At 42.2% G+C, this 143804-nt stretch overlaps 3 protein-coding genes across 3 annotated transcripts in view; 2 read left to right on the top strand and 1 right to left on the bottom strand.

Annotated features, from left to right (window-relative positions):
- The window catches only part of SLC25A15 (solute carrier family 25 member 15), a 9979-nt gene extending 9922 nt beyond the window's left edge, over positions 1-57 (bottom strand). Inside the window, exon 1 of the mRNA XM_054386619.1 lies at positions 3-57. Within this exon, the coding sequence (XP_054242594.1) occupies positions 3-57 (55 nt within the window). The remainder of the gene's footprint in view (positions 1-2) is intronic.
- Positions 58-11374: 11317 nt separating this feature from the next.
- Positions 11375-29176, top strand: MRPS31 (mitochondrial ribosomal protein S31). The gene is made up of 6 exons (XM_054387377.1): positions 11375-11658; positions 12326-12484; positions 16953-17096; positions 20146-20219; positions 23478-23621; positions 28790-29176. The coding sequence occupies exons 1-6, from the start codon at positions 11522-11524 to the stop codon at positions 28999-29001; spliced, it is 870 nt and encodes a 289-aa protein (XP_054243352.1). The 5' UTR covers positions 11375-11521; the 3' UTR covers positions 29002-29176.
- A 29848-nt stretch (positions 29177-59024) lies between these two features.
- Positions 59025-121623, top strand: FOXO1 (forkhead box O1). Its single transcript, XM_054382358.1, has 3 exons — positions 59025-59639; positions 119846-121202; positions 121612-121623. The coding sequence occupies exons 1-2, from the start codon at positions 59040-59042 to the stop codon at positions 121187-121189; spliced, it is 1944 nt and encodes a 647-aa protein (XP_054238333.1). The 5' UTR covers positions 59025-59039; the 3' UTR covers positions 121190-121202; positions 121612-121623.
- The last annotated feature ends 22181 nt before the right edge of the window (positions 121624-143804 follow it).

Raw genomic sequence — 143804 nt, 5'->3', positions numbered from 1 at the left:
ACCTGCAGCTCCTGCTGTGAGGTCAATAGCAGCCTGAACAGCAGAGTTGATCCTCATGCTTCACACTTGTTTATCAGTTACTTCAGAGTACTTGCAGGTATCAAGATACTTGTCACCTGAGGGAAGAGAAGGATGAAGCATACACAATTTATAACAATAATTCTGACAGGAAAAAGTATCACAGGAGTATTTTCATTTCCACTCTTCCATTAAGCTTGTTCTAAACCATTCAGAGACAGAAAATGCTTGTCCCCAGGACTGAGACATAGCATATTTGTGTTTTGACTGATTAGTTTTACTGCATTAGGCAAGTCCTCTGGAGTATTACTGCTAAGCTTCAGATTACTTGGGCTTTCCAGCTTCTAGTCTCCTTGGATGTCTCAAAGAAAAGCAGAGAGTACCTCCAGGGAACAGAGTTGAACACTACCTCACTATTGATTAGAGAAGCATAATCTCCAGCAGGTGTGTAAGGCTAACTGGTAGGGATATTTCCCTCCCCTGTCCCACCTATAAAGCAAAATAGAGAATTGCTGCTGGTGAACAGAAGCTATGAGAACTGTACTCATGGTGATACAGGCACATTAGCTATTTCTACATAGCTCTCAAAATATGAGTAGAATGGGAATGAACATGAACATCTAGGACTGTGTCTGGCTGTCATGTTCCCAGTGCAAGTCACCCCCACATCAGTATATTAAGAATTATACCTCATCTCTCAGAGAGGTGGCTGGAAAACAGAAATACAAAGGTGACACTTTCAAATAAAACATTCAGATTAATAATGTAGTTCTCAAGTTTGCAGCAAGGTAATTTCACTGGGCAAGCAGTTAAAACAATCTTGTTTATTTGGAGTAAAATCACTGAGCCAAAGATCTCCTACTGTTTCAGAACCACACTGCTTAGCAAGACACTTGGCTGGTAGCGCTGGTGAAAAAATTGCCTGGGTCTTAAAATAACACACAAGCACACACATGAATTGGCCCCTCATTGACTGTTACGCTTGTCTTCAAGCAGAATACATCAACAAACTGAATGTTTTTTATTCTTCTGCCTACTGTAATGGCTCTTTTGAAGCCTAGTAACTCCCAAAATACATTTTGGGGTAGTAGGAATGTGAAACAATTTCCAGTAGGCGATACTGAAAGAATTTAAAGAAAAAAAAACAAAACCCCACACCATATGAACCACATCGTTCATACAATGTATGCATTACAAACACAAATGCTTACATAAAAGCAAGGCTTTAAGAAAGCCTCTCTCTAAACAATTTATTATTCCTGAAGCTTAAAAAAAAACCCACAGTAAGCAATATACTGTCACTGAGCAGCTTTACATGGGCAATCTGTCATAATGAACTTTTTCAAAAGCAGTCACTACTCTTGTAATAAATGGCACTAATACACACTATTTCCAAATGGTGATCACAGATTTGAACTGCTTCACTACTGACAGCATCGTACACGAGGTGTTACTTCAAAATAGAGGCTCTAAGACCAAGTCGCACTTAACCATCACTAGTGCTTACACAGCACTTGGTAGTTATGCTTCTCATTTAGAGAAGGAAAAGAACAGATCAGTAAGACAGCCTCTGAATGACTGGAATTAGTAAAGTACAACTGCCTGCCTGTCTTCAGTAAAATGTACACTGTTTATACACCAATGCTGAGTGCTTATCAACTTGTGCTAGTCCCCAAAGGGAGCACATGCCAAATCACCCAAATACCCACTGAAGGCTTGGTGGCAGAAGAAAAAAGACATGCCTATAAAAATATTGATGTTTTAAGAGCAAAGTTTGGTTTCCTGATCTGTAAGATCACACCACCACTTTCAGAGGATTTAAGACTCAGTGAAAACGACATCAGTGTTATTTATGTACACACCTTCCCTCCTATATTTTTCCTATTTTTAATAGCACTAGCACATTGAAACAGGCTGGTAAACATAGTGAGACAACTGCACTCTTACTTCCAAAGTGAATCCGAGCCTCAAACCAGGAAACACGGAAGCACTAGTTAGCGTAACAGGTTCCTCAGAGTTCTCCTCCCGCAGACCCAGATGTTATTCCCCGCCGATGCATCCTCCAAACACTGAGCAGATAAACCCAAAAGGCAGAGCAGCGCCTCGCAAGACCTGGCAGAGGCAGGCCGTAACCCCGCTTCCCAAGGTCACAGCAGGCCGGCATCCCACCAGCAGCTGAACTGTGCTGCACTCAGTCTGTCTGTCACACGTGCTCACCGCCGGTGCGCTGACAGACTCTTTAGTAGCCGGATCGCCCGCCTCAGGGTGGGCAAAGCTGAGGGGGCAGGCTTCCTTACTAGAGGAAACCCGCAGGGTGCAATCGCGGTAACCGGGTTCCAGTAACACCCACCCGTTTTGAGCATCAAATCTCCGGCCAGCGTTTGGCGGAGCGGCGCGGGGCTAGCGAAAGCCTGCCGGGGCAAGGAGACCGCCTAAACCCTGCACCGTCCACGGCCCGCCGCCTCTACCTGGCGGCTGCACACAGTCGGCAGCTTCCGAGGGGCCGCGGCACACCCTAGGCCCTCCCGCCATGCCCACACACCGTGGGGCATCCCACCTCCCGCCCGGGATGCCCTCGGCTCCGCAGCGAGCCGAGCCACTGCCTGGGCCGGCCCGATTCGCTCGCCCGCCACCCAACACAGAGAGCAAGGCCAGTGCCCCCGCCCGCCGCCACCACTCACCACAGCATACCACCCAGGCGGGCGGCCTTGCCGCCTCTGCCCCTATATAGGCGCGGCCGAGGGAGGCGGCGCGGTGCCGCCGGGGTACCGGGAAAGGCGCGGGCCAGGAAGCCGCTGGGTCGGGCTGCGGCGGCCTGCGGTGCCCCACGGTGGCGAGATTCAGCTCTGAGCGGGCTGGCGAGGAAACGCCCAGCAGCCGGCTCGGCTGCGGGGCGGGGGGGTAGGAGTGGGGGAGACGGCCCTGGGGTCCCCATAAGTACCAGCTGCTGCACGTGCCGCCTCCGAAACCCTGCGGCCTGGCGGGGGCCGCGGAGCCTCCGGCTGAGGCGGCTCGGAAGGGCCCTGCCTGGCGCTGCGGCCGGGCCCGCGGAGGGGAGGCGTCGGACGCGGTGCTGGCTGTGAGAACAAGATTCGGGGGGCGGCTGATGCTCGGGGTCGAATGGCGTTTCTTTTCCTCAGCCCCTTGTGACTGATGGGCAGTGTTTAAGTTTATTGAGCAGGATTTAACTGGATTTATGAATTAGAGCCAAAATACCGTTTCGTTTGGTTGGTTGGGTTTTCTTGTTTGTTTTTACGGAAGGATTTGTTTAAGAATGAAGTACCCTGAAATAACAGGGGAACCACAGCAGCACTCACATAGCTTTTGAGACAGGCACTCGCCCACCAGCCACAGTCCGACTAGAGGGGGTTTTGCCTTTTGCTAGTTTGCACTATTTGACAAAATTTAAAACATCATTTGAGAAGAAAAATTAATTTGTGTCTTTTTTTTTTGTGCTATATGACTGGATAACAGTTATGTAAACGAAAAATTACTATTTCTGCTTTCCCCAAATACAAAATTCGCCATTAAGGTTACATATGTGTTAAAGGACTAAGCTGTACAAATTTGGAGCTATCTTAAGAATTAAAGATACAGTGATCAACAATCTTACCTCTTTAGTTGGACTGGATAGTGAATTAATTGTGGACACAAAAACCATGTTCCTGTTCTGGTGTCTGCTAAACCCTAGCTCTACTGCTGCATAAACAGTGACCCGTAGCACATTGAGCTGGACATGGACCGACATTTGCAAGCAATTTGATGCAGATCAACAAATGACCTTTAAGGTTAGATACCACTTTTGTGCTCCTGGCTTTTCAGGAATATGAAGTGCCATACCGTAGCTTAAACCATTCTGAGGAGAGGTAATACCACTTTCCACAGCTGTGAAAATAAACTGCACAAAGTTCCTTCCTTCTTTTTTTTTTCCATTTTCTTTCCCTTTGATTAGCAATTAACTGAAGTGTTTGCAACAAGGCTCGTCAGAAGCAATGTCCAGTTAAAAGCAGTAGGACGCTCTGTAGCCTGCAGAAAGGTAAATGAGCGAGCAGTTAGCTATACTGGATATCAGTGATCAGTAATACATGAGACACTCTACCAGAGCAGGAAGTGTTTCAGGGAAGTGCCATACGCCTGCTATCCCCGTTGAGCTGCACACATATTTGTGTGAATTGAGACATGAAGACCTACATATCTGAGCTTAGATCCATTGTGTTTTCCCCCAAATAAAACTGACAGCTCCTAATTTCAAAGCCTAAACTAAGGAAAAATTGTTATAAATGCTAGGAAGTTAAACATACTTTCCAATTTTCTATCATTTGTAATTAATTGCAGGGTTTAGATATGAGTTTTCTATGTGGCTGTATTTTCTAGATATTTTATTTATAAGGTTATTTTCTGGAAACACTAAATGGCTTGGGGTAGTTAAATGGTTTGGGGCAATTCTTCAAAATATGTAAGAGCAGGCTTTGTTGTAAATAGCTTTCGAAATAATTGAATTGTAAATTACTTGAATGCTTTAATGGAGAAATAATTGCTGACTCTGTGGCAAACAGTGCATTAGTTACGCATCTCTAGTGATTTGAAATACTTAAAGATTACTGTACAAAGAATTTTGGTGGATAACACCTAACTTCTAATGGGATGAAGCTTTTGACTGCTAGGCAATTAAACCAAGCCTTCCGTTGTCATTTGCCAGCTGAAAAATCAGGCCTTGAGTATTTCAGGTCCTTGGGCAGGTCTGACTACTCTTGTTCGGACCCTGTACAAAAGATGGAGGTAGTGAGAGTACTTGAAATCGCATTGCTTGGGAGATTTTAAGAGCCGTGAAATGCGTCACAACAGTGACCATATTGCCACCACATGGCTATTTCTGCTACCTGCATCCATGCCTGTAATGCCAAGCCATACTTTTTGCCCCTGTGTTGTGCTAGCATGGAGGTCCTAAAGGACAATTTGTTTGGAGATTAACTTCAAGCTTCCCTTCTAAAGATTTAGGCAGGACAGAAATGGAACACATGTGAAGAAATCTTGGCTTGTAAGTACTTTGCAGGAACGTGGAAGTGCTTTGTGGGACCGAAGGGATCTGGCTTGGTGTATGGGTAATTGGTTTTGGGATGTCATGGTTCGCTGTGTGATGGTCCACTGTGAGAAGAATGTTTTGGCCCTGGGGAGCTGGGTAACTTCTGTGGGCTGAAAACCTGGTGAGGTGATGCCATGGAAACTTGTGTGACACTGGAGAGGAAAAGGTTTCTTTGCAACATGCATTTCTTTCCATCCTGCAGGATACCAGCAGTCCAATCCTGTCTTCTGAGTCCACTATCTCCACAGCCAAACCATTTGCTCCATAAAAGTCACTTTGCCTTTCCTAATTCTTAGGGAAATCCTCATTACCCAAGAGGATGAACCTCACAAATAACATCCCAGAATAGCAGCCAGAGATGCAGAAGTGAGTCTATCAGAACTCACTCAGCACCTTGCAGTGGAGGTTGCCTAGATTGTTCAGAGAGCTGGGTCAAGCAGTACTGCATAGGGGTTGTACATGGAGGAAAAGTAAGATGGCTTCTGTAAGTAGGGTCAAATAGATTCCCCAAGTCAGAGGTGCCTCAGCACTAGGCATTTCAGTCTGCTGGTTTGTTTCCATTGCACCAAATTAGTTACTAGTGTAGATGATCCCACCACCTTGGGAATCCTGGAACTTATTCCAGTAAGGAGTCTTTGTAGTAAGTATGGAGATTAAAAATCTTACTACAAACCTGTCTGGAAGCACAAGGATGAGGGATAGCACAAGTCTGAGGAGGGGAAAAAAACCCTCACATTCTTGCTATAGGGGTCATTCTGAAAGTGAGAAGAAACTAGCTGCAGCCACCATGTAATCACTTGGTGTTTGCTCGACATGACTCTAATGAAATAGAGAACAGACAGGTCAATGGTGCAGCCAGGCAGCACAGGATGCATTTTGGAGCAGATTTGATAACACAAACATTACTGTGACTGGCAGGGGGGTTGGACTAGAGGGTCTTGCAAAGTCCCTTCCAACCGCTAACAGTCTGTGTGATTCCAATAGGAGTGAAAGCGTCAGAGGTATTTAGCTGCCTTCAAGTTTTGTGTTGATTGGGTCTGATTTACAGCAAAGTAAGCCTCTTATCTGGGTGAACTTGCTTTAGCAAGGGGGGTTGGACTAGACAACCTCCACAGGTCCCTCCCAACCCCTGCCATTCTGTGAAACCACTTGCAGAAATAGGTCTTTGAAGGAATGTCTCTTTGGAATGTAAGAATTGTACTTCTAGGTTCATTTTCTATCGTTTGACTGCACAATAACTTACTTTTCTTAGCTGGAAAAAATATTCCTGATAACTACCAGTTGCTATGGAGTTATGGTACACCATGAGCCTTCTCTGCCCATTTGTTAGCCAGCTGCACAGACTTACCCTTAAAATCTCATGCAAAAAAACCCCACAGCTGCCCTCCCCCTCCAAAACCCAACACACAGAGCTGAAAATTATTTTGGTAAGACTTTTATCCATTTTTAAAATGACTAATAGGTCAGACATGCAATGGAGTTATGGAGAGTTAGTTACTGAATATCAGCCAAACTCTGGAAATTGGTTTGGTACATTGCCTCAGCCAGGGCAACATGATACTACCAGGCAGCAGCTCATAGGGGAGGAGAGTTGTGATACAAGAGTGGACTTCTAGGAGTAAAAGTAATTTGTTAGTGAGATGGGAAATATGGGGCATTTGCATATCAAAGATCAAAAAGTTACTTGAAAATTGTAAATTGCTATTGCCTGCAATAGGAAAACCCCAAAACCTTAGAGGACAAAAAGCACTAAGCATTAAGAGGAGTGTGTCCAGCAGATTGAAGGAGGTTCTCCCCCTCTACTCTGCCCTGGTGAGACCTCACCTGGAATATTGCACCCAGTTTTGGGCTCCCAGTTCAGGAGGGACAGGGATCTGCTGGACAGGGTCCAGCAGAGAGCTACCACAATGATTAAGGGACTGGAGCATGTGCCCTATGAGGAGAGGCTGAGAGCCCTGGGGCTTTTTAGTCTGGAGAAGAGAAGACTGAGAGGGGATTTACTAAATGTTTATAAATATCTGAGGGGTGAGTGTCAAGAAGGTGGGGACAGGCTCTTCTCTGTTGTATAGGACAAGGGATAATAGATACAGCATAGCAGGTTCCACGTCAACATGAGGAGGAATTTCTTCACTGTGAGAGTCACAGAGCACTTGGAACAGGCTGCCCAGAGAGGTTGTGGAGTCTCCTCCTCTGGAGACTTCTGAGACCTATCTGGATGTATTCCTGTGCAACCTGTGCTAGATTATATGGTCCTGCTCTGGCATGGGGGTTGGACTTCATGATCTTCGAAGGTCCCTTCCAACCCCTAACATCCTATGATCCTATGACAAAGCACCCAGACCAGTGAGTATTGCCGTAAATCAGAGTTTTAGGAAAGCACCAGACAGCAGCAGTTCCCAGTTCACTGGATTTTTGTTTTCAGGCTGATTTGAGCCAGACCAAATATTTTCCTTCTGTTTCTGGTACATCTAAATAAAGTTCAAAGATTCGTTTCTGGTAGATCAGGGTTCTTGCTAGTATTTGGCAGGAAGTAATTTTCTTCAGCAAGAGCTAAAGGCCTTAAGGCAGATCCACTGTGTGTGTCTGTCCCTGTGCTGGATGCCCACCCCAATGCCATCATGGGCATATCCTCAGGCAGAGACTGGGAAACCACCAAATTTCATCACTTTGCAATCCTAGTTTTTCTTTAGTTGTGGACAGGTTTTGAAGAAAGTTGTCTCCTTTTTTCCTTTGCTTGCTGGCCTGTGTTTCCTACATGATCCCTTTGATCTGTGGCTGACATCTACCCAGATGGAAGGGAAACACAGGTGAAAAAGTGCAGCAGCCACACTGCACACATAGAGGGTCTCCATGCTCCTGCTTGGACACCTGCATTCCCTCTGAAAACTGTGAGAAGTGAGGCAGTGATCAGGACATGGATGCCAAAACACCGCTGAGGAAACATCTGTGCACATAAAGCATGGTACAGGCTGAAAGCAGTGGTCCAGTGTTTTATATTTAATGCTTACAATACCACAGGCTTTAGATGAAGGTGAGAAGCTCTTGAATTAGCTGACTGTAAAGGAAGTTACTTTTAAATTTCTTTTAAGCAGCTTACACTCTGAAATGAAAGATTGTCCATTGGAGGGGTAACTTTGCTTGTCAGATACTGTGACAGCACAGTTAGGGGTGCTGCTGCCTGTTTCATTTGTCCTCACCTGCACTGTTGACAGCAGTCTAAAAAACCCTACTTTTTTGGGAACTCAAATCTGTTGAATCTTTTAAATGTTTCTTAAATATCAAGAAATAGCTAACTCCTAGGAAACTGGCACAGGGAGGTATCCTCCCACTGAAGCAGGACTGGTGTCCCTAATGCAGAGCCAATTTAGTGAACATTCAACGATGGAACCACCTCAGTAGACTTAATAATTTGAGGTAATTTTTTTTTGTGGCCCAAACTGAAATCCTTTGGAATATTCTGTAACTATTAAATGCTTCAAAAGGGCCATCCCAATACTTGGTTCACGACCCTGTAACTCCTGGCACCAAGTGAAAACCTGCAAGAAAAAGGGTTGGCTGTAATCGAGGTGTTTTTGGCACAGGAGTGGGCAGCACCGATACCTCCTGTTCCCCACTGGAGCCGAGTGGAGCGGGCGGAACGCTGGTGTGCGGAACGCTCGGCCTAGCTCCTGTTCCCAGCCGGAAGCTCCGGGGGATCTCTTACACGGAGGACCGTCGCGGGTCGGCGCGCCGTGGGCACGATGTGGAGCCGCATCCGTGGCTGGGGCGGCGCGGCCGGGGGTCCATGTCGCCTCGCCGCACGACTCCTCGCCAGATCGGCGAGCGGCCGGGAGGCGGCGGGGGCAGGGCGGCTGGAGGGGGGTTCTCACAGGTACCGTCGCCTTCCTTAAATTCTTCACCGGGGAGAGAGTGCGCCCGAGGGAGTTAGGAGGGGGGTGTTGCCTGTGCTGTCCAGAAGAGCACCACGCGTGTCACAGACCGCGGGATGGGGGTCTGCTCAGCTCCTTGGGGAAAGCTGCTGCTGTTCGCTGTAGGTGGGACCGGCGCGCCGCGGGCGGGGGCTGCCTCGCCGCGGCCAGTGCCCGAGAGCAGGCTGCCGCCGTTGGTTAAAGAGGGGAGCTCGTGTTTGAGCGCCTGTCTGCCGTGAGTGTGGCGCCGGGACCAAGTGGGAGGAGCGCGGGGCCTGACCGCCGCCTGGCCTTCAGCTTTTCCTGGGTGCCTTGGAGTTTGAACGTTCTCGGACAGCGAGCAGGCCAGGCCCGCTGGGACTGTGTGCTATTGACACTAGTGGGCAGAAGGCACCGGGAAAGTGGAAGATGAGTAGAGGGAAGCGGTTTGGATTGTGTTTCTCGCGTTGTTTTCCACTCCGGCCTTCTCATCTGTGAGTGATGTGACTGGAAGGCTTGTGTGTTGATCTCCCCTCCCAAGTTAAGTTGTGCCAGAGACGGTTTATATTGGATATTAGGAAATTTTTTTTTACTGAGAGTGTGGTGAGGCATTGAAACAGATTTTCCCGGTGCCCAGGAAGGTGGTGGAGTCGCCATCTGTGAAGGTGTCCAAGAAGCGTGTAGATGTGGCACTTTAGGATATAGTTTAGCAGTCATGGTTGTTGGGTTACAGTTGGAATCAATGATCTTAAAGGTCTATTTCCAGCCTTTACGATTCTATGTAGAATTTTACAATGTGTGTACCAGCAGAGTGGTGCTGTCTGTTGGCAGAGGTACGTGTCCAAAGCACTGGCTAAAAGTAGTATTTAGGCTTTCATTTTTATTAAAGGATTTTAACAACTTTTAATGATAAGTCAGTTATACATTTATCGGTTTTTATTTCAGAGCTCCTTTATATTTTTGAACAATATCTGATGCTGTGGTAGCCTCATGTATAAAGCAGCTTGGTTTCTGTTGTAGCTGTATTTGCTTTCTACGGCTAAGCTTCCAAGCAGAAGACAAACCTGGTGGTAGGTGAAATACCAGCAAAGCAAACTGCAGTGTACTATTGTCTTGAAATATTTAAGGCTTACAGTCTTGCTCTGTTTTTCTGATGCTGTAAGCAAAGATTTCTGAATGGATAAATAGTTTTAAGGTGTGTGCAGCCTGAATTAAGGAAAAGTATCTGTGAAGAATAGCCCTGTGTAAAACAGCAGGACTATTACCATCTTCTCAGTAATGTGGTTTTGAAGCTTTCCTTAAATTTTCCTGCTGCTTTTCAACATCAAAGTTTAGGGTTTAATGCTAAGTACAGAGTGACTGAAGTAGTAATGTGATGCCTACTGGTACTAGCAGACTTTTTTTTTAACCAGAGGTGTGTGTGTGAGGAACGTATGTCAGAATTCCTTCAGATTTATTGAAGTGTTTTATTTTGAATCAAAATAAGTATTTAATTGTAAGGGCTTTTTTCTTTAATAATTTGAAGGTGATTTTTTTTTAAACAAAAAAGTGTTTTTGAATTAAAAGTTTTAAACATTTAATTTCATAATGGGAAAGAGAACATTTATTAAAATTTTATTGTAGTTTTTCCAGTGAACACCACTGGTCTGTGTTGGGAGCAGTATCCTGTGCAGTTCCCTGCTGGCTCTGGCTTTATATCCTTGTCTGCACTGTGCCAGTTTTAGCTTCTTTGCGGTGATGTGGTAAACTAGGTAGAGAATCTGTTCCAGAGGGGAAAGCTAACTTTTATTTAATTTATTACTGGGTTATCTTCCATCAGACCCATTCTGCCTCATGGCTGCTTAAATGCTTGGCTGCTGTGTTAGAAGGCATAGGGTAGGGCAATGTGATTCCTAGTAGTGCCACAAGTGTGGAATTATTTGGAGCCAAATACACATGTACAACCTTTTTTTGAGTGGCCAGGATTGATCTTTTTGTTGTCCTATTCTAAGAGTTTCAATGAGATTTCTATAGTACTAATGCATTTAAGAGTTAGATACCAGTACATTAAAATTCTCAGTCTGCTACCTAATGCAGGGATACTTCAAATGTTTTAATTTCATAGATTAAGTAGAATATATTCATGGAAGAAATAAAGTTATGTGATTTTTGTGATGAAAAAAACATAAATAGCCAAGAATTTTAAACAGTGCTCTAGCCCTTCTCAAAAATGAAAAGGTATTGTTTGACAGGTACTTAACATACATACTCAAGTGTGTATATAATTAGGCCTAGAAAGTTGTAACTAATACTTCTTTGTAGGTTTACAAAATTAAGCCTTGGACTCTATTTTTAACTTGTGACTTTTTTTTTTTTTTTGTAACTTTATGTATTGTCTAGCAAAATACAGAAATTCTTCAGCACAAGCACTGTGCTTTCTGCTGAGAAAGATGAGTCTACGGCTTCCAAAACCAGCACCAATGAAGTGGCATCAGAGAGGAAGGAAGGCAAAGCAGAAACACCAAAGCAGAAGCTGTTAGACCTTATTGGTGATATGAAAGTAGAAATGAGCTACAGCAAGAAACTTCAACAGTTAAAAACACGTGAGATCAAAAAGCAAGCCACAGGCAATGCGGAAGGCCTGGACAGTGGAGGTGCTGTGCCTCGGAGATCTACAGAAGACATCCAGCGGTAAATATAACAAACTTTTCTTAGCCTGTTTTTTGCCTTTTTTTTTTATTATTGCTTTTTTTCATTGTTTAGGACAAAATGAGGCATCAAATGCCATTTCCAAGTATACAGTATACAGATGTGAACTGCAGTAAATTACAGGGGAGAATCTGGACGAAAGATATATGCTTTCTCCTATATGCTACCTTTTTTCTGCACTGAAATTCTTGAAAGGTAGCAATAGCGTCTACTTGTAGGAAGTTGTTTAAAAGGGAAGGGGAAATACTGTTCAGATAAAATACAATACAATAGAGAAAAAAGGAAGAAAAATATTTAAGAATGGCATCGTGCTTGTCAAGGCTTTTGAGCTGCTTTCCTCCTCGCTGTGTTACCCCACAGGTCTTTGCTGCCTGTGGTCTTGAAGCTTGACATGCCAGGGACTGTGCAGTGGCATATGGCTGCTGTTTTCCCAGGTTTGAGAACAGGAGCTTGTCAGAGCCATTTGGCAGTTGATGGTTAGTGCAACATTGGCTAAACCTGGCCGTGCCCCTGGCCACCCCCATTTGGGATAATGTGCAACTATTACTTCAGAGTTCTTAAGACATAAAATGACAGTACAAAAATGGCAATTTAAATATATCAAGGCTTTTATTTTTTGTATTTTTATATCTCTTTTTGCCTCTTACAGAGGCAAGCCTTTAAATCCAGAATTGGTGGAGGCTGCTTCTGCAGTTGCATCTTCCCTATCACTCAACAAGAAAGAGACAGAATCAGAATTACTTGCACAATTAAGACGACATGAAGAAATCACAGATAAACAGAAAAAGGGGACAACTGTTGACTTACGGTATGTTTATTGAATGCTACTCTGAGTAATATTAGAAGTTCTGATTTTTTTTTTTTAATGTCATTTTGAAGATGAATGAGTTCTGTGTTGGAAAGATGACCCTAAAAGATACATTTGAACATGTTATCCTTGGAGTTAACGAATATTGGGAACATCGCTCGTCTGGTTATGCTAAACGTCCTAAATTTTGCCATCCTCATTCTAAAATGGTTTTTGCAGAAACGGAATTGTTTTCCTGCCCAGGGTCATTACTTGGATAGGCTAGTGAGACAACAGATCTTTTATTAAATTTATTTTTTTTCCAAGCTTCTGAAATTCTCACACAATGGTTGGATTTGTGAATGTTTCAGACGTCTGTCTGGGACTGGTGAATTTTCATGACAGCTCTGCAGAACTGAACTAGAGCAGCTCTATTTATAGCCCCACCCTTCCTTTCAAAACTTTCCAGTCAACTCAAGAAACTCATCTCTTGGCTTAAGTCCTTTGCCAGTGTGACTTTCAAGTGGATGAGAAACATTTGTCTGGAAACTGAAACAGTTGTGCATACTGCTCTTTTGGATGGTAGCTAAATACAGCTTTTTTCCTTCTCTTGGTATTTTTTCAGCTAGTGTTCAGGTAACGACTCAGAAAATAAGACATTAAATCCAGGTGAAATGCTGAACTAAACAGAAAATTGGATCTTCACCAAAATAGGAATGTGAACCCTTACTTTGTGAAAATTAATATGACCCATGCCAGCATTTTAAGTTTGACCCATGTATTATTATTTGTAGGTGACTCTGCAGAACAATAAAGGATCTGCTTTGTATGCTTATCCATGTGCTGCAAACAGAGCAGACAACAAGCAAATAGTGTTTATGGCTGATGTCTGCTCTTTGAGTGAAAAAAAACTAAGGAAGAACATGACAGATGCTTACAAAATAGGTTGAGTTGAGTGGTTGTAGCTAGATCAGGAAGCACAATACTCGGTGAATGACTTTGTTAAACAAAATGTATATGCTTCTGAGGCTGTGAAGGGAAAAGGAAGAAACTGCAAATTTCCCTTTTAGCTTGTGTTCATGATTCTCTACCAAGAGTGCTAATAATGGTTATGGAGTACAGAATGAAATTTTCTCCAAATGGGTCTGTGGTATTTGAGGAGGACGCATAGCTTTAGGTAGTACATGCAAGCATCTCCAAAGACTTCATAGTGTACTCTCAGCCTGAATATAGGAAATCTTAAGAACTTGACAGAAGCTTATCTCTTTGCAGGCCCTTGGATCCAAAATGAGTAGTTTTGGAGGTTAGAGGTCTGGCTGTTTTATGTAAAATTGATGTTTCTGCTTTATTTTGGTTTGGTTTCTTGTGTGTGTGCAGTATTACCAAAAGCTTAAGAGACACTTCCCAGTGAAAGGAGAATAAATAAGGACTATTTTATATAAAACACATGTTCATTGAACTATCAATTATCATTGAGGTTGTTCCATCTCTGTCGCTAGGATTTTCGAAAGGGCACAGTACACAGGTGTCTTAATAATGCTGTCAGCTGTGAGTTACATTCCAAGTCACAGGCAATTAGAACCTATTTCTAGGTTCTAGACAAGTTGAAGGACCATATTGATACTGGCTGAGTTAATGACATGCAGTGACTAACCTCCTATGTGGCTGCTTCTGTTCCTTAAGGTGTGCATACTCTGAGTGTGGTTGGTCAGCCTATAGGCTTCAAGGGCTTACTGTTCTCACCACCCATTGCACTTTCCCTTAGGCACTTAGCCAGCTGTGGCTGCTATGGAGAAAAGGTGTCTAAGGAAGTTTTAGTTGAAGCAAAAAGGCTTTTTTCTCTTGAAAAAATTCTGCAGAAATTTAAAAGCTGAAATCTCTGCAGCTATAGTGCCTCTATATAGCTGATTGATGGGTTAGGATGTGCTATTAGAGTATTTTATAACATGCTTGTGGATGAATCATTGTGGTTAGAAAAATGCATTTTACTCAAGGAAAATCAGGGGTTTTGGTTGTCTGAGAATGTCATAGCCTGCTTGCTCTGCTTTGAGTTGGCAAGTGCTACTTCCTGAGGCAGGTTTGTGAACTAGTTTGCTTCTACCTGAGAATACATGTTAATTTTTCTCATTATGTACTGAAAAATTCTGTTTTCTTTCTTTATAGTTAGGTACCAGTTTGAAACTCTGATCAATGGATAAGTTTTCTAGAAAGACCAGCACCTTCTGCTGATTTTTGTGACTGAAAACTTTGTTAATAGTGGCCTTTCACAGTTAGACTCTGAGATGAATTTGGTACTTTTGGCTTTCTGATCAGTGTTAAAACTGTTGATCTTAAAGAAGTTCAGCAAAAGGAGCTAGTCACTAATATACTTCAAACACATTAGGAAACAGTTACTTTTATTTATATGTGGTTATTTTATCTTGATTTTTATCTGAAAACAAGAATACAGGCAATTTAAGTTTTCATTTACACATTTTAAAATACATATTCCTCTGTTATTTAAAAACTATTTTAAAATGAGATACCTTCATAAGCAGTAGAGCCCCCTAATGCTCAAGTATTGAGATTTATGAGGGTATGAGTGTTGTCCAGATCTTTTGGTTTGTACTAATGTTTGGGTTTTTTCTCCCAGGACTGTGGCTTGGCCTCCAGAGGTCACTGTTGTATGCAGTCGTCTCTGCCTTGTTTTGTAGACAGCGTGAGGACAGCGTGTTCACTAGGAGAGGAAAATATTAACGATACAGGAATTTATTTTTCTCAGTGTGGGATGAAGTTTCACTCAGTGGAAATTACAACAGCACTTTTCCAAAATAAAATCTACAGCACCACAAGCTGAAATTTCAGCTTCTGTTTGGGTGAAGAAGAAGAAAAGTAATTCAGAGTTTAGGCTAGAGTATATCAAAAGCTCTTTGGGTCTCCGTTTTCAGTATTATAATTATTGGTTGGTAGTCAGGAGGGAGAGAAAATCTGTGGTTGTTATCTTGTTCTCTTAGCTTGGTAGCATAGTCTGTCCAGATCTACTGTGCAAAACCACAAATAAATCAGAGTCAGCTGTGAGGAGAGCTTCTCTGAGCCTGATCCCCCTGGAGCATGGGAACACTTCAGCCTTTTCAGTTGCAGCAGAGTCAAGCGGTTAGGCTGGGCTCTGTGTGGCTGACCTTAGGAATTATGCCCCCTTGACCCTCGGAAGTGTGTCAAGCCTTTGGCCCAACACCAGCTCACTAATGCCGGTAGGCACTTCATAGAGAGACATGACTAATCTGAGATTGTTTTTTCTTTAAGGTAAAATTATTTAAAACATAGTTTTAGCTGCCTTTCTTTCAGAGTAGGTACTGGAAATGCTATGCTGTTCTTGTTCTGCTATTTGAAACCACATCTAAGACCAAAGAGAAATCCTGCTGTGTTGCTGTGCCAGTTAACTTTTACAATTTTTTTTCAGAAGTATTTCTTGTCAGTAAAATGTCTTTTGGCTTAAATTGCCACAAGCTTCATTTGAATTTGTCAGATTTTCGTAAAATGGATATGTAGTATTTTTGACCTGGCCTATAGTTTTTTTGAGACCATATTTATGTCTTAGAACTTGAGTGCTGCAATTTTGGATGACTGGCCACTTCTGTGAGACCCCACCTGCAGTACTGTATTCAGCTCAGGGGGCCCCCAAGTATTACTGGAACTGTTACTGAAAATGACTGGGTGAAGACCTATCCCTGCCAAAGAATTACCAGCCTGGTCTTTACCAACCAGCAGGCTTGCTAGTTAAGGGGAGTGATTGGCAGGGGCAGAAAGGTGGTGTGTTTTGTTCTTTGCATTCAGGATGAGCTGCATACAGCTCTGGAAGAGATCAGAGTGTTTGCTCTTCACGTATGATTTGGACTACAGAAATATGAAGGAAGATGTGGTCTATTAATGCTGTAATATGATTACGCAATGCAACAGATTGCAGTGGATCAGGAAAGGTGACCTACTTATTCGAGTGACATGATTGACCCATGTCAGCTGATGTGTGAAGGCAAGCTTCCTTTTGATCTGTAGCAGCACAGCTCTGTCTCTGGGCACTGTTGGTTCCTGTCCAAAACCCCAGTGATTTTTACCTCTCTATTTTGGTGTATTCCTTGTATCCAGAGAGAAATTCCTCATTTGCTTAAGCAAAATATATGTAGTGCACTCTGAATATTGGTATGCAGACACATGATTTTTTTTCTTCTAGTTGGACACTAAATAAGTTAAAATGCAGCATTCACTGTTGATTTACTAGGCTAAAATAACACTTTTCATTTAATCTATAAAGAACATAACAACTCAGGTGGTTTAAAAAGTAAGGCTTGGATGTCTGATGACTTCAAAATGGGTGCATTTTGTGAAAATGTGTAATTCTGTCTCATAAAGGCTTATGAAACCAATTGAGAGTGGGCCTTCTGGTTAATACATGGGATAAACTTCCTTGCTTCGTCCATTTGTTGATCTTCTGCATTCACATTTTTAATTTCAGCAATGTTCTTTCCAAAATGGCAATTAAAAGGCAGTCCACAGCTCAGAGAGGTGTGAGGATATCCAATCGCATCTCATTGGATTTGGATGAGGATGTTCAAAGCAAGTCTGGAAGACTATTACCTCCGTCTTTTGTCTCCGGAAGGTATTTTTCTTGTGTTCTCTTCCAACAGAAGTGGTGTGCAAACAACTACTAATGGATAATATTTTAAATTTAGTTGTTCATGTGTCCCATGATACTTCTGAGCTTAAAGAAATTATTTAAATATTTTCAAGAAAAGTACTCTTAGCATTGCAATAAACTTCTGTGAGAACACACTAGTTAGTGTTGTCCAGCTAATCAAATGGTGTGTGCTTGTTTAATATTAAATTTCTGAACATGAAAAATACTTGGTGCTGAAATGTATTTGTGTTTGGTTTAGCTAGGTTAAATTATTTTCACTTATGCATGATACACTTATAGCTCATTTTCTTGATGTTTTGAGAAATGGAGGCTTTGAAGACTTCTTTTCATCTGAGGGAAAACTTTGATAAATGTTCTGTGTTTAGAAAAGTTTCATTCATTCTGTTGGAGTTTTAAAGAGATTTTAAAGGTGATTGTTGTTATTTTTACCATTTTGGTGCAACTGATTAGTCATTCTGTAGTTGATTTCTCAATTGTCTGTGACATTATCAGTCTGTGAAATGAACTTCATAATTTACATGATCTTTTCAAGGTACTGTTTAAATTTATCTTGCTGCTGGTTTATGTGGCCCGACTATTTCTGAACAAATTAAGGAGTGGTCTTAAATCTTTCTTTTACTCCTGAAAGTTATGCTTTCTTCCCTGCAGTCTTTTGATTTCCCTACGGCAGCTCATCATCACATTCCTTCTCAGCATAGTCTTTTTCCAGCAGTTCTATTTTTAGTGAGATTAGCTTCTCTGATCATTTTTTTTGCAAATGAATCCTCTCTTCTTGGGGTTGAGACCTGGAATTTGAGGAATTAATTTGTGTTTAGATAGATAATGCTGAAGACAATTTGGATAAATTGTAATAATAAAAAAAAGGCATAAATTTATGGCTAAGCAGATGTACAATAATCTGAGACATCTATTACAATACCTCATAAATAGAGAATTGTGATTTCCTATAAGGAACAAATGGGAGCATATGCACTGAGCCACGTAGATCATGCAGAAACCTCAAAGGAGTGGCTTAAAGTCACTCATCAGAAGAACTTAATCTGCTTGCTGAAATATTTCTGAGTAGTTTCCCTGTTCTTGAACTACCAACTGGTAAGGTGTGTTGGGGAAGTATCTCTTGGACCTCTTCAGTGTTACAAGGCAGTATTTTCCTGATGCAAAGTACAAGAGGGACTTCTTGTAATAGAAGTTGAGGGGAAGAAGGGAACAAGGTTCTTGACCAAGCCCTCCTTGACTGAGCTCTTACCTTCCCTGGGGTTTTCATTCAGCTGGAAGCTGCTGGTTTGAGGAGCAAGGGAACTGACTTCACTATCAGCTGATGATTGGATTTATAGGTATTTCTAATGTAAGGATAATTACCAGACAGAGTACGTAGTCACTTGGAAGTAATTTTGTTATTACAGTATGATTCTATGAGAAATACTTTATTTAAGGTATCGGATTAAAAGTGTTTCATAGCTTGAAAGAACAGAAATAGTATGATCTAGAAGTATAAGCTGAAAACCTGAGACATTATGTTCCTGTATGGTGTGCATTATTTTAAATCGTTGCTAAACTTTTAATTGTTAACATACTGCAGAGTAAAGTGAATTTGAGTTATGTTTGAAAACATTTATTAAATTTACGATATCTGAGAAGCTGTCTTGCCCTCTTTGTGTGATGAAGGTGTACTTGATAGGTAACTTCAGGAACAGTACCTCAGAGTAGTTTCTAAAATACATATAATGATCAAACTGTCTCCAGTTTCAGTCCTAAGTTTCCTTTTGCATCCCTGAAGGTCTAAGCGGTATACATATTTATTGATAATATGAAAAGAGTGGGTTAATATAATAGAAAAGAATGAGTTAGGAAGAGTATCTTAAGTTTAAATTGAATTAGATTTCAATGAAATGAGTGATGTTGCTTTATAGTAATTTGAACTGGTCGTTTTAAAAGAAATGTTCTTCCAAGTGATGGTTGAATCTTCGGTCAGTGTCATTGGGAGTTACACACAGACAGGAAAGTATACTCCTTAATCTACATTCTTTTAAAGCTCTGTAATTAGATTGCTCTGTGCTGAAATGAATCCAGGGTAGTTACATCAGTAACAAGAGTAACTTTGTACAAGTAGTTGTGGCCATCAGAAAATCACAGTAAATCCAGAGGTGAAATTTTAAGGTCAGGAAGGGCGAATATTGTCAGGGTAACAGTGAATAAGTAGTAATATAAAGTAGGAAGTACTTGAATTTTAGTGGAAACCTGGAAGGTTGTATGATTAAAAGAATCATTTGTTCTAAAGTTCAGTGTGTTCTACAGTAAAAGCATTGTTTTTCCTTTGTTTCCATTTATTAGAAGAAATATTTTGATTACTTGTTGAACTCTTGGACTGTGGCTGTTTTGTTTAGTATAGGTTTATGCTAAAAATGTGATTAAAAATAGATGGTCAAAATGAAATATTTTTATGTTCAGAAGAGAGAGCATCAGGGTAGTGCTATTTAAAATATAGCATACAGATATACTTTGAGTGTTTGCCATATGGCAGAGAAGAGGGCTACGTAATCTTCCAGAAAGGCTATTTAAGTCATAAAGCAGGAATTGTTTGATTTAGCTGTTGCCTTTTCTCTTCCTGAATTGTGCAATATTTTTACATGGAAAAAAAACCAAATCGCCAGAATCACTTTTTAGTTGCAACTTTGTAAAATTACTTGAGTACTGTGATTTGATACTGTTTAGCTTTGTTCAGATTCTGAAATACTTCAGTAAAAAATGACTGCAAATACAATGTTTGATTTGTGCTCATTCTTTGACATGGAAATGTTTTAGGAAGCTCTATTACAGACAAATAATAAAGTCATAAACACCTTCTCTGCTTAAAAGTCCAAAGATTTAGTGAGAGTCACTATCTTTTTTTTTTTTTTTTCTCTTGAGACTTGTTAGTTCATGAGAATATTTTGTGCTTTTAAATTTGTTGTCTGGCAGTGTTGTGAAGTGTTGTGAAATACTAAATACCGTTTTTCCTTTTTGTTTATAGAAGTCTCAAAGTAGGAAGGAGGCTTAATATATTCACTAAGGCTTCTACAGAAACAGAAAATGCACTGGAAACAGGTTAGTGGAAATTTAGTAATGAAAACCCCAGGGAAGCCAAGTTCTGAAGGTTTAGACTATCAAGAGATTCACTGTTGTGGAAGGAGGCATGACCTGTTAAATTACTGCTTTCAAACCTATTAAAAAAAATAATAATATGACTTTGATTTTAATAAGCAAAGCTTCCATGCATCTTCCAGCCTGTATTGATACTGAGGATTGCTCTGACTCATATGCAGGACCTTGCACTTGGCTTTGTTGAACCTCATGAGGCTCACATGGGCCCACTTCTCGGGTTTGTCCAGGTCTGTCTGGATGGCATCCCAAGCACATAGGCGTCACGTTTTAGCTTGGTGTCATTTGTAAGACCCTGAGGGTGTGCTCAATCCCATTGTCTGTGTCACTGGTGAAAATACTAAATAGCACTGGTCCTAATACAGACCCTTGAGGAACACCACTTGTCACTGATCTCCATCAAGACATTGAGCTGTTGACAACCACCCTCTGGATGCAACCACCCAAGCAATTCCTTATCCATAAATGCCAGAGCTCAAGTAAGGTAGAACCAACAGCGAAACAGGTATGACCTACCTTCATATTCACTGAATGGCACAGGTCTGCAGGAGCAGTCTTAATGCCATCTATTGGGAATCCTTTCATACGTGAAGGCTTGTCTCTACTACAGACTAAGTTTTGGCTAAGAGTGTGTGAGTATGGGCAAGTCATGTAAAGATCTCCCTCCTAGAATTTTTCTTTCTGAACAGTGTAACTATGTTGTTAGCACTGGTCTTTAATAGGCTGATTTCCCTAAGCTGTTCAAAATCACTTTGGAAAAAAAAAGGCTTTTTTTCTAGTGTAATGTCTTAGAGCTGTATTTAAAGCCAGCAGCTGCAGAAGAAAGAGCATTCCTCTCTGATGTTTTAGAAAAGTATAAGTATTTGTTTCCATTTCAAGAGTAGGACTGTTAGTTTTCACTAGATTCCAGATGATTGGTTTGTCTGTGTTTGTTGGGGGTTTTGTCGTTGGTTGTTTTTTTTTTTTTTTTTTTTTTTTTTACAGTTGAAACTGCAGGGAGAAATTAATTTGTTTACTGAATTTCTTTAGTAAAATGTCGAATAGTGATGTTTGCATACTTTCAAGCAGCTCTGAGCTTTCTGAGTGCAGCCAGCTCTGTGGTGGACTATGAAAGCTGCTAGCTGCTCTTTAGAATGGAATTCAATTTGCTGGATTTTATGAGTGACAATTTCCTTAAAATCTGTGTGTTTTACATACAAAAACATAACGAACAATGCAGCATTTGTTTTTAGCTATCTTTGCAAATGTAATATTCCAGTAAGTGGCGTTTGACTCAAAGCAGATTTACTCAGGTGAAATAGTGAGAAGGTAACCCTTCCGTTTTGCATGAGCACACTGCAGACACAATGGTGTGTGATAGTCACCCGAGATAAAAAGTTGAGATAGGCTTTTTTTTAACATGAATCTGGATTCATGTACCAACTGTATTAGAGAGCAACTGGACTTTATTGTATTTGTAATTAGGTATTAATAAGAAGTAAGCTTCTTTCAGCTTTTTATATGGTGTTTCCTTGCTTGATTCCAGTTAGCTTTTAGGAAATCTACAATATATTCTAAAGCAGGAAGCTTATTGGTTGGCTTACTCACTAGACCTGATGACAAAATACATTTTTGCATTTATCTTGTGAAGTACCAGTGTGATACTTCGTGCCTTATTTGCTTTCTCTTTCTTGGCTCATATTAGTAGAGATAGTGAGTTAAAATATTGTTTATGCAAGACAAATAAGTTCTATTTTTTGTATTCAGTATTTATTTAGAAAACCTGAATGTTAAAGGGGAAATAAATTGGTGTCTGGAAAAAAATATTTGTAACTGTTAAAATGTCAGTAACTGTGAATATAAAATATCAGTAGTATTTTCTGATTCACAGAGGTGAAAATATAATGTTTGTCACCTTTAATGTAAGCTTGGAAAGATAAATTTCTGCTTTCTCCTATTAGACTTTTTGTCAGAGCATTATTAGAAGGCACTATTTAAGATGTGGACAATAATTTTATGCTAGTATGATGTCTCACATTGTCTTTTTATCTATATTTTATTCCTGCCTACAGACCTCAAATCAAAGAAGGCAGATAGGGAATATAGTTCTGGAAGTTGCTCTGCTAAGTAAGAAATAATTTGAAAAAGTATCTTCTGATTTAAGACAAAAAATAAAACCACTTTCCAGTATGTAAAAATACTGTTTCTTCTTTTGCATTTTTTTTTCTTAAAGGTGGGGGGAGATTGTTTTGTTTTTTTAAATTCAGTTGAGATGTAAGCTACTGAGCCAAAGATTAAATTATATCTTAATTTCAAATGCTTAACTTGTGAGTAGTAAAGTACTAGCTGATTGGCCATGATCCACTTGAAATGGACTGTAGCATTTGAATTCACATCAAGATCTCTGTTCCAAGGAGTTTAGGGTGAATTGATAACAGGGAGAGTCAAGAAAACAAAGGGGAGCACGACTTGGGCCAGATCATGAGACAGCAGCTCAAGGCACTCCCAGCTGTTCCTCCCTGTCCTGTGGTAACAGCTTGTTCCCTTCACTTCAGTGATGCAGTTCAGTCTGGGCTCATGACCAGTTCTCCTGGGTGGAGGGGCAGGAACTCCTTAAGAGTAACTCGGCTACCATGTGTGTACACTTGGATTTTTTTTTTTTTTAATTTTATTCATCAGCAAAGATGCATCCCTAAAGGGACTGTTTGGCTTCAGGAGAAGAATAGGAAATCATGATTTCTCAAGCCCAAGAGAAAAAACTGGGAGGCTTAGGAGTGTTGGGGAAGGAATTGCCGTTGATGTAGACTGAGTTGTCTCCTTGAGGGAGAACATAGTTGTGAAGTACCTGAAAACTCTACTAAGTAAGACTCCTTTAGCAGAGTGTTCAGAGTTAGTCAGTCTAGTTCAGAGTTTGCTGGATGTGTGATTTGTGAAGACCAAAAGGAAAAAAAGATTGTAGTAAAATTAAATTCCTGCTCTGTGTGGAAGTCTTAATAATATGTCGTCCCCTAGGAGTTCAGAATACATTTTCACCAGGCATTTGAGAATTTAATGAACTTTCATTTCAACAGACAATTCACGTTTGAGAAAGGTGATGCTGACATCTAGGGTAGAAAAATTCACACAGCTGAAAGTACTCTGTAAAGGTTAATGTTAAAGGATTTTATTTTAGCTAGCAGGAAGCCTTTGGCGTGCTGACAGATGTTTACAAAATTTCTTTTTCAGTATCTCCACCAACAATTTGGGATCTGGAATTTGCAAAGGAGATTGCAGCAGTAACTGCCCAGCCTCCCCGAAATGGTTTTGAGGAGATGATCCAGTGGACAAAAGAAGGAATACTGTGGGAGTTCCCAATTGACAATGAAGCTGGTACATGCACTGTTAACTTTGATTATCTGTCTGTATTTATCTTTTGTCGAGAATTAATAGCGTGTTATGACCTTTGACTGTTTTAACATAATGTTCAGAAGGAACTGGGAATCAACAGCCCTAACCAGTGACTGGGCTATTTTACACAGCCTTTGTTTTCATGTGATTCAAGTAACAGGAGCTGGGCTGGTTGGACTCAATGATCTTAAGGGTCTTTTCCAACCAAAATGATTCTATGACTCAGCAATGAGTCATAAATTTGATAGTAAACAAATACAACTTTCCAACTGCCCCACATCAGAGATGCTTGAGATGAACTCATTCTGGCACTGTTCAGGTGAAGTCCTGCAGGTGGTTTGGCTGATCTGAGGACTGTCTGTTGCCAAAAAGGACAGAACTCTCTCCCTTGCTCTCTTGCTCTCTCTCCCTCCCTCTCCCATGATGCTTTCAACACCAAAAGGCCATTCAGGTCTATCACATAATACCTTTTACTGTGCAATTTCTTTAAAGAAGCTTCTAGCAGAAGATGGGGAATGTTAAAAGTGTGTATTTTACAGGGTTGGTTCTGTTCTTTGGTGTGGCTGTCAGACCAAGTGGCTAGCCAGATCAGAATCAGTACTGTATCTGCCAATTCCATATCTGTGCCAGCTGAGTGTTAAACAGTTGTTTGCTTTCTGTGTTCTATCCATTTCATAAGAATAAACAGTCACAATATTCACTCACTCTGGGCATCTATCTTAACTAAACATCTTTGTGCAGGCTTTTTATTGCCATTAAAAAAAAAATGCTTGGTATGAAGTTAAGGCAACAGAGAGAGACCAAGTGTTAAGGAAGGGAAGAACAACTACACAAAGTAAGTACTCACTTTAGGAAAGTGGACTTCATAACTTCAAGGAGAGCTTGGCTGTGTGTTTTGGGCTTTTAAGACTTTAAACACATCAAACAGGACTACTTTAGAATGATTCAGCTACTGAAAGTAAAACAGGTTAGTAGCTGAAGTGGAGGGTCTTTGAAAATCTGTCTGATACTGAGTTGCAAATTGCATAATGTAGTTCATTGTTTCTTAATGTTTATTCTCATCCTATTTTGGCAGTTTCTTCACAGAATTTAATCGCTGCTGCCAGAATTGATCTGTTCCATCATGTAGAAATCTGAGTATGCTCTAGTCATGTTTTTGCAAGCTTAAAACCACTGTGGCCAATGGTTTTTCTGTAGTTGCAATGTGGCTGGAACCCTGCTGTCTGGGGCCATCGGTGGACCAGGCGGCTTTGGCGGCCAATGGCTTTTCTGTTGCTGCGATGCGTCTGGAACTGTACTGTCTGGCATGGGGTGGCAAATGGACAAAGAGTCTTTACATATACTTAAACAAGAACCTTTATTGATTAATCCACAAAGACTAGCCGTGTGGAAAATTCCAGTGGAGTGTTCCAAAATCTATCACCTCTCAGGTTGAAATATCAAGTCAGAAAATACCATCCTATCAAACTGCCAGCCACAGGCTGTTAATCAGGTCAGGTATGTCAAAATACAGTTAAAAGCTTGAGAACCTCGTTCCAATTATATCAGCACACTCCGCAACAGAAGGATGTCCCTTCCTGCTGTTAATTTTGAAGTTTTGTAACAGTCATCTTCCTCAATAGGAGAATATTACCTCAGCTAGCCCTGTATCAAGAACTCTGTGATTTTTCTTTCATGCCACAAGCACATGATTTTAAAACAGAAGTATAATTACATTTTGTATCGAGGAAGTGCATGTACTCAACTTTTAGCATTATGAGAGCCTTTAAAGTTTTAAGTGAGACATAAGAAAGAAAAAAGTCAGCTTATAACTGTTTTTCTTGGCTCCAGAGTACCTTTGATGCTCTCTTTAGAGTGCTTTAGCATGGCATTCTGCTGTGCTTTGAGGCATCAGGGCCAAGGTCATGATTTTTAAAACTTCTCTGGCGTTGGTGCAAACACCTGAAAATGTGGCTTAGATGTACTGCCTTGCTGCAGTGGTCAGTAGCAATCTTCCCCCCTCCTTGTTCCACTGCCCTGTTTTCTGCTTCTGCCTGCCCTTTCCCTTATCTGATGCAGTTTAAGGCAGAAACCTCCTCTCCATCTCTCTGACCTCTGATTAATTTTTACTAGATTAGCAAACCATTAGTATGGCTTGCATAACATCGTTCTCTCTCCTCCTCCTTTTTGCTTTCCTCTTCTGCTCCTAGTATCTTTACTTCTGCTCCATGACTTGCCATAAGCAATAAACCCCATTGATTTTTGCCTCTTCTAAAAATTATTTCTGTGCATTTATGCCTTGATAAAGCCTGAGGAGTGCAGTCATTAAAAACAACAGTGCAGATTATTGGTACTGCTTTGTTTAACACCTCTTTCTAAGGAACAAATGCTTCTATTGGGCCAGAGATTGTAAGGATAGAAATGATAGGCTTAATAGAAGTCTCAGAAAATTAATTCCTCAAAGGACTCGATGACTTACGTTGGCAAAAGCTCACCAAGTCCTGTTCAAGCATCCCGTTTTGCTGTTCTGCTGCTGTCAGCAGAGAAGCTTTGGATCAGTTTGCCAAGAAGAGATGACAAATATTACAAAGCGTTTTAGGGGAGATTTTCTTTATTTTTCTGGGTCTTACTGTAAAATTATGAGTTATCTCATTTTAAAAATCCTAGAATCATAGAATGGTTTGTGTTGGAAGGGAGTGTAAAGATTGCCTAGTCCAGACCTCCTGCCATGGGCAGGGACATCAAGATAGTGGGTCCTCTTTATAGCATGTCAGCAACACTCCCTATAAGGATAAATGTCTGCATTTGATATGTCATCTTTAGGACAAGGTTGGTCATTCTTGGAAGGGTTAGTGTTTTAGTTAGAAAAATCCCCCAGACTTACTGTTTTGTAGAATGTGGGGCGTATTAGAAATAGGATATTGAGAGTGAGTGACTTCTTGCTTTGAGACTGATAAAGTCCTCTACTTCAGACTCCCACCATGCATGGTTTTTCAAATTAGGTTTCTGAGGACGGTACAAGAGAGACTGAGGGGCAGGCATGTTCTTCCCATGCAGCAGGAGTTACAGTTTGCTGGGGGTGGGGGGAGTCATGTAAGCATGTTACATCTAATCAGTTCCCACCAGAGGTCTCAGCCTCTGATGCTTTGGGCAATTGTGGTCGCTTTTTGTGATGCACACTTCACTTTTTCGAGGACTGAAATATGTGGTGTAACTGAAATGTTTGAACTTCATCCCCAAACCTTGTATCAGGGCTTGGACAAATGGGAGATCAAAACACGTTGTATTTCCTTCTGACCTCCATTTTTGTGAGACTATAAAGGATTGAATTTCTTTTGGTTTAGAGATTAAAATTAGAGAAATTACTGATTAAACATAATCTCTCCTGATACCCTTTATCCATCCCTGAAAGAAGAGCTCCAGAAAGCTGAATTGTACTGTCAGCATTATTCAGATTCTTTCAGTAGTGGATTTGTTGGTTTAGTTCTCTTGGATTTTTGAGACCAGCAGAGGTATGTGAATCTGGAAAGGATGTTAGCTTGCGAGATGAACCAGCCGCTTCCAGCTACAGTGAGATTCCACCTTCCTTTGGTGGGGGAGGGTTTTGGTGTAGGTGGCACGGTAACAGGATTGTCTTTGTGCTTCTGTAAGCCATAGGTTTCCAAGCATAGCAGAAATAGACCTTTGAAGGCTGACAATCTGTTTTGTTTTGTTATTTTTTTCCTTTTAACATAAACAGAAAAGAAGAGAGCTGCTGAAGGAGGAAATGTGCTTTCTTTGTCAAGGACAAGAGAGATAAATGTGTCATGTAGCTGGTACTGATGCATTAATGATTTCTGGGAAAAATAGAGGTATTTCCCAGCTCCTTAGATATTGCAGATATTTTAAACTTAAAGTTGAAAACAGGAAAGAAATAGTGCAAACTTAACATATACAAGCTGAGAGACTTCTCCATTCCAGAGATGTGCATAATTTCTTCTGAAACTGTAGAAACTCTTAACGCAGGAGGAAGCCTAGGATGGACATGTCTTAATTACCTCCCTTTTAATACTTCTGTTTTAATATTGTCAAATCATGTATTGTGTCCTAGCTAGTATAGAAAAACATGGACACTTAGGTCTGTGATGTAGGCCTCTCAATTTTTGTCATCTAGAAATGTTCCCATGCAGTATTTTTCTATAATAACAGAGTTTTAAAGGTGTGAATGTCACTTACAAATATATAGCAAATAAAAATATTCACATATCGCTAACAGAAGAAAAAAAATCTTTCAGTTGCAAATCACAGTTTTCTTGTTTTTTTTTTTTTTATCTCAGAATTTGGAACTGCAAAAGCAGCCTTTTTTCCTGTTATGTAGGAAATCCCCAGGCCAGAGAATAAAAATTTACCATCGGAGCCGAGCTGTGCTTGATTAGAGATCTGCAACAATTCCTGTTCCTGTGGATGCTTTTGAATGCATCACTTTTTGTGCTGGTTATGATTCAGAGCAGCTGATGCGACACATAACATTTTTACATTAGCATACACACACAAATTGAGAAAGTGTTTGAAAAACAATTTTCTGGGCTCATTTCATAGCAATAGAACATTAAGTCTGTGACTTGGAGTGACCGTGCAAGTGTGTGTTAGCTGCTCAGTGTTAGATACTTCATGAGGTTGCCTCATTTTTTCAAGACTAGTGTGCATTCTTTAATCCTCTGCTGAATTTAGGCAATCAGTGCCCATTAAGAAGTGCCCCCAGTATAAAAGATGCTGCCCATGATAAATAAAAATTTTCACATATTGAACAAACAAGTTTTTAGCAAGAAAATTGCGTTATTTTTTTAATTATTCATCCTGCTCCTGCATCAGCTTTCAGTGAGATTACCAGACAGTGAGTTAATTTAAATATTAAATGCTCTTCTAAATGAGACCACAAACTGGAAGTAATATGGTAGACAGGAGTATGGTATGTACTGATGTTTTTTGTGTGGAGGGAGAAATTAATGTCTTAAAATGTTGCAGTTTCTTCCTCTTCTGTGTGGTTGACTTAACTGTGTAAAATAATTAAGACAGAACCATTAATTGTACTAATTTAAGATTATTTGCAAATTATGTCCTTTTTTACTTTAAATTCACTGCTATGGTATGGTAATAACTTTGTCTCTCTTTTCTTGTGTCCATTCTGTCAGGGATGGAGGAGGATGCTGAATTTCATGAACATATCTTTCTGGAGAAACACCTTGAAAACTTCCCCAAGCAAGGACCTATTCGCCACTTCATGGAACTAGTCATCTGTGGGCTTTCAAAAAACCCTTACCTCAGTGTTAAACAGAAGATTGAACATATTGAGTGGTTCCACAATTATTTTGAGGAAAAGAAGGAATTTCTTCAAGAGATTTGAGACTTGGGAAAGTGCTTAACCTTGAAATGAAGTGTCATTGTGTCAGATGATTTCTTCTAATGGAAATGCTATCAATATATCATGTGACCTGGAAGTTGTATTTTAAATAATAAACTGAAAGGTCATAATTCCATGTGTGTATGTCTGTGTATATGTAGATGGTTTTGTGACAACAAAGGAAGAAACTGACAAGTATGGCTTTGTAGAATAAGCATTTAAAACTTAGTTTATCAGAATTGTTGTAGTTTAAATTTGAAGCTAACCTACAAAGTACTAGCTCTAATTCCACTTCCTACACCCTTCACACCTGGTGTGTATCTCGACAGGTTTGACCATCGTTCCCGCTCTGGAAAAGTTGCAATGCTGTAATTTTAAAAAAACTCCTGATATAGCTGTGATATTGAAAAGCTGTTAGTAAAATAGATCATTTTGCTAATTCATTAAATGCACTAGGGTTTGGATGGTATTAATTCTTCTTTATCCTCCTTTCATTAATTATCATTATTGGTTCATTACAAATTTTTTAATAATTACCAAGTCATTTGAATTGAATATCTGTTAGTTCTTCTGCTCAATGAAAGGCTTTTGTATTCCAGAGATGTGTGCACAGCACCGTTCTGGTGAGTTGTAGAAAGTAATGTGGGAAGTCTCTTCTACCATCCATACATCCATTCTGAAGCTTTTGTAACCAGCTTCCCATCAGCATTTGTTGTTTAAAAATGGGTTTGGTTGCCACATAATCTGTATAGTTCTGTTTCATTAGAGCAAGTGGGTTTATGATTACTACAGTATTAGGAGCTTGGACCCTTATATGCAGGCATCTGCAGGGCTTGAAAGAGGACTTAACATTGCTGGCAAGAAGAGTTGATGCCTAAAGACTGCTGTCGCAGTGCCACTGCTGTTTCCTGGTCCTCTGATGCTGGTGAAGTAACTTCATATTTTTTAGATTATTCTAATTAAATGTGTGTGGTCCTTCGTGTCTGTTAAGCAGCTGCAATATATTTTACTTGTTATCTTTTGTTAAATTTTCATCCAGAATTACTTGGCGACTCAGAATTCTGGATAATGTCAAGCTGCCTACCTTGCCAGGACATTTCCAGACTCACTTACTGTGTTCTTCCTTGTTCTCTTGTCTTCACTCCAACCATTCTAGCAGATATTTGCCCTATAAACATGCTCCTTTTGCCTGATAAGCAGGAAGGAGAAAAACCAGAATGAAGGTAAAACACTGGCTTTGTGTGAAAACTTAGTTTTTAAAGCAGAATTGCACAAAGTGAATGAAAAATAAAGAGTTGGCCTTTTTGCTATGAGTATTGCTGGTGTGTTCTCCTTACCTGCAGGATATGAGCATGCCTGACTGGCAAAGGGCAAGAATCAGGCTCTGTAAATAGAAAGTAGGGTTTTGACTCTAGCTGGAAGAACAGCAAGGTTCCAATTATGCAGAAAGTTTCAGAGGCTTCCTGACTTTGGAATGGACAGAGTGAGAGTTAGATCAAGCTGTCTCCTAGTACTTGGATAGTTTTCATTTTTGATTCAATATTCAGATACCTTTTATTTCATAGAAGCATAGAATAGTAGGGTTTGGAAGGGACTTCTGGAGATCAATCCAAACCCCCTGCCAAGGTGGGTCACACAGGAATGCATCCAGATAGATCTTGAAAGTCTCTAGAGGATACTCCTCCAGTGCTTCATCATCCTTACAGAAAAGACATTTTTCCTTATGTTGAGGGTTCAAAAATTCACATTTGTCCCAAGCTCCTGCTACACCGTGCTGTATTTGAAGGACAGTTGACTTTGACTTCACCTCAGGCTTTTGGAAATGGCTCCTCTGTGTGTTTGCATCTAACCTGTGTGTTGATCTGAAAGACAGAGTGATCACAAGCTTGGCTTTTACTGGAAAGGGTTTCGTTTTGGGAGCATTAGCTGTGTGTGAAAGTACTGAATTTCACAGCACAGGGAGCTAGGTAAATTTTATTGTTTAAACAGATTGATTAGGAGGTCAGTACTTTGGCAAGCTCTTAACAAGAGCTCTTGGTGCTTAGGATCTTTGGAAAGCTGTAGTAATTCCTACTTAGGTGCTTAAATATAGATTTGAGGGTTAATACTAGGCAACAGGATTTGAATAATCAGACCTAGCTGCATAGACGTAGGGATGCTTCCTGGGACTGCTCAAGGCACATTCAGAGAGCCCAAGTGGAAGGCCTTTTATGTGTGTTGGTTTTTTGGGCTGTGTATACCTCTTGGCAGTCCCAAAGGAATAGGCTTGCAGGAATTTAAAGCATTGCTTACAGATTAGTCACTTAGAAGCATAAAAATCACCCCTTTTCTTTTGTAGCCTAAAGGATAGAGGCTATCTGCCATTGGTCAGAGAAGAGCCAGTGCTGCAACTAGTGATTCCCATGCTGGAGTTATTTGGGCTTTTCTTATGCTGGTTGTTTTTCCTCCTCTTATAACTGGTTAGGTACTATTGTGTGTAACTCAACTGAGCATTCTATTCAGTCCAAGGCAAAATAGCATTTGTTAAGGTCTGCAGTCTTACATTTCCTTCCTTATGCATGAAGCAGAGGTCCTGTTGATGTGCTGGTGGTGCTATACCTCTATGACACGTGTTGGAAAATTGTTTGGCTTTTTGGGGTTGGGGCAATTGATGCTGCCCTGAGAAGAGTGAGAATCACAGAACGGTGAAGGGCCTGTCTTTGTCCCTGCTCTTTCTTTATTTCTGCTTCCCAAGGGCCAATCTTGCACTTGTCAATGGCCAAACTGATTATTGAAGTTAAGTTAAATCCAAAGTGTTTGCTCACCGGTAGGTTTGAACCTACTTCTATGTCTTCCCAGTAGCTGAACAGATCAGAAATTAAGTTGGAAAACCATAGACTTCTCAGGCATGGTCACTTGCCCAGAGGGAAGGATAGGAGCAAGTAGGGTGAAAACCCCATGAAGGGATGAATAATTTATTCTGTTAAAACAGGGGGGCTCAGTGAAGTTCAACAAGGCCAAGTGCCAGGTCCTGCACCTGGGTCAGGGTAATCCTTAGTACAGGGTGGAGGATGAAGGGAAAGTAACTGTGTGGAGAAGGACTTGGAATTACTGGTGGCTGAAAAGCTCAAGATAAGCCAGCAGTGTGCACCTGTAGCCCAAGCCAACTGTGTTCTGGGCTGCATCAAAAGAATTGTGGTCAGCAGGTCAAAGAAAGTGATTCTGCCCCTCAGTTCTGGTCTAGTGGGTCCATACCTGGAATACTGTGTCCAGATCTGGAACCCTCCACACAAGAACATGAACCTGTTGGAGTGGATCCAGAGGATTTTGATCGGAAGGATGGAACACCTTTTCTATGAAGAAAGGCTGAGACAGCTGGTGTTGTTAAGCCTAGAGAAGGCTCTGGGGAGACCTTAGCAGCCTTTCAGTACTTAAAGGAGGCCTGTGAGGAAGATGGTGACAATCTTTTTAGCAGGCCCTGTTGCAATAGACAAGGGGTAATGATTTTAAACTAAAAGAGGGGAGGTTTAGAGTAGATGAAGTTTTTTTTTTTGGGTTTTTTTTTTTTTACAATGAAGGTGGTGAAACAATGCCAGCCCTTTGGTTTATAAACCAGCCTATACCTTTTCTCTTACATATGATGGAATCTTCGGCCTTCTCAGAGTTGTTTGACATGAATAGTTTGCTAGAAAGCAGACTGGGTGAAGAACTTTTTGCTATGGGGCAAAGTGTTTGCTCTCCAGTGTGGTACTGGGAAGAAGCTGGAGAAACGATTGTAGGGTTTGACTGCAAGATTATCTGTGCTGGAATTTCAGCTCTTGGTATTAACCTCTACCAAGCAGTTATATCACAGCATTGATGTAGCCTCTGCCCAACACAGAAGTTGTGCTCTTTGAGCACTTACCTGAGCATTGGAAGAAAGATGGCAGTGGGGCTAAAATGAATGGCGTGAATAGGGAGGACAATCTTGTGCATGTTCTGAAACAGCAGGGAGTTTTTTGCCTAAACCATGTAATTTTAGATAAATAAGAGCATTAAAGGAGTCCTGGAGTGCTGCTCAGGTCCATTCTCTTTCAGTGCTTACAGAGATAACAAAATTCCAGTTTAAAAATGTCTCCTCAGAAACCTGTGCTTTAAGAAACCTGAAGCATTGCAGCTTTCATGCAAGAGGGGCCATTGTATTGCTTTCAGTGAGGAAGCTATTTAGTTTTAAGTAAATTGTTTTGTTTTAGTGAATTTTGCAAAGGTCACTTAACAAAGCAGTGTTTGTGGATGGAGAAGGATGACCTCTGAGTTTGCAGGGCCTGGTTTTCACTGTGGACACACCTGAAGGAACTTTGGGAAGTCCCACTGCTGCTATCATGGTGTGCAGGGGGACACAGCACAGCTGAAAATCCCACCCTGCTGAGTGGCTGTGGCATTCTGGTCTCGTGATCTCCACAAGATGTCAGTGTAGATTTATTGGATTTTAGATATAAAAGCCTTGTACTGTTCCCTCCCCCCTCCCCCCCCATCCCCCTCCCCCCATCCCCCAGCAGATTAAAGCAAAAACTGTTTTAGAGCTGCACAATAGGTTTGATTGTGCTCTGGAATGTGTTGCCTGTGGAGGAGCAACATTGCTAGCACTGGAGTCTGGGGTGGGTTGTGAGCGACACCCCAAAATGGGAGCAGAGCTCGGGACCAAAAGGGCAATGCTTTGTTCATATCGAGGTGTCCTTACCCTCCTGGAGATGAGTTGCATGTGTATAATACCCAGTCTTGCACTTGTGCACTAAACTGCTCTATGTTTTACTCAAAGAAAAGCTGGAAGCCTGAAGAAAAAAAAAGTAGAAGGGCCAGCCTGGGTGGCATGAAGGATCTGAGGGTGACTGGGTCAAGTCGTGTATTGGAGAAGCTAAAGCTTGCTTTGTTCCTTTGCATACAAAAAGTGTCTTGCAATGTTGAGCAATAAGCTGTGACCCTGCAAAGAAACCAGGACATAGTGTCCAACCCAAGGGAGTTCCCCTTCGCCTTTTAGCTCTTTTGCATAGCATTCTTGCCTGTCAGAGAAACTTTTTAATGCCCTTTGAGGTGAATTCAGATGGATGTCAGCAACTGAGGAGTTTTCCCATGAAAGAAGATTCTCTGAAGTACTGGCAGTGGGCAGTGATGATGAAAATGTTGACCCAAGCATAGGTCTTGCTCCATGTGGGAGGGAGCTCCCCTAACCAGGCTGGGCTTCTCCATGCCCAACCTCTCCTGCAACCACTCCGCCCTGGATATCACTGGGCTACCCAAGGTTCCCCTGGGCTACCAACTCCCAACTGCTGTGGCAAGGAAAAGAGGCAGTGTGGCCAGCAGTCATAGGGATGTGCCAGCTTTCCCTCCCATACCACTTGCAGTGCCTGCTATTTATTCTCATTTTCCCAAAAAAAGTCAAATCCAATGCAGATCCCTCTCCTGTCTCTCCTTGGAGCTGGGGCTGTGATCCCCCTGCCCCACAGTGCTGACCTGGCATGGGTGGCACTGCTCCTATCATCATGCTTGCAAGCCACAGTAGCTGCTGCGTGATGATTCATTTGTGGTCCCTGGTGCTGCACCCTGTCATCCGTGAGGGAGGGGAAGGGAGCAAAAGGTGATGGTATTTGTCAGTAGTGATAGAAATAGCCACGTTTCAGGTTTCACTGGGGAAGTGGGCAGGCAGGGAGGGAGGGCAAGGCCATTGTGGTGCTCTGCCCTGTTCCCAGGCTTGCCCCACAGCCAGGAGGAAAAAGCAGCACCTTGTTTTCCTCATGGGTAAGCATTTACCCACCTAAATTTGCTTGAGAGGATCCCAGCCACTTCTCAGCATTTGCATTGTGCAGCTCAGCTAGAGACTGGAATGTGAACCCTCTCTTCCCTTGGTGTGTTATGTACCATCTCACCCTGGGGACAGTTGAGATGACTTTTTAGGGTCAAGGGGTTCCCGAGGAAGTGCTTGTGTTTTCCTGCCCTCCATGCCATGGCAGCTACTGAGCTCAACTTGACTGGCAGCCGCTCTGGAGAGTCATTCTTATTTTTCTGCTGGCAAAGGGGTTTTGCCTGTTCAAGAGCCAGACTCTGTCTGCATGCTTGCCATTGGTGTGGGCCAGCAGATAGGATGTGCTCCTGGGATGCCCAGGATGGGGAATACTCTGCAAAGCCAGGCAGTTTTTAAAGATGAGGGACAATCTTATCTTTAGAGCTGACTGTTAAATAGAATGAATCCTGGTGCTCAGCATGCTGCAGCCATGTTGGATAAGGGAAAAGTTGAAAATAAAATAACCTCGCAGATTTAAGGGCAAAGCTGTGAGCTTGTTCCTCAGGTTAGCAATTACCTCCTGAAATAGTCTTATGCATAAGAAGACTTTACTGTGAACTCATCCTAAGCTTCCCTGGTCCAAGGGAAAGAAAGGAGCTGGAGGTACATGCCAACAGCTGCTCCTGAAAACATCCCAGTGCCTTTGATCAGGGCTTATTCTATTATATAATGGAGAGGGGAGACCTTGCTGCTCTCTACAACTACCTCAAAGGAGGTTGTTGCAAGGTTGGTGTTCATCTTTTCTCCCAGGTAGCAACTGATAGGACAAGAAGAAATGGCCTCAAGTTGCATCAGGGAAGGTTTGGGTATTAGGAGACATTTCTTCACCAAAAAGGTTGGCAAGTGTTGAAAAAGGCTGCCCACAGAAGTCAGTATCCCTGAAGGTATTTAAATAATGCATAGATGTGGTGCTGGGGGATATGGTTTATGGGTAGACTTGGCAGTGCTGCGTTAATGATTGGAGTTGATGAATTTAAAGGTCTCTTCCAACCAAAATATGTCTATGATTCTATGCATATATGAATGTGTCTAGAGAAGGGCAATGAGGCTGGTAAGATGTCTGGAGCACAAGCCCTGTGAGGAGAGGCTGAGGGAGCTGGGGTTGTTTAGCCTGGAGAAGAGGAGGCTCAGGGGAGACCTTATTGCTCTCTACAACTACCTGAAAGGAGGTTGTAGACAGGTGGGGGTGGGTCTCTTCTCCCAGGCAACCAGCACCGGAACAAGAGGACACAGTCTCAAGCTGTGGCAGGGGAAGTTTAGGCTCAAGGACAGAAAGAGTAATTGGCCAGTGGAATGGGCTGCCCAGGGAGGTGGTGGAGTCACCATCACTGAAGGTGTTAAAAAAAAAATTGGATGTGGCACTTGGAGCCATGGCTTAGTTGTCATGAGGTGTTAGGTATTAGATAATAGGTTGGACTTGATCTCTGAGGTCCTTTCCAACCTGGTTGCTTCTGTGATATATTAGATACAATAGCCATAACATAGCAGCAAATGCAAAACTGATTTATAAGACAAAAAGGGGGAAATTAAATAAAATATAATTAGTACTACAAGTTCACCCAGTTTTAAGCTGAAAATGAATGTTTCAGCACCATTGCTGTCAATGTGACCAGCGACTGTGTTCTGCTCAAAAAGGCCTTGTGATCACCACGTTTCAGAGCCTGGGAGACATTGCTCTAATGAAATTATGGACAGTTTTGAGTTTATCTGTTTTATTTTGTTTTTCCTCCCCTCTCTCCTGAAAACAACTTAATATTGCTATTATTTGAAAAAGGCTGGTTTGGGACAGTCACAAGACAGAGAAGCCTGAGTGTGGCAGTGCTATATCAGATTGGCAGCCATGCTGAGTGGCAGTATTCAGACTTGGACAGTGCTGGTATCATGAGGGTGTAAATTTGCGTTTCCAATTGCTCCAAAATCAGAAGCAGCTGCCAGGCATGCAGAAGATTAGTTGACTGAATTCAAGGCTGCATCAATTTGATTCCCCTGTCGTTGTGAGCAGTGTGATTTACTAACCAGAGTGGTGGAGAAGGGTGAAGGCTGCATAATGCATCCCTATGGCTGGTGGGGCTGTTGTGAGTCCTGATGGAATGCAGTGACGAAGAGAGGGCCTTCCTGGTGCTCCACCTGCTATTAATTTCCCATTTACCATTCTCCTAGACCTGAAAGATCTCCTGCTTCTATTCAGTCACCTTTGTGCTGAAGTTCTGAAAGCAACCGGCAAGCTTCCCTGCTGTGGGGGACTGGTTAGTTTCTATCCACTCCCCCCAGAGAAAAAAGACCTTAGTCTGAGGAGTGTTTGCAAGTGTGAATAATAAACCAAAGGCTCCTTTCCCCATCTGATAAATTGTGAAAATGTGGTGAAGACAGACAAGTGCCTGCTGTGCCTCTCCTGCTTTCCCAGAAGCCCAGTACTGCTGGTTGTCACACACGGAAGCTGTGGAGACCCGACCCTATGCATTGCCTTCCACAGGAGCTTCGCTATTAACATTATTGCAGCATTATTAACTTTATTCCCAGTATCAATCCAAGACTGTACCCTCATTTGGGATGTCAGGCTGGGGCCCCTTGTCATTGAGTTCCTGTTGGAGGAGATTTTGCGGGTGTGCATCTACTGAGGAGATCTGTTGGAGAGGAGGATGCTCCTGCTTCGTGGCTGTGCGGACCGGGAGTACGTGTGTACCATATAATAGGTAGGTTTAGTCTGAGCATAACTGCCACCCAAGGCAGTTTTTCTGCAGCATGATGATAATAGGACTGGCCAAAACTGGCGTTTTGCTGCAGTGGGAATGGCAGAGGCCTTTCCAAAGCCTGACCCTGCACTGGGTTACAGGGTGGCTCCTTTGCTGCATGGGAAGGCGACGGCTGAGAGTGTGAGAGTGAGCTCTGTGCTTTCTTAAGGGGCATGTTTCAGTTTGGCACTGGGCAGCGAGCAAAGTGGGCTTGGGAGGGCTGAGGCCTGGCCTGCAGTAGCCTGGTCCCTACGCCATGGTGCATTCAAAGTCGCTGTGCTTCAAATGCCGCAGAATAGAGGCTGTGAATCACGGTCTGGTAGGAATTTGGGACAAAGGTTAGTTTTCGATCCCTCAACATGAGGAAAAACTTCTTTACTGTAAGGGTGATGAAGCACTGGAACAGACTGCCCGGAGGGGTTGCGGAGTCTCCCTCTCTAGAGACTTTCAAGACCCATCTGGATGCATTCCTGTGTGACCTGCCCTAGGTGACCTGGCCTTGGCAGGGGGATTGGGCTTCATCTTCAGAAGTCCCTAATGGCTGCACAACCACCAGCTCAGGTCTGTAGCTCCTGTGGCAACTCGAGGCCTGGATTTCACAGTTTTAAAGGAAGCCTGAGTTTCTGTCTCAGCACTGGCCGTGTGATGGACTGTGTCTAGAGAAGGGCAATGAAGCTGGTGAAGGGTCTGGAGAACAGGACTTGTGAAGAGTGGCTGAAGAAACTAGGGTGGTTTAGTCTGGAGAAAGGAGATTCAGGTGAGACATTGCTCTCTAGGACCTCCTTTCAGATAGTTGTAGTGAGGTTGGTCTCTTCTCCCTAGTGGCAAGTATAGGATGAGAGGAAATGGCCTCAAGTTGCACAAAGGGAGGTTTAGATTGGATATTAGAAGAAAATTCTTCACTGAAAGGATTACCAAACACTGGAATAGGCTCCCCAGGGAGGTAATTGAATCACCATCCCCGGAGGTGTTTTAAAGATGCATAGATGTGGTGCTAAGGGTAGTGGTTTAGCGCCAGACTTAGTAGAGTTAGATAATGGTTGGGCTCGATCATCTTTAAGGTCTTTTCCAACCAAAACAATTCTATGATTATTTGGAGGTTGGAAAGGACTACACAAGGCTCATTCCCAGTTCTCCATAGCTGTTGGGAATAATTTATTCTTTGTCTCTTCTGCAGCATACCCTCCAAATGCACATGTAAATCAGATGCCAGTGTAGGAAGCCCTCAGCTTTCACCTGTCTTATCATCACCACTGAAGCATTTTAACCGGGTGTGTGTGATTCTTCTGGGTCTCCTTCAGTTGCTAATGTGTTCCTATCCAGGATCTCTAGCACCTTGAGATCCAGCAACATTACCTTCAGCCATTAGCTGGAGCCAACAGCTGATTGTTGCAGTCTTGCCTCATGTCTGGCCCTGGGGAAAGTGCTGAGATCTGTTAATTAGATCTCCTTCATTGTACCATGTGGAAATGGGAAAGGAAAAACCTGCTACCCTCCTTTCCTGATTATGATGGGAGAGAGAAGCTTCATTTACTTTCCACTGCCTTGTAGCTGGAAGGAGGAGTAGAAATAGTATGTGGAATGGGAGAAATGAGAGGCTTGGGTCACAGGGATTCCCATCAATGACCATACTGGAGTCCACCAAAACCTGAAACAGACACTCAAGATGAGCACTTTTTCTACCTTTACTTGTAGAGAAAATGTTTACTGAGTCATACAGTAACAGTGCTGGACAAACTGGGAAGGTGACCCAGAGAAAAATCTGTCCCATCTGTGGTTTTATCAGGGGTGTTACTGAATGTCACTTATAACATTTAATTATTATTATTTTCACTTGTCCCAGTTTCTCCTAGCCAGAGAAAGTTACTCAAGCCATTGCTCAGGAAAGAGAACAGTGTTAAGCTGGTTAAAAACAGCAAAAGGTCCTGTGTTGGTGTGGGGTTTGGTTGGTTGGTTGGAGTTTTTTTGCTGTTCTCACTTTGGTGGATGCTGAAATTTCCTACCAGTGTCACCTGAATGAGAGCTGAGTGTGGCTATTAAAAAGATGAGGAAAGCTGGAGCAGTAGAGAAGTATGGAAGTGACTCTGGGTTAATGCTTGCCAGATGAAAAAGCCCCACATTAATTTATGGGCAACAAGAACCAGAGGTATGTGCCAGGGTGCTGGGCACTCAGGATGCAGGAGGAGGAAGGCAGCCAAGATAGGGGGAAGCTGGCAGAGGGAGCACAGCCCCTGCCTGCCTCTGCTGTTTCTCTGTGATGCCTGCTGTGGAGTGAGAGCCTCTTGGAGAAAGAAAAGCAGCCATTCCACCCAGATGGCATGGATCTGAGTGGGACATGCTGGTCCTGGAGAAGGTCGCTTGTGGCAGCAGGTCTGGAAGCAGCTCTAAGGTTATGGCTGTAGCTTGCCTCTGGTCACAGGCACTCAAACAGCACATGGCATGTCTGACTTTCATGTGGTCTGAGGTTGCCCCCATCATGTACTTGGGAGGAGTTGTTAGTGCTGCAAGAGGCAGCAGAATCAGGCATAAAATGTGAAACATGGCAAGAAATTAAAACCCTGTGGCAAGTTTCCCCTACTCTTTTTGCTCTCCCTATATTAAAGAGAAGCTGAGGGGCTTGAGGCCTTCCACAGGCATTTATCTTGGGCTGTTGGCTCCAAACCTACCCTGTTCCGAGCACAAACTCCCTTTGCTGTGGTCTGGTGTAACAGTGTTGCGTGGGAAGAGCAATGCCTCTTCTGCCCTGGCAGTGTGACCCTGCCCAGGAGTAAATGACTCCAGTGGCTATCAGGTAATTACAATAAAAATTAAGTGTTGCTTTTAACACACCTCTCCTTTCTTTGATTCTCATAATTAGGCCAGATAGAGCAGCTGCTGATTTGAATAGTTTCTGTGGCTCCATTCAGACAGCCTTTGCAGCAGCAGTCTCTGATTTTGATTGGACTATGGAAAGATATCCTTTTTTGAACCGTTTACTAGACCTGCTTATCCCTAAAAGTGGTGACACATGGTTTTACAGCACAGAAGCCAAACATAACAAATCAACAAATAACTCATGGCATCTGATAATCCAGGTGACATAGGTGAATAATTGCCTAGGAACTTAGAGGAAGACACTCAAATACTGGGGTTTATTTTGATAGTGACAAATGAGCTGCGAGTATCAGGTTACATGCTTTAGCTTTTTGCAGGAATGGAGATAAAGATTTGAGGCTAGGACATCTAGGGCTAAGTCAGTTCAAAGGTTCCTGACAAGGGTTTGTCTCTGGGAGGAATGTGCTGCACTCCCTCCCCATTAAAATGGTCTTGCATAGCGATAGCTATGCTGCACCAAGCTGCTCTTGCTGGAAGCTAAGGCTGTCTGTGCCATCCCATGCCAGCCTAGAATTCCTGAATCTCCCATGTGGAAAAGACCAGTCATTCGTGGATCAGGAAGTCAAAGTGAGGCAACATAATCCTCTAGTCTGATATCATAAGCAGTGCAAACCAGGTGTCTTATTAATTTCAACCCCACCACCACCAAAAAAAACCCAAACAAAAACAAAAACACAACCCCTAAAAAAAAAAAAAAACAACCCTACAAAACAAACCAAACAAAAAAACCCCAAACTGCCCTCCCCACAAACCCCCCACAACACCAAACAAACCCAACCAAAACCCAAACAAACAAAACCCCCCAAAAAACAAGGAAACAAGCTACACATTTGGAACTTAATAGTTTCCAGCAGTGGAGAGTCCACAGCATCACTGGGCAAGTTATTACAGTGGTTGTTTATGTTGATGAAGTCAATGGAGTTACTGTAAACTCAAGTTACACCAGTGTGACTGAATAAAAAAATTGGCCTAGTTACCCGAAAGGAGAAACACTTTGAAGTCTCTGTATGTCTTTAAATAAAATTATTCTCCAGTGGAAGATGTGGAAATGCAAGACTTTTCCTCTAACGCATACTACAGCAGTCAATCACTCTCCGGTATATTACTGGAATATTAATACCAAATCCAAATTGCACTCCTGTTTAAGACAGTTAATTGGACTTATTTTATACATAAGTCTGTCTGTTGTCGTTAGGGTTATATTGCTGCTGGCTGTGATAACATTTTTATCTGTTAACTTCCAAGCTGCTGCGACTAACACCAGCCACTCATGAAATGAGTCAGCTAACTTTCCTTTTAACCGTTTGTTCTGCTCCCTGAAGGTGTTATGAATATTGTGGTATGACAAGCTGGTTGACACTCATTCCTTTAAAGCTTATGTAGCAATTTTGTTGTCACAATAGGCTTTCTAAAAAAATGGGGTCAGAGTTTTGCAGCAGCTGGCCAAGAAATGCTTCCCACTTCAGTGCAAAGACCTGAGTGAAAACAATTGTTTTGATTTATTTAAAAAGCATCCTACAACGGAATATGGTGTTAGAATGTCCAGGTTTCACTCCCACAGGAACAATTCTTACAGACTATCTGAATTATCCAAAAGCTGGCAAGGCAAATTTATAATTAAACTGGCTTATAAGGAAATACATGGCAAACCACTGCAACAAATCATTTCTAATCACAATCAGAGGGATTAAAGCTCTGACATCTCCCCTGAAGTTGCATTAATGAATGAGCAATTGCATGCAAACGGCATTGTGGTTCTCAGTTCTAGCTAGACATTGTGCCTCTCATCCCTCCTCTCACCCAGCATGTTGGAAGGTTTTCCCTTGAGCTGATGTCCTAATAAATGGCTTTTCCATCCCAGGTGAAATTTCTACAAAAGGACTGAGGACATTTATCCTAGTGAAAGAAGCACCACTGTAAATTGCTGCACCCTAAAAAACATGTTAACCCCTATAAATCAGTCACATTCTTAATAAGGTAAAATATTTTCAGAGTAGCTAACTTATCACTTCACATTTAAAATGTCTGTGGTGTTCTTCTGAACTTCCTGTGCCTGACTGCTGGTGCTATGGTTGCCATACATGGATGTAAAACTACACTTTCCCACTCTAGACATGAGCAGAGAGCTCCAGCATGTATCTATCTTCTTTTCACACTTCACAGATCTATTCTGAATCTTAAGAAGTCTCTCAGATTATGTTTGTTCAGTGTTTCAATAACCTCCTGTGAAAATGCTCACAAAGGATTTTTCATCTGTGATGGTTTACTTGTCCCTCCAACTCAGTGTTTGCTTCATGGTGATTATAAAGTCCTTAAAACCATGCCACTGAAATGCATCATTTCCAGAGGTCACTTGCTGTCTTTGGGAGAAAATGAGGAATCACAGCCCAGAGGATGTTTCCTGGACAGAGGATAGAGCCTTCTTTTCTGGGGCTACAGAGTGGGTCAAGCCTGCTGTCGGAGAGTGGAGGGTGGTGGATGTCCCTGGGTTTGTTCATGGCTGACAGCAACTAAGGAAGACCCTATCAAGTGTAATCCTTAATCCATCTCTTTAGGCACCCAGAAAGGCTGACATAGTTGGTGAGACGTGGATGAATTTGAGTCCTTTGAAGAGAGATGATGGCAGTTCCTTCATGCTTACTGCAATTGGCGTGAACGTGGCCTGCATGACAGAAACTTTTTATAAGGTCCTTGTAGTTTATCCTCACCTAAACCACTAAAAAATAGAATTCCCAGACTGCCCATTGCCTGCCTGTCAATGCCCACCCATCCATGCCTCTTAGGAGACAGATGATCATCCACTACCAGCTCCAGCTGTGAGGCAGAACATGTGCTTACAGACATTGGTGTATGCCCTGGGAGAGCTGTGCTGTACTTGCTGAGTGCTGAATACCAGTTTATCACGTTCTGGAATCCTTTCTCATGTACACCCAATTGTACACTTCTTTCCTGTTTAGAGGAGAGATTATCCCACCCCATAAACACCCCTGTAGAGATAGCTTTGTGCAGCTCTTCTCCGTGTGGCAGAGGTAATGGTGAGGATGCCCATTGTAGGGGAACCAGTGCACCACAGGACCTGTCCTCTAGACTGCTCTGCTGCCAGGAGCTCTTTTGAGGCCATCTCCTCCACCCACTGCACAGCAGTAAACCATGGCCACGCCTCATCCACAGAATGAAGAGCAACTTCATCTCAGCAGGATTTCACAGCCACTGGAAGAAGCACTACTGGGAAGAGATGTCAACACCTGCTTTAGGACGCTCCCATAGCCCAGCACAGATGTCCCTCAAAGGCTGGGAGAGGTGACCCAGATCCAGTGCATCATATCTCCCCAAAGGGTGTTGCTCTAAAGTGGTGCTTCTTGATGCAATTGCTTCTTAGTGACAGGAATGAGGTAGGTGTGTTTTAATGAAGAGCACCTGTAGCTTTACAAGTCCCTGTGTGGGAGGATTGCTCTGCTGTGGGTCAGTACTGTGGATGGCTTCATCCTGCTCCTCTGCATAGCCAGTGGCCCCAGGCACTGCAGGATCACCCCTCTGGCTCTGACCAAAAGTCACCTTAAAATCTGTCCTTACTAGTGGTGCTGGTGTTGGTGAAAGAGGTGATGAGCTGGACTGATAGTTGTGTCTTCCCTAGGACAACAGATAAGCAAACATTTAAGGAGAAAGAAACTAGTGAGGGGAGACAAAAAACCCTGTCTCTCTCATGGTATCAGGATACTGGTGCTTGCTGACATGCTGATGCAAGCTGGGGCTGTTTCATGCCAGAATTTTTTAATAGGGCAAAAAGGCCAGCTGGTCTTGGAGGCTGATCATCTCCCTCCCTTTGTAAAAGTTGAAGGGCTGCCTCCCCAGTAGGTCTACTTTGATTTACTACTCACCTGAAAGGAATCAGAAATGCCTTCACATACACCTAAAGCTTTTGAGAGCCCACAGTTCATCCCTACAAATGTGCACGTGGTCCTGCATGTGCCAGAGTTTCAGCTCACAGAGTATCACAGAGCAATTTCTGCTTCGTTTTTTTTATAGCCTTTGCAAGATTTTTCTGGGTTTGCCTTCAGCCGTTATCCAATGAGTTAAAGGGATGCACTTGCAGAGGACATTCATCCTTGGCATTCATCACAGGTTACATGGATGGCTGCCTGAGAGCCTTCCTGCTTGTTCTTACCTTCGTGAGCTCTTGTTCCATGGTATAGGTTCTCCAAGAGAAACCTAGTGTGTAACCCTAGCATTACTCCTCCATTCCTGTGAACATCTTTATGGTTTACGTGCTCTAGGCTGTGTTCTGCTTTTCTGTCTGTCGAGTTCACAAACACTGCTGAAATGATCCTCCACCTCTCAGCTGACCATGAGACAGTTCAGCAAAAGCAGGTTCACTTTTCAAAACATTTCCTGCGGCCTCTTGATGCAACATCGCTTTGTGAATCAGTGTCTCACTTCTAACGGTGAAGAGTCCCATTCACAGTCAAGATAGTGGCACTGGCACTGAACATAGCTGTCTTCTGAAAAGTCTCTTCTGCTCCTCTTTAATCTTTCCAACTGTGCAGGTTGTGCATGCTCTGCTTCTCATAGGTATTTGAAGCCTTTGTCTGAAGAGTCTTGTAAAATGTTTGTGCCTCTTTTAAGCGAAAAAGATCTTCGAAGAGAGAGAAACTGCAAATGTGTGTTTCTTTCCATGCTTCAGACAGCCTTCCATACAGTGTTCTGTAAGGTTATTCTCAGTGCTTCTTGCTGACTTCTCTCATTTTGCATTCCCTCTCAGCACACATTGCTTTAAAATAGTCCTTCCTACCTTCATGAAAAGACAAAAAAATTTCTCTTGCCATGCTCAGTGCATTCCCGGGATGCTTCGATGCCTTGGATCCCTGGTTGCTGCTGTGAGGTTCTCACTCTGCCGGTTGCCCTGCTTCCCATTTGCTCTTTGCCCTGCCTCCACTTCTGATATGAAATCAGCATTCCCTGCTGGTAGATAAGGTGAGCCCTGTGGCAGAGCAGTTAATGAAGATGAGTCTGTGTTACTATAACAGATCAACTGTTGAAAGGAGCAATCTGAGATGGGGAAATCTACCTTACTCTGTAGTATCAGTACCAACTGACTCCACTTGCAGCTCTTCCAAATGGGAATATTCTGGTCTCCTAAATGTTATTGGTAATTCTGACTATAACCCACACAGGAGATCAGACTTTAAACTTCCTGTCAATCTTCTCTCCTTTTCCACTGACATCAGGTCAACATATTCATTTTTATGTTGCTAATCCACAGCACTGGCGTGACGCCTTGGAATATATTCGGGAGCAGAGCTTGAACAACACTCACAGATTGCTAATTTATGTAAGGTTTTATCAAAGCAAAGTACAAATATGCTTTTAAATAATAGTCTTTTATTAATGGCATCGATACTATTGTTACACTGCTATCAAACAATTTTATATTTAGGTGGGAATTTACAGAAAAGAAGACAGAGATGAAGATCTTTCTGGTCAAGAAATGGTGTTATATATAGCACGACTGCTGCCTTCAATTTCTTGTGTGGAATGATGTGGTTCACCTTTGTGCAAAGAAAATGTGTGATCTCTCAGCCTTCACAGCTGTTAGGCACCTGTAAGTTACCTCAAAACTTAGCAATATGTGAAGATTTTCCATCCAGAATTGAAGTGACAGTGCTAGCCAACACGTCTTCAAACACAGAAATTGCCTCAAAAAGTATCACTTGATGTTTGACGTAGATTGGATTGAGCATTTGACAACCCTTGAAAAAAAGGCAGTTGATTGACAACTGTGAAGGTTGATTACTTTTCTTTTTTATTTTTTTTTTTTTGTATTTCATACTGCTTTAAGGGAGGGCTTTCTTGGTCAATGTCCTGTCAGTGGTGTGACTAGAGATTTTGAACCAGAGCCAAAGCTTGCCAGTGAGCTTTTGCTTGTTGACATGCTCTGATGTTTGATTTTGTGAGGGCTGGGATTACCCTTGGAGAATGAGCAGAGCCTATTGAAGCAACTGCACTTATCACTAGCAGCCTGCAGGAAGGGTGGGCTTTGCATCCGGCGTAGAGGTGTGAAGGTAACTCGTGCCCAGGTTATGCTGGCTCCTCTATGTTGCTCCCATCAAGTCAGCTCTCCTGGCTTTCAGGCTAGGGTTTCAGTAAGTGAATATTCTCCACTTGTTTTTCTTTCTCAACTCCAAATGGAGCTGAAGGTGGTTGGCAAAGACCTAAACATTAAATCTGAGGTGCTTGAGTCATAGCAGGTGAATCTTGCCCACATGCTGAACCTCTAAATGAAGCTGCATACAGGCTCTTAAATGCCTGTCTACGCAGAAGCCACTGGCCAGCACAGAAACAACTTGAAACTCACTCTTCCACCTTATGACTGGGAAGATTGCAGGTACTTTTCCCTTTGCCTGGAGATACTGTCAGAAGGCAGCAGAGGTCCATTTTACCACAGTTAACAAAACTCCATTTTTCCCCAAGTAAGCTGAGCAAAGATTTCATGCAAGCCACATGCACTACATCGAGAAACATGGTTTTTCTCCCACGTTCTTGCTGTGCCTGCAGTGGCATGGTTAACAAAAGCTGTTGTTTTTTCAAAAGTAAAATCATACTTCTGAATTGTTTCCAACGGCCTTGGTTGCTCTTTTGGTTTCTAGCTAAACTCGCCACATTAGAAGAAATCCCTGTTGCGAATTGCCTGCTTCCCTCAGCAAGCCCTTGTGAATCATCTGCAAGGGAACAACATGGTGCTGCTACCATGCTAAGTGCAGCAGCTGCCAGGCTGCTCTCCATGTCTGCTGCAAGATGATGCCCAACATAGGCATTCAACAGCTTTTGTGGGTCGGTTGTATGGCTTCCAAAATTTTTGGCCTTCCCCTCCCCCCCCAGATTGATTCAAACAAGATATGTCATCAAGATTTTGCAAAAGAGTTTTCCAGATACTTTGTCATAGCTGGCTGTCTATGACAAGAGGTGTGAAAAGCCTCTACAAACCAGGAAACTTATTTTGTGGTGCAGTTGGTATAGGAAAAAGTTCAGTCGCAGCTTTTTGTGCTTGGCTCTGCCACTGCAGATTCAACATCTTGCAGCTTCGATTCCTGCGAAACACTCTCAAAATATTTGTCACAGGCTGCTTGTGCTCTAAAATCTATGGGAGCAGAGCAAGCTGTGCAACACAGCATGCCAGCATGCTTGTGAAAAATCCTTTATAGATGCCTGTCACTGCTCAGCTTAGCGCTTACCTTTGTATTTGCTGTAGCCATTTTCTTGACCTTGCATTTACCTCCGTGGCACTTACACACTTCTTTGTTCAGCTGCTGATCTTGTTGGCTGGCTCAGACATTGTTGCACATGCAGCAATCTGTCAGCTAGACAGTAACCCCACTGAGGAAAAGATGTGCTGATTTCATCTGACATTGGCACATGAATTTGATTAAAATATCAAAGAAAGGATCCATTGTTGTAGGTGTTTTTGAAGACCTATTTGCACAACTTCTCAGACCTTACTCAGACAGATGGTTTTTCTGATCACCACAAGAAAATCTTGGGTTTGACAATGGAGAAGGTGTTGCTACCCATACTGTAACAGTGATGCTTGGGATGAAGACTTCTGTAATCAATGTGACAGTGCTCCCCAGCTGATGTTTTCCAAACCACCCATCTGCTGTGCTACTCTGGTTGCTGATTTCACAGCACCATGTAACCACTGACTCTCCTTTCTCATCTGCAGCTAGATCAAGCTGAAAACCAAGGAGCAGACAAAGATGATCTGGCTGACTGCTTCTGCAAGAACTTTCCTCTGTGCTGTGTTAGGCCATAGTGTAACTGTGTACTGAATTGTCCCTGGAGAAACAAGAATTGAGGGGAAAGATTGCAAACCCATAATGCTGCAAAACAGCAGTAGGGCAAAGACAAATTCCTGAAGATCTGTCAGAAAAGCAAACAAAAATGAAAGCTGTTCTGGTGAGTCAGAAATATTTGGCCAGCACTGTCTGTAAACTTCAACCTTTGATACAACCTTTCTCAGCTACTGAGTTCAGTATGCTCAAGAGTGATTTCTGCAATCTCTCAGCTGCCAGATATTGATAACTTTTTAAGAATATCACAGCAACTTTCAAGGCTTTTTTGCCCTTGTCCTCACTGTGATCTTCTCCTTTTTTCAGCAGCTAGGCCCATTCTAGAGCTACTTTCCCACCCTTCCCAGAGAGCTCCACCTTCACTCTTTCTCTCTCTCTTCAAGCTGCCAGATGTTCACCACGGGTTAAAGTTGGTGCCCTGGAGGAGTCTGAATGCCAACATTGTAAGATAAGAAGTGTAAAATGCAGTTATTGTCCATTTGTCAGTCTCCAGGGTGACAAAAGCTGGAGACTGTTGCTGACAGACAGTCATCTCCACAGCCTCAGGGCTATGGAGGGAAAGTCCTTTCCTTACCTCTGTGCATTCTGGCAGACTGAGGCTCACAGTAGTCTGGAGTACTGGCTCTGAATGGGTTGCACACTGTTGTGCTAGATTTTGAGCATTGCTCTGGAAGAGGCTGTATGTCTGCTTCACACCTTAAATACACTTCTCTGCTAACATGAAGTTGAGGAGGAAGGGTCTAGACAGGGTCAGACTGGTGCCTTTATTCGCACTCTTGATTTAGTTCTGATATTAAAAGAACACCTCATTAGATTCACATGATGGAGAAGCAAAGAAAGTGCCTATTTGTGGAGGCTGAGGAGAATCCACAGAGATGTGGGTTGCTGTTATTTGTCTGAATGGCGCCTCCTGACATCACGAGTGGCTGGAAGTCTTGCTCAGGAACATCCGAGAAGGAAGCTCTGCCTGGCTACATTAAAGCATCACACATACACAACACTTTCAGCATCTAGAATTGCATTTCTTGTCTTTTGTGACAGACGTCTTATTTTGCAGCAAGTTTCAAGTGCAGAGAGGGTAATGATTTTTGAGTCTTGTGAGAAAAGTGTGCCCCTAGCTTGTTTTCAAAGTGACTTTTTAACCACACCATGGTGATTTCACAAAGAGTAAGATCGGGCGTATATGTAGAAGAGGGTAAAAAAAAAAGGTTGTACTAAAAAAATTCTAGGAAGATACCAACTGAAAGGAAGACACATCTGGTAGATCTGGAAAAGTAACAAGCAGTCCTGCTTTTCTGCACCAAATTTCCTGTAATGTAAAAATGTAGTTTTGCAGCAAAGCTATGAGAAGCTCAAGTTTTTATGTTCTCAACATACGTTAAGAACTTTTTTTATGTTAATTTTTGTCCCTTGTCCATTTTATTTTGACACCTGAGTCCTTCTTCAAGTGTGTATCCAGATATTCAGTGGCCATTACTGCTGGGTCATCCTGGGCAGACTGCTAGCAGGAAATGCTGAGAGTGCCTTGGCATTTATTCAGGTGGGTCAAGAATAGAGCAGCTGTCTGCCTGATAAACCACTTCATCAAGAGCTGTCAATCCCTGCTGTCCCTGAACCCATTAGTTGAGGCCTGGCTATTTAGAACTGAACACCACTGGGCAAGGGCTCCTTTGCCAACTCCAAATCTTATGTCTTTTTCAGCACTGACTGGCTTTGCTGGAGGCACTGCAGGGAATCACAGCCTGGAGGTCCTTACTTTAGACTTGTGGGTGCCACAGGGCATAGTCAGCCATGCCTCAGGATTAAAGAGAAGGAAATGACTGGCTACCATGCAGGAAGGGAGGTGTGGGGCCAGCTTGCAACAGACACTCAACCAGGTGAACTTCACTGCAGTGTTAACTTTGGAAATGCAAAATTACTTCTGACTGCACCAAGGGCAGGAACTCTTGATCCATTCACCTATTAAATCTCTGCAAGGCACACTGTGGTGAAGATGTGGATGTGATCAGGGTAAACCCTCTGGGAGACACCCATGCAGACCTGCCCTGGGCTCCTGCAGAGTTTGCCCATTGTTCCTTGGAGTCACAGCTCTGGGAGGACAGTCCCGCAGTGCCTTTTAAGTATTCTCGTGGGTTCTTTGTTTTGCAAAAGCTCCAATTCAGGATGCTTTGATACACATCTCTTTTTAGTTCTCATTTTCCTTCTTTCCCTGTTTCCTTTCTTGATGTTTTTCCCTTGTGACTTCATTTTTTCAATTTCCTCATCTCCTCCCACCCTCTCCTTTTTCTCTCTCCTCACTCTTTCCTTTCTGCCTCTGCATTTCCCATTCTCCAGTGGCTCTGGCAGCCACTGGGGTGGATTAGGTGCCCCTGTGAGCCTGTGCCTAAATGAACCAATTCCCGTTCAACAAAGAGGGGATATCAGGGAGTCCAGTTGTTGTTTGAGGCTCTCCTTTGTTTGCTTGTGGGGGTTTTGTGGGGTTTTTTGTTTGTTTGTTTGTTTTGGGGTTTTTTTGGGTTTGTTTTTTTTTTTTACGTTTTGTTGGGGGGGGTAAGGGGGAGGGGGGGTTTGTTGCAAGCTGCTTCATCAGCCAGAGAGGCTGATAGCCACAACTGGAGCAAATAGTGAAAGTGGGTGGCTTTCAGGGAGCTACTGCTGATTTCTTTGCAGCTGCAGTAGCATTTCTACAGCATGTGGGTGAACAGATCTGAACAGCTCCACCATTTACCTCTTTGCATCTGATGTTTTTCTCCACCTCAAGCCCCGTCCTAAATCTCACTAGAGATCCCTTCCTTCTTGGATAAAAACAGAAGCCACCAAACTGTCACTCGCCATGTGCCTGATCACATGGCGTAAGTTCATCTGATCCTGGTTGAGGTTCACTATTTGGGGCTTGGCAGGTGCAAATGTGAAGTTGAAACTTCTGGTTGCTCTTCTTATCTGTTTTCAGGCCAGTGAGTGGTGTGCCTCTACCTCCAGGCAGAACCCACTGCTGGGCCCTTGCTAGTTTCAGTTTCATCAGTATACTCTCCTTGTAGGCCAGACATCAGCAAAGTTTGCATTTGCAGCATGAGATCTTAAAGCACTTAAACTCTTAACTAGCAAGGTTGTATTGGCAGACGTTATTTATACCCATTTTGCATAGAGGTTAAGAAAAAGCACAGTTAATGTGATTCACAAGCAGAGAGTGTAGTTGCTTGGGGTTGCCATCCTTCTGCTGTGGACATTTATGTCATGGACAGCATTTCTACACTAAAAGCTTACCTATTGAGTATCCTGCCCAAACGTTGCCTTCTCTAATGTGTAAGTCACCAGCAGCATATATGCATATATGTCAAAATACTGTCTTGCTGTTACTGTCTAACCATGTTTGCATCTATATAAATCTAGTGTAAAATCTATATAATGATATCATGCATATGCATTTGTGTGGTGTATACATAATGCACTCATTTGTATGCAAATGTAGTTGCATACATATATAAATATTCTTTTCAAGCACGAATTCAACAATGGGGGGAAAAAAAAGTATGTTTCTAAAAGTAAGTCTTTTATTATGCCACAGCTTCTGTACTGATTCTGGCTGTAAAGGATTTTTTTTTTCTCACTGATGACAGGTAGCTATCAGTTTTCCAATGAAACAAAGGAAAAAAAAAAAAGATGAAATAGTTGTCAAGCATTGCATTGTGCCACGCTATGAATTTTCCTTCCTACAGGCTGAAGAGAAACCACTGAATTATACCGTAACTGTCAAGTGTCCTGTTTTTAGTTTGTTGCTCAAACACAATAGAATTATTTAATATACAAAAGCTATCATGCGCAGCCAGTCGGTTTTTCCTTCGGCGATATATCAAGGAAAACAAGACATGAGAAACGCACCTGAAAGCGCTGAAACATTGACCGTAGGATGCGGGGAGAGTATGGTAATAGATCACACGTACGACAAAACAGAAACCCAACACCCTGCAAAACGTACACACCACTTGAACTGCCTTCACTTCCAGGCACATTGGCCTTTGCATAGGGGTGGGCCGGGTGATTCAGCTGAATCTGAAACCTGATAAACTCCTGCCTTCTGTTTTTACATCACAGCCAGTGATTGCACATGACACATTAAACCCAGATACCGCTACCTTTGGTATTTGTAATATCAGTCCTGGTAAGGATCATTTCTTGGACGTGCTGTACTTCAGTCTTTCACTTGTGGATGTGGGTGTAAGAGGATATATGTTTAAATGGAAGGTCTGGAGGCTAGACTGTGAGAGTCAAGAGATGACTCGAACTTGGCAGTGCCAGGTTAACACTTGGACTCTGTGATCTTAAGATCTTTTCCAACCTAAACAATTCTACGATTGTGTGAGTTTGTGCCAAATATTTTTTTCTGTTTATGAAATGTGGGAGCAGACTCTGGTTCCCAGTAACCTACGCCTCGCTTGAGCTCATTCAGTGAATATGGTTTTGTACAAATGCTGAGAACCACACTTAGTAGGAATTTAAGCCATGTTAATCTCACCAATCAGTAAAGTCATATTATTTCTTTTCTTCAACTGAAAAAGCATATGAGTGCTTCTGGCGTGGGCTCTTGCACAAGGATATTTGCAGTTAAATTCTGATTCCATCAAATACTGCAACTCAGAAATGGTTTCCATGAAAGCTTTCTCTCAAATTTTGTTTACATTTTTGCAGATGCTAAGAACAAATGAGGTATGAATGACATCAAAGGAAATTGTCCAAAAGTACTTAGTAAATATTTTTTCTAGTTATTTTTAGTAAAAAATATTTTTAAAATACTAAATTATTTTAAAATGTGCATGGCCAAATATTTATTGTGGATTTCCTTTAAGTCAGGGTGATCTAGCAGTCATTAGGTCTGCACTGAGATTTTGGTGGTGCAACACCCAGCAGCTCCTTCTCCCAGTCTCAGGAGCACAACCCCACCTTCACTCCTCTTGGTGTCTCTCCTTTCTCCCTTCATCCTGGTAGCACCACCTGCTGAGCCCTCTGATTGCTCTCTGCCACTGAAGCTGCTATAGAGAAATTGGGCAATGAGGAGTGGGTTGGTTGAGGATTGTTGCTGTCCAGTTTGAAGACTTGCCGTCAGTTGCTGTCAGTGAAGAAGAGGATGATAAGGAGGAGAAGGATGGAGATGCAGAAGTTGCTGCGAGAGCCCCAGACACAGCAGCCCATATCCTGCTGTAAGCAGTGAGGAGGTGAAGGAGACAGTGTTTGGCTATTTGGACAGTTCTCCCATCACTAACAACAGTTATCCACCTGAAGAGGTGAAAGGGTGAAGGGTGTGCTTCCTGGAGGCTGGAGCAGCACCATGCTGTGCTAGGATCTGGCAGTTTTCATCTCAGAAATAAGTCCAGAGAAGTAGGCAGCCAACACAGCCAGTGTGTGGCCCTAATTTCAGCCATACCGATGTAAATTCAGGACACCGTAGTATGCTTCTATGGGCACCATTCAGCATTTTCCCCCAAGTGTAGCTGGAGATGTACCTGAGACAAGGTAACTTCAAACTCCTCATCAGCAAGTATCCTGACAACAGTTTGGTGACACGAATTTTCTTAAGCCTAAGGACTGGATCTTGGTAGACCTGGCTTTGAAGTCTGTTTCTGCCTATGCATTTTCTGTGAGGTCTTCTGCTCATAATGTGAGGTCATGGTGGCCCAGTCTTCCCCCTGTGAAGTAGGACTAATCCTTTTGCCTTTCTTTTGCTGTCTCTCCACAGTGACCATTTAGCCCATTAGCCCAATGCTTTGCAGCACATTCTTTTTCTTACTGCTGGGCTTGGGAGGGCTGCAGCCCTTCTGGAGTGTGCAGGTGCTTGTGTGCATCGGACGACAAGAAACGACACAGAAGTTTGTGCCAGCAAGACTGAGGGCAGCTTGTTTTGCTTGAGCAAGTGGCCCCTTGAGGTCAGCATCGGCCTGCCCATCACTTGCACTGAGCCACTGGACAAGTCTGGAGCCCCAAGAATCCTGAGGATGTGAAAGCAAGGGAATCAAAGAATACTCTTTTTCCACGTGCTATGAAATGGGATGAGTGGAATTTGCTGGCCTGAAGGCAGCTAGCTGAGAGCAAGTGTGAACTACTCAAACAGAAAGCTAGCATCCCCGTGGCTGGTCAGCTCTGCCATCTGGGGTGGTGAATCATCTGCCAGGGGGATGTGTTTTGCTCCCTCAACCACAGAGTGGACCTAAATGTGACACTCCTCTGTGGGCCAGCTCAGTCCCACATTACCTGTTAGTGCTGCTGTGTGAGGTGGGAGACAAAGGGAAGGATAGAAAGAGAATGGAGTCATTAGCACCATCAAATCATGGTGAGGGATCAGCAGATCTTTGAATTATCTCTGTGGTTCATGTGGTTGGTGGGGAGAGATGCATAGTCCCAGGAGGTAACTCACACCAGTGAAATAAAGCTCCTGCTCTGAAATGTGCTGCAAAGGGACTGCCTTTCTCCATCAGCTGTGTAAGAAGACTCAGACTGTTTGGGAGAGCTTCAGACATCTTGAAATCCTTTAGCTGGGCAGTGAGAACGCTCTGTTCACCTGCGACATGTCCAGGCTGCTGTGTAGGGAGGCCCTCAGTCACCCTGGGCTGGGAGATGTGCCCGAGGTGCTACACCACCCTTCTGCTATCTTGGCTCCGTGGAAACATGGACTTGTAACCAAAGCAAATCCTTTCTGAGAAACGTGAGGGAACTGGAGGTGCTGAACTCCCCCACGTTTCCTCAGAAAATAAGCTTTCTCCCAGCACAAAGTGGTATTTCTCGCTGCTTTTTGTTCTGTTAAAATGTTTGTACTCTCACTGTGAGCATACATGTAGAAAAAAGAGCTGTACATGGAGTATGAGTGCTTTCAAATTCATGTAATCTGCTGAATCTTATCAAAACCTCAGAAAACGAATTACACAGTCAGTAGTAAAAAGACAGTACAGATCCTTTATTTTGGCTGCCTCGAACCCAGAATGTGAATAGAAGGCTCTGCTTTATTCCAGTGATGATAAAAGGCAATCTTCAGGTCTTTAATTTGAGGGAAAAAAAAAAAAGTACAAGCTGATGCTAAGGATGATAAGAGATATTGTATTGTAGAGGAGTGGAAAATGGGAGCAGGAGTAGGAGTAGAGAAATGCAAAGGTGGAGTGTAGGAGGAGGACTGTGGGAGTAGAAAATGAATTGTGGTGCATCCATCAGCATTTCAGCATTCTGGGAGATGAGATAAACTTAACGCTGTCACTTGTAGATGCAGGAAAATTTCTTGTAGTGAGACATTGCTGTGCTGAGTTGTTTTAGGATGAGGAAGCCCCCCTTCAGCAGCAAGATGTGTGGTTTTATTCATGGCAGCATGTTTTAAGTGTGATTAACAGTGTTGGGGTACACCAGGAGAGCAGTGCAGGAGGGCTTAGAGCATACTGCTTGTGTGACCCTTACATTGTGTGTTGCAGGTGTGTCACTGTTGCTTTGACTCTAAAATTGGTTGACCTGAAGGAATTAAATCCCCAAATACTTTCTGAAGCCTTGATGGAGGCTTCAGCAGAGAATCATGTATGCCTGGATTGTGGCCTTACAGAAGGACTCATTCACACAGGCAATTCCAACAAAGTCAGAGCAGAGTGCATGGATTACTCATCCCAGGAAAGTGCACAGCATTGTCTCATCGGCCTTCATCCTTACTCCAACCCTTGGCAGACCTGGGCCAAGCCAACAGCATGCAATGATCAAAATCCCCACAGCAGAGCTAAGCTCTGCATGTTGCATTTGTGAGTCATGGGTCCCCATTTGCCAAGCAAATGCAGAATTTTGAAGGCTCTGATTTTATTGCTCCCTACCTCCATGTCTCTCACCCTGCACTGCAGACTGCTGTCTGTATCCATTGCTGAGTTCTGAGCAGCAAGAACGTCACTGAATGGGGTTCAAACGTGGCAGAGTCCCTCCAAGAAGGTGAGGTGAGTGACAGCAATGTCATGTAGGGCCAAGAAGGGGCAATACAACCATTATCTTGCAGAACTAGCCACACTGAGCTGCAAACACACCAAGGCTTCCTAAAATCCCCCAGGAGTAGCTTTCTTCCCAGTTTTCACAGTTGGCAACTGACAAAAGGAAAAAAAAAGCCATTTTTTTTGCAACATGTGTTACCAGTGGAGGACGGGGAATAACATCTCTACTTTTGACCAAACGGAAAAGCAAGGAGTGAAAGATTTATAAAAGATCCTTAGAAGAAAGCCTGGTTAATAAATCCATTTCCTTTAGCAGGACGGGTGCCAGCCTGGCTCTTAGATTTTTCTTTTTTCAGACACCAAGGAAAGAAAAAGAAAATGTTTCAGTGTTCTCAGGCACTTCTTTTGTTTTGGCTCTCATTTAAACACATCCATTCGCTGCGCGTCCCTGGCTACTTCTCACCATTATATAATCTCTGCTTCTCCAAGGCAGGGTGCTCTCCCTTATTGCAGGGCAACTACTGCAGCTGAGTTGTGTAACGCTGCCGGATAAAGCTGTTCCAAGCTGAAACGTGGCATGAAAGTTATTAGGTTGAACTGGGACTATTTTGCCTTTTTTTTCCAAAACTGAAAAAAAAAAAAAAGAAAAGGAAGGAAAAAGAAAAATAAAAGAAAAAGAGAAAAAGAAAAAGAAAAAAGAAAAAGAGAAGAAGAAAAAGAGAAAAAGAAAAAGAAAAAGAAAAAAGAAAAAGAAAAAGAAAAAGAAAAAGAAAAAGAAAAAGAAAAAAGAAAAAAATAGAGAAAAAGAAAAAGAAAAAAGAAAAAGAGAAAAAGAAAAAGAAAAAGGAAAAAGAAAGAGAAAAAGAAAAAGGAAAAAAGAAAAATAAAATAGAAAAAAAGAAAAAAGAAAAAGAAAAAGAAAAAAGAAGGGTTTTTCTAAAATCTGTGGGTTAAACAATATAAAGTTGTGGGTTGAATACTTTAAAGGATTTGGAAAACACAGAAATGACTTAAAGGCAAAGGAGCTCTGAAATTTGTTGAGCAGCCAACCTAAAATAAGGTATAATCACCTTTGGCATCTGGGAAAATAAACATGACAAAAACAGTGCTTGAAAATTTGATCAGTTACTATGCACTTGTGCATATGTTGCACTAACTACATAGGTGTCAGTGCTTGTCATAAAAAGGGTTTTCATAACAGAGAGCATGTGCATGTAGATGTATGATCTGTCAGCAAATTATATGCTCTGGGCCTAAATCCAGCCTTATACTCTCCTGCCTTTATTATTGTTATTGGTTTTCACAAAATATTTTTATAGGAACAACGAGCCATATTTAAATAACATTAAGGCTCTTTGCCTTGATGCAGGGAGGAGGGAAGAGTAACAGGTTTGCTGGCTCAAGGGTGACAGTTACCCCGCTTCAGCAGCTCTTTGACAGGCAACATCAAACGCCATGGCTGGTTGTGATTTTTGTGATTTACTAAACCCGTGTCTGAAACACGTTTTTTTTAAAAGCACTCCTGCTACTGAAAGCAGATTTTCTGGAAAGAAGGGTTGCCAGTTTGGTGTACAGTTGCACCTCATCCTTGGGATTGTTCCTCTAGCTTAAGCACACACCTTCATTTTAATTTTAAACAGACTAACACTTCTGTGTCGTCTCTTTGTATGTTTATGGGCTTGGGAGGCAAAGATGGCACGTTCTGTAACTGCTGCCTCTTCGGAAGGCAGAAAAGCAAGTCTTACCAAATGGTGTGGCCTTGGGGTTTTCCGGGAAAAATATGAAGTATGTCTAATACTTGACTTAAAATGAAATTATCCCGAGCGTCCGTGCCTGCCCACGAAGTAAAACACCAGCTCACAGTATGAAAGCACACTCAGCCGGAGGAGGTTTATCACTTCGGGAGGCGCAGACACTTTCCGGCGGGGAGCCTGCCTAGGACGGAGGAAGGCAGGGCAGCTGTCGCAGCCCCTGGCCCCGTCCCCCAGCGCGGGGCCTGCCAGGGCGCCTCCCCGGGCGGCAGCGGCGCTCCGCACGCAGCCAGCGCCACCGGGCTGCTGGTGGCAGCGGGGAGCCGCCTTGGACCCTCCCACCCCCTGCCGTGCAACCCCCTGCAGTAGGCGGATGTCCCTAGGACCCCGCCGATGCCCGGGGCGGCAGGCGCTGGCACCGACGGTGCGGGCGCCAGGACCCTGGCAGTAGTGACCAAGGCAGAAACACTCGCGGACTTCTTTTCCGTGGCCATCTCCCCTTAGCTCGCCGTTACTTCCTTCGCGTCCCATGGCCGAAGTGCACTTACTCTCCGGCCGGGCAAGGGAGCTCCGACACCCCGCGCACCGCCTGCTGAGTCCCGGCGCGGCGCCAAGCCCTGGGCTGCGGGGGGCACCGCCGCCCACCCACCGCTTCTCACCCCCCGCCTCCCGCCTTCGCCGCCGGAAAACAAAAACCACCCAGAAACAGCACGGGGGCACCGGCACCCTCCTGCCAAACTGGCCCCGCGGCGGGAGGCGGGCGGGCGGCGCGGCGCTGCCATTGGCGCGACGCGGACCGTCCCTCCCCGCCGGGAGGAGGAGGAGGAGGAGGAGGAGGAAGGCTGGAGGCGGGCCCGCGTGGGGCGCTCGTTGCAGTCGGTGCGCGCCGGGCGGCCGAGTCGGTGCTCTTGGTGCCGCCGCAGAGGGCAGGGAGTCGGGCAAGGGACAGGGGCGGTGGGGCCGGAGCTGCGAGGGGAGTTGGTGGCCGCGCCGTCGGGGCCGCGCCGGTCCGCATCCGGAGCCTGTATGGGGCGGCGGCGCTGAGCCCAGCCGCCCCGCTGCTGCTGCTGCTGCCGCCGCCGCCGCGTTCCCTCCCCGGCCCCGCCATGGCCGAGGCACCGCAGCTGGTGGACATCGACCCCGACTTCGAGCCGCTGCCGCGGCCGCGCTCTTGTACCTGGCCCCTGCCGCGGCCAGAGTTCAATCCCCCAAGCTCGGCCACCTCGAGCCCGGCGCCGTCGTGCGGCGGACAGCCCGAAGGGGCGGCCGCGGCCGGGGCCAGTACTGCTGCCTCGGGAACGCTCAGTGCCGACTTCATCAGCAACCTCAGCTTGCTAGAGGAGAGCGAGGACTTCACGCAACTGGCCCCTGCTGCCGCCCCCCCGGAGGCGGCCCCCTGCCGCTGCGGGGACTACCCGGCGCCCGAGACCGGCTGCCGTCTCCACCCGCCGGGACCGCCGCCGGTGCCGCCGGTACCGCCGCCCGTGGCTGGTCTGTCTCCTGGCCCCGTGGCCGGGCAGCCCCGTAAGAGCAGCTCGTCGCGCCGTAACGCCTGGGGCAACCTGTCCTACGCGGATCTCATCACCAAGGCCATAGAGAGCTCCCCCGAGAAGCGTCTCACCCTCTCCCAGATCTACGAGTGGATGGTCAAGAGCGTCCCCTATTTCAAGGATAAGGGCGACAGCAACAGCTCGGCCGGCTGGAAGGTGAGGTGCGGGTGGTGGGGGACCCTCCGTCGGAGGGGTCCTACGGAGCTTTGGAAGCCGTGTTCGATGCTGCACATGCTGCCGCCCGGACAGGGAGCCGTGGAGCTTCGGACGGCCGGGCACGCTGCCCGCCCTCAGGCTGCTCGCTGCCCTCCGCGCAGTTTGCAGAGTTCCTGCTCCTTGCCTTTTTTTTTTTTTCTCCTTCCCCTTTAAAATTTTCCTTTTTTTTTTTAATGTCCTTCGTAAGGGAGATGATCACTTTTGCCCTTCCCGTTGTGGAGCGCACCCCCTCCTCCTGGCTCTCCGCCTACACCCCCTCCGCCCCCCCCCCCCCCCGCTCTGCCGAAAGCAAAAGTTCACGCCGTGTCACGGCGCCGTCTCCGGGCAAACCCGCCGGGAGCGCCGCCGCCTCCCACTCCCCCGGGGATGCTGGCCGGGGCCGGGGTTCAACACCCATGTCGTGGGGGTTGCTGTCGGGCGCAGCGGAGGCACCGCCGCCTCGCCTGGGGCTGGCAGGCCGCGGGAGGAGTGGGGGGGCGGGGGGGGCGGGAGTGTTGGGGTGGTTGAGGTGCCGTGCCGGCGGCCGCTCCGAATCGGCGGGGTTTGCCGTCGGGGGGTGGAGAGGGGGCAGAAGCAAACAGGGATGGGGAAAGAGCGGAGGCAGGACAAGGGTTGCAAAAATACCGCGTGTTTAATGAGTAAACTGGTGTATTTGTCTTGATGGCTTTGTTAAACTTGGGTCGCGGGAATGTCTTTCTTCTGTTAAATAGTGGGAGGAAGTTTCCTCCTGCACAGTAGCCTCTGCAGCCGTAGCAGCCTGGCAGCAGTAACCTGTTGGCCGTGGGGATTTGGTTCAGGCTGCACAGGCTGGAGCCGAGCAGCCGATGCAGCTCAGAGCCAGGCTGTAAGGCCAGATGCCCGAGCCCTGCCTCTCCCGGTACATGGGGGCACCCGCTCGCCAGGTCCTGTGGGCAGCGGCTGCTCTTCCAGGCAGGTGGCCCCGAGCCTGGCGTCACTTTGCATGGGGCTGTGTGGCCACGCGGGCCACTGTGGTGGCGGCTGCCTGAGGCCAAATGGTACCCCCCCAGCTCGGCATCCCAGTGGTCGGCGAGTGTTTAATGCTGTTACAAACAAATCGTTTTCCTCTGAGGCCTCTGTTGAGCAAGTATCACCCACCTGTGCCCGTGCTCCTGGTGGAGGCAGAGCGCATAGTTTCGTGGTGCTGCATGAGAGCATTGTCACGATAAGCTTTAGCCGTCTGTAGAAAGACGGAGCCTCCACTGCCCTGCGGAGGGGTTAAACGGTGACAATAAATGTGTGAGGTGGGCGCACCTAGCACAGTGGCAGTACATGGCCCTTTTGTGTTCCTGAGTTTGGTCAAGTCAGATCCAGCCAAACTCTTTGCTTCACTTCATAGATTTTTTGTTATTTTCCTTTTTAAAAGAAAAGAAAGTGTGAACTCATGCTGTACTTACGTATTTTTAACTGCCTAGCTGGGAATATTTGTTACAATTTTTTTAAAGATGTATTCTTGTAGAGGTGGGCAACATCCTGCTAAGGAAATGCAGATTAACCTTAAACTCATTTTTAGATGAAGGCTTTTAAAGCTTTTAAAAGGAATCTGTTAGTTTCACTCAATGTGTTTGACTAAAAAATTTAAAGCATAATTGTCTTAAGACATCTTTCATGAAAACCCTTAGCAGGAGTGAAATGATTGATAGCTGACAACTTTTAACTAAGGTAACTTGTCACTTGAAAATGGTGGTTTTTTTTTTCCCAGTGATATTTCACTCTTCCTGAAAAAAAGCAGGCTATGTCAATTTCGGGATGAGTGGAAGAGAACTGAAAACTTAAGGAAGCAAAATAAAATCAAAACAAAGAACTCCCAAATTCAAGCAAGCAAATAAACTCTTCTAGCTGTGTAACTTGGTAGGTGCTTCTTATTTGATTGCTGCCCTTCCTGTGATGCTTCAGCAAGTAAGAAGGCTTGCACTCCTCTCTCTGACAGAACAAGCTCTCCCCATGCCGACATACCTCTGCTATAACAGGGACAGCTGTTACTGGTATGGTTTTTGGTTGTGGTACCCTCTGGTAGGGCACAGTCGGGTACCCTGCCACGACTTGCGGGTTAATACACATGTGCTCTCCTACCATAATTAAGTAGTTACTGTATTCTGTGTTGGACACTTTGCCCTGATCCCTTCCTTTGCCTGCATCACTTCCAGGCTGCTCAGAAAGCTGTATGCTTGCAGGTTTTACTGCTTTAGCCAGAAAAACGCAATGTTTCCTAAACACCTTTTCAGGTTTAGTTTCTGACAGCCACCGTGTGTCAATGCTACAAGTGATCAGTGGGAGCCCGTTTGCCTCATTTGTCACCACTTAGCACAGCTCAGCCTCAGTAAGGATTATTTCTACTTTCCAGTGCAGTAGCTGTTGATTTACTCGTGCTCTGGGGGCTGGGGACCTGCTGTAGGTGCAGAGGCAGGGCTGAGAGTTGAAGTCTGAGTCAGCCGAGGGCCCCGGTCGTGGCTCCAGCGATGAGCACAGATTAGCTGCGGGTGTTTCTGCTGACAGAGGGAGCGCGGGTTCGCGTTAGAGCCTGGCACAGGCTTAGGGTCAGGAGTACACTGTGTGCAGGGGCTTCGTGGTTCGGGAAAGAGGGGGTAGGTTGTTTTTCTTGCCCCTTAAATAAATATTTGATATACTTACCTTGTTGGAGTTGGCATATTTGTAAAGGCACCTTTCAAATTATACACAAAATCTATGGAATACACAAGAAATTAAAGAGAATGTGCACTTTCTGCATTGTAGCAATGCTGTGTTTCTCACCCAGAAGACAGGGGTTAACTGCTCTCATGCTTGTGAATGCGTAGAGCCCCGGTTTAATATCTGATGCTGAGCTGCTTTTTCATTTTTCCCTGAATGAAAAAGTTCAGCAGTGTCAGCATTATCTGTTAGGAGCTCAAAATAGCATCCAACCTCTTCTGAATAAAATAATTCAAATGGGAATGGCTTTTAAAATAAGACTATAAAAGCAGTAACATAAAATTATTAACAGTGGATTATTAAAGTCGGCAAGATTGTTCTCAGTAGTTTATTCCAGACGTTCTCAGCACAAACTCTGCTTTATAAACAGAACACCTCCTTGAACTCCAAAGTTCAAGCATAGCAAAGCAAAGTTCATATGACCCCTGCCATGCAGTAAGCTACCTTGAATGAAGAAACACTTGGTGATTGTCTCTGCCAGACCCTCTGTATTGTTGAATGTGAAGGAGAGCTAGTAGCAACTGGTGTTGCTCAGAGAAAACTGAAGCAAGAACAAGATCTGTTTCAGAGATAATAAAGAAATTGTTGTGAAAGCTGCATGGAAGATTGAAACTCTTCTCCTAGTACCAGTCAAGTGAAAGCAAACTTTTTTCCTTACCTGCACTAGTGGGAGGCATAGGGCTTTAAGTGAGTCTGTAGTCCTCCAGGAACCTTACTGTAACTATAGAAAATTATTCCTTTGCTTGTATTTGCTATCTTTTTGGCTAATCATAATATCTAAAATATAAAACACTTCTGCAGTGTGTTTATTTCAGGATGTTCATGCTTTATGGCAAGATTGCTGAGATTTAGCATTAAGGAGCTATCACAGTTAAGCTTCCTTGAATGGCCTCATTCTTTTAACCTGCTTTTAAAGACAGGTTCAAATCAAAACCTGCATTTTTTCTTAAACTGAAGACCCAGAGTTTTGGTAGCGCTCATCTAGAGGTGGATGAATGTGTTGTTTATTTTTCACAGTGGGAGGTGTTAAGGACACATGGGTATTTACACCTCCTTGACTTCTAGTCCCGTGGAAACTTGATCACCTAAATTTATTTGTTGCCATTGCTGAAGGGAATGAGAATAGATGGTATCTAGCTGCAGAAAGATGAGTGGATGCAAGCCTGAAAGTCTGAAGACAAACCAGTGTGGGACAGGTGCTTTGGGTGGCCTTCCTGTAGGAACACTTTGTGGTCATGCTTATTCTGTAGTAAATCAATCTCCATGCAAAATAAATTCTAGGCTGTGGTATATTTAATTTGAAACTCACATGCAGTTTGAAGTGTTTGAAATATTTTGTGAAATCAAGAATAATTTTCACAAAAGTTATTCAAAGCCCGTGATTCAGATCAGTGAAGAATTTAAGTTGTGGAAATGTATACAATTTATTTCAAGTGAAATGAATGCATCTTCGTGAGATTTTTACCACATATTTCTTTTTCTGTGCTGGAAATATGGCAATTGAAGATTGCCCTTAGGAATTGCTGTGTTTTCCCTCATTGCTGGTTACATACCTGTAGTCATTTACTTCTGTCCCTCCAGGGTGTTTCCCTAGGTGATTCGTGGAGCCCCCTGGCATCATGCGTTGTATTGTGCGTATGGACAGCATAGGCACATACATATGCATATATCAGTGTTCATAGTTAGTTTGTTGTTTCTGGATTCTGCCAAGTTTCATGTGATGACAGTCATACCTTTTTACATGTGGTACTAGTAATAGACCCAGCAGCTTGCGTCTGCTCTGCTGTGACACCTCATCTCATCTGGAGCAGGCTCAAAGAAACAACCAGAGCAGATCCAGCCTCTTGCCCATCCTGTTATCAGTTTTACTAGTTAGTGGCTTGAATATCTGCTCACTGCCACTAGAAAGTCCTTCACAGCAGCCTTCATTTTCTATCTGTGAGTCACCAGCTTGCATTTTGCTTAGTTTCAGATACGAAAGTTCAGCTTGATCTTCTCAGGTGCAAGGTGCTCTTCTGGCCTGCACCTGAATAACTCCTGGCAAGGCTGTATTGCAGTGCTGGCTCTTAAACATTCATTCCTTTAAACTTAATTTTGTTTCTCCTTTTATGTTTTGCCCATTTCACCTCAGCTCTTGCTTGAAGGAAAAAGCCCATTCTGACCTCAGACCTGTATGTTGCTGCCCTGTTTTTGGGGTGGAGTGCAGGCTTCCTGGCCCCATCCTGCAGGCAGGTTGCAGCCAGGAGGGACTAAGCCACGGCCAGGATGCTCAAGATGTGTCCACTGCCAGTGGCTTGTGCTGTCTAGTGCAGTGTGTCCCAATGTTCATTGGTGGTTTTGAGCTTCCCATCAGGGCCATGAATTATGTATTGGAAACACTCTTAATTTTCTTTGCCCATTTTCTGTTTTCTGTGATGTCTGTTCAGTTATTCGTATGATTATAGGTAAGATCAAACACCAAAATAAAATGCCTGAGTGGTTTTGTATACTGACATAATGACCTTAATTTTCCTGATCTGCCCTGACTTTAAAGAACCTCAGTACAAAAGTGAGGTAACTACTGTCTTTGCCACATATTCCTTATGGCATGCTTAAGTACTTCCTTAGTATCATTATCATATTTGTGCATTATGAGTTGTCAGTGAAATTGGTGGTTTAGGGAAATAGGGGCTTTTGTTGCCTGGGATGGAAAGGGGAAACAGTGTGGTATGAGAGGCTAGAGATATTTAGGTAAGGTACATAAGTGTTTCTTTCCTTTTAATAAAGCAATCAACAATAGGCAGTGTTTTTGGTAGCTTAGGGTTTTTTTTAAGAATCAGAAATGAGGTGCTCTTGAGATGTCTGTTCAGATTTTTTTTTTTAAGTTTCCAAAGCATAATACTACCTAAATATATACCCCTCTGTTTACATAACTGGTGAATGTTTTGTAAAATGAGTGCTTGGCTTGTGGAACAAAAATGCTGATGCATTTTGCAGCCACAGATTTGTGAAATAGGTAGGGCTTTGGCTACAGAGCTTCAACCTTCATCCCCTTTTGTTTTGGGGGAAAGTTTGTATGTGAAATGAGGATTTCTAGTGGAAATGATTTTATAACCTTGAGTATTGATTACTGAAGTAAGATACGGTGAAGATACTTGGTTTATTGTTTTCCTCTTTCAGAAATATGTAGAAGATGGATATATTTACTTTGTCTTGAAGTCCTATGAAGAAGAAACTTCAAATTCACTGATGCCACCTCTAGCTGGTCATAGATAAGCATATGGCAATGCACACTAATGTTTTAATGAATTGTATAGCATTTTGTTTGTAAATCTGGCTGCCAAAATGGATTTAAATGTTGGGGAAACTGCTCTTTGTGATGATAGGCTGCATAAGTGTGCTGGGAAGAGTCACATTTTGAAGAACAACATTTCTGCTGCTCCATAGAGAGCTTCAGCATGAATTAAACTGATCTCTGAGGACAACTGCTGTTCACATTTAAGTGTAATTTCTAAATATACTTAGTAGATGCTATTCACATATGCTTATCAAACAGAGGTGCTTCGTTCCTGTACTGTACTTTGTAATATGCAGATATCTAAAGTTAGCTGTGCAGCAGCTGTATCATGAAGTTCCTTTGTAGGTCTCCATTCCTAACGGGGGAGGTGGAGGGATAAAAAGAAAGGAGTCAGTTGCATTTACTGAATTGGTGATTATCTTCCTAGAGCTTCATTAGGCTTCATGCTTGTGCTAGTAGTGGATACTGATCTTCACCAGATCACTTAATACCTGAAGAAGCAAATGTGTTTAGTTTTGAAGCATTTCTGCAGTAAATGGCAAAGGATTAGCAATGCTTCATTTTGCGGTACGTGGGACAAAAAGTGGCTAGGTTTAAAAATGTATTCACTGAAAGCCTCCTGGGACTGACAGCTGCTGCATCAGACAGAGATTAGACATTTTGCTGGAGAAGCAGGGGACAACATTTGATTTGCTCAGACAACTTACTGTTGTTAAAGGCATCTTGCACCACTGCACAGTATCAATGATGTTATAGTTCTGTCTGAAAATACGTCTTATTCTAGAGTTAATTAAACTTAAAGGTACAAGTCTTCTCTTGTTCTAGCCTTAGAAACCTAATTTTTGGGAATGTTAGGAATCCATGCAGCTGGAAGTGCATTCAGTCCTGTTTCTGCTTCAAGCCAGTGTGCCAGGGATGGCTGTGATTGCATTTCTAAGCAGCCCGTGTTGGCCTGAGTGCTTTGCTGGTGTGTTAACCACAGCCCAGGCTCACGTTGGTGTGAGCCTGTGGGGCTCCTTTCTTGTTTTGTCAAGGCTCTTTTTGTTGCTTAGGTCTGAGCAGTGTGTAAGTTCTGGGGCCTGGCGTGTGCCACACTTGAGTGAACGTACTGTGTATGTGTGGGACATGGTAAAATAGTACATATTCAGATTTAAATTGGGCTTGATTGCCAAGAAAGTCCTTGCAAGCAGAGATGCCCTTAACCCGTAGTATTTGCCAACTAAATTATATCTCCTAGCTATGCTTTGTAATATGTAAAATATTTAATTAGCTTTTTAAACTTAAACAAAAAAATTAAATAGCTATCATTTGGAGGCTACTTTAAGCCAGGACTCCATGAAAATATGTGAAAGGATGAGGTGGGCTGCTTGCTGATGCTTCTTGGATGCTGGCATCTCCTTCTGAAAATGTAACAGACACCCCCTCCAGAATGAAATTTCCATTGTGTGCAAAAGTCAGGAAATTAAAACCTTTTTTTTAATAGAATGAGCAGTATTCATACATGAGGGGGCTATTATATGTACAAGCAACCTTTGTGCTCTCCATGGAAATTTTAGTTTTGGGGAAAGTTGAAAGTTCATAAAGACAGGAGATGCAGAGGGTAGCTGGTTGCTTGTGAGGCTGGTCTGCAAGCTCAGTGGCTGAGCAGCCAGGGCACGTCTCTCTTGCTCCACTGTTGACGTTTCAGAGGAGGTGGGCAGCAAGTGAGCGAAAGTGCTGTGTCTTGGAGGGTTCTATACCACTGCTGTTCACCTGGAGCTGATCTTAAAGCTCCACGCTGAATCTGCCTGTGTGTGGATGGGTAACAGCTGCTCCGTGCAGACTGATGCCCTGGCTGCCCGTTCTGCTGGCAGATCCACCTTCTGGAGAATCCTTGTTCTTGCTGATGTTCTCTGCTTTAATGCTCCAGTGATCTGTGCCTCCTGATACAGGCAGAACTTGTGGCTGTTTTGTTTATATGCTGACTTGTTTGCATTTATACAATTTAATTCCAGTTTTAGTTATTTTCTTTTTGGCAGTTACCATGAGCAGGCAGCAGAGGGTCTTTGCTTTTGATTTTTTTGGGGAAGGGGAGCTCTGGAGTATTGGAATATGGACATTCTTTTTGTAGGAGAAAATACAAAGTGCATGCTTTTTTTTTTTTTTCCCTTCTTGAAGAAGAGTGCTGCACATAGTTAAGAGTTTGGACTCTGTCAAAATACTGTTGGCAGTCTCACTTGCAATGAGAAGGTAGTGACTTCTTCAGTTTTCTTGTGCTTAGCTGCAGAAACTGTGACGTGGGTGGAGTTTCACTTACCCATCACTGACTTTTCAAACTACGCAGTTAGATAAGACTGAAGCAACTTGCTATAAATGTGGTGACTTGTTAGACCGCATTTATTGTGCAAATGAGCTTACATCCTGCAAGATCAGCAGAAACACTTTAATGTTTGCTTGGATGGAAATTAATTAAAATCTGGCAACTGAAATTAAAGGGATGGATTTGCTGCCCGTTGTGTTGCATGAAGCTACCTTTCGGTTCCCACAGTGGGAATTAGTGCAATTGCAAATGGTTTTTTGGCATGTGTGAGTTTCATGTCCAAGTCCGTGCTAGGTTCTGGCATTTGTAGCTTTCTCGGATTTAGACAAAACTTGTTTCACTTTGTCTGCCTGCCCTTTAATATATGTTAAATGTTCTTGAAGCCACTAGCAGGAGTAAGGTTACAAACGATCCAAAAATATATTGTTGTGGTGGTGGAGGCTGATTTGCTTGTAGCTTGCATTTGCTTAAAACTGATTTGAGTTAATCTGCTAATTTGAATGTAATTGTTAGAATAATAATAATAAAAAAGGTACCTGTGCCATACATACCTCTGATATATATCCAGATTTAAATTTTGATTGCCAAAAGCATACTTACAGACAGTGAGATCTTTGGTGTTTGCTAACTAAACTGTGTCTTATAGTGATGCTTTGCCATATATAGAAACTCTGAGTTAGATATTCAACAAAATGAAGATACTGTTATTCAGAGATACAGCAAGCCTCCACAGTTCTCCCCTGTCAGAATGTGAAAGGATTATGTGCTTTGTGCCTCTGTTCACTGTTACTGTGTTGATGTCTTTTTTCCAAAAATACTCTCTTAAAATGTGAATTATTTGCAACACCCACAGCCTCTTCTCCCAGAAAACCTGGCTCTGAAGACAACCTGGTGGTGTGCTCAGGGAAGGGGGCATTATTGCTGCTGTTGCCTCCTCTCTGGAAATGTCTAATAGCAGGTGTAATTTATGACTACTTGATTAGTCTCCCTCTTCTTTCCTTTCCCTCTTCACCCCCTTCCCCTTGCAGCAGTACCCTGTCAGGCTCCAGCATCAAAGCTCTGTAGGGCTAGGTTCCAGGGGTCCTCCCAGCTGCCCTTAACAGCAGTCCCCTCAGCTGCAAGCATTGGAAGGTGTGAAAAGGCAGGGAGGTGTGAGCAGAAGGCTTTTCAGGAAGCCTGGCTTCTCTTCTGGTTCTTGCAGGGTGCCGCTGTGCAGGTTTCTCTGGGTGTTGCAGTAGTGACCTAGTGGCTCCTCCAACCTGGAGCAGCCTACCAGCAGAGTCCTGCTGAAATGCTGCTTGCTGTTGGGCCTGTTTGTGGGTACAGATCTGTTTTGCTGCTCAGGTGAGAGGAGCAGGTCAGGGAAAGGAAACACATTTACTGTTACTGGTTAAAGGGAGGTTCCTGTAGCTTCACCTGTAGGTTCCTCACTACTTAAAGCAGTTAAGGTAAATCCTTTGGCTTCTGGAGAAGGTATTGTGCTGTTGTGTTTCTTCCTCAGGAAGATATTTCATCCTCTCTAGAAGTTCAAGGAGAGGAAAGTAATGCTTGTGCTAAAGTGAAAGATTTATGATGGAGGTGTTCCAAGATAAACGTTTATTGATGAAGTTCTTTGTGGTATATTACTAATATTTTTAATATTTTTTTTTATAAGCTTTGTGGTGATATCAAGGAAGGTTAAGTTGCCAGAGCCAGATCTGGTTCAGGTATTTGCAGTTGGTGTTTGCCTGTCACCACTGCTAAGCTTGTCCTACTTCAGCCATTCTGTCATAGTTTAACTGCAGCTGGCAACTAAACCCCATGCAGCTGCTCGCTTGCTCCCCCAGACCCAGTGGAGTGGGGGAGAGAGAGTCTTAAAAAAAACCCCAAAACCCAGAGGTAAAACTCATAGGTTGATAATAGGACAGAAAAGGAAGGGAAAAATAATAATAATTATGTACAGCAAGTGATGTACAGTGCAGTTGCTTGCCACCTGCCGACTGATGCCCAACCAGTTCTTGAGCTGCAGTATCCCACGGTCAGCTCCCTTTAGTTTATACACTGATGATGCCATCGTGTGGTATGGAATACCCCTTTGGTCAGTTTGAGTCAGCTTTTCTGGCTGTGTCCCCTCCCAGTGTCTTGTGCCCCTCAACCTCTGCTGGTACGCTGATAAGAGAAGTTGAAAAGTCCTTGGCTTAGTATAAACAATGCTTAGCAACAGTTAAATGTATTCAATGTTATTCTCATCCTAAATCCAAAACACAGAACTATCCCAGCTACTAGGAAGAAAATTAACTTTATTCCAGCTTCATGAAACCAGGACACCTTCTTCTTTGAGCAGAGCTGTGTTCAGCTGAAGGATCTGCAGCTCAAACCAGAAGCTATTAGAAATTCAGGGTGAGGAAACAGCCCAACATGTGATCTAATCAAATTGTGTTATATAATTCAAACATAAATGCACTACGTATTTTTATCTAGCTAGATGTATTTAGGTCCTGATTAATATCTAGAAATCTATGCTGCAGGAAGTAAAAACAAAAAAAAGGTGCAATTTTTTTTTTTAAGGTATGAAAACCCAGAGTGATACTGCATGTTTAACTCACAGCAGCTTCACTTTTTTGTATTTGTTATGAAATCTTGGCCCTGCCATCCTTGGAATGGCATTAAGGCAGAGCTGGAAAGCACTTCTGTGTTTTAAATGCTGATGACACAATGCTTACAGAGGGATGGAGAGGGCTGAATCAGGAGCTTTCTTTTTCAGCCCAAGTTGGGGGATTATTTTTTTTTCCCTTTATTCCCCATTTTTCCTTGATGAATATGCACAGTCTCCAAGTAAAACTATGGTGTCGAGTCTTTGTATCTGAGGGATTGCCTTTGCTGCAAGAGCTGAGCATCTCTCTTGACATTGTGTGTGTATTCTAGCTGGTGGGCTATTCTGATCTAGGGTCTGGTCCCAGGTGCCATTGGTGTGTTGTGCCCTTATCCACAAATGTAGTAAACCCAGTAAGTGCCTTCTTGAAATAAAAAGAGGGATGTGAGTTTAAAGTAGTATTCTAAAACACAGCCTGTTGCAACTGATTTTGAGAAAATAAAGAGATGCTATCTTAAATGCAGACTTTTCCATGCTTGTTAAGAAACTTGAGTCACTCTTGAATAATCCAGTTTGTTCAGTCTATGAAAACCTGATATTGCACTCTTGCCTGTTTCTTCTTTACAGTTCTGTGGCAATGACATAGTAATAAGTATTAAAAGGAGAAGCCATAATCTCCTTTCCTTGCAGTCCAAGCCAGCGCTAGTCATTCCCTGATGCTATGAAGTCATCCTTTGCTTTGAGGTTTCGAAGTAAGACTTTGCTCCAAACGCCTGCTCTGGGTGAGTGCTAGTGGCATTTTAGCGAGGGGGTCCTGGTGCCCTTCCACTGCTTCTGACCCCTTTTCACACCATCCTCTTGTGGCTGAGGAGACTGGCGATTCCTCCTTCTCCCTTCTGGAGCCAAAAAGAAGATGTAAATGAATTTGCAATGATTGCACAACCCAGTTATGCAACAAGGCTGACGTGGTAGCATATACATATGTAGAAAACGCCTTTTTGAAGAGACAACGTTAAGCACAGTTTCACCCCCTTCTCCTCAAAGCATTGCTAGCTTTACCCCCTGGTTGGTTAACTTGCATATTAAAGCATATCAAATATTCAGCTTGCTTGGCTGAGGATTATTGTTGGTAGAGCAAAACAATAAATTGATTCTTGTGGACCGTTTATTTGGGAAGGAGTTTCCTTTAGCTTGGAGCCCAGAGTCCAGACAGTTAACATTACAGTAGTTGGTCCTGGGGCAGTGCCCTGCATTGTAGTGAGTATCTGTACTGTCAGCGTAATCTGAACCATCTAAGTGTGTGTTTTGTTTCTTTTTTTTGTCATTCCAAATGAGTGATGGAGTTTCAGTTGGAGGCATTGTGTGCTGGTCCAACAGGTCAGTGAGCAAGTGTTCCTTTCAGCTGGAAACCTAATTCCTTACTTCCTATGTTTTTTAGTTTGGAAGGAAGTGTGCAGCACTACTGAGCCCTGTTTTTTATGTGAAGGAGAGGGACCAATGGCAAGGTGCTCTAACTGCTTTTTTTTGGGGCAGGCTGATTTGTAAGGCTGCCTTCACACTGCATGTGATATGGGCATCTGTTTTGTCAGTTCCCTGGAGAGTTACCCTGTGTGTCACCTGTACTGGTGAGCATTGCTGCCCTGGGAACCTGGAGCAGGACTGCAGCTGAGCAGAGAGGTGGTGATACCTCACCACTGCATTCACTCACTTCCTTGAAGAGTCTGTCTGCTGCCTACCTGTGTCCTCCATGATCAGTGAGCTGAGGGGCTGCAACTGGGATTGGAGATGACTCCCTCGGTGGATGTTATTGACAAGCAACTTCTTGCAAATGTCTTGGTCACGATTTCCAGTGCCTTGGGGTAGAGGAGAGATTTCCTGAGGTCTCCTGCATGTCTTCACCTGAGCAGTTTTATGTTCAGCTAAGATGTTCAGTCTCTGGAAGCTGAATCTATCTCACCAGGTATGGCTGGTGCTGTTAACATGATGTGTTGCAGCTCCTGGCCTGACTTTGGGTGGTACTTTTTTATTTATGTGTGGGAAAATAAGCCTTTTTGTTCCTCAGTCACTTCCCTTCTTGCTTCTGGTAGGTACAACAAATACATGGTGGTGCCTTCATATATAATGCTTATTGCTGATTGAAAGAAAAATTCTGCACACTAAGCAAGTAGACTGACCTGATGACTCCTCTTGACAACTGCCTAGTTTAAGTTAACATTCAGAATATTTTTATCCTAGTTTACTCCTTAGAGGCTAATAGAGTTCTGCTAGAGTAATTTTCAGATGAATCATACCATCTGCCATGCATGCTTTGCTGCTTCAGCAGTAGGGAAGAAGAGGAAATACACACATAGAGTGGTCTGAAACAGTATGTTTGCATTCACTTTAAAACAAATTAAGTCTCAGAGTTTGGTTGTTTTTTTTTTCTTTTTTTCCTAGCAGGCATTTTATATTTCTTGCTTTGGTTATCAGTTTAACATGCACTGATACTGCTCTGCTGGCTGGTCAGTGTCAAACTTTGCAGAGACTTTCAAGGCACAGGGCATGCTTGATCTGGCCTGCTAGTGAGTTGAAGAGAACCACTACCAAGTCCTTTTTTGAAAACAGTTCAAATATTGACCCTTGGGATTTCCAAACCCAGCCAGCTGCAATTTGCACCCCTTTTAAAAATAAAGATGATAAAAAAAAAAGTAAATGGAACTGGAGCAGGTAGCCTGGCAGTGTAGAGGGAAAGGTTACTTGTGGAATAAGTTCTCTAGGGCTGATGTTCAAGACTTGTTCTTCCAGGTGCTCTTCTGAGCCAGCGGAGGAGCGTCCCCAGCATGCAGCTGCCTTACCTGTGGGAAAGGGCAAGCTGGCATTTGAAACCAAAAATTCATAACCACAGTGGAGCATTGGACATGTTGTGTCCCATCTTGTGTTTTGTCCAGAAGCAATTATTTGGGAGACTAGCCAATCTGTTAGTAAGGTTCATGGGTTTGGAAAGGATTAGAATCATGATCTTTGAGTTTGTACTTCACCCTATCCTGTCTTTGACAACAGTCCATGATATTAGATAATGCTTTAATTACTACCAGGCAGAGTAAATTCAACTGTTCTAATATATTAAAAAAAAAAAATCCCCTACTGCCTTTCCTAAAGATCTAATTTTCTCATAAACTGATTTGGCTGGTGAACTGTTGCATTAAAAAGTGCTAATATATTTTGTGCTTTGTTCATGTCTTTAAGCTTTTTACAAGAATTTTATCTCGTGCTTGGGTTTAGTGCTCTGACAAACCTTATTTGAAGAAATCGAGAGCAGAATATTGAAGTGCAGAGCAATTAAACTGTTTTCTTCCCTTTTCACACATCTCACCCATGCCCCTCAAGGGAAAGATGTATCTGGTAAACTGCAGAATTAATTATGTGAGGTCAGTTGAAGACCTGAACAATAGCATGCTCTCTTTTTCAGGCAAGAAAGACAGTTTTTAAATGCCAGGAACTAAAAGCAAAGATTGCTTGCCTATGGATAGGAGCTGTTGCTCCAGATATCAAACTGACATGCAGGCAAATATATGCTACACTTAGATGAGGATTAGTTTATGCCCTGAAGCAAATGGGTTATTAACTCTTGTAATTTTATTTTAGCATGTTTAACAACAGATACTGTTGTTTATAAAACCCATTTAATCCTTTTTTAATCAGTGCAAGTTATTTTCCAGTAGTTATCCTGCAGCCATGAGTTCCAATGGTTAGTTATGTACTGAGCAAAATGTATCATTTGTCTGTATATATTTTGAAGTCATTCTTTAATGCATTTGATTAGAATTAAAAAAAAAAAAAGTGAAAAAAGTTTGGCCTTAATTTCTGTTGCATTCTTCTCCCTTCTCATTCCTCTACTCTTCAAATACCTGTAGATTCCTTTCCTTTTGCTCTTTACTCTTTTGACTTTCTGTGCTCTATCCTCATTTCCCTTCACTTTTCCCTGGTCACTGCTGTTGCTAGTGTGAAACACTAGCAGATAAATCTAGCAGATTTTTATTAGCTTGGGCTTTGCTCTGTACCTCAAGGCATTTATTGATAAATGGGGGCTTTGTATTATGGGATGTACAAACAGGAGCATGTGACTGCCCTCTGCATTGGATTTGAAAATGCAGGAAATAGTGGTGGTGTTGGTGACATCATAATGCTCTTAAAGGAGGCAGTGCCTTTTCTTAGAGCTGAAGGTATCATCAACAAAAGGCTGACAAGCTTTCAGGTGTGCAGAAGGCTCTTTGTGTGTGAAATAAAAGCTGCCAACTTCAAAAATACATAGCTGAGAAAAAGTACTTCCCATTTCAAAGATGATCAGAGTAAGAATGTTGTTGGCAGATGTAGAGAAGGGGCATCAGGGAAGATGGAAGGCTAAGTGGCTCGCCAAAGGGAGAGAGGTAGAAGCTGTTCAAGCTTGAAGAGGCTGATGAGAGTGGAGGAGGAGAATAATCCACTATAGTTATTGGCATCATTGCTTGATCTTTTCCCCCATATTTCCTGTCTATTCCTGGGGCAAGAGATGGTATTTGCTGTGTTTCTTTGTTGCTAGCCAGCTGTGTGCTAAGCAGCAGAGATACCCAGCAGGTGAACTGGGGCTGTGACCTGTCCTTTGGAAACCAGGCTAAAGTGAAAGTGCATAAAGCACCTTAATTTTCAAGTTATAATCCAAGTTGAGACAGAGGTAAGAAATGTTTACATCAAAGTTCACTTACCAGGTTAAGTGTCTTTCACTAGGCATATTGTGTGAAAGCAACATCAAATGGTGGGTGCATAAAATACAAGTCATGCCAAGGTCTTCAGGTCTTTTACATTAGCTCAGCTGTGACTCAGGCTGTGCTGTGGCTGTGGAGATTTCTTGTGAGGTAGAAGCTTCCAAACCACTCCAATTGTTCTGCTAAACAGCAGGGTTTAGCAACGCAGCATCTGGGGCCCAGGGCAGCATTTTGGTTTTGTGAGCCATCTCTTGGGGTAGCATCCCTGTGGTGGCTCAGCAACTGGTGGCCCTGTCCGATGGCAGTGTATGAGACTGGAGATGCAGGTGTGATGGAGGCTTTGCTGTGCTGCCCTCTGTAAGCTTTTGAAGTGATTGACTTGAGTCCTGTCTCCCTTCCTTGCTGGAGGTCAAGGAAACTGGAAAGAGGAATTCTGTTCTTCTGTGTATGGATGGCCCATCTGCCACTGTGTTGGGAACTTTCAGCATCTTGCAAAAATCTGTTCTCTCTGTGCCAGCCCTTGAGATGCAAGGTAGTAATGCTGCCTTGCATGTGGAGGAAATTCTGCACTCTGTCAAGCATGTGTCTGAAATGGGGTGCATATACCTCTGTAGAAGAGCTACTTAGCAATGCAGTGTGAAGGATTAGGAATGAGAATGAGACTGTGATAACATTTATGTCTTTCTGACAGTAAGAGCTTTGCCTCTTGGCTCTGATTAAGCCACTGTTTAGCCTGTGAACATTTTTTTCTTATAACATCGTGAGATCTCCTATTAGAAGAGATTTTGCCATTGGGGTTGAATGGCATAAAGTGAATACTTGACTGCTTTGGAAAAAATTTGATTAGTCTGTCTTTTGCTGGGAGAATCCTTTGCTCAGACCTATCCCAGGGATAAACGCATCATGCAGAGGAGAAGTTGAAATTGGCAATCAAGGCTTTAAGTTGTTGCTGTTAAGTGACTGCCAAATGAGCTTCGCTGTAAGAAATGTGCTTTTTCTTAGAAATGTCTTTAATATGGTCTGAATTATACCGAAATGTAAAACTTCCTTCCAAATTAAAGGGGAAAAAAATTACCAGAGAGCAGAATACGCTTTTATTGTCAGAAACTTCTGACCAGGTTTATTGCCTGTGCTGCTGATTTGCTTAAAGTACCACTTAGACTGAATTTTATTACACAAGGAACAGAATAGCAAAATATATCTGTACTGACTTGAATATTCCTATTCTCCTGTAACATCTTTTTTCCTCTGCCATATAAATCTTGATTTAAGATTTAACTTTTCATCTTGTTCTGGCAACCTAGTGATCATGTGTATAACTGCTGAGAGATAACTGTGTGAGAGTCTGGTGAGGTTCTGAGGTTCCTCTGCAGCATTGAAGCTTCGAAGTAGGAAATAGAGGTTTCTTCTTTGTCCCTCACTGATGAGCTGATGTGTAGACCACAGTTCTCTTCTGAACTCCTTGTGAGGTTGCCTGAAGTTAACAAGTGTAGTAGTTGCCTTTAGTTAAGCCTAGTGGTTCCTTTCCATGTTAACTTTGTTGTTCAAAATACCTCATGGTGTTGCAAGGAAAGCCCTTGGATAACAGGAAAAGGGAAAGAAGACATCTAGATATGAAGAGTATTATGTATTCTCTTCATAGGGAGCTGGGGTTATTTAGTCTGGAGAGGAGGAGGCTCAGGGGAGACCTTATTGCTTTCTACAACTACCTGAAAGGAGGTTGTAGCCAGGTGGGGGTTGGTCTCTTCTCCCAGGCAACCAGTGACAGAACAAGAGGACACAGTTTCAGGCTGCACCAGGGGTTGCAGCTCAAGGTGAGGAGAAAGTTCTTCACAGAAAGAGTAACTGGCCATTGGAATGTGCTGCCCAGGGAGATGGTGGAGTCACCATCCCTGGAGGTGTTCAATAAAAGATTGGATGTGGCACGTGGAGCCATGGTTTAGTTGTCAGGAGGTGTTAGGTATTAGGTAATAAGTTGGACTTGATGATCTCTGAGGTCTTTTCCAACCTGGTTGATTCTGTGATTCTGTGGTCTGTTTGGGATGGGTAGCCAGTGAAGGAGAATAGGTTTCTGCTCCAACTGTTCATGAGGGAAAAACTTTAGCAGGTCTGATGAATAACTCCCTAGAAAGGAGGCAGCCCTTGTGAACATACCCGGAGGTCGTTTTTGTCTCAAAGGCCAAGGGACAGAGTCAGGTATTAACAAAATAGCCTCATCACATTCCATCCTGTAGTCCTGAGTCCATGGGACTACAATGGTATCACAGACTATGTTGTTTCTATGTGAGGTCCTTGAGGAACTGGCCCACTTTGCCCTCTTGTACAGACATTCACAGTTTAGGAACCTTTGAGTTTCTCTCTGTGCAGGCTGTATTTTGGCAAATTGATTTGGAAGCCAAGCTCTGGGTATCTTCTTTTCTTTACCACAGTGGCCTTTAAAGGACTGGGAAGATGGTTTTCTAAGAAAGATTAAAAAATATAAGAGTCAACTAGTTGTGAGACCCATGACTTCTCTACTATGCAGTAGCAATAGTTTGCTTCTCCAAGGAGGTGCAAAGGTGACAGTCTTAGATGGGGTTTAACCAATGCCTGACTCTGCTTGTCTGCGCTGGAAAGTCTTAACTCTGATCTCTTAAAAACTGAGCACAACCATAGAATTCGCACATAGTACAGGTTGTTGGTGTTTTTTTTTTTTTGTATGTGTTTTTATTCCCACATGACCTCCATGCATATGCAGTCCAAGAGGGTTCTCACCCTTTTCCATTTTGAAAATAAGACCTTTTGATAGAAAGCACGAACTCAATACAGGTTAGAAGGTGAATCTGCTAGAGGGCAGCCCTGAGAAGGACCTTGAAGTCCTGGTGGACAAGTTATCCGTGGGACAACAATGTGCCCTTGTGGCCAAGACGGCCAATTGGATCCTGGGGTGCATTAAGAGGAGTGCGTCCAGCAGATTGAGGGAGGTTCTCTTCCCTTTCTACTCTGCCCTAGTGAGGCCCCACCTGGAATATTGCATCCAGTTCTGGGATCCCCAGCTCAAGAGGGACAAGGATCTACTTGAGAGAGTCCAACAGAGAGCTACAAGGATGATTAAGGGACTGGAGCACGTGCCCGATAAGGAAAGTCTGGAGGAGACTGAGAGGGGATCTAATAAATGTATAGAAATATCTGAGGGCTGGGTGTCAAGAAGGAAGGGACAGCGTCTTCTCACTTGCACCCATGACAGGACAAGTGGCAATGGATGTAAACTACAGCACAGGAAGTTCCACCTCAACATGAGGAAGAACTTCTTTACTGTAAGGGTCACAGAGCACTGGAACAGGCTCCCCAGAGAGGTTGTGGAGTCTCCTTCTCTGGAGACTTTCAGTAGCTGTCTGGATGCATTCCTGTGCAACCTGCACTAGGTTCTATGGTCCTGCTCTGGCAGGGGTGTTGGACTCAGATCTCCAGAGGTCCCTGCCAACCCTTATCATCCTGTGATCCTGTAATACAGAGCTGTACACTGTGCATGCCAGTTGCATGTGATAGAATATGCTCTTTGGGCCAGAGATGGCCATGACATACTCATCAGTCTCAGGCTTGCCTGATCCCAGGACAGACATAAAGGAATATCTGAACTCCAAGTTGTTTTGTGCTTCCTAGAGAGTCTGTGAAGGCTGGATGGTTTCCATATGAGGACAAAGGCTATAACGTGCCGGTAACCTCAGTGGGTTGCAGAGAAGTTTCCTCATATTTGGGAGTTATGGTAATCAAAGCAAACAAATGTTTGGGTTGTAGTGTTTATAAGAAAAGACAGAGAGGAAATGAGAAGCCTTTGAAATGTGAGTTAAATCACGAGTGCCATGAGTTGTGTTTTGCTTGCTTTTTGCTTTGTAAAATCCTGCATTCTTTTGCTGAGGCTTAGTTAAGGAAAATTTTACTTTCTAAAGAGAAGAAGATGTGTGTCACAAAGAAAAGGAATATCTTAAAGGTACATCATCAGCTATGTAATGGAAGGGTTTGTTATGAAAAAACAAAACTGCAACAGAAAGATGTGATAGGATTTCCTACTAATTAAAATAAAAACAACCCAAAACCATCCTTACCTGGAAACATGAACTCTTCAATTACATCTGAAGTGCAGATGCAGAGAAAAGGAAAAGATGCAGAATTCAATGAATTAGCTATAAATAAGCTGCAATTAGTAAGGAAGGTAACTTGCTATGAATTGTATTTAAGAAAATGGCTGTTGCCATGCAGAAAATTAAAATAATAAAAAGAGTTAAAGAAAGATCTTGTGTAATTCAAAGCTTGTATGCTTTTTCCAACTGTTATCCAGTACAAGGTATGACGTCTGTCTGCAAGTCTTGTCTTTAGACATACATATTCTTTTCCATGACCTTTGGGTCAGAAGGAAGAGATTTTTTTGCTTGTACTGGTGTAGGATAGAAAAGAACAGACTTTTGCTTTCAGAAGCAGCACTGTGTAATGTCAGTGAACAGATCTGTTCATGTCACAAGCCAAAATGGAAATAAATTAAGAAAAAAACAACAACCAAAAACGCAACAAAAACCCCCAAACCAAAAAAACCAACAGAATCCCCAAACCAAAGCCAGAAGCTTAAAATGAACCATTCTTCCTGCATTTTAAAAGGTTGAAATCCAAAGTGTGAAAGAGAGAAAAAAAATTCTAAATCTATCTGTGGGATATTTATGAATCCTAATTTCTTGCCATTCCAGATGCTGAGTGCTTGTGCTTCCCTGTAGTGTTGTCATCAAAATTGTTTTGATTTGTAGCGCTTTTTGAAGTGGAGCTCAGATGTGAAATGCGGCCCAAAAATGCTGGAAACTTTACTCAGTTTAGAAAAAACCTTTAATGAGTCACAAGGCAGTAATGAATCCAGCTTCTATGCTCATTGCTATAATATTCATTACTATGGCTGTCACTAGACATCTCTAACAAAACAGACAAAAAAAAGGTTTGGTTCAAGAGTTAAGTAGCCTTGCTTAGGATCTGCTCCTGGTGGGTAGCCACTCACTGTGCAGACAAAGATCATGAACCTGGTGGACCCCCGAGGGATGTTTAGGAGGGGCTGAATGGTGCTGTGGGGTTTTGGGGCTCTGTAGAGGGGGCTTTTGCAGTATTTGGGGACTGCAAAAGACAAAGGGGTGAAAGTAGTTAAGTTGGAAGGGGGGTGCAGTGGGGATGAGGTTATGTTCATGGGAAGCTGTGTAGGTCATGGTGGAAGAGGGGTTTCATAAATCCCCAGGAAATCATGGCATGGCTTGTTGTGTTTGCAGTTTTAGTGTATCAGCCTTTCACATGCCAATATTTTCACTTATTTTGACATGCATTTCTATTGAGGACAGCTGGGAGGAGCAATTGAAAGCAAAGGCAAACCTGAAAGTATCACAGACCTCCATGAAAGAGTCTAAAGCTTAGGGAATTCCAAAAGGAGTAGAGTTTTCAGTGTCCTTGCTGGTGGTGGTGGGGCTGCTGAGGAAGGGGCAGAGGGCAAAGGAGAGGGCTGGAGCTGTGTGGGGGTTGGTGGTGGAACCTGCAGCTGAATCTGGGACTATGAGTCAAAGTCCCATGACTCCATTGCGAGACCATTAGTCCTTTTAAGTAGCTGCCTTCAGGGCTGCCAAGAATTACGGCTGATGGATAGCACCAGAACAGAACTCGAATTATTTGGGATTTTCGTCTAGAAGGCAGCACGAGGTGGAAACCAACACTGCAGCGTGTCTTACAGGCAAACTCTGTCACTATAAAACATGTATGGGAAGGAAAAGTCTGACCTGCAATCAGAGCTCTGGGTCCTGACCATTGTTAACCAAAATATCTTGAGGCTTTAAAGGTTATGATAAATTTGATTTACCAAAGAATGCATAAGAAGCTGCAGAAAGGATATGCAAGAAAAAGAAATTGTTCATTTGTATGTTTGAACTCTATGTTTAAAAAGCTTGCAGTCAAGAGACACCACTTCAAAAACAACTGTACTTTTATCTGCATTTTTGGTACAGCATTAGACTTTCGGTCATAAATAACTTAATAGTTATTGATTACCAGTTTATCAGCAGTAGTACTCTGGGAATTAACATTTGCTTTTCGTACTTCAGTCTGAAGCATTAGTTTACAATTTGTTATTCTACATGTAACGCAGAAAAATGTCATTTTTTTTTCCCCTAGAGTGAAATATGGGAGAAATTGTATATTCTCAGTACATGTTACTTTAATCCAAAGAATTTTGCATTCTTTGTATGTCTAATGTCAATTCCTCTGTATTTCAAATATGCAGATTCATAGGGCTTGCAATTCTTTGAGACAGATACTTCCCCTGGAAACAATCAGGGCTGCCTTTGTGATATTCACTCCAGATTTTTTCATTTTACAGTTTCTGCAAACACCAGTCTATGTTTGTTTCCTACTATTTTAGGTGTTTTTCTTTCTTTTCCAAATATGAGTGCTATTGAAATTTTTATATATCATTTGCTTATAGATTTTTTCCCTATCTTGTTCTATGTTTTCTGTATTATTCTAAGTGTTCTATGTATGTAGGCCACTCTGTGTGTGTGTGTGTATAAAAATACGTGCTCCAAATTCAAGCTTGAAATAGCCATCTTAATATGTCTGCTTTTTGTCTAAGTACATAAAATAATGACACTTATTTTCTTCTACTTGTTACAGTTCTTTTAGCTCACAAACAGTGTAAGGACTGATTGCGCCTCACTCACCATACTCCTGCTATTATGTATTTCTGTTCTAGGTAAAGGATGAGTATTTTTGGGATACTGGTGCTCTGTCTGTCTCTTAATACTTTTCAGTGAAACAGTTTGTGTGGTTTGTGTGCAGTGTTTGGGCAGATCCACTAGAAGTAGGGCACTGTTTGCTTGCCAGCAATGCGTGAAGCAAGAGATAGCACCATTCCTCTGGAGTTTGCATCCAGAGGTCCTGAGCATGTGAACGCACAGCTGAGTTGTGAGCACATTAGGAGTGCTGGAACCTGATTAAAGACAGCTTCTTGGGAGCAGAAGTGCAGGCGAAGTTAGAGCCTAGACTTTTCCTCAGCTCAGGCAACCCGCTGTTTACAGGAGCAAAGTGATGGAATCGCTTTGGCAAAGAGGCTATTTGTCACAAATTTCGTATTTGGCTACTTGTGCAATATTTTTTCTTCTGTATTTTTTCCTAAGGTATTGTTTTTGCAGACTGTATTGAAAACATGCTTCTTTTTCTTTTCTAATTTGATTGTAATAAGGGCTTTGTTAATCAAAAATAAGTGCATTAAGGCAGAATGACTTGGTTATTTTTACATTTTCCTGTTTAAAAAAAAAAAAAAGAGCCTCAGTAAGTGAGCCACAATAAGCCGTGATGTATTTCCTCCATCAGGATGGAAAATAAGCCATTTATTATTTCAGCTCTGACTCACAGTGAACCTGCTGACACTGAGACATTTTATAATCATAAGGAACAGGTTAGGGCAGTAACTTGGACGCCAGGCTGGGGATTACCTGCTTATTACAGTGTTTTACAACCAGGATGCTTTAGGTTTTCTGGCAGAATGTCCTAAACCTCACACTAAACACTACGTTGTTATTGTACAATTACTGCTTGCATGTCTTGCTGTAGGTGGTGCCAGCTAGACAGATGCCTTCATTGTAATTATCCTTTTTACTATATATAAAGATTTCATCCCTTTAATCCATGTAAATTTTACTGCTATTGAAAGTGACACTAATAGTTATTCTTCTCACCCTTCCTTCTTGTCCTGTTGTCCCAAGCTGACCGGGGCTGGGCTTGTTTAATCCAGAACTGGGATATTTCTAAGGAGAACTTGGATTCTGCGGGACACAGTGCTGATGACTCAGTAGGCAGCAGTGGTGGTCATTGCATAGTCCCCTGACACAGTCTGCAAGAACAGCAGTGCTCACTCCAGCATCCTGGCCAAATTCCAGCTGAATAATTACTTTCTGCCTGCTTCGAGTTCCTCTGCAGCTTCAGCTGGAGAAGTTGAGCTTCATTTCCCTTCTTATAAACAAACCCATAGTGTTCAAGTGGAGTAGATGCTTCATCGTGCCTTGGAGGTAACTGTATTTTGATGTTGAGTGAGTGACTTTATCCTTGCACTTGTGTATAGCCCAAGAAATGTGTGGTGCTTTTTTGTATGATAAGTCCTGGCTTTCATTCTTTGCATTCATGAAAGCATCTGTCCCATTATGTTTGGTGCTTGTATAAATAACTTCAAAATACATGGCCTGGTAACAAAAATAATCAGAATGTGAGTGTTTGGTTCGCCAAGCCAACTCCTAAAATGCTCCTTTTACTGTGAAATGTGTCATCGTCTTGTACGCTACTTTTTCAGTAACAGCCTGTAAATATTACTGCATTTAGTGATAAATGGGGGCACCTGTGCAATTGATAGCCTTTTGATAGTTACATGTTGAAAGATGACTGGGAAAGGGATGTTGAGATCCTCATTAGCAGATGAGCTAAGACTTTTCCCATGTAGCTATTTAAGCATAGTAGATGGGCTCTTGCTCTTTGATATGCATTACAGTGGACAACCTCTGACTATGTATCTCTAGTCTACTCAGACCAACAGCTCCACAAAGAGTGAATCAAAGAAGTAGGAAGTTAGGTCAGAAAGTCATGTCTACTTTAAGAGTGTCTTCAGAAATGTGTTCCCTTGGATGCATAGTTACTTGCAAGAGACAAATGGCAGGTAGAAGAACTAGCTGACATGTCTGAAGATCTCAGCCCTTTGACTTTGTGTGGGGGCTTGTGCACAAGAGTTTGAATTGCTTTCTTATGAGGAAGATGGAGAAATTAACCTCAGAGTTAAGCTTCTCCTGAGATACTTTTTTTGTTGAGTTCATCTGCCAAAGGCTAATTTTGTGCTTGCCAGGTAGTACATGTTTGAGTACAAATACTAAATCAAGATTTGGTGAGACTTCCTATGCATATAAGACCTACGTTTTCGCCATCTATTTCTCCTGAAGAAGTTAGACTTTGCATGATCTGCTCTTAAATTACCCTTTAATTGCTTCATCTTGTCTATTCTTGATGAGAAGATTACTCATGTCTTCTTGAAGCCTGATACTTAACAGCATTCTGTAGTTAACCATCAAATACAGTATTTAACATACATTTTACTATTTTGTCTCTTCTCTCTGTGGGTGCTCAGAAAGCACGCCAGCGTTGCAGCATTTCTCTCTTCCAGTATTGGATATATGCAATATTAGATGTTTGATGGAGTCAAAATAATTTGTTGCTTAACCAATCCATGTTGCCCACTTAGCTGTGCAGGTTAATTTGAGCAAAGCATCAAAAGGACTACTTGGCAGGTTTCTGTAGTAAATTCTGCTTGGTAGTTTGTTTTTAAATCATCTTTGGGAGTATGTGGTACTTCATGAGTTGTCAACATCAGAATGCAGGAAAGCATATGGATTAAAACATAGTAGAGAGTGTCTAATAGCTTCAGACTCCTTGGAAATGGCAAGATCAGTTCATCAGAGTAGCACAGGAACTTTTATAACCTACATTGAAACTCCAGTGTATATAAGAATGTATGGCAGCTAAAAGCATAGACTTTCTGAGAAAAAGAATCTGATGGTCAACACAAGTTTGTTTGTTTTTTTTTTTTTTTTTTTTTAAACAAGTAAAGGCTTTGTAAATTATTGTATGATGGAAGAAGCAAACAATGTTACCACCTTCCTTGCCCTTTGTATTAGGCAGCTACTTCATAAATTCAAACCTTTGTATATTTGCATGCAGAAGGAACTACAGTATGCAACCAGCATAGTTCTCCTTAAGTTGTCCAAGGATCCAGTACCTTACCTGTTTTTCTGTAGGCTTATCATCACCCAGTGCCATGGATCTGCACATGCTTTCCAAGATGACGAGGAAATTCTAGGCTAAAACACTGGCATATCAAATGTGAAAAGTCACAATATGGGAAGAGGTTATGCAAAATACACAAGCTGAAAGCTGACGTAGGCCCATGGGAGAATTTTTCATGAAGCCTTCATCGTGTGAAGCAGATTGGTAATTTGTCATTTACTGCAATGAATATTTTTATTTTTTTAATTATTTGACCTGAACTCATGTTGAAGAGGAAAGTAAAAGGCACAGGTTTTGAACAGAGTATGGCTTTGGCATTTGCAGAACAAGAGAGCTTCTCCCAGAACAAGCTTAACATGTGAATGGCACTGGAGCTCCTGTATGAGACTCAGGTAGCAGGTTTGGAGGGTGTTGGTCTGTAGGTGCTTTCTTTGGGGTCATGTGGATGTGTAAGTAGGAAGAGCGGTCTGGTTTAAATTTAGAGTAAGAAATTACCCTTGTAAGTGTATCAACAGAGAACCTGTAAGTAGGTGTTCCCTAGGAGTTACAATGTGGCTTTTTTTAAAAGTATGATATTTGTGTTCTCAAAATACTTTGTATTTTCTGTGCTGGTGTTACTTAGTTTGGCTGTAGCACTGTTGCTTGTTTGTTACTACAAGTCTTTTTCTAGGGAAGCCAATTATCTATCTAAAGAGAGCTTGCTTTCTGCTCGATACTTTCCTTTAAACTTCAAAAGGCCTGATGTACATAGTTATTTATGAAATAGCAAAGACATTATTGCACATGTTTTGGAAATAAAAGCATTAAGATAAAAATGAGAGTTACAGGACTAAATTCTAGGTACTTACATGCAAGTTAGCAAAGAAACATATGGAGGTTACATCTCTTAGATGGACAGTGCTGGTAATAAGAAGCTTTATAATAAAGCAGGAATGTACTGGTAATTAACTTCATATGTGCCAAACATCTTTCTACTACAGTTTTTGATATTATTATCTTCACAGTTACTATGAAAGACTGGTTTAAGGCTAAGAATAAAATAAATCCTACCAACTCCATACTCCCATCAACTTCTCAAGCTAGATTTGTATTGATCTCAAGTATGTGGGCCTCTTTCAAGCCATTTGCTTTATGATAAGAATTTTGGTGAGAAATTGTAGCTGAATAGATGTTTTGGAAATTTTCCTCTAAGATGAAGTATTTATAATTGGACCACTTCTCAATTTGTCCTATACATAGCATAAAAAAAAATGTGAGCAGGATTCTGCTAGAGCCTGTTTGTGGTTGTTATCCCAAATATTTAATAGGAAGAGTTTCTCTAGGAAGCATATTACTTCATGAAAAAGACTACAGTGAGAGCTTTGAGCTCACAGTTTGCAGGAAACCCAAATCATGGTGTGATAATTATTGCTCCTGAGTCTCTACTCGCCTTCTTTCTTTGAGCCATTACTTGTTCTGTGAACCCACCACTAAACACTCAGCTAAGAAGACTCTGCCGCCCAAGGTGTCATTCATGGAAAGTCAGAGAAGGCTGCAAAGAAGTCTTAAGCAGCTGTATTGTAGGAAGCATTTAGGTGTGGTTTGAGGCATCTTTCTTTCTGGAATGTGGAAACAGTCCTTTTATTTTTTTTTTTTTAATTTTTATTTAAAGTATATTGCCTGCTTGTTAAAAGTTAAAAATGTCTTGCTCTTCTTTGCTACAACATTCCTGTTATCTTCCCCCTGTTACAAAATATGCATTCTGAAAAAGCTGCTCCCAGAAAGCAGTTCTGCACTGCAGTTAGCAGCTTTTTCCTTATACTTGTTGGGAAATGGAGCTTCTAATGATGCTTTCTGTGGAGCTGGGGTGAAAACACCTTCAAGTGTCCTTGAACACCAGCCATTGTGAAAGTCGTGTGGGGATGTTGAGGCACAGTGTGACATGGGTGAAGCTGACAGGGTGATGGCTGCCAGTGTTGTTTGAACCAGAGATTGCAAGGACTTCCCTTCCACATAGTCCTCTGCTGCACTGGGAGGAGCAGCCCACTTTTTTTTGTGGGAGGAAATCTCTCTTCAGAAGCATCAGTAACAGAATCACAGAATGGTAGGTGTTAGAAGGGACCTCTGGAGATCATCTAGTCCAAACCCCCTGCTAAAAACACTTGGAGTCAGCATTCCCACTTTGTAAGACTGAAGTGAGAGAAGAAAGCCCAACTCTCAGTCCTGGTTCTTCTTCCCCATCCGACTGCCTCCTTTTCCCAAAGCAAAGAAACCCCCAGCTTGGTCCTTTCTTCCCTGCTGCAGCAGCCTGAAAGTTGCCTGCCATGATTAAGGATTGAAGCAGGGCAAGACAGCTTTTTGTAGAAGGCATGAAACTTGGACAGATGTGGTTAGTTCAGTCTGTGCTTGAGAAGATAAGGGATGGGTATACTGCAGTGGAAATGCATACGAGGTGGATGGAGGACGTCATGCCACAGGGACTGGAAAACACGTTTTTGGGGTTCTCAACTTCCCACATACCAACCTGGTAATGCCACCAGATTCAGTTTTGCCTGTGGCGTTGAGAAACTTTGAGCTGTTCCTAGGCAAGTATCAGTCACACATACTTTGTCTGGGTGAGGGTTTGATGCCAGAATTGCTAATCGGATCAGGAAGTCTGGGTCTACTTTCTTCTACAGCAATATGTGGGCAGGATGCCGTGCCTCCTGCTCCTGTGGGTGATTGAACTTGCTGGGTTTTATAGCTTTGAGACTTTGGCCTCTATCACATGCATCAGCATGAAAGTGGTGCCAGGCTAGAGCTTCTCAAAGAGGCGTTTATGTGGGGAGGCTTCGTTCAAAACCACCCTTGGAGTCACTGGCTGCAGTAACATGTTAAAGAGGCTGTTAAAGTATAAGGGAAGCTGTTACTAGAAGTATGAGAATATGTACAGCCAAAGCCCAGAGTTTCTGCTCTGAAAGGCCTGTGCAAATGGGAGTTTTGATTGAAATGGGGTAGAGAAATACAAGTGAAAATCATATTTCTATTCCAGTATATAGAGGTAAACAAATAAAAAACTATGATATTGCCAGAATGGACAGCTTTTAGAGGATTTAAAACTCATGTTTATACTGGAATTTCAAAATGTATAAATAAATGGCATTGAAGTTAGTAATGTGGAAAACAGGATAGACACATGGCTGAGTGTTTATGAACATCTATCCTGTCCCAGACCTGCAGTGCAGCATGTGATATTGTTGTTTCTCCTCCAGCAGAAAGTGAGGGGAGAGAAAGTGTGGTCACCAGAAAAGAGCGAACATTAACTTGCTTTAGCATAATCTGAAATCCTTTCACAAGGACTTTTTTTTTTTTTTTTTTTGGTAATTTAGAGCACACAGTACTCTGAAATATCTAAAATAAATTCATTTATTTTTTCCAAAGATCTGTTTCAGTTCATTCCTTACTTCATGACTTCTGTTGTAGCCAGTATGCAAGTGGTATTGGAGACTGCAGCAGCTCTCAAATGCACTTCAGTCCCTTGGAAACCACAAGTCTGTGTTTTGGTTTGGCAGATGCTTTTCTTTAAAGGACTGATTTGTTGCCACTGTTGGAAGTCATCTTGGGAGACAGAGAAGTCCTTCCTTTATGGGAGGTGTTGCAGAAATTTTTCCTGACTCAGGCGAGAGAGACCTTGAATTCCTCACATGGTGCCAAAATGCTGCAGAGCAGAGCCTGCTGCAAGCTTGCAGCAGCACAAAGCCAAGCAAAATGGACTTTTCTAAGTGCAAATCCTCGAGATCCTTTGTAAATTCAAATGTCCTGCAGCCTGCGCTCTGCGGCAGCTGCATGCCACTGTGTACTTTGATTCCTATAAAATGGTAAAGGGCAAAATAAATTTCTTCTTCCGTTTCCCTCTGTCTCCTGAAATTTGTAGCCCTGAGAGGCCCGTTGCCAGCCAGGGCAGGGTCCTGCTCTCAGCAGCATTTCCTGCGTGAACCTCTGCCCTCCTGTCTCAGGGCACCATAACTCTGTCACTGGGCTGTCACAAGCTCTCTTCCTGTGATTGTTATCCCAGAATCTCCCCTCCAGTTTGTTTTACAGCACAATGATAGTGAACACAGGGAGGGAGAACCATGGGGAGGAGCTCCAGTCATAAAGGGATTTCTGCCCCCTAGTATTGCTGTCTGTCCAGGGTAGATCATGCCTGACTTTCTCACCCGCAGAGAGAAGCACTGATGTACAAGGAGAAGGCAGGTGGTAGGTACTCTGTGGCAGGGGAATCTGTGAGATGGAGCTGGTGAGAATTGGAGACATTTTACCAATCAGGCCTAATGTCAGGATTACAAATGATTCATCTGGGTGCATTTAGCATGGTCTGCCTGCAGACTCTGTTTGCTATGTGATAGCAACCAAAACGGATGTTTTAAAAGTGAATTTCAGAAGATAAAAATGTCTTTCGGTGAATTAGGCCTAAGATGCTCTACTCCATTTTTTTTTTTCCTCTGTGCCTGGGACTTCTTGTATTTAGAGTTCAAGGTAAAATCAGGCATCTATCCAGTGAACCACCTTCACATTCAAGCAAGGGCTTTGAATTTATTTTGTGGAAAATGTAATTAAAGTGGATGGATACCTGGAACACACTTAATTTTCAAGTTACACATGTATCTTTCTTCATAAATACTATATTTTCATTTTTTTGATTTGTCATGTTAGATTAAATGAATAGCAGAAGATGCTAACGATGTCATATTAGGCTCCTAAAATATGATGTAGTGTTACTGGTGTGCATAAAATGCTTGTTCAATGTTGCAAGCTGAGAATCTTCATCAAGAAAGTACTTGCTGCTGTTGAAGTTTTCTCTTGTTTCTTGTTCAGAGAAGGAAATCACAAAAAAACATTAAATAAAAAAGTGAATCCTCTTGACTATCCCAAAAAAAATACAGTGAGAGTGTCTGGTCTTTTAGGATAACTTTCACTAAAACCATTATAACTTTCTTAGAAAGGTTATCTTGTGTATAGTACCTTCAGTTGTAGAAGCAGCAAGGCAGAATAAGGCTGGCCTGCATGTGCAGGCATGTCTACAAATAGCAATAAAGACAGAGTTCACTCCTCAGCTGTGAATGGGGCTTGTAAAGGCAAATTAGAATACTGTGGGTTACTTAAGTTAAACCTTTGGTTAAATATGTAGTCAGAGCAAATGTGATACATAAAAAGCAATCGAAAACACATGCCAGGCAAAAATATTTTAGTATTTGTGTATTGGTATGAACATTAGGGGAAAGTAAGTTATCTGAGCCTGCCTCTGTGTATTCCTTTGGGAGTGGAGAAGGGGAAAAGGAGGTGTTACCACCTGTTGTGCAGGCTTACTCAGCAGGATGCCTCATCTAAGGATTTATATGCACACATATAAGGAAATATTTATGTATCTCTCTCTCTCTCTCTCTCTAAAAAAAAAAATAGTGTTCTGTTGCAAATATGTGTATATTGTCTTTATATATATAAAACAAAACCAAAACCAACCAAACAAAAAAATGAAAAAACCTAAACCACGTAGAATGACCAATACATAGATAATGGTGCTGCTGTGTAGGCAGATGCTTTAATTGCATACAGCCTTTAGGAGACATGTAATACCTGTGTGCTAAAACCCTCTTTCTGCAGCAGTTGTTTTCATGGATAGAAAAGCGGAGCAAAATGTGTTTGGTCGTTGTCTAAAGATTAAGGTGAATCAGACTTAAGACTGGTGATGAAGTCTTTCATTTTTGTACTCTTTCTGCTAGTTTTCCATACACAGAGTTTCTTTTTGAATAGAAACTTTTGTTGCTCTCGTCTTTTCTCTGTACCACAGCTCACAGTTATTTTCAGTCTCCTGACATGTGGTTTAATAAAGGCTAATAAAGTCACTGAGTAGGAAATACTGTTTGAAGGGTAAGACAGAGACAGCTGTGCTATATGGGGTGTTGTTTTCTGTTCTTATGTGATTACCACTAGATGCAGGCCTGGGAGGACTACTTTCAGTAATATCTACATAACTAACCTGGCTTTAGCGGTGTGAATGGAATGAAGGCAACCCAAAACCAGATTTCATGCTTAATTCATCTCCTCTGTTCACTTTTCACCTATTTGTTGAGGACAGAAGAAGTTATGAAAAAACTAAAATAAAATCATATTCATGTAACTTGAGAGAGGAAGAGGAATTTTCACTGGATCATGGTAAATAAGAGTACCCTATAAGTTCTGGAAGTAGAACAATCTGCAATTCCAGAACAATATTCACATGCAGCTTTTTAATGGAAACTTTGTGGCAAACCAAACTTCAGTGTTTGATGCTGTTAGTGAAGCTGCTGGCATGAATGCCCACTTTGCTTTTGCCTTTGAAGTGTAGTTTTCTGATGCATAAAGAAAAAAGCAAAGTCTGAAGATAAACCAGTTGTCTCTCCTGTGAAAGTATGGTTTCTCAGCACAGTGGGAACTTGGGACAGAGTAGATCCTTCCAATTTCTGTCTCCAGATCATAGAATTATAGAATTGTTAGGGTTGGAAGGGACCTCAAGGATCATCTAGTTCCAGCTGCCCTGCTTGGACAGGAATATCTGACACTAGATTGGGTTGCTCAGCCTGGCCTTAAAAGCCTCCAGGGATGGGGCTTCTACCACCTCCCTGGACAACCTGTTCCAGTGTCTCACTGCTCTCATGGTGAAAAACTTCTTCGTAACATCCAATCTCAATCTACCCACTTCTAGTTTTGCTCCATTTCCCCTAGTCCTATCGCTACCTGACATCCTAAAAAGTCCCTCACCAGCTTTCTTGTATCAATCAATTGTGACTCGTAGGAGATGCCTTTGTGGGTAGATGTGAGTGTATTTGGGAGGAAGACTTGTTGCTATTATACTACATGTAGTACATACCCTCCCCGGTCTCTTTCGTAGCCTGGTTCTCCTGGGCTGTCAGCTCTCATTAGGTCACAGACTTAATAAACTTCTGTGCCTAGCACAGTGAGGCCCTTTCTGCTCAAGGTCTCTGGGTGCTACTGCAGTACAAATATTTAATGATAAAACATGCTTATCTCCCGCCAAAAATCTGGCAGCATCCTTATCAAGATATTATTAAATTGTCAGTTCAGCCATATGCCGAGAGTTTGAGGCGAACAAATGTTCGCGCCGGCTCTCGCACAGTACGTGAAGACTCGGAGGGAGACAGGTGGCCATGTTTACACCATTGAGTACTGCCCGGTTCCTTACGAACAAAAAGTTGCATTAAGTGACTTTTGCTTCATAGCAGCTTAAAATTTTATGGATTTGATATGCTTGAGACAGGGTTAATTTGATTACGCTTGAAACATTGAGGTCGGTGGGGTCCATGTTGTCTGCATATTAAAGATGTCTTTGCATTGCCCGTGAAAGACAAATGGGAGAAGTGAATTTATCAGACCTTTCCCACAAAAAACAAACAAAAAAAATCACCCTTGGCAATGAAAGTGTGGTTTAGGGTTTAATAGTATTTTTGCTTTCAGAGTAATAGAAAAGTGACTTAATGTATGCATTTCATTACTTCTACTATTTGCTATTGATAAACACTCAGGAAAATCCTGGTGCTTTTTAGGCAGTTTGTTCCGTCTTTTCATCTGCTTTCTGCAGATGACATCATTTATCACACCTTGCCTCTTGGAATACATGAGCTTTAAGATCCCACCAAGTGATTGTCAGCTCTTTCATTTTATCTTCAGTTTGTCTCTTTTTTAGGAGTGAGAAGTGGGGATGTTTTCTGTCATTGTACTAGCGTTTTTTTCCCACACTTTTGTTCTTGGAAGGTAGCCTGTCTGGCAAAAAATCAAAATAGTCTGATTTTTCTGAACATGCTTGGAATTTTCTTTCAGAAATCTGTAGTAGTACTGCATAGTCTTAGCTGTGGTTAATGAAAATGATATTTTGATTCATTTCAATGTTGTAGACAATTTTTTTTCTTTCCTGTGGTCTTGCTTTAAAAATAAAATAATAATTTTGTCCATTGTGAAAGCGATCATCTATGACAGCTATTTGCATTCCTTTCATTAAGAACTGTGCTCTCTTCTGAGGGTCTGCTACAGCTTCTGGGATTTGATTCCCTTTCCTTTTTTTCAAAGTTTGTACCAAACTTCTGAAATGAAAAATAAGAGGGAGGTGTTATTTCTCCTTTTTTTTTCTCTTTTGTTTTTTTTTTTATTGATGGTATTTGAATGGGTTGGGAGGTAATGAGCTGAAAATTTAATCAGAATTTATACCAAACATTTTCTTCAGGAAAATAAATGCTTTCAGAATGCTTGATGCAAATTCATTAGAAGGAAGTTACTGATTTGTCTGTATTGATGGATATTACTTTGTAATAATTCTGCTTTTTTTGTCTGTGCAATTTCTTTGGGAGAGAGAAAAGTTCACATCAAAGAAATGTTTGTAAGTATAAAAATCAAGAACATTAATACTTTTGCAATATCTGATGATATTTTGTGTGAGCTTCCCTTACTTGAAGCACTAGTTAGTTGTGTTCCCAGGATCTTATCTTTTTGACCTGTGTATTACTTTCTCTGCAGTCTTTCTTTTGCCAGCTAGAGAGTCTGTAACCATGATGTTGTCCTTCAGCTCCAGAGTACCAGGAACAATATCACCCACTCCCGAGATGACTCCTAACATCATCTTTGCAGGCTGAAGCTAGAAGAGCTGGACCACCTCCGTTGACAACACTCCCCACATCCTCTCAGAGGAGTGTTGTAGCTGATGGACATGCCTAGGGGTACAGAGGAAGCAACGAGAGGCTTGCTGCTGTTTTGAACAGAGCTCCTCAGATGCATGCTCATAGCTCTTTGGGCTGTAAGGGTGATTTAAATTTTATACATACAGTAGCTAAAATACAGCTGGCAGTGATTGGGTCTGAACTCTGTTTTCCTAAGCAGAGAGATGTTGCCATCTCCTCAACACATCTGCTTTTCAATCTCTCCTGTCGTTGTTTAATGACTGTGTTTCGCAGGGGAAGTCCATTGACTCACCCGAACCTGCTCCAGAGCAAACCAAAGATATGCTGGGGTAGCTCAGTTACAAGGGATGGATATTGGAACCACAGTGACTTGTTTTTGGAAGGCTTGGGCAGTGATGAGTCAGTGGTTTGGGAACATGAGGGCCCTTGTAATTTTCCGTTTAAATATTTGAAAGTCTTTCATGCTTTTCATAAAATACAGAAAACGCAGTTCCTTTGGAATTGCTGTGGCCCAAGATGTGAATGGAGCACAGAGGTAACATGGATCAAAGTGCTGTTTAAGACAGGGAGGAGGCTCAGGGGTGACCTCATTGCTGTCTACAGCTACCTGAGGGGAGGTTGCAGCCAGGGGGGGGCCCAGGCAACCAGCAGCAGAACAAGAGGACACAGTCTCAAGTTGTGCCAGGGGAGGTATAGGCTGGATGTTAGGAGGAAGTTCTTCACAGAGAGAGTGATTGCCCATTGGAATAGGCTGCCCAGGGAGGTGGTGGAGTCACCATCGCTGGAGGTGTTCAAGAGGAGAGTGGATGAGGCACTTAGTGCCATGGTTTAGTTGATCGCTTACGGCTGGGTGATAGGTTGGACTGGATGATCTTGGAGGTCTCTTCCAACCTGGTTGATTGTATGATTTTATGATTCTACTTCCTGTGGCAGCTGTCCTTCCTGTGGCAGTGCTAGAGTCCTCAGGGTATATAAGAAAATCATCTGAAGAGACAGGCGAAGGGAGACATCAGAGAATCACAGTGTAGTTGAGGCAGGAAGGTGCGTCTGGGAGATAGCCAGTCCAGTAGCCCCTTGCTCACAACTGAATCTGTCAGGGCTGTAATCAGGACCAGGTCCAGTTGGGTTTTGAATATCTCCTAGGGCAGGGGCTCCACAGTCCCTGTGGTCCAACTTTTGCCACTGTTGGACCTCTGTCACAGTAAAAGTGTTTCATCTTAGAACAGGGAAATAGTGATCCTCTAGGGAGAAGGGGAGGTAGGGCATTATAAAGTGGTGTTAGGAAAGCAAATGATCACTTTCAATTTTGTTAAAGGTTCTGAAACACATTTCAAACAAAGATCACTCTTGAGAAACCAGAAGCTGCTCTGTGTTTGCATTGTGTCTCTAACCATGAGAAAAGAACCTTTCCTATGCTTGGGTCCATTCACAGTGTGGTTGCAGAGATGACATCCCCTGTCCCTTACTGGCCATGCCCATCCTGCCTAACCACCACCTTCCCTCTCCTCTATCACATCAGATCTGAGTGTCTCATCTTCACTTTCAGGACCTCATTTAACCTGCTGCTATTTTCACATTCCACTTCTACTCACTCCTATGAGTTCATGACAGCCTCTAGTTTGCCTGCAGTATCTGTCCCCACTGCCTGGTTGATGCACCTGTACAAACCCTGTTTTGGTGGTCTTTTACTGGGGAGAAACCTTCCACAATACTACTTCATTATCCTCATTCAAAAGCCTGTCTACAGTCTTTGTAGTGTTTGAAGACCTTGGTAACGGACTGGGTTGCTTTAAGTGTTCCTATGATGCCTTGCAGATACCAGTTCCCTCATCAATTCAGCATTATACTGCTTCCATTTCACTGGTTGTGTGTTGCTATATTCTATCTCAGGTTGTAATCCCCTGCCTGAGAGGTGGTTGTTTTTCTCCCCCTGCAGAAGGCCCAGTAGAATCTTGATAGGGTAATCCATAACTCAAGAAAATGATGCTAGATCTATGATGTAGAAACCTGATATGTTATCTAGGAGAACCTGGATGAACAGCTTCCTTCTGTAGAGAGCCTTGTGGCCCCAAGAGTACAGCTGGGTTTAAGGATTAAAATGAAAACATACGAAAGGCAAGAACAGAAAAATCTTAAGTAGTCCTGTAAGGTGACCTCTGTTAGATGAAGATGTCTGAACTCTTAACAGCTGGTCCTTGGTTTGAGTAGGAGAGGAACCGTTGTGTGATGAATTGATCTCTGCAAAGCTCCTCTTCACCAATTTAGTCAGGGTTATTGAGGGATTTCAGCCAGATGAAGCCCACAGGAAATGAAATAGAGCAAGGTCTTTTGCTGGGAATTTTGGCATGATTCCATGTGTCTATACTCCAGTGTACTCCATCCCTGGTTTTTGGGCAATACACTACCCAAATTATCCTTATGCTTGTGGTGGCAAGAAGCTGTCTGTGGTTGGGGTGGAGGGAGGGAAAAGTACCTAAGTTGCTGATGGACTGATGCAATCCTGTTCATCTCTGTGCCATGACCTGCTGGATATGGGGACCTTTGGTGTTACCCTGTCTTATCTGTGGTTGTGTTCATAATGCAAAGCAGCCACCAGTTGGCAAGATGAGGTGACTGTGGGTCTAGTGACTGCTGTAAAATAGTTTCTAGACCTTGTATTTCCCTTTTGAGAAATGTAATAGGTAATGTCACTATATAGAGAAAGTGAGTGGTCATGTTGAATTAATACAGAAAATGGAACTTGCTTTCTTCCTACTTACATGTCATCTATCTGTGGCCTAGAGTAAATGTGTTTTCCTGCTATGATTGAAATACTACAGAAGTAAATGACACTCAAGTTAAATGAATCATTTGAAAAGTGAAGTCACCTTTATAGTTGGATGCAGAAAGAGGTCTCATCACAGGTATGTTTAAGAGTTTTACTAGCAGCAAATCAAACTTGGGGATATGTTAGTAGTCATACAGACATAGCAACAGTTAAATGTTTGTTCTGAATATCTTGAGCTCCTTTTTAAGGGTTACTTTCCATTATGAAATAATTTCTGACTTAACTGAGGTTTAGTAGTGCTTGATCATTAAAATTACTGTTGCACTTATGTCTCTAAACCCCTAGTTTTAATATTATTAAAAGGTTGGAATTTATAAGAAATATATTATTTTTTTGTTATTTTTTGTTAATGCAATGCCCAGATGCAAAATTAAGAAAGGTGGTTGACAATTCTTTTGCTGGTAGAAGTTAAGCATATAGAAGCTCACTTGCTTATCTTCAGCTGCTCTATGCACAGGGAGTTTCAAGATGAGTGTGAAGCTGCCAGTGTCCTCCTACAGCTGGTATTTGCATGAACATGGCATGTTTCAGGGATCTGCCTTCTGCCTTTCCTCATACCAAAGAAGTCATCTTCAGTTGAAACGATTTTAACTTCATACAGTTTTGCTGAACTTTGGCTCCAGGCGAGAAAGGAAGGGAGCAGTGTGCAATAAAGTCTTACTTAATCATGTTGCCATCTCTTCTCTTTAACAAGGAACATTTTGAAGCAGAGTTTGCATTTTTGTGGGGTCCAGCAGGACTGCAGACTTGTTGGTTTTGGTTTGTCAATGAATGGCCCTTCCCATGCTTCTAAAGACAGAAATATCGTGTGGAGTTAGACTGTTTGTTTATCACTGGCCTTTAAGTCCCTGCTGTTTTTCTTGTGTTCGTGTTGGTAGTTCCCTCATTATTTATTTGAACTGTACAAAGATGCCTAGAATCATAGAATCATTAAGGTTGGAAAAGACCCTTAAGATGATCAAGTCCAATTGTAACCAACCACTATGGCCACTAAATTATATCCTGAAACACCACATCTACACACTTCTTGAACACCTCCAGGGGTGGTGACTCTAGCACCTCCCTGAGCAGCCTGTTTCAACACCTCACCAGGCTTTCAGTAAAGAAATCTTTCCTAATATATAATCTAAACCTTCTCTGGCATAATTTAAACAAGCCCATTTCCTCTTGTCCTAGCTCTTTTCAAGAAATAGAAGACTATCTTTAATTTTTTTTTTTGAACTGTGACAGGAAGTTTTGACTACCTTTATTGGGCAAAACTTTGAATTGGCATGTAATAGTGTAATAGTGCTTGTCCTGAGTAACCAGGTTGTTTAATAGATCCAGTGAACACTTAGGTAGATGCAGTAAGTATTTGGGGCAGAGAGTCTTGCCTGTGAATTCAAGCTTTTCTTTTGGCAGCAGTAATCTGTATGGTCATCGGCAGATTCTGTCTGTTGGATGAGCATTGATTCCAGCCTCTTGCCTATGCATGTCATTTTTACAGAGAAGTTTGCAGTACATCTTAAATAAACCTTGAATGTGTGGAAGCAACAAAAATTGCACATAACTAATCCAATGGAGATGAAATGTATTTGGGCAAAGTAGGATGAATACGTTGGAGAGCCAGTAAAATGCTGGGAAGTGGTTGAGAGTCTCAACTCATCAGCTTGATGCATGATTGTTGACTTTTTGGGTGGAAGAAGCTAAGTTTTGGCCTAATTATTGTTTGAACTGATTAGATGCTGAGAATAGTGTATATTCTAGATTGCTGCCGTGGTAACAGCAACAGCTTTTTTTTTTTTCTTGAAAACTCAGGGTTGTAAGTTGGAATCCCTGTTATCAGAGAATCAGTAAAATTCAGGAGGTGGCTTTGTAGTTATTATAACCAAAAATACAGGTGTGTACTGTATCTGCTGATGTTACGAGGTGCTAAGTTTGTTTTCTGTTCCTCTTGGGCTCTACTGATTGTGACCAAGCTTTTAATTTAAGCCCTGATTTTTATGTCATCTCTTAATCTTAAAAAAAAAAACAAACCCAACTTCAAATATAGAGGGAGCATGGAGAAGAAAGAAAGGGGGGAGGGAAGGCACAGTTTACTTTTGTGCACCAGACTGTAGTGCTCTTTTTCATCAGGAAATGTCATTATCCAATTCTCGTTTCACTTCTCTTTCCCTCATATCCATATTACATTTTTCAGTCTTTCATGCAAAACATGTCAAAGCCAGTTATTTAAACATCTTAACGGACAAGTTTGGTCTTAGTCGAATGCTGAAGTTTTAAAAAATGGTATTAGCTCTTCCATCTCAGGCTAGAATGTAATATGTGTAATATGTAAGGTAATATGTGCCTGTCTCCTACCAGACATCACTCCTTTTGCATAGCCTTTATGGACAATTTTTATATATGTCAAGTTGGCCATTGCCAAGGAAGACAAGCTAATAGTGAAGTTTATTGAAGGCTCTAGGTTCTAGGGATTAGGAATATATTGACTACATACGTCTTTTGAAACAAGGATCCATTTTCTTATGTTTCAAAATACTCTGTAGCTTCCTATCAGGTCAGTAAAACAAACAAACAAATACAGTAAACCTAGTTGCCTGACTAAGGTTCTTAAAGCCAAACAGCCTTGAATGCAGTGCATCCCAAAACTCAGGAATCGTTTAAAAGAAAGCTCAATACCATCCAATGAACTTTGCTTCCAATTCCCCTTAAAAAAGGGGAGGAGAAGAAACAACCTGCAAGTTTTAAATTTCTCCATCCCTGTTTGTAAAAGTAGTCTCAGACATATGTTTCTGCCCCGGTGCAGTCATGCTCTGGTGCTCCCCTCACCGAAGCATGACATGTCTTTGAGCCTCAGTTCACATGGCACTTGCCCCGGTGCTTTGAGGAGAGCAAGCGTTTTGGAGGTGGTCCCAGCTGTGCCTTGCAGGTTGAGAGACCTGTTCAGCACCCCAAAATCTCCAACCACAGGCAGAGATGTTCTTGCCCCTGCTTGACAGAGTGGTTCCTCTCCTGCTGCAGCTTAGAACCCCTGTAGGTGGTGGCCATGCAATTTTGGGGCTGCCTTGGTGCACAGGTTCAAGTCCATTGACAGTGAGGTGTCTGGCCACACCACAGTGCACCATTTTCTGGGTCACATAGCAAAGGATGTCGAACTTGGTTGTGTTCCCCTAGTCTTGTGTATTTAGGTGAAGCTCAGACTTCAGAGGCTTTGTGGTTAGCAAGTGTCTCGTGTGTGTGGCGAGGGTGGGTCCCTGGGGAGGGACTGCAGTGCCCTGCTAAGAGAACATCCAGCTTTTATTTGATTTTAACTCTTATTTTTGGAGCCATGGGTGACTTATTCTTGGAACCCCATTTTTCAGAAACCCATCTGCACGCAATGTTGCCAGGATTTCTGGTACAAATATTTTGTCATTTGCTCTTGAGACAATCTGTTGTTTCAGTCCTGGATGAAGTTTTGTAATATGTTGATTGAGATATCATGGCTAAAATATCTAAGTGATGGTGCAATCTTCTAGGTAAAGACACAAGGTTATAATTTTTTTTTTTTTAGTAGAAAATGTATTATTTGGTTTTATCAATGAACAAAATCTGTAACATCTTTAAAAAACAACAAAATAAATAAATAAATAGAAAAACCCCAAGAAAAACACCAAACATGCCAAGACTTTAGTGCACCTATTCTTTCCATATCTGATTGCAGCAGCTGAGTTAGAAGTGAGCCACTTTTTTTTTCAAGGAATACTTGGAGTTCTCACATTTGATGCTCGATTTGTTCCTTCCTTTCTCACTGATTTCACATGCTCAGAGCATGCATTGTACCTGGAAGCCTGCTTGTTTTCATTTGATTTTCTTTTCTAGAAACAGCTCGTTCCCTTCACTAGTACCTCTCTTAGTGTATGCATGAGGTCCTGACTTTGCTAGACAATGACATAGCAGAAGAATTGAGGAGAGAACTTTTGGAAGTTGCAGGTTCATAAAAAAGACTCGGTCTTTATTTTTGAAGGACAATTCTTATTCGTTATCAGATGTGTGTGATGTTGGACAAGTATCTCCATTTCCCCTGTATCTATGTGCACAGAAGTAGAAGATCCTTTGGTGAGCTGTTTTGATATCAAATGAATAGTATGTTACAAATAGTTTTCTTAGGGAACCTAGTCTGAGCACTCTGAGTCCTACAACCAACAGTTTTGGGTTGCTAGTGTAGCTCCTTCTGGTGTTGTCAACAATGTGATCTCCCCTTGGTTGATCATGTAGGAGGCACAGGAAGCTACTGTAGGCTGGTTGCCCATGGTAACACCATGAGTGGCTGCATCAAGGGATAAGAGCTGAAATTCTCTTTACTGAGATTGCTTTTATTTTTATTTTACTGTTCAATTTAGAGATGTTTGCTTTCCCCTTCTCTTTTTATTCCAACTCCAAAAAATGAAACAGAAAAGTTCTTTAATAAGGAGGATATCAGGAGAACTGTTTTGGTCACTAATTGGGAAAGAAAGGGGAATAAATGCACTTGCCATGGTTCATACTGGAGTATATGTTTACCTGTTCTTGTGACTCTTCTATTTAATTGACAGGCTCTGAAAAGTTAAATCCCCAACTTAGCAAATGGTTTAAGATTTCACATGAATGGAAAAGAATTCTCAGGCTTCCAAGATAGCCTTCTGGAGGTGAATCACCTTCAAGAGCACTGTGGGAGAAAACTCGTAATTAATAATTAGATCAACTTTCTGCATCTGGGAAAGCTGTTGAAGGTGAGTTTTCTAACTGTAAAGAGAGAATGATGTCCTCCTGATCCATGACTTGGAGCGTGAGTTGAGCAGGTTGACAGGTGTATTTTGGCAGAAGCAGCACTGAAGTTGGTAGCTGATGCTAAATGTGTGCTAAGGAAGATTCCTTTCTTCAACATGCAGCCATAAGTTTGAAAAAGCTTTGTATATTCATACAACTTATGTAGTGTCCTTACAAATACTGTTCCTTTTCTCACTTGCTCCTCTTCCAGTTCTTATAGCTGGGCCCTGGAGCAGGCAAGCGGTGCTTCTTGCTCAGCTGTTGCCAAACAATTCTTTCTCCTGGTGTTTTGTTTGCTCTTGTTTTGCTCTCTGGATACCACATGCCTGGCAAGCTTTCAAGCACCGGTAGCTCCTCCATGCAGGAGAGGTGAGCAGGTCTGACAGCACGTAGCTTTGCTGGTGTACTTAACTTTCACTTGTCTTCTTCCTGCAAAATAAATAAATAATTGATGCGTGAAGGGGAAAAGCGTGGGAGGAAAAATGTCAGGAAATTCAAAGGTGAAGCTATTTCCTCCCTCAGTAATATTTTTCTTCTGTGTGTTGTTTCTTCTCTTCAAACAATGGGGTGAATTTGAATCCATTCTTAACTATCAGCCTTGCCATTGTTTATTCATAAATCCTTTCATGTGTGTGACAGACCTCAGGAAAAACCCACACTTCCATTGTGAGTCCTCTGGGCAGACTCTCTGTAGTACAGTGCCAGTACCACAGGGCTCCAGTCCTCCTCTGGGGTCCCTGTGTGCCAATTAATTAATGGTGAAGCATATAATGTGCGTGATTTAAAGGTGTGGGCAGAAATATTTGATAGCTCTGGCAAAGCTTACTTTTTTTTTTTTTTTTTAAAGCAAATAAATAGCCCAGATACTCAGAACAAGGATTTTTGATGTTAATTACTTAAGTGTAACTGTGTTAGTTAACTGTTCATGTGTGTCTGTGTATATGCATTTGGGAGAAGGGGTGTTTTGCTGAAGCAGGTGAAAGTTAGTTCTGTAGTATAAAACAGGAAGCAGATGGGTGCTAATTAAAGCCCTGTTGATGATAAAAGGGTGACCAAGCTTCTGAAGCAGCTGCTTTCCTAATTTTATATATATATATAGCTGGTACATGCTTTATAAGAGCCGGCCTCCCCACACTTCATTGTTTTTGTGAGGCCAGAGGAAATGCGTGTACATGTGCGTGCGTGCTGCCATGGCTGAGGCATGCTGCTTGCAGCTCTTGCTGTCTGCTTCCTTTTCTGTGCTAGAGAAAAAGGTGTTTTCTCAACATCTGACAAAGGTGCCAGGCACCTGTTCATCTCCCTCCTCCTCTCCCTCAACCTTTCCATGTGCACCGGGCTGGGAGAAGTGCCTGTCAGCAGTGGTGCCAGAGTTGAGGGAGAGCAACTTAATGCGTGTCACAAGGATCTGTGACTCGACCGACTGGGGAGAACTGTGCTTGGGAGAGAAAGTTATTCTTCATGACTGTTCGTTATTGCCCTTATTGTTCATTATTGCCCTTATTGTTCGTTATTATTGCTCTTATTGTTCGGTATTACAACTTTCTTGAAGTGATTAAGAAAGTCAACAACCAAAATACCAGTGGGAGCGTCAGCCTCCTCTATTGTGACCTGCAAATCATCATTGTGGTCTTCAGTCTTCACAAGTACTCTCTATGCTGCCTTTACTGACTTTTTTCTTACCTTGGGGCTGGTAGGATGGGAAAAAAAAAAACCACAACGTTCAAGCATATTGTATCAAAATGTAGGCAAAGGAAAAATAGTACTAAAGCAGAACAGATCTTCGTATAGTAGAACTAGCAGTGCTAATCAAAGTATTTTAATATCTTCAATAGAAAATGGATGTTGGACACAGAGAAATAAATTCTAAGTTTCTGTTGACTTGAGCAGTGTTAAGTTTTGTCCATGTATTGAATCATAGAAACTTGTTTACCAGCAGCGTTTGCCACTGGGAATTGGTGTGGGGGAGCTGGTTTCTTGATTGAGGAGAGTGCCAGTGTTCTGTCCCAGTTCTGGAGATGTCATCACTCTGGTAGAAATAAAGTAAACTTGCAGTGAGCAGGAGGAAAAAAAAGGAGAAGGAAAATTTTGGTCAATAACAGTCTTGTGTCCAGTAACGTGCAGGTTCAGGGGACGGCAGCTGAGGTGTGGAAGAATATGTTCTGTATGGGGAAACTTGTTGCATTGACCACATTTCTTAGTGCTTAGGAGTCAGGATTTTGAAGAACCACTGGAGTGTATGGAAGAATGACAATGTTGCCTTCTCCTTTGGTCAGTATGTCTTTCAGAGGATTTTCTTACTCTGAAGTCATCTGGGTTGCCTGCATTTCTGGTTACAGGCTCAGTGAGTTGAGCTGCATCACTATAACCAAACTATTTGCTGCAATTTAGCAGGCACCAGAACCTGGGCTGAGAGAGCTTTCCTCCATGCACTGTCTGCAGAGTTATGAATCCTCCTCTGTAGTTCTGGTTTCTTAAATATTCTGGGTTTTTTATGACTCCTCAGTGTTTCTCCAGAAGCAGTTGCTGTTTGAGTGTACTCTGCTCTCATACTTGTGTAAATCTCCTCTGACATTATCCTTTAAATTGTCCTTTTGACAAAGTCTGGGGGCTGGATTTAATGTTAAGTGGTTCTTGTTCTTTTTCTGGAGTCAGCAACTTGAAATTGTCTATTTTCTTCCTGTGATGCAGGTGCATTTAAGCCAGGATTACAGGAAAGCCAGGTCAATCAGAGTGAGGAGATTTGACTGCCACTACCTCCCCCAGATGCTGTCTGAAGGATTTTAATTTGGAGGCCCTAAGTGGCTGTGGACTTGAAGCTGAGAACAGCTTCAGTAGAGAGGATGTGAATTTGCCAATTGATTTAACTGAAAAAGTAGAAATCCGCATGGTTAAGGCTGTTTGAGAAGTAGGCAACCTCTGTGGCAATGTAGAGGAGTCATGCAAGCTGATGCAAAAGTTGAGGTGTGCCCTTAACTGTGCCAGAAAGCAACCTGCTTGTCACTGATGCACTCTCTGTGGTCTTTCTTGGGGTAAAAGACCTTTAAATCTGCTTTAAATGTGTTTCTGTGTCTCTTTTTCTGCACAGAAATTGGTGCAGCTGTGGAGAATTCATATAAATTAGACTTCTGTACTGTTCTTCCTAGGGGTGAATGTGTATTTTAATGCTTTTGTTGATCATGCTCAATCTTGAGTCTTTTAACATCTATATACTTAGCAGAAAAATATATGGAAATAGGTGAGAATTGCTAAAAAAATTATCTTCTCTGATAAAATATCACTTAACTTTTTTGAAAGAGCTGCAGAGCATGAAGATTTTTAATTTTTTTGTTGTCAAAGTCACTCAACTACTGCTCTCCTTGGAAAGTCTGTCAAATGTGTTGAATTTGTGTGTGTGTGATGGCTTCTATTGTTAGGCAAACTTTAAGCAAGATAACTCTGAGCTTCCTTATCAGATGTCCCAGAGATGCCTGACGTTGAAGGAAGCAGACAGCAGTGGAGGAGTGAATGAAGGATCCTTGAATAATTGATGGAGGAGGAAAAAGGAGGTTCAAGTCCATGGCCGTTGTACCAGTTTCCGTTATTTGAATATGATGTTTGCAATACGTTTCTAAGTGGTAGGAGCTTAGATGATGCCTTGATTATTTCATTAAAAGGGAGTGTCTAAGGGGATACTAGACTTTGTTAAAATACTTAGTGCCTAGATATCTTCAGGGTACAAGGTCCAGATTATTGCTCTAAAGCTGACTTTGGGAAGTACCCTTTTTACAAAGCCAGTCTTGTAAGAAATGTTCTTCTTTCCTTCAGTTCCCTCTCCTTTCTAGGCAAATGAGGAGCATGTAGTTAAATCAGAGCAATTGTTAATTGTAGTTCTTTTAAGAGATACAGACTTCATCTTGCAGCAAACAACAACTAGCTTGTAAATGTTGAGGTCAAAACTCTGTCCTATGAGCAGAAAATTATTCTGTGGTTATCTTCTCTGATTTTATTCCTATTTTTCTCCTGGAATAGAATTGTGTCAGGGAAGAGGGAAGGATGAAGAAAGGATAGACTAGGTAGGTGTTCCTATTATTATTTAAAGCCACACACTGTGAAGTAGATACATTTAATACTGCTTAAATGTAAATGCAGATATACTGCAATTATTTATGTGTGCTCTCAACTCCTACCACTGCTTTCTTGAAAGTCATATATCAACTTCGTAGGACAGAGGGTCCAGTACCATGTTGCTCTGTTGGAGAGGCTCTTTTGTAAATTTGTCAACCCTAAATGTAATGTAAAATAAAAGTAGAGAATGATACTGTCTCGTGTGAAGCCTGGCATGCATGCAGCTGGTGGAGAGAGAGAGAAAGGGAAGAATCATTTTCTTTAGGAAAACTATCTCTGAGGCAGCTTTTAATGCCTGGTTGGCAATAACCTGGTTCAGCACAATCCCCAGTTGCTTTGTTTCAGGGGCTGACATAAAAACTTTGGAAGTTTACAGTTCAAAAATGTTGATGAGCTCTTAGGATTTACACATGAGCAGATCTACTCTTTCTTGCATGTTTCCTTGTACTTTAGTCACACACTTTAAATTCAGGGATAGATGGGGAGGAATTCTTCTGTTGTTGCTGCTTTGCTAAAAGTGTTCTGCAGGTAAGTTGGTAAATGTGTTCCATCTCCAAAAGATGGGTATTTTTGGATGGCTGTAAGTGCACTGTGGTTTGCTTGGGTAGATTGTAGATGTGTGTGGGGAGATGGAGTTATCTTGCCAAGCACCTTTATTTTTGGGTCAGAAGTCTGTATTTTTCCTAGAAAATGAGAACTTCCAACTTTAGGGGGATCCAAAATGAGGCTTTAGGTGAGGTCATTCACTCTGCCTTTTGGGAACAGAAAGAATTGGGGTTTTGATCCTGCATGCTTGGAGGACTTGAGGCATGAATATGATGTTACGTCAAAACTCAAACTCTTAAATTTTGAAGATATATTTTTCATGAAGATGACCAAGGGAAAACATGTAGTGAAAAAGTCATGTTTCTCCCCTCTTATTTATTTAGATTCCTGTGACTTCGTTAATGGAGGCAAAAATCCTGCTGCATGAGAATTGAAAGCTTGAAAGATAGTGTCCAATTTAGGCCTACAGAAAAAATCCTTGAGAAATTCCTGAAATGTATTTCTGTAATTTCTGCCTTGGTGCAGACACTATTTTGCATGAATTGTGTGACTTTTGAACAATGTCTCTCTTTTTTTTTTCCCCCCTTAGTCCAAAGGGCATCTTCTGAAGAGTCACAATGGGTTAGTAATCATGTCCACAGCAGCTGGGGATCCTGATGAGCAGCAGCGATGGCACATAGTTCAAAGTCTCTTTCCTAACACTCTGCTTTAGTGTCAGGGTGAACATAGGCAAACAGTGCCTTGCTGGGGCTCTGCCTTTCCCCAGCTGTGTTACCTGCAGTGCCTCCTTACATGTGAGCAGACCCTAGAAGAGCTTTGTTTGTTTTCCTATGATTTCAAAACCAAACTCCAGCAAATATGGTTACTTTATATTCTGCACTGTTTTTAACGTCCTGTTTCTTGCTCCTGTTTGTGTTTTGTTCTGACCATGCTTGTGAGCCAAATCATAGCTATGCTTATAGGTTACAAAGTTGTGTAAAGTTAAGAATTATCTTCTTACTGTTGTAAGTCAGCAGCAGGCAGGAAGAAGTACTGAATAGGCAGCATATTGCTGTGTAGGCACTTAATGTTATTACAGTGTGATATAAGTTAAAATATTGCTTATTTCCTCTTTACTGTTCAAAACAACCTGAAGCATGTTATGACCTGGATCTAAACAATAACTGAAAAAGTAAAAACAAATGTTTTACCAGAGAAAGGCATGGCCTGCCAAATACTCTACGTAAGTTATGACTACAAGAATAATCAACAAACAAAATACTTGAAAACACCTGACTTTCAAGGGGAAGACTGTAATTTATGTTTTAAAACAAAAAGCAAACGTGCAAACATTCCCTGTAATATCTTCAAAAATTGAAAATCATCCCCGAATTAAACAAGAGCAGCAAGGGCTCTGCAGTGTCTGCTGGAGTTTGCCAGCACTTTAATGAATCTGTGGACATAAACCCATAGATGTACAAGTGACAAATTATAAAGCTTCATAAACAAACTTGCCTAGAGAAATAATATTGGAAAATATGCCCCAGTAAATGTGCTTGCCTTTTTTCCTGTTTCATCCTTGTTTTTAAAGACGCCCTTATGTGATCCAGAGAGTAAATAACTTCCTGTGTCTTGATAGCTATTGCAAATGACAGCTCCTACTGCTGACATTCCTGCTATTTTTAATCTGATGTAAGTTTGTGTCCTATGAAGTTGTGGCGTGGGTTTTTTTTTTTTTATTGTCCCATTCTGACCTAGCAAGCCAATTCACTCAAGAAAAGAGCTTATGCATCTTCAGAACTTCATGAGAGCTGTGTTGCTTTCCTCTCTGACCATCTACAGGAGGGAAAGCTAGGATGTGGTATTTAAAAGAAGCAAAAGCTGTCAGGGGAGGCAAATAGTGAGCAAGACCCTTTAGAGTGTCTTAAGACTTCCTTGCTGCAGCCCTTTCAATTGATTAGGGCATTTTAGCTCCCTGACTCTGCTATGCTTCTGCCACAGTGCTTCAGTACATGTCTGGGGAAAGCTGGGGGAGCACCCCTATGCCTTCTTCACCTTCGGGCAAAGGCATGGGAGGCCCATGTCAGCCTTTGTGATTGCAAAATTGGATGTTACAGTCCTTAAATCTGAAGAACTAGCCAGGCAGGCTCAGGCTGCCCTGTTACTCATGGGCTTTTTTCATTGTGGGGGGATGGGAGCAGTGGTGGTGGTTTGGACCAAGCAAAGACTGTGACCTGTGGGAGGAGGGAGCCTAATCTGAAAGGTGATAAGAGCTTTCTGAGTTTGTGGGATTAGTGAAGGGGGATGGGAGGCTTTTCAAAACCAGCGTTTTGACGGCAATGTCCTTCCTGGGATGCATCCTGTTGCACCTGGCAGTCTTCAGTGCACATGGAGACTCCTTGTGTCAGGCTCTGTTCAGGGGAATCAAGGAAGGAGCAAAGTCTGCTCTGAGCAGCCACAGTGAGACTAGATATCAAATGGAGAGAAACAGTAAGGAGGGGAGATTCATTAAACCTAGTTATAAGGAGAAAAATAGCATCCAAAATGCCTAACGAAGCTCATTTTTGCAGAACAGTATCCCACTCTATGAGCTGTCTTAATTTGTGTCTAGTGAGGTCCTGCAGCTCTCTAGCAGCAGATGTGTATGTAATAGGTCTCAAACCACAATGGCATAGCTTATCTTCCTTTTTATTTCCCTCATTGTAATATTTTGCTGTTTTAAACACCTGGGATGTTAGGGTATAGCAATGAATGCCAATGCACCAGAGCTCTTGGGCTCTGTTAATTCCATTATTGTCATTAAAAGCATAGCTTTTTCTTGTCCTTTTCACTTTTCTTGTTTGGGAAGGAGGAAAGCAAGTAAATACAGAACTGATGGTTTTAAGTCACTGTTGCCAGATGACATTTGATGGGAATGCAGACTTGCCAGTATGTAGATAGTAAATAGTTCTTTGATTTAATAAGGGTAGGTTAAGTACAGAGCACAACCTAAAGTAGTGAGGGAAAATAGGAATGCTTCCAAAACGGGTGTGAGGGAAGAAAAATTGCTCTTTAGATTTCCCTCCTCTGTATGCCCAGCTTGCTCTAAGAAATAGTACTTTGCTACCTGTAGCCTTCTGAAAGTTGTGAGCATGTCTGGGGGTAACTTGGTTTAGAGTTGGTACTACGTGTTTTTCAAGATTGGCCGACTCTGGGTTTATAATGCTGAGCAGATGTCATAAAACCCAGTGATGAGCCCCAGCGTTTCTGGAAACTGCAGCCTGGAGAATGTCACGGAAAGCAGTGCTTGAGAGGAAGAGGCTGGCATCAGCAATGCAGCCACCCTTCAGGACTCCTCTGAGTGCCAGGACCCTCCTGTGAGAAAATAAACTGAAACCCCTTTAAGTATAAATCACACCTTACGTGAAAGAGGGTGGGTGCAACTGGCCAGGCACTGGAGAGGGGCAATACATGCTGGATTATAACGCAAGGCTATAACGAAATTCGGATGAGCACTTTTTGTGGGCATTGTAGTAGTAAATCATGTTATGTAAAATCCACTAAGCTTGAATTAGAAAGCTCTCTTGAAGAGAGCGTGTTGGTGGTCTGGCACGCTTCTGTGGTGGGGGAGAAAAGTATCAAGGCAAACTGTGTTCAAAAAAGCTGGGTAGAAACACAATACCTAGAGTATGTGCTGCCTCCAGCATGTACAAAGAAGAGTATTTGGAATTTGGTACTTGCTTCTTGTAACTTTGGAGTAAAGAACAAGTATGAGGAAAAAAGAACAGAAAGAAAAATGGATAAATATTGACTGTGTAAAGCAGTATCCTTTATCTACATATTTGCAGATGGTGTAGTGGTTTAAAGAGAACTTAAATCTGATCCTGTTTAAGCTATTGTACTAAAAAAAGAAATTTATTTTTTATGCTAATAGTTTGTTTGCAAGAAATTTATTTTTTATGCTAATAGTTTGTTTTTGTTTTATATATGAGGCAGGTAAAAGGAGAACTGTGAATAGAGGAAAAGTAAATAGTAAAAGCAGTGGCTTTATACACTGGACCGTATTCACATACCAAACAACTAAAGGAAAAAGGAATGTCCCTGTCTTCTTTCCTCAGTTTCTTTTGGTTACTACAGCAACATCAGGTAATTACTGGGTTAGGTGAAATTCAGACGGTGGTTGTTTTTTTTTTTTTTTTAAGTTGCCACTGACCCCTTACAGATGTGATACCTTCAGCCTCTACCTTACTGCATTTACCTTAGATGTAGTGAAGAGTCTCTAAACCAACCAAAAATCCCACTCAATTCTCTTTAATTTTTCTTTTTGTAGTTTTGGGGACCATACTAAAATTTTACTAGCCTATCCTGGCACTTGCTGTTGTCAAAGTAAAGATCAAATGCATAGTGAGATGTAACGTAAGATACTGTTCAGCCTGTAAATGGAAGGCTTTGCCCTTCTTTTTACAAGATTTGCAGTTTCCTTTGGCCAGGGATTTCCTGTGGGGCACAGCAAACCCTGCTGCAGAGGAAGCTTGCTGCTTTCATTGACTCTTTGTTTCTGAAAAACTAGTGGTCAGTGACACCCATGTCCGGAGAATTTGAGTCCTTTGCTTGCTAAAGGAAAAGCCTTCCTCTGCTACGCCAATACAAGTGCAATAAGGAGATTTCTTTTTTTTTTTTAATTTTTTCTTCAATCTACACAAAGGCTCAGTCAACTCAACTTTTTATATTATTACATCTGTACACCCCCCCTTGCTATGTTGCTTCCCAAGGCAAGAAATACAGTCTTGGTGCCTTTCCTGCTAACAAGGAAAACATCTCTCTCCTGCCCTTGTCAGATGAGTTTGTGTACTGTTGGAGTTCTGGACATAGTGCCGCAGGTGCACTTGGCTCCATCTGTGGATCCATGGCTGCAAATTGGCAGCTGCTCCTTCTCCTTGTCTCTAAGGAGAGGTCTAGCATGTGAGTGTTGTTGAATCTGCATGAAGTCCTCATGCCTTTGCAGCCATGGCTGTCCCAAGGGCAGCACAGTGAATGGGGCAAGTGTCCTGGGTTTAGCCCATGTCTCCAATACATCCTGCTTTGCTTTACCAGGCTCAGTTCTAACTCATTTACCACTGTTGTGGGTAGTCTATTGCTTATAAATCTCTGACAATCATTCCGACCCTTTAGGCTGTCAGTGATTTTGTGAAAGTAAAGAGCAGTCCATGAAGATGAAGAGAAGATTTGTGCTCCCTAGTACAGCATCCAGCTGAAGCCAAACATTCAGTATTAGGTCTGCTTGTGCCTTTACCTAGGCCAGTGGCAAATGACTTAATTGGTCATTATGCAGGGCTTTCAGCATGTAAGGCTTATGTGGCATCTCAGGATCTTTCCAATTGTTTCATATATGATGTTTAGGCTTTTGCAGTAATCATATCTGCATATCTGTTGTTGTTGGGTTTTGTGTGGGGTTTTTTTTTTCCTCTTTTTTTTTTTTTTCTTTCTTAATTCTTGGAAGTTCTCTTCATATGCACAAAGGCTAGTGACCTGTTTTCGGACTAGGATGATTCTGGCCTCTGTGGTTTACACTGAGACTTTGGCCTATTTCTCACTGTATTGCTTCTTATTGACGAGAATGTGTTTTGTAGTGTTCCTTTTAACCTAATCTGCTGGTCTAATTTATATCGATATATTTAGCATGTATACACATTTGTGCCTCTTCATTACAGCTAACAAATGTCAATAAAAGCTTAGTTTTAGAAAGAAAAATAAAAAAGAGGGGGAAGGTTTCTATAAACAGTGCTGTAGTCTTTGTGATGGATTGGGTGTAACCGTGGAGAGTGGCAGAGGTGAAACAGGCTGTCTGTTAAACAGGAAATGAGTGATTAACATTTTTTTGTCCTACTGATCATAATTATCCCTACCAGCTGAAAAAAAAAAAACTCCCCTAAGTCTGTCTTTACTATAGTCGCAGAACAGAACGTTAAAGCTATTAGTCATTTTAGCGTTGTATGGATGAACTGCTACTTTACTACTCTACATTTTCATTTATTTATTTAAATATGCTTTGCCTGTAAAGGTGGTTCATATTTTCCTTGCAATAATCTGCTTGTGCTCTGTGTTTAAGGACAGCTTTGCCTCAAACTGTTGCCACTGCTGTAGTGCCTCTGTCTCTTGGACAGCTGCATTCCGGCTTGCTGTGTGAATAACTGTGAGAGAGCTCACCTGCCTTTTACGAGGCAGCAGCTGTCCTCAGGGCTTATTGCACTACAGGTGATTGTAATGGTTTGAATCCCTTTGCTGAGCACACATAAGCAATGGTGCATGGTGCTAATCCTGACCTCACTGTCTTACAGTGGTGACATTGGCGTATCTGCAGGTGTTCTCTCCCTTACCTTTCTTGAACAAAAAAAGATGTATTTTTCTTGTACACCTGTTGGCCTATGTTCTGTGGCACTGTTTTAAAGTACATTCACTATATCCCTTACCTCTGATGGTTTATTAATTGAATTGTTCATCTCTATTTTCTATGATAGCACCTGGGACTGATGTCAGGGCACCCAAGTTCCGCATGTGTTCTCCCGCTTTACTGATTTTTGTGCTACTGAGATAATTGCAGCACAGGCTGTTTGCAAAGGTCAGAAGTCTGAGAACTCTTAAAGAGGGGAGGAGGAGACACCCCAGTTATAAGGGCATCCTGACTTTGAAATGTTCCTCTTCAGTGAGGCCTCAGTGTTGGTGTCCTGTGTCACTAGTGAAAGACTTCATCATCATAAGCTAGATCTGTATATATATGCATAGATATATGCACACATATAGATGTTCCATATTTGTAGAAAACAGAAATGTTTACTTACCAATAACAGAACCATCCTATTTGTCAAACACTTGCTTTCCACCTGTTGGAATACAAAGGCTACAGCATCAGTTTTGTAAAGGTGATACTAGGATTTGTCTAAACTATCAAATACATAGTTATCCTTGCTATCTTTGAATTGTTTTCATCTGGCATTTATTTCTTCCATTGTTTTCTGTGCTGCCCAATGTTTGTATGATCCTAATGGCTGTTTGGTGTCCTTTTTTTTTTTTTAATGTTGGTGGCTTTTTTTTTTGTTGTTGTTGTTTGTTTTAGTAACATTTTGCTGCTTTTTGTTGCCTTCCTATCACCCCTGAAAACCAAGGGATTTTATATAAACCTGTTGGTTGCCTTGGATTTCCTGATGATTTTACCAGAGAGGGAGGAAGTTCCACTTGAAAAATCCTTTTTTAAAGATCTCAAAATTTTCATATGCATCTTCGTCTGTTGTTTTTCCTAATCAGTGTCACTTAGTTTACTTGGCTTTAAAATGCTAGCAAATGTTTATATACTTGATGTAAGCTGTGTTGATATTATATCATGCCTGTATTGTGGTTAGGGAAATAAATGTAGTTACAAAATGGATTATTGGCACTGTTGCAGGTGATCTTTGACATGAGTGTGGCTCTGTCTCTCTCTTGGAGGTACACAAAACATGTGGGTGAACATAAGAAGTTTGGTTGGGCTTATCACATGTGGAACAGTATCCAGGTGTGTGCTTGCTCTGTGTAATTCTTATACTGTGCTTTACCTTGTTTATGGTGTTTATACTCATTCTTTCAAATGCCCACGTAGGGAAAGTAGGCAGGTGTTATCATCTTATTAGAAGTGTCCAAACTGCTATGGTGGAAAAGTATGTCAAAGGAGTTTACCTAGAATGAAGGGGATGGTGTCTGGGGATAGCAATTGGGGATTACTGAAAAACATGTCAGTAGAGTTGCCAGTTCTGACATGTAAGTATGCAGAGCCAAATCCTTTAAACATCGGTGTCTGGAGCTGTGCATGTGTTTTTTACATACTATGCTCTGGAGGAGAAAGCTCCAGTGGTTGTGAAATCCTATCCAGCCCCTGGTGCCACATGTTGCATTAAGATGCAACCTGGAGGATGGCCAAACCTCTTTGGTGTCCAAAGTTTTTCAGTCTAATACAGCTATAAGAAGGAAGCATAGAAGAATATAAATCTGTGAAATCAACTGCAGGATGTACAGGACTTAATGAATGCCACTGACATGTAGACACAGAAGACGCCCTTCTGTGCAGGAGAGATGTATAGCCATATAGTGATAACATTCATGAATGGAAGAAGGGATGCATTACTGACATCTGATGGAACAGTCTATGGAATTATCCCTATATTTGGAGATGGTCTTTCATGGGTGGTGATCTGGGAAAGACTCTAACTGTGCCACCACCCATAATGAAAAGCAGAAAGAAACAGTGCAAGGGCCCTTCTAGTAAGACTGAAGTGTTTCTGCACTTTTTGCAGGGGACAATTCTTAGCCATGTAACACTGCAGGACAAAAATCAAGTCAAACAAAAGCACCCCCTCAAGAACAAAGGACTCAAAAATGCATGACCTGTTTGGGAGGAAATCCTGCCCTTCCAGCTTCATGCAGCTGCAGGTGGCAAATTGCCACCATCTTCTAAATACAACTGTTTGACCTGAGGCATAGTGACATGCTTTTTGTCCATGCTCTTGTCTGGCAACATGGAAGGTTTCTGAGCTGTAATCAAAGAATTCTGCAGTTGGTGGCAAAGATAGCCATTTCATTAGCATTTGAAGTCTTTGACACTGCAAGCAGCCAGACGTGCAGCTGTGTTGCACACTGTGCTATCTTGAACCCTTTAGAGAGAGAAATGCAGCTAAGGGTGTTTATGAACTAATGTGCTATCTGTTGACCAATTGCTTTTGAGTGTTTCACACTAGCTCTTAGGCAAACCCAAGCTCTGTATGCAGCATCTGCATCTGAACTTTTTGTAGCTTATAGGGATTAGGTAAGACAAACAGGATTGTCTTACACCAGACTGTTGTACTAAAGGAAATTCTGATGCTTCTGGGATTATCAATGTTGTCTTTCCTCCTTAGCCTCCTGATCCTGCTCTTGCAAATTTGACAGGATGGTTTGATACCACAGCAAAGTGGATGCAGGCAGTATAACTATTCCAAGCAGACCTGCCTGTTTCTCCAGGCATGGTCTAGCTTAACCTTGGATAGATGCTACATGGTGCCGTTTACCATTGGTTAGCCCCTGTGGCTGCTGTTCATCTGTTAATACTGAAGAAACCTTGAGCATCTGTGCTGGTGAACTTCCTGTCCTTTGTATACTTTCTGAGGAGTTTTTTTACGACTTCTTTTTTAGACTAATGCTTGCCATTGGGGCTCCATGAGGAGGGTGAGTGGAATATCTGGACCTGCTGTAGAGTCACCATGTTTCTGTTGCAACAGGCTCCAACTATCAGTTAAAATAAATGAGAATCTCCTCCCTTCTTCTCTTTCTCTCTCTCTTTTTTTTTTTTTTTTTTTTTTAATTGTGATTGTCTTAGGGCATCACAGCAGAACCAGCCTTGAGTGTTTATTCCTTCAAAGTTGATCTCCAGCTTCCAAATCCATTTATCCATTTCAGATATTCCCTGGAGAGATCTGACAACTACAGTCACTCTGCAACCGTTTCAGCTGATGGCAGTGCAAGCTGACTAGCAACATGTGTAGACTTTCTGCCTGAATGAGGTCTAAAAAGCAGTGAACTGCTGAGACACCTTCTGAATGAAAAATGGATGCACAGTCATTAGGCTGTTAATTTTAATATAAATGCTTGGGCTGTTTACTATGGAAGCAATCCTGCTCTTATGGCTTCCTACTTTGTTATGTCGTCTGCCTCCAGAAGCCAGTTCCTTTTGTTTTTGTTACCAGTTACTAATGAATCTACTTTTGGAGGTGCCATGGCGTGCTTTATTGCTCTATGTCCTGGTTTGGAAGAGGGGTTAATAGCATCTCTCATCCCTTTAGTGCCTGACCCACCCCTAACCCTTGACACAATACCATCAGCATATGCACCTGGATAGCAAATCCACTTGTTGTTCTAAAATGTATCAACTGTTGCCTGGGTTCCTTAGGCAGCTGTCGCAGCACTGTGGCTGAATTGGTGTTGCCTGTGCCCGAGTGTGAGTGCATGCAGGTGGGAGAAAACATGGGCAATTGTAGGTGCTTTTACAAAGTATGGGATTTGCAGCTCCCTGGATACTCACAGATCCAGTTAGATCCTTAGAGGGGTTTGCAAAAGCGTTAAACAGGAACTCTGCAACAGGAGCTCTGCTTCCCTCTCCTTCATATATTGTAACAGTTGGGACAGAGGAAAGGCAGCCTGAGTGACTGTTGTGGTCTTGCTTCAGTAAATACAGGCCTACAATGTTGTCAAATTTAACAAAGCAATTGTGTTTTTGAGCGTTTCTCTTTAGGAAAACAATTTACTGGAAGATAATTAAATGCCTCATCTTTAATTATAATGGAGATATATTATTTTTTGCAGCAATTAATCCACTTAAGTTGCAGATTTCAGCATGAATATCCCAGGTTTAAATGCAGTATTAGGTATCAGCAGAGCTACTTGCACCCAGGGATTAAATGGTTGAGACATTTATTTCTTTAATTATTTTAAAACATAAAGCAGTTTGAGTTACAGAATCACAGAATTAGCCAGGTTGGAAAAGACCTTTGAGATCATCTAGTCCAACCTATCACCCAACACCATCTAATCAACTAAACCATGGCACTAAGTGCCTCCTCCAGTCTTATTTTAAAACACTCCAGGGACTGTGACTCCACCACCTCCCTGGGCAGCCCATTCCAATGGCCAATCCCTCTTTCTGTGAAGAATTTCTTCCTAACATCCAGCCTAAACCTCCCCTGGCACAGCTTGAGACTGTGTCCTCTTGTTCTGTCACTGGTTGCCTGGGAGAAGAGACCAACCCCCACCTGACTACGACCACCCTTCAGGTAGTTGCAGAGAGCAATAAGGTCTCCCCTGAGCCTCCTCTTCTTCAGGCTAATTTTTTTTGTTGCATAAAAGAGCAGCAAGCAGGACGCTTTTGCAGCAGTGCGATTCGTCCGCAGGAAATGTTGGAAGTTGAGCTGACTTATGACTGTGTATATTCAAAGGAATAGTGTTCTTGGCTTCACCAGTGTTATTAGCTGGTAGGTGCTCATCACGTCGTTTTTAGCAGATACTGGTTTTGCGTATTGTGGATTTTAAATCAACAAGTATGTGGATAAGCAAATCCACAGTTCCATGTCCATACGCTGAATGAAGTGTGGTGTGAAGTTGGTTTGCAGACCTAACAGGAGTGGAGGCTCTCTGCTCTCTGCACTTCACACGAAAGGCAAAAACTCAGTCCCAGGAGACACCCCACAGGTGGCAGCAGCCCTGCTGTGGTCCTGACACGGTTTTGATAACATTCCAGCGCAGATGCTGTCAAGCAATCTGGGATGCATCGCCGCTGTGCAGAAACTCGCCTTAAAATGCGATGGCTTGCTTTTCACGTCATTCAGACCAGGTTTTGGGAGGCTTTGCTTCCACGTCCCACTCAAAGCCACAGCTGAAGGCATCTCACAGCGTGCTGGGGCCGGTGGTGCAGCGGAGTGCCTGGGCCGCTGACAGCTGCACTGCACCTCCAGCTGCCAAGATCCACCCCTGAAACTATACTTTTTTTATCAGGTCATGTTTGCATCTGGCAAAGATTTGTAGACACAACATCATTAACAGCAGTGCATATTTTCACAAGATTTACCTCTTCAACACTTTTTCCAAGTTAGTAAATCATAGCTTCTTTAATGTCCTGCTGGCTGTGTGAAAAACAGGAATTTATGTAACAAGCTCTGGGCCGCAAACCTTTTCCTGTTAGGAAAATTTTTTTTTTTTTTCATTGCTGGCAGAGTTAGGAGACAGCTCTGTTACTCAAAGAGCGACCTCAGATGTCCTCAATACAATAATACCAGATTATAACATTTTTGATGACTAAGGAATAGCAGTGATTTCTTAAATATTTAACACTTCTGTTTCAGAGAAGAGGAGACTGAGCCTTAGCATGGTATTTTCTCTGCCTGATGTTTTGTGTGTTTGATATGTCTATTGTGATAGTAAACACTAAGCCTGAGCCAACTGGGTATGTTTACAAAATACAGTAAAAAAAAAAAATGAACTGGCGCAGGAGGTTTTTTAATCAACAGACGTGCAGAGCAACTTTCTTGCGACATTTCTAGAGCTGGATTTGTGTCAGATAGGGATTCAGCTGTGGCCCTTGAGTGAAAACAACATGCTGTGCCAGGCTGACCTCACAAGGCTTCCTGGTCAGTCTTTGGGGCTGTGGGCAAGTTCAAAGATGGGTTTTTGGGCTTATCCTCCTGATGTGTTAGCTACACCTGGTGTAAAAATAAAATTTCAAGGCCTTCACTAATGTCCTGTAGCTAGATGGATGATGAGATTTTGATTGCAGGGTTACCTGCAGTGAAGAGATAGAGTCCTGTGTTAATTAATTAGTATGAGAAGGGCTTCCTTTCAAAATTGGATAAGGAAACACTCAAAAACTGTTGCTAGTGTTTGTTTAACTGGGATAATTTGTTAAAGATGGTTCTTTGGCAGGGAAAGAGAGGTTGGAAAGGCTTCTGAGGCTAGGCATACAGTTTGAGTCCTTGCTGTGCTGGTTGAACAATGAGCTGCCATGAGGCCATGTTCTGCTGTCACAGAATCATAGAATGGTAAGGCTTGGAAGGGACCTCTGGAAGTCATCTGGTCCAACTGCCCTGCTAGCATAGGTACGTCTAGATCAGATTGCACAGGAATGCATCCAGGTGGGGTTTGAAAGTCTTCAGAGAAAGAGACTCCACAGCCTCTCTTGGCAGCCTGTTCCAGTGCTTCATCACCCCCAAAGTAAAGAATTTTAAGTTCAAGTGAAGCTGTTTAAGTTGGGTGAAGCTGCACTCCTGTGGGGATAGTCTAAAGACATTGCTGCCTGTTAGACATTGCATGCCTTAGAGCTGCTGCCTTCATCTGCTAAAGGTCTCCTTTTTTGATCCCAGGATTGCTGTTGAGCTCTGCAGGTGGCCAGGCCTGCATGGGCTGGTTTGCGTTCTGTGGTCCACAACATGGTCATGGCTGTTGCTGGGAATTTGAGCCTGTTGTCTCAGTTTTGAGCCATGCCCTGTGAGATGATTGTTTTCACCTGGCATGTCTCCTTACAGTCTCAGCTGCTTTTCTTCAGTCAGCTGGATGTATAGGCAACAGGGAAAGATATGCATCTTTGGGAAGGCAGAAGTACATGGGAGGAAAGGTAGAGTAGAGAGGGTGAAAGAAGAAATTTATGGAGATGCTGCTGTCCCAGGCATCACTCTGTGTTGGGAAATACAGCAAAGGCAGCTGTATGCTTATTTATAAAAAATAGAACTTAATCCTCAGCTGGTTTTCTACATATGTTTTCTCACATAGCACAAGTAATATAAATCTCACTAGTGCTCAGTGGCTGTACTCACAGGCAGGCATGTTTGCAAGATTTAGGGATGTGCAAGATGATAACCTGTTTTAAGAACAGAATCTAGCATTCCTGAACTTTGGAAAAAATAATTAAAATCCCAAACATATCCCTAAAGTACAATCAGGTTCAACTCTTTAGAGTGAAACTGATGAGAAGATCTTCAGCCTTATTCTTGTTCTTGGTCTTCTAATACGTTTTGTCTCCTTTACGAGAAATTTGTGTTTCAGAACAGCTCCTTTGATATTTTATTTAAATTTTTTATGATGCCAGATGTGATCAGGGCACATGACAGACAAATTAACATGACAACTCTTAGCAAGCTTGTTTCAGCCAGTTCTCAGTGGTGAGCTGATAAAAGATGTTTCTAGACTGGCAGGCTTTCCCATCTCATGATTACCCTTATGTTTTCAAACAAAGTGAGAGTATGTTTGCAAAGACAAATGTTAATACACCACAAAAGATGTGTGTTTCCTTCATTCCTTACACCTTATTTTGTTTTTCAGAATTCAATCCGTCACAACCTGTCTCTGCACAGCAAGTTCATCAGAGTGCAGAATGAGGGAACAGGGAAGAGTTCCTGGTGGATGCTCAATCCTGAAGGAGGAAAAAGTGGCAAATCTCCCAGGAGGCGAGCAGCATCCATGGATAACAACAGCAAATTTGCCAAAAGCAGAGGCAGAGCCGCCAAGAAAAAAGCATCCCTTCAGTCTGGTCAAGAGGGAAATGGTGACAGCCCTGGATCACAGTTCTCGAAGTGGCCTGCAAGTCCCAGCTCTCACAGTAATGACGACTTTGATAACTGGAGTACATTTCGACCTAGAACTAGCTCTAATGCTAGTACAATTAGTGGAAGACTTTCTCCTATTTTGCCAGAGCAAGATGATCTTGGTGAAGGGGACGTGCACTCCATGGTATACCCGTCGTCAGCCAGCAAAATGACTTCTACTCTACCCAGCCTTTCAGAGATGAGTAATTCTGAGAACATGGAAAATCTTTTGGATAACCTTAATCTCTTATCACCTAATACATCAATGACTGTGTCAACCCAGTCTTCATCTGCTACCCTGATGCAACAGACACCAGGTTACTCGTTTGCTTCCTCGACTACAAGTATAGGTTCCCCAAATCCAGACTACAGGAAATTTACGTATGCTCAAGCTAGCATGAACTCTTTGCCCCAGATTCCTATGCAGACTCTTCAAGACAGTAAATCAAGCTATGGATCGATGAACCAATATAACTGCCCTGCGGGACTGCTGAAGGAGTTACTGACTTCCGATTCTCCACCGCACAGTGATATCTTGGCATCAGTAGACACTGGTGTTTCCCAGGCTGGTGGCAGGGCACTGGGCCAAAGTGTGCTGATGGTTGCTAACTCGGTGATGCCAACTTACGGTAGTCAACCGCCTCACAACAAAATGATGAACCCTAATACCCGCCCTCACCAAGGACATAGCCAGCCAACACCTGCGGTTAATGGTCGTGCCTTGTCACACACAGTGAACACCATGTCACACACATCAGGTCTAAACCGCTTGTCGACAGTGAAGACTTCGTTACAAGTGCCTATGAGTCACCCAATGCAGATGAATGCTATGAACCCATATGCCCCTGTTAACAGCTGCAATGGCTATGGAAGGGTGGGAATTGTTTCCCTCCACCAGGAGAAGCTTCCTAGTGACTTAGATGACATGTTAATTGAACGGTTGGACTGTGACATGGAGTCGATTATCCGTAATGACCTTATGGATGGAGAAACATTAGATTTTAACTTTGACAGTGTATTGCCTAACCAAAGTTTTCAGCACAGCGTAAAGACAACCACACACAGTTGGGTGTCAGGCTAGGATGTAGTAGGAGGTAAGCTGTGCTTTTTATAATAAATCTGAGAAACTACTAAAAGGAAAAGACGTGACACAATGCTCAAAATTTGGCTGGTCATCTATGTGGGCATGTGAAGTGCTTCTATTACAGTCAGTCACTTTCTCCAGTCCTTTCTTAATTTGAAAATCAGGTTTGCACCAGGCGTTAGCATCGCTGTGTACCAACTTTTGTTACTTCATATGGATCACTAATGTTTTGCTGTTAAGATTTAAAAAAACAAAAACAAAACCAAACTTGCTGGTAACTAACAGTTAATGAATATTTTTGTCCTTATTAAAGATATTTTAAAGTTAGTTTGAGCTTATTTTAATAGATTTAGTCTTTTGGCATGAATGTTAATTTGTTCTTTTTGTTGTTTCTTTTTTTTTTCCCCTTTTCTTCCTAGGCTACAGTTAAATTCTCCAGACTTGTCTGACAGCAGGAACTGAGAAAAGCAGTACAAAGATGTCCTTCGCCTTCCTTTTTAATTTTCTTGACAGAGCTGTGCGCGTGCACTAGCTTTCTTTGGGGTCTTTTTTGTGTTTTGTTTTGTTTCTTTTTTTTTCCCTTTTTCTTTTTTCTTCCTTTCGTCGGAGTTGGCAGCAGACAGAGTATTTTCCTGTACAGGATGTTTGCCCAAGGTTTGCAGGTTATGTGCTGCTGTAGATAAGAACTGTGCCATTGGAAGTTTCATTACTCTGAAGTGCCAAATTCACTACACCATATAATCACAGCAAAAGACTCTTACTTACATCATGTTGTGCTTTTGGTTTTGTACAGTATGACCTGTAGAAGAATTGTTTTTTAAGACTATCTGTTTTGGTCCAAGAAAAGTTTATAAACTTTTGTAAGAATACTGTGATGATCTCATGCCCTAAGTAAGTTTAACCTCCGTTGATATTACCTGTGTTTTGATGAATTGAGATAACTGTGGACTTGCCTTGCAGTAGTATGAACTACATTATTTTACTCAAAATTGCCACACATTTCATATGGGAACAAAACAGCCTGTTAAATACGATCCTACTAAACTCACTGACTATTCAAAGCAAACAGTAGGTTAAATGCCATTTGGTAAGTTACCTGTATTCATGTAAATTTTATGCAAGAATGTATCTGGATTTCATTGTTAGACTAATGACTTTGTTGTTGGATTTAAGATAATTTTTGGAATACTTTCCAAGCTATTTTTCTTATAATTAAAGTCTACTTTTGTTATACAGACAAAGTAAAAAAACCAAAACAAACAAAAAAACAACTGAGATCTGGCAGCATTCATAACTTCTTCATTTTGTACAGTATTTTAACAGGATTAAGTACATGTTTTTATAGATTTCCCTAGCACTTGGGAGTGCTAATAAAGGAAAAACTTAATAAGGATCTTGAATACAAAACATTTCTGTCCCTTTTTTTTTGTTGTGTGATGTATAAATATAGACAACTTCATGTTTAAAAAATATTTAATCACTTTTATATATGCATTTTTAGAAATGTCATCTGCTTCTACTATCATTTTAACTTTGACTACCACAAAGCGTTAAGTATTCATTGTTAGATGCTTGTATAATGCTTTACATTTATATTTATTTCATGGAGGTCTCATAATGTTTGTGCATTCAAGAGCAGGATCTTGTGGGGAAAATTCACCATTTTAGTAAAATTAATGAAAACTTATCTTAATTAGCACTATAGTTTTAGGGTTTGTCAGCATTGCTGTTGTAATGCAATATGTTCGAAGCAGCAAAAGTGATACTTCTGAGTGGGAGGCTAAAGCTCATGGGACACCTATTGCAGCACAAAACATTACACTTATTTTTAAGAAGAAAGATGAAGTAAGTGACAAAGTTACACAAATATATGAACTTCAGGGTAGAGGAGAGCATTAAGGAGAGAGGCCTTGTTCCTGAGGAAAAACTTGTTTCTTGTTGGAGTAGACACGCTGACGGCTACCTGAGCATGCTCAGGATTGAGTCTTAGAGAAATGATTTTAGGTTTTTTTGTAATCGCACTCTCTGGTGTTCATGGATGTGTGGATAACAGGCCTCACCTGTCTTTTCACTGCACATCATTTGTGTTACAGAAATCCTTGGAGCCTTTTTTCATGCACCGACAAGATGAACAGCTTTTGTACTTGGACTGGCTGTAGTGAAGAAGGGAAGAAATAAACACTTTTTCACTGACTTTTTTTCTTTTTTCTATGTAGCCCATAACTGAAAAAATGTGCCAACTGAAACTTATCTTGCTTGTGGTGTATGATGGAGAAAGAAATGTGATGTGCTAAGAAAAAGAAGTTTAGTAACAAGCCATGTATTTAACGATCCTGTTACAACTTTCCTAAGGCTCTGCAATGTATTTATTGATGTGCTAGCATTTAGCTCCCTGTGGGGCTTAAATCGCTACTAATTACAGCTGGTCCTACTTTTTTGATATCCTGTTACAGTTGTCAGCAGTTCCAGAGCCTGATGTTAAGCTGTCCTGTGATACAGGGTCTCCCCCAGCATGAATCTGGTCTTTGAATTTCTGTTGAGCAAAATGAAATGTTCTTAGTGTGAAGCCTCAATGAAGCTGCCTGCTTTAACAGGCAAGTATCTCTAGTAGCCTCTTCACCATCAAATTCATAGTCTCTGAAATGTGATGGTAAATCCTGGCATAGAGCAAGCGGAGGGGTCACAAACGGGTTTCTGAAAAATCCTTCTTTCTACCAAGTGCACAAAAATGTTTGCACACAAATGGGCACTGACATGCTTAGGCCAAATTTATAAAGTTCACCTCTGCATGCAAAAAAAAAAACAAACAACAGCACTTAATGCTATACTCCATAGGGTTGCAACTGAACATGCTACATTTCACAGTATACCTCCTGTTTATTATTTACTGCTACTGTATAACTTCCTGTATACAGATGTTTTCTTCACTTCCTTTTATACCTATGAATAATATAAATGTAGCTGTTCCTTAATTACAACAGCCTGTAGGAAGCTTCTTTTAATTATTGTGAGAAAGGAGGTGTAGATAATCAGAGTTTTGGGCTGTGGGGTCAAGTATTTTTTTTTTTCCTTTGATGGTGCCTCTCTTAATATTTCACAATTGTAATTCTAGAATACTGTTACATTTGGTGAAGGGGAGTGTCATCTGCCTTGAAAACAAACATTATGTGACCTCTAGTAATAAACCCTTTTTCAATAAAAGTACCAAGTTTCTGGAGTAACTTAGTTTGTCAGAACTGTTGTAAATGATGGGTTTGTGAATTGTGCAGATGATCTTACCTATGCAGCCTTGTTTTTGACTTTTCTCTGGTTTGTACTGTTATTAAAAGTTTATTGTATTATAGAGCTGTTCAGATATTTTAAATATAAAGATGTATTGTTTCCATAATATAGCTATATGATATATGTTTAGGTAGCAGATGCATTAATTGGAAAGCTCTGCTTTGATAAACTGACAATTTGCCTACACTTCTAAGCAAAAGTCATGTTGCTTAATATTGGCTAAAGTCAACAGAGCATCCCTAAGAAGTTAAAATTGGACCAATTATTAAACAGTATAAAATTTGCACTTGTTTAAACCACTGGATGTATGTTAGTACTTTTTTTTTATTATTTTTTTACTGATTTGAAATTCCTATTTTCATTATGAAATTGCTAGGATCCTTAATTTATGACTGATTTTAAATAAGAGGTGTTCTCATTATTATTATTATTAATATTATTATTATTATTATTTTGGTAATCTTAATGTAAAATGCAGCACGGTTTCTGCAAGCAAAAAAGCAAATTACACAGCATTTAAACCTGGCCTCTTTTTGGAGGGTGTTCCACAAACCAGCAATACCATGAGAGATTGGCATGTGCATACTGATAGTTCTACTTGTGAGTGGTGTGACAGCTCTCCAACGCTTCACTGCTCTGACTTAGTCACACGGCAGAATTAAAATTCATAGGTGGATATTTTCAGAAAAAGTGCCTGATGTACCTTTTGCAGACACATGAGAACAATCCCTGACAGTTTGTTGTATAAAGCCATAAATGTATATAAATTATGTTTAAAAGGTTTTGTGTCCTTTTCTTGTATACAGAGAATGAGATTTGTACCAGGATTCTACTTGTGATTAGTAATCCTTCTACTCAGACCTTGTTGCTATCGCTTTCCTTACCACATAAGCGTTTTAATGATGATGATGATGATGATATCATTTGGACAATCCTGATGGCATTAGCAATTTTATACAGAAAAATACCTCATGCTATCAAGTCTTGCCTGGCAAGATGATACCATATTAACAAGCAAACACTAACTGCAGAATAGTTAACAAATTTTCCATTACAAATTTCTCTCTCTTGGCATTGCTTCTGGAATCGAAACCATAGCAGGTACAAGAACCTAGCAGGGCTGCGTTACCAGTGTTTTATCACAACATAGTGTGCTAAAAGTAACTTGTTTACAGGTCTTTGAGACTAAATGCAAGAAGAATCCATGCCTGACTCGTAGGGCTTGCAAGAGGTCTTTGTGTAGAGACTCTTTACTACTGGAAGCTGCATTAGGCAGCATCAGACCATGTTGCCAGTGCTTCAGCAAGCTTAGTTCACAGAAGATTACAAAAAAGAATCCTGAAATCCTTTCAGAATGGGTATTTGTAAGTATAAGCTCTTAATAAAATTGCTATGACATGAGATGGTAATTAGTGTATCAGAATGTTATGTAATACATTGTTAAAGAAGAAAAAAATTTGGGACGCTAACATCCATCAAACTGCAGGAAAGAATTAGTCTTTTAGTCTGAATTACGTGTTAGACCCTAATGCTATTAAATAGCAACAAGACTCGGCTCTGGAGAGACACTTTTCCCTCTGCTCCCCTTGTTAAAGTGAGATGGTTCACAAAGTCCTCTTGGCCCACTTATTGTTTTTGCCTCCTGCCTTGCTCTGCCTCTCCTGTAGTCCGTACCTTTTCTTGGAGTAGGAGTTTTTTTTCTTTCCTGAACATTTGGGCTATAGAGGCCAACCTTGCACGCCCTTTCGTAACTCTGTTTTAGGCTGGGGCGGCTGCAGTGCTGATGTGAGTACAGAGAGAGCAGGAATGTCAATTTCTTTTTTACTTTTTTTTTTTTTTTGTGTATTTCAAAACAGAGCTGGAAGAAAGGAGGGGAGGCTGCCAAAACAGACAGCCAATAATAACACCCACGCCACAGTAGTCTTGTGAGGCCCAGATCCCTGCTTGCCTGCAGGTGGGGAGGGAGAGGGGTGGCAGAGAGCAGGCATTAAATGAATTGCTGGCAAAAATGCCCGTTTGATCTCTAAGTGAGCAGAGGTAGACCTAAAGAGCATGAAAGAATGCATTGCACATAAAAATACAAAGATACGTAAAATTACTTTCCCCTTGTACTTTGCAGTTCCATCTTTATTTTAGCTTTGCCCTTTTCAATGTACTCTTTGGAAGGGGGTTCGCCTGTTAGGGGAAGTGGAAGATTTTTTTCACCAATGTTTTGAAAAGCCTGGAATGGAATGGAAGGGATGTAAGATCTGAAGAGACTCTCTTTGGGTGTTCACAAAGCCATTGTTGGAAAGGATGCCCATCTAATGGTACGTGACTAGTTACTGCTGTCAAGAGAGAGAGTCAATGCTTGTCTCTTGGGAAGGGACTGGCTAGCAATTTATGCCAATATGGCAACAAGGGATTTGAATCTGATGATCAAGCACAGAAACCTCAAAGCGTGCTTGTGCTCTGACTCAGTTCTGCATCAATGTAATGAGCACGTTTTTGTGCAGAAATGTCAGCTATTATGTCACGTCCATTGATAATCCAATTTAAAGGACAAATAGCAGTAGAAGTTCCAGCCATTTATCTTGCAGCTGTTGTGCAAAGATGGGATTTGTGAAGATCCTGAGTAGGAATAAATTGCACTGAGCAGTGCCTGTGGTCATGCCCACTGTTGGAACTGCATGCAAATCCCTGTTCATTACCTGGTGATGCTTGCCTGAGGTAATGTTCTGGCATGTGCCAAAATGATAGCTAAAATTAGAAGGCAGGGACAGCGCCCATCTTATTTTATTTTGTTTTTCTGCTTCTTGTTGGACCCTGGGGCATTCAGAAATTTTGCATTTCTTTTTTTTTTTGGTGAGTAAACTTCTTGCGTGGGTGTTTATCACTGAGATGATGGAAAGAGGGAGGAGGGCTTCACAGAGCACAACTCAGGGAGCACTGCAGGAAGCTTCTGGTGGGTGTAATAGGGCTGTGGAGTGAAGAATCTGACAAGGAGCTTGTTCATAACTTGGGCCCTCAACATTTTATCTCCTTGCCATGTATGTATGTGTAGTCATGTATGCTGTCCTTCAATGAAGTCTTTCCAAGTGGTTGCATTTCTTTTTCAGTGCCCTGTGGTGACACTACCTGGGCAGGCACCTGTCCAGAGCTTGTACAAGAGCTTTGCTGGGTTTACAGAGACTGTGGAGTTTGGCAGGAATGTCTAAATTGTTTCTGAAATATTCAATCAACTTCAGTTTTGCTGAAGTCAGAGGAGTTCTTGGAATTGCCTATTATAGGAGTGCATGCATATGCAATGGAAAGGGAGAAATTCTGCAGGTATAATGAGCCGTTTCTGAGATGGTGAAGCAACGGGCAGAGGAGGTTGGATTTCTCTGGGTTAAGGCTCAGTGTAGCAAGAGGACTGTTACTGTTTTGCTTTTGGGGTTTTGGTTTGCTTTTTTTTCAGTCTTTCCAGTCTGCTCAGAGCAGTTGGGCTAGGCAAGACCTTGTGTCCTTTCTTAAGCCCCAACAGTGATAGCTGTGATACAGAAGTTCTTTACCTCCTCTCTCAGCCCATACAACACACCTCTCAAGTTAACTTCCAAACAAACCCCCAAGCCAAAGTTGATTCACTCTGTGTATGGCCCTAGGTGCCCTTTGAGGTGTAAAGATTTTTCTGCCTTTGGCTCTTCTGCTGGTGAGATTCCACCCTGAAAATAGCCTGAGGGTGGCAGGGGAAGTCCTGAGGAAGGGGCTTCTCTCAGGGACATGCAGCTGCTTCACTGATGGACCTCTCACATGCTGCCTTGGTGTCCTTTAGCCCTTGCACTCATTTTGCTGCAGGCAAACTGCTGGTGTAAGCCCATGCACCTGGAAGTTTATTTTCATCATAAAATAAGCACATCCCTCCTATCTACAGAATCCTTGAGCATCTGACTGTCTTCATCACAGTGGTCCTGGTGTGATAGGTACAGCAAGCCAAGAGCCTACTGGTGACCATGCAGCATGTAGATGGATGGGGCTAGTATCACTTCAAAAATAAAAATGAATTATAATATTCAATATAATTGTATTAAATATGCTGGATTCCAATGTAACTGCTGGGACCCCCATTGCTTAAATGGAACTGTGTGCCAGATAAATGAAGTAAAAATGGAAAATGGTGCTGTTGGTCTTTGCAAGGGTCTTAGCATGATCAGAGGAGCTGAGTTTGACTTACGTGCCTGGTAACTTCGCAGAACATGTAACAGATGTGGGGAAACAGTAGTTGTGTTGTTGCTGGAAGGAGCTGTGCTTCTCAAATATGGCTAAATCTGCACACATTGGAGGACGTGAATGATCAAGGTAACCTGTTTGGATTTTCAGTGGCTTCAGAAATTTTCCTTATTGAAGTTCCAAAGAGAGCTGGGATGCAAGAGAGGTCCTCTCAGTTCTTACTGAGCTTGAAAGGGTTGACCATCTGAGTGCTAGTAGTACTTGGCTGCCACTGTCTTCTATCAAGGACCTGAGCTGTTCGGTGTGTTTGAACAATGATCAGCAGAAGTGGTGGATGACCTAAATGGCTGAATGTATCATTATAAAGGATAGTGAAATGTCAGGTTGTGCCAAGAGCTTCAAAAGGGTTTTGAGATGTTTTATGACTAGCTGATAAACCAGCAGCTATGATTAAGTGTTCATCATATGAAATAATGCACAGGAGAAAGGGGAAAAGTGGGTCTAAGTGCCTACAGATGCATAATGAACCCTGAATAAGGGGCTACCACCACGACAAAGATCTTGTAGTCGTTGGAAGGATTTCCTGCAAGTCTCAGCTCATAGTTAACTGTGGACAAAAAGACTCAGTAGAAATAAAAGATGGAAGAACCTCTATTGTGCTACTGTTTGCATGCAAAATGCACCTGTACCACAAATAGTGTATGCTGTTTGGTTTTCAGAAAGAGTGTTGCAGGGCTACAAAGAGCCAGGAGCAGGAGTAAACAAAAGAAGGGATGAGCGAGGATGGGTATAGACGAGTGAGGTAATAGAGGTTTGTAAAGTTGTGGATGCCTTGAAGAAGGTGAATAGGAAGTGATTAATCAGTATTTCTCATTGCACAGTTGGAGACACCCAATGAAACGATCAGGCAGCAAGTTTAGAACAAACAAGAGGAAGTACTTTTTCACACAGTACACAATTAAAATTTGGAACTCATTGCCACGGGATGTTGTGGAGGCCAAAAATATAAATGGAGTCAAAAAATGATTATACAAATTAATAGAAGATAGCTCCATCAGTAGCTATTAAATACAATGGTCCGGATGTGGCATCCAGCTCAGGAAGTCTCTAAATGGCCAGTTGCTGGAAGTTTGGAGCATGTAGTAGGGAAGGGATTACTCAATCTGTGCTCTGTTCCTTATGCTCTTTTCAATTACACAAATGCTCCTGCCCACTGCCAGTGACCGGACATTGGCCTAAGCAGACCTTTAATCTGACCTCACAAGGGCGTCTTCAGATTTGTAACTGTGCTGGGAATAGGTACAGACAGAAACAGCTGCCCAACACCCCTCTGTGAGGAGATTTCAGACATGCATGTGTACCTTTCCATTCTTCTGTCAGTGGTCATGGACTGTCTTTCTCTGCGTTGGGAGTCACAAAACCTTTCACTGGGAAACATCAACTGAGGTTATGTTCTCACCATAATAAGCTGTGTTATTGAAAAAATAAAAAGAAAGGAAAAAAGGAAAAAAAGGGGGGGAAAGTTGGATTTGTAAGCTTTTAGGTCAGAAAAAAGTGCACAAGGTAGATAGAGCAAGGAGAGACAAAATCTGTTCTTCTCTAGCAGCTCTATGCAGGCTGTGCTCAGGGCAGCAATAAGAAAGTGTGTTACAAATGCCAGCCTGCCTTCCATACTTACGACTAAAGCACTACTTCTTCACTTCTGTTGGTAGGTCAGGCATTAAAGTTGTTTGTGTGGCCATGGGAAAAACCTTTCAAAGACAGCAGTGATACTGGATAGCAAGCCTAGCAGAATCAGAAGTAATGGTGTACCAATGGTTGCAGGTTCTCCAATATTGACAGCTGGGGTCAACCAGTGGAGAAATGTGTATAAAATATGCAGTTTTATCTCTTTCTAAATATTTTAATGATGTAGAATGAAGTTTGAGTGGAAGACAGAACAGCATTTTCTTGCTGGATCCATAGTTTGAGCTCTTTCTTTCAAATGTTGACAGGCTTGTTAACTCACTGTAACTGATAAAGAAATGCTGACCTGAAGATGAAGGAAAGGTAAGGCTTGTTATCCTTCCTGTACCTGAGACAGCCCACTATAGGACTTCATGTGTAGAGACACTGAGTAGACATTGCAACTGAGTCTTGAATGCCAGCAGCTATAAATACTGGGTGAGAGTGAAATTATGCTATAGCTCACCAGTCAACATGCAGGAAATCACAAACTTCACTCAAGTGTTGAAAATATAATGCTAATAGACTACCATATGCATTGCAAACATAGCTTGCTTTCCTTAGATCTGTGTCCAAAGCTGCTTCCTCTGCAAAGCTTTGAAATGTGAAGCCTGATCAATGCTGACTCTTCTTCAAACATTCAAAAAGAATTTTTAAGAAAGCTGTCACCTCTGTATGTTTCCCTTCAAGAGCAAGTGGTTATTTTCTCTAAACTTCCACCATTAAAAGAAAATGGAGATATCTAAGCCTCCATAAATGCAATCTGTAAGTTGCTTACCTTAATGTTTGGCACCTTAACTGTCAGAAACCTAGACTTTTTAATGTCTTTCAAATTGAATAATAGGGAAGCATGCATTTTATAAAGCATTGGTGAGGCTTTATTATCAAGCAGATCCGTTCCCTCTTCTCTATCTTTTCTCACCCACCTGCTTTCTGATGATTAGTTTGGTAATGGCTTAGTGACACCCAAATCACGGATGCAATGTCAGAGACTGGGCATCCGGAGCTCCTTTCTGTGTTTATTGACATCTGTTAATATTTATCAGCTTCTCTTTTGCTCACTTTTATTCTTAGTGTTTGCAGTTTTCAAAGATGATGAAAATATTACTGTTTCTGAAAAAGCTTGCATCTGACAATTTGCACTGAACGACAGTTTTGTATAACTGTTTTTGAAGGCTGCTATGTTCCTCCTCAGAGCTTCCTAGTTTGTCCTGAATTCTATTTTCACTGCATTAGCCATTAGTAATGTGAAGGTGTGTTGAGGTCATTATAAGAGCTTCAGGAAGCTCTTTGCCACCCACTCTGGAAGCTGGGCAGATACTCTTGAGGCTATTGCAAATGCAAAGCAAAATGTGTGAGCCTACTCCCTCTGAATAAACTTAATTTGGAGGTGGTTTGCATCAACTGTGGGTTTTTTCTTTCTTTTTTTTTTTTTTCTTCCTTTTTGCATGTGCAATAGACTGGTGGTATTTACTTGGCCAGTTACTGCAGCTCTTTGGAGAAGTGACAATGTCTGTCAAGCAGAAGCTGTGACTTGTTGCACCTTTGACCATGTAAAAGGAGCCCACAACCCAGCTATCGATGACAGCTTGCTTATTCACTGCATTTCTATGCATGCTCATAATTTGACTGAGGAAGGCCTCATAATTCCCTGGTCTAAGAGGCAATTGCATACCCCCATTCCAGTTGCCTTCTGCTCATTAGTTAAGCGAGTGATGATACAAAGCTGTTTCTGGCAGCCAAGGGGATGAAATCCAGCTGGCAGAGCTGCTGGTGCAGGGTCTCAGTCAGAGCAAGCCCTGCTTGCTCTGCATTTCTGGTGTTGCCCTATTAATTGCTGGAATGTGACTCCTACCCACGGTGCAAGGGGATACTGTGAAGTGGCAAATGACGGCTTACCTAAGCCCTCTGCAAAACCTTTGACTGTCCCCAGCTCTGAAGACTGCTTTGCTTAGGTAAGTCGCTCCTGCAACTCAGGCTCTTTGGAGCTGCCCATCAAGAACCCTTAGCCCTCCCCGCTGATGGCTGCATGAAGGGAGCAGTCCTCGCAGGGCACATGATGATATTTGTTTTCTCTTTTCTTTATAAGGATTTAGTTTACCAGTTGGAAAATACTCAATTGAATGTTCTTAGAGACATTATGGTGCAGGCATAATAAATTGTGCTCAGCAGCTGTGAGAGCAGCCTGTAACTTCATTGGCACTGGAAATGTTGGGAAGGCAGTATTGGAGTCTACTTGGGGTAATCTCTTATCTGTTGAAAAAATTGCTCACTTCTCTAGGGGACCCTAGAGGGGAGTACTGTTTTAAAAGTTTAAAAGAGTGATTTTTTTTTTTTTTTTAAGGTCTGGATACATTTACCACGTTTAAAAATTGTTTGCTTATTGCTCAGGTGAGAATAGATTCCAGTATTTTGATAGGAACAGGTTTAACGAGAAAGGAGGGAGGTTTTAACTTTTTTCTCAAGGCAAGAAAAAAACCTGGCTCTGATCAGGGAATTTAAATTAAAAAAATAACCTTCACGTTCTTTTGGGTTATAGACAATTGTGAAACATGTTTTACCTATACAGTTGAGCAAGGTGCATCCTAATCATTAGGTTTGTGTGGAGAAACTTGACTTGCTTTTAGTATGACATAGTCTGAAAGAAATCCACTAGTGTGGAGCACAGATACAAACACAGTCCTTGACAGATGATGGAAATAAAGGGGTGCTAGGTTTCTCAGTAGCTGTTTCTTGTAAAGTTTCCTATGGGCCTCATCTCTCTGGAGAGATTTATACTGCTACTTATTAGCATTATATACGGCAGAATGCAGCCCCACCAGCCTGGGTGTTGGAAAAACCTACTCACAGAATCACACAGAATCAATAAGGTTGGGAAAGACCTCAAGGATCATCAAAGTCCAACCTGTCACCCAAGACCTCATGACTACTAAACCATGTCACCAAGTGCCACGTCCAATCCCCGCTTGAATACCTCCAGGAAATCATCTGCTTTGCAGTCATTGTGGTCTTTGTTATGAAATGGGAAGCTGGGTGGGAACAGGGAAAATGAAGAGATGGATTCAGTAGCATGCTGGCAACTATCAGGTGGCTCTGGGCAACCTGATCTAATGGGAGGTGTCCACGCCCATGGCAGGGGAGTTGGAACTAGACGATCCTTGAGGTCCCTTCCAACCCTAACAATTCTATGATTCTATGAACTAGTGTTATGAGCCAAGTCTTTCATACTGGGTTTTGATGTGTTTAGAAATAGAGAATCTAAGGAGAAAGAAAACCAAAAGGATCTGAGTTGCAGAAAGGAATGGAGGTAAATGAAATGGGACTGGGCAAGAGAGGTAAGGGCCAGCAGAGAGAGCTGGGGAGAATCACCAGGCATTCAAACCAGTGGCCAGGCAAGATGTACCTGATCTGGGAGCTACTGTGCTGCAGAGAGCCAGCAAAAATTTCTGAGGGATCATGGTCTCAGTCACACAATCAGCAGCTTTTAAGCCCGTATGTCTTTGTGCCAAAGCTGATAAACTAATCCAAACCAGTGAGCTTAATGGAGGTATTCATAGCCGAATGAATAACTGTATAATAATATGGAGTGTATTAATAGTCCATATAAAATGAATAATCTAGACTACATATGCAGAGTGTTTGGTCACCAGACTGCTGGGAACCATGGACTCCCAGCTCCTGGAGAAGTTGTTAATGATATTTTTGTGGCTGATAAAGCATGAACCATGAGAGTGAACATGCCAATAGCTGAGAGTCAGACACCAGGTATTGCCATTCTCAGTGTAAGCATGGTACCAATGGAATCAAAATGAGGCAGATGGCAATGGAAAAGGAGATTATTCAGAACTGAAAGCAGTCTTTGAAAGACAAAATGTTGCTTACATTCTTAGTGCTACAAGAAGGGAGATATCTTGGCTTGTTTCCAAGACATCAAATCTCTTCTCAGATTTTGCTAAATACGTCTTTGCTTTGCTGTATCAGCTTTTAATCTATCACCTCTTTGGTCACAAGATCAGGGCAAATCAGATGAACTTGTGATATCTAGATCATGGTGAGTGCATGCACACCTCGAAGACCTGTTGTCAAGGCTGTGTGTATGGGGCTGGTTTTCTGGTCATCTGAAGGGAAACTGGAAATGGGATTCATGCAGCCAAGTGCTGAGTTTTGGGATGGGCCTATTAGTGGTCTATGCAAACTGGCACTTACCTGCAAAAACAAACAGCTAAGACACACCTTCAAGATCCTGCCAAACCAAACACTGTCTGTGGCTCTGCATGCTAGTGACTGCAGAATGCAAGAGACTCTGGCTACTTGTCTTTGCCTTTTTGCTGACCATGCAGAGTTGCTGCACGCAGAACCAGCTCAGGGAGCTGATTCAGCCAAAAATTAAGTTGCCAGAAAAGAGATTTTGTGAATTATGGAGTTGGAGAAGAGCAGCTGTAGCTAGGAGATGGAGCTGTGCTAGGTCAGCACTTTCTTCAAAGTAAGGCACAGGAAACCCCAGGTATTCCTATCCAGCCTAAAAGGCGCACACCGAGACCTCCATCAGTGACTGTGCTCGTGAACACAAGTGACAGGGAGCGCTGGCCAAGCAACAAAGCTTTCACCTTTATGAAAGTCCCAAAGGACCATGCTTTAAATACTACTTTGCTAATACTTGCTACATTCTTTTTGTCTGCAAAGCCAGATCCATCTGATTAAGAGAACTCTAAACAGTGCTCCTGGTCTAGAAGCTTTGGAGTCATTGCTTCTTTTATCCTTTTTCCAACATATTTCAGCTGAGAGTGAGCTCACTGAAAGCTGAACAAACATGAAGCTGGAACCTTAAAACTGGAACACAGTTGCAGATTTAAGAGCTTAAATATTATAGTGAATTCAGTCAGGCCTGCCTGACTTGGGGTCTAAACTTGATCCTAGAATGGCAACTCCCCAGTGCTTGTCCTTCCAGTGCTGATACAGTGCTAGCCACCACATTCCCATTTGTTTGAGAGAATTCACAGCAATTGACATGCTCTCTCCATCCATTCTCTCACCCTCTGTGTGCTTTGATCCACAGTTAAGCCCCTAGAGAAATGAGTAGAAACCAACATATGCACATTTTGTAATAGAGAAGGATTTCAAGTAGGCCTTTTACTTTTAGGCATAGATGGATATATGTAAATAAAACTCTTCATACATAGTTGGGTGCTCAAATTTATTCCCAGCTCCTCACAATTGTTTTGAAGAATAAAGTCTGTTTGGAGGAGAAGACAGTCTTTTCCCTCCTTCTGTTTCTTCTACATCATGTCTTTAGACTGTGCAATGTTGTTGGTTTTTTGGAGCCTGTGGATGGTGTGCAGTTTCGTTTTCAGAGTTCTGCTTCTCCTTGCAATGGTCAAGCAATCCACAACTAGGTGCAGCAAGATGTTGTTTTCAGTCTAACAACCTGTTCAAACATGGCTTTTGTGATGAGGCATGAGTATGCCTATAACATATGATACTTGGAATAGGTCACTGTTGAGATATTTTGCTGTGCTTTTATTAAACTGGCTGATGTCCTCAGTTTGAACTGTCTGGTTCTAGCAATAAAATTCAGCAGCTGTGAAGTCTATCAGGTGCTGAGGGACCTTTAAGCATAGGTTAAGCCTGATGTCTTTAGGTCTGAGATGTTTGTCTTCAGAGGCTTCATGCTATAAAACTGCATTTGTTGGAAAATTTAAGCTGCTAAATCCACAAATGTGTTCCAGTTTTAAGGTCTCAGCTTCAGCATTTGTTTAGCTTCCAGCCATCTCACTCTCAACTGAAATGGGCTGGTAAAAAAAAATTAAAAAAATGAAATACTACTTCAGAGCTTCTACCCCATGTTCTCAAAGCCATGGGGTTACCTATCTATTTCACAGGAGATTTTAAGAGATTGGTTAGTGACAATTTCTAAATATTTTGAGTTTTTTAGCTGAAAAGCCATACATGTGCCTATCTGTTGTTCCCACAGAGGCCACTTACTTAGGCTAGAGCTTCCCTCTCCTTTGTGCACAATAGAGAAAAGATCTGTGTGTGCAAGAGCCTTGCACAGGAGAACTGATGGAGCCCTTTGGCCATTCCCTGGTATTTCAAGGCACTGTGCTGATAAATACAGTAGGTGTTTGAGCTAACTTGGAGTTTAGGGCTCAGAGCAAAGAGAGGGGGGAAAAGTGCCTGGAAAACTCATCAGCTTGCAATAAACTATCTTTTTATTTTATTATTTTTTGTCACCTGGTACTAAAGAAAGTGACCAGACATTCTCTGTTCTGAGCAAATTTTCCAAGTAATACTATCCTTTCTCCCTGTGGTGGCTCAACCATTTGTCAATGCATTGGATTCTTGTTAGACAGCTGTTCTTACTTGGTATAACAGTGACCCAACAAATCTGAGCTATGTACTCTATCAAAGAACAGATTTCACTTGATAGTTTGAAAATAACCATGTCACTTTCTATTTCTTTTCCCATTTCTTTATTATCTTTGTTCCTATGTCTGCTAGGACAGTGAGAATCCCAAACCCCAGCTAGTACAGACAGGTTAAGCTGATTGTTTGCTTCTTGGTCACACATGGAACTGTAATAGCCTTTGGCTGAATTTCAGAAAGCAAAGATGTGTGATTCTGTGGCAGCTCCACCCTAGCCAGAGATGAGGGAATTATTTTCTGTGATTTGCAATAGCAAGAGCAAGCATTCCCTCCCACAAGGCTGCAATACAAGACATGAACTGGCCTACCTAACTCCTGCTTTTTGTTCAGCATCTGCTTTATGCCAAGGCGAAACCTGAAGAGCATGAAAACAGAATCATGGAATCACAGAATCAGCCAGGTTGGAAGAGACCTCCAAGATCATCAAGTCCAACTGATCACCCAACCCTTACTAATCAACTAGATCATGGCACTAAGTTCCTCAACCAGTCTTTTCTTAAACACCTCCAGGGACGTTGGCCCCACCACCTCCCTGGGCAGCCCATTCCAATGGGCAATCACTCTTTCTGTGAAGAACTTCTAAGATCAAGCCTAAACTTCCCCCTGCACAGCTTGAGACTGTGTCCTCTTGTTCTGTCGCTGGTTGCCTGGGAGAAGAGACCAACCCCCACCTGGCTACAACTACCCTTCAGGTAATTGTAGGCAGCAATAAGGTCTCCCCTGACCCTTCTATTCTCCAGGCTAAACCAGGCAACTGGTGTAAGTGTTGTTAGAAATGCCAGGCTGGCCTTTGTAGGTATCTTTAAAAAGCTTCATTTTTCCAGAAGCATGGACGAACCAAGAAGAAATATTGACAAGACCTTTGTTCTAGTTACTGAGCCCAAACTGACTGCTTGCATAACAATTTAAATGGTCTTTTTTTGGTATGTTTCTGCTGTTGCTTGCTGTTGAGGGAAACGGTTGCTGCTTCACATGGGATCAAAAGACAATGTCCATAAACCTTGCCTTTTTGTCTTATACTCTATGTGGGCAAACTGATCACTCTTCATCACTTCAAGTGCCTAGGTAGAAAGTGCTACTGTTCTAAAGCAAGGGGCTGCTTGATGAAGAAAGACACCAACAACCCAGGTCCAAGTGTACTGTAGTGAACAGGTACCTCTAGTCTGCTGAGTGCTGATCAAGATCCACACATAAAGCCAAAACCTGTATACTCATGTGTTAAACACATGTATTTACATATGTGTCCAAAAGCACATGTGCCATGTTTATTTAAGGCTGCACAGCACAGCCATTGTTACATGACAAGAGGAAGTGAACAAAGACTGATTATTTAAATAAATGGCACAGCTCATGTCAAGAATGCAAGCTGCCTTACAAGAAACTTAGCCAAGTGTAGATTGATGGAAGGCCAGAAGGAAGCCCTTCAGCAGTGCTGCCTGACCACCTGCATAATGGAGGCCATGGGCCTTGTCACAACAGCAGTGCACCTTCTGACCCAGATTTTGATGCTGTTGCTGAAGACCAATCTGCTACATTGTCACAGTGCTGTCAAAAGTGACTCTGACTCCCAATCAGACTAGGTGGGTTCTCTCACTCCCAACTTCAGAATTCTACAAAAGGGATATCTAGATTCAAGACCATTTCCCTGCACTCCAGTTTTCTCTCTGGTCATTGACGAGACAGAGGCGCTTTGAGGGTATGATGTATGTCATCCAAACTTAGGCATCTGAAATGGATGTAGATGAACTGCATCTTGTAAGACCTTATTTTGCCTGTTCACTGTAAAGGGACTCTGAAGTATCCAGCCCTGCTGAAGATGCTTCACCAGTTACCTAACCTATGCTTTCAGCCCTTGAATCTTGTCCTCGTATTTTCTGACAGAGTGGATGGATTTCTGTTCCCCAGAAATGTGCTGTGGTTTTCTCTCTTAATCTTCTCTGAGGAACAAATTGGAGTGATTGGCTGGAGTCTTCATAAGGCACATCTTTAAAACTCTTCAGTCATTCTTCAAGTTCTTCTCTGATTTCCAGTGTTTCCCTTGACATCAGATCTGGGTACATTGAACTAGCAGCAGTAATATGATTCCAACCATGAATTTGGTACAGGTCTGTTCAAACATCCAAAGACTGTATTGTATTTTGGACAAAGCACAGCACTGCAAGTTTGCTATCAAATCATGACCCTCCGTCTGTCAGAATTATGAGTGTCTGAGGGGATTCCCTGCCTGTGGAGCATCCCTTAAGACAGTTGCTTGATGATTATCACCATTGACATTTTGACAATACTGATTCTGATTAAACTTATCATGCATTTTATTGATTTCTTTGTCTTCTGTCTTCCTGATCCAAATGTTAGTACTCATAAAAATACTTTATACATAGTTAAGTAATTCTACCACCCCTATTACTGCTATGAAAAATCGTGTCTTGTTAGGACATCAATTTAATTTTAAAGGATTTATATTCCATAAATCCACATTGTTTATTATTAACTATATATAATTCTACATTGTTCTCAATCCTTTTGTCTATCACTTTTATTAGGGTCAATATCAGTCTGATAGAATAGGGTTGTCCTATTTATATACCCTATAGCCTGGGGTACTAATATGGCATTACAATTTGTCCAGACTATTCCTATTTGTTCATTCTTTTTTTGTTTGTTTGCTTGTTTTGTTTTGTTTGTTCTACCATTGAGAGTTGAGAGGTTTCAAAGTCTTGATACACCTCTGTCTTCAGCTTACCTAGTATAACACTAATATTCTGAGTGGAGTCACACAAAAGTTATGGTGTGAAGGAGTCTCGAGCATTTGGACTGTCTTGATTATCTTACTCTGCAGCCACTGTTGTTGCTTAGGAGTTCTAGTGTATAAGGATTTTCTTCCTCTGGTAACATGAAAATGGTTGGTGGGAAGCTTGGAAACTAGGCTGTAGAACAAGAGCAGTGATTTCAGGAAAAGTTGTTTTTCTGCAGATCCATTAAGGTGAGCAGTTTTGACAAAAATTTAAGCCGTGTATGGACCATCTATATTATTAAAGCTCAGGTTCACAGTATCACAGTATATCAGAGGCTGGAAGGGACCTCAAGAGATCATCAGGACCAACACCCCTGCCAGAGCAGGATCACCTAGGATAGTCAGCACAGGAATGCATCCAGGTGGGTTTTGAAAGTCTCCAGAGAAGGAGACTCCACAACCCCCCTGGGGAACCTGTTCTGGTGCTCTGTCACCCTCACTGTAAAGAAGTTTCTCCTCATGTTGAGGTGAAATCTTCTATGTTCTAGTTTGAACCCATTGTTCCTCGTCCTATCACTGTGTACCACCGAAAAGAGCCTGGCCCCCTCCTCCTGACACCCACCCCTCACATATTTATGGACATTGTTCAGATCCCCTCTCAGTCTTCACTCCTCCAGACTAAACAGCCCCAGGGATCTCAGTCTCTCTTCATAGGGGAGTTGCTCAAGTCCCCTAATCTTCCTCGTGGCTCTGGTTAGTGGTTCCTTAAATGTAGTTTGTGGACCTTAATGATCTCTGAGACTGTAGTAAGTACCCTTTGTATTTCATTGGCACATCAAATTTGTCAGCTGCAATGTGATGTCTTGTCTTATATGGGAAAGATACTATGATTGTGACGTACATGCGTGCTGGGACTGGCCCACATTTTCAGACCCCTTGAACACTGACCCTTTACTCTCTGTCACAACATCCCCTCATGCAAAGGATCACAGCACACCATTTTCTTCTCTGCTAATATGCTCTTCATGAGAAAAAATGCCCAGCAAACCAGGTATGTGGAAGAGCTACTTGGTGATTGTCCTAGCACCTGGTGATGAGCTCTTGAGAGTAATTAGTTGAGTGTCCTTAGCTGTTTGCAGCCCAGAGATTTCTGCAAAACAAGCCTAATTATCACAGTCACTTATAGACACTGAAAGACGTTGCTGTTTGCTGTAAAAGAGGGTGTAGACCAAGATACACTGCTAGATTTTTAGAGACATAATTAAGAGCCCATCTACAATGTAAACAGTCTCAATAAAGTCAGCAGTCACTGCCAGAAGCTAGATAGTGCAAACCAGCCTAGCTTATGTCAGCCTACTGGCAGCATTACTTTATTGTCTTGAAGTTAAATTCTTTGCAAAGGATTTAATGATGTTGCAGACATTTGCTTTTCAGTTTTGCCTTTGGTTTGTATCAGGCTAAAAAGATCTGGGGATAAAGGAGTAAACCTGTAGACCTGTCTGACCAGTTTATCTTGGAGGCTGCACAACTACCTAAATGAAAAATATCCTTCTAAGGATATTTTATGATGGAAATGGAGTTGTTTAGTGAGAGGAAATGGATATTATCCGGTGGAAGCTATCGCCAAGGTCCTTCCATTATTCAGAGAATCAACATATTCCTAGCTCTAGGGAGAAGTGCTCCACCAATCATGGTTATAATCCAGAAGTTCTTTCTCTAAGAACAATAGCAAATGTCGAGAAACCTGAAGAGGAATGGAATATTTGCACTCCAGGATAGTTGTTTGTGAACAGCTCGGGTGCTCTCTGTGGGAGGCTCCAGGCATGTCTCTGCTGGCAAGATCCAAAGCTCATGCCAGTCTGAACACCTACGCAGCAGGGTGCTCTTGTCAGCTGGGGACACCAGGTCTGGAAGGAAGCTACTAAGTTGGACTTGTGTTTTGCGCCTGAATTAGATGGGCCATTCCTGTGGTTGGGCAGAAACATTGAGGGCTAGCAGAGAGAGTGTACTGGTTTGGGATAAGGACTTACACCACCCAGACCACTTCTAGCTCAGATGTACAGCATTGATTGCCACATTGACAAAGCAGTAGATTCTAGCTCTGATATAAAGATGATGGAAAAAGCAAACCAGACAATGGAAGGAGTCATTCAGGGGCTCCAAGAATCTGCTTTGAAGAGTGTGTTGGTGTCTGGCAGCTAATACTTTGGAAGCTTACCTTTGCTCAAAGAAGGTCTTAAAACCACCTTGATTCTGATTTTCAAACAGAGTAGCAGCCAATAGTCCACGTTGGGAGAGGCACAATGAAAAAACCCTAAACTGAGGGCTTGCTGGTGCATATGCTGCTCTGCTATAAATTTTGTCTGCCTGTAGATCAGAACAGAAAGCAAGGCTTTGAGAGCTTTTGTCAGAAAACCTCAAAGCTTTTGATGGTATTATAAATGTCAAGTACGTTTTTAAAAAGAGGAAAGTACCAGACTTTGTACAAGACAATAGCGACTTCATAATATTACAGGAAGCTGCAAGTGAGAATTACAGAGAAGTTAAGGTCTGTGATATTACTGCACTGTAAAACTGAGCTCTTGACACATTCAATTTACCCCTCTTTCAGTACATTCCCTGCCACATGCAGTATTACACTGGTTGAACTGTGGAGTGTAGACTTGTCATCTAAAAAACCTTAAGAGTTTTTCCCCATGTTCCAGTCCTTCTAAGTGAAAATGTTAAAATAAAACAATCAAAACCAAGCTCTTATTCTTGATTGTACTTCAGTAGTGAGCATTGTCTTTGGCTGCTGGTCTTGAAAGAATGAGAGAAATAGTGATATTAGGAAAAGGATGAGTGGGAAGGTAGGCTATTTCTGAACCCTGCAGAAGAGGTGAGCTGGTAATTGTTCATATCTCAGAGACATTTGAAATAAACAGGGAGTTAAAAACTTCTACCCCAGACCTGGATATATGCTGAACATAAAAAGCTAAGATTACAATATGCTTCTAGGAAGCTTAGAACAAGAAATGACCCTGACAATACTTCAGCAATCTGCCACTCCTTTGCTACTGGCCTTGTACCAACCATCTATGATTATTGTCTTGGCTGAACTGAAGTGGAACTTATTATAATCTACCAAAGACTAAATCATCTCTAGAGAATTGGACAATGGAGAAACTGAATTATGAGATACAAATGTATCCATGGGAGAACGCAGGGAAGATTTCTGAGCTGATGGTATACATGGCCTGAAAGCACTATTTTGTTAACCTTTCAGATATTTTTTTCCATTTTATATCAGTAGGCTAGTGTTGGTGAATATAGAAATGGATATTTGAAATTAAAAAGAAAATCTAGTTATCTTTGCAAACTAAGAGAGAACAACAAATGATATGGACTACCAGAGCCTGCTGGGGCTATTTCTGGGCTTTATTTTGTTTCTGTGTTTATCTAGTTTAATGGCTAGTAGGGGAAGAAGATATCCTTTAAACTTAAGGAAGGTCTTGCCATTCTAAGAACATTTATTTATGAACTCAGGAAGAAAACTCTCTTTGTCATCTGTTTCAAGGATTATGCTTTCCTGCTAGCCTTGCTAGAACATGCAAACTCTCCTAGATCAACAGAAGATGTGGTGTGGATAAAATTTCCTGAATTACTGGTGAACACAAGGCTGAGCTGTTGCTTACAGCTGCCTTGGGTTCTCACCACACAAATAGACGCCAGTCTACATGGCAGGCTGCAGCATGGCTCGGTACTCCCAGTGCTCCTTTTCTTTATATAACAATTATTTCTGACTGTTGACCTTTTTCTGGTCACATTCCTCTTTGGAAAAGAGTCACGGGGGGATGTCTCCTTGGTGGACTCAGTTGCCTGCTCCTTGAGCACTTGTCCGTCCCTCTTACTGTTCCCCTACTGAGTGAAACAATGCTTGAAGGGAACTTTTCAGCCTTTTCTGACAGCTGTCTCAAAACCTGCTTATCTCTGCCTGCATTTGTAGCAATTTATAGTAGCAATCTTCCCAGGTCTAACCCAAAGCCTACTGCAGCCAGTAGCAAGCCTGTGAGCCTATCTATTCTTGCAGCTAAACTGAAGCATGGGTATGATGGCTCAAGGCCCAGGATCCAGGCACAGACATATTAGAGGGAGATTTGTGAAGGTCAGTGAAGGTGAGAGTTTGCAAGAGAAGCAGTAAAAAGGGTAGCGTAGATTGGTGTGAATTGAAATTCACTTCCCATCTGAGGCCAGTGGGACTTGATCTGGAGCTCTCAACAC

The sequence above is a fragment of the Indicator indicator genome, chromosome 1 (genome assembly GCF_027791375.1).
Source record: "Indicator indicator isolate 239-I01 chromosome 1, UM_Iind_1.1, whole genome shotgun sequence".
NCBI lineage: Eukaryota > Metazoa > Chordata > Aves > Piciformes > Indicatoridae > Indicator > Indicator indicator.
This window is presented reverse-complemented; position numbering and strand designations above follow the sequence as displayed.

Excerpts from the sequence above, each read along its gene's own strand:
- FOXO1 (XM_054382358.1), top strand. The coding sequence starts at position 59,040 with ATGGCCGAGGCACCGCAGCTGGTGGACATCGACCCCGACTTCGAGCCG. Across the intron at positions 59,640-119,845 it reads ACAGCTCGGCCGGCTGGAAG|AATTCAATCCGTCACAACCT; the intron begins GTGAGGTGCGGG and ends TTTGTTTTTCAG.
- MRPS31 (XM_054387377.1), top strand. The coding sequence starts at position 11,522 with ATGAAAGTAGAAATGAGCTACAGCAAGAAACTTCAACAGTTAAAAACA. Across the intron at positions 17,097-20,145 it reads CCGTCTTTTGTCTCCGGAAG|AAGTCTCAAAGTAGGAAGGA; the intron begins GTATTTTTCTTG and ends TTTTGTTTATAG. Across the intron at positions 20,220-23,477 it reads AGAAAATGCACTGGAAACAG|TATCTCCACCAACAATTTGG; the intron begins GTTAGTGGAAAT and ends TTTCTTTTTCAG.